This window comes from Haliotis cracherodii, unplaced genomic scaffold (assembly GCF_022045235.1).
Source record: "Haliotis cracherodii isolate W230 unplaced genomic scaffold, xgHalCrac1.p SCAF_10, whole genome shotgun sequence".
Lineage (NCBI taxonomy): Eukaryota > Metazoa > Mollusca > Gastropoda > Lepetellida > Haliotidae > Haliotis > Haliotis cracherodii.
The window spans coordinates 30,156,359-30,300,537 of record NW_027266265.1 but is presented as its reverse complement, the minus strand read 5'-3'; the positions used below and the strand labels follow the sequence as shown (position 1 = coordinate 30,300,537).

The window sequence follows — 144,179 nt, the reverse complement described above, 5'->3', positions numbered from 1 at the left end:
TTTTAGTTCTGCTCTGGATGCGAAACGTGACGTGAAAACAATATGGGAAACCATCTATGTGAAACTCATTTAGGCAAGGCGTAGTGCTCCCCTCCTTGCTGATCTGTTTTGATATGCATATCAATATGAATTTCCTGGGAGTGGTAAAAATCGACGAATTAACTTCAATACTTTTCAAATAGCCAAATCCCTTTCACTAATTTACCCACCTGAACCAGAAATAAAGAGACCATTGCAACCGTCTCATCTGTTTCATTTTTACATACATGCATTAAGATTCAGAGTCACAAAAACAAACTCTCCTCAAGACTGTAGGGCAGGTATTCAACTTTCCAATAGTCAACTTACCTTTTATGCCGAGCAATACTCGACCAGCTTCGGCTTTTGGTGTCATCATATCACAACTTTAAGGTAAATTTAGGTATGAATCTGAGCTGAGTGTCTACAAGGAGCATTTTCCCCATCGCCTTGCCTTTACACTTTCCACATGCAATCACACAAATCGATTTGTTGAGATCGTTTAGAACTTGTTTCCAAATAGAAATGTTGTTATACACATGACAAAGAAAATGCATCAACCATAACTGATTTGTGACACATCCCCAAAAGGGTGTTTCTTGGCAATATTGTTACAATAATTTACAATTAGTACAATTTGTTGTAAATTGATACAAAATTGCGCCAATGAAGAACATCACCGATTTCTCACAGCATTCAATGCAGACGTCCCTCAACTCGAAGTGAAACAGCCAGAGAAAAGGTGACATCAACAACGAAACAAACTTATGTAAATTGTAGGTGCACACCTTAGATTAAACTGAGGTTCATGGTACCCTATGAAAATAAAACCAAGACGTACCTTTACAAACGACATCAGGAACCTCCCAAAGGCCTGATTTGAGACATGTGACTATACTTGAACCGAAAGCGTGCCTATATCCTGTTACGCATGTGTATGTGGCATTTCCGTTGAGGAGACTAGAGGACATGGAGACGTTAGAGTTATCTACTCTTGGGGGAGATCCGCAGTTCACTGTGGGGAACAAAGACGTAAATGAGAGTAATAACATTTTGTTAGAATATAAATTTGCCAACTAGTACACTATATGACTGGTCTGTCAACGCCCATAAGCAACGTTGTTTTCTTTGAGGCTGCAAGAGAGCATGTGAGTTCTGACTTTTGCAGTTTCTAATGGTATTTCTGTTATATAACAGGGAGTCAGCTTAATATGGGTGGAAAGCCCAACGGACGCTCGTCATAGAGGTAAAAGCCGAGAGTATGGATGGCCCAACGGACGCTCGTCATAGAGGTAAAAGCCGAGAGTATGGATGCTGTGTTCAGGAATTATAGATCATAATATGTACGTCATCTCTGTAAAGCACATTTCTCTGCCAGTCACGCGTGGGTAGTCCCCAGAGCATGTACAATGTACTTAAAAATCTTTCCAGTCTCATCCTTTCTCAGCAGCTTATGCTTATCCCATTCTGAGCTCCAGAAATTAGGATACTCGAGGGTTTCTCATAGAACAAGTTTTCTTTAAGATAAAATTTGTCATAAAAAACATCTTGCATCTTCCTCAAGTTTGCCCAGTTTTCAAAGGTCACACACCCCTGCTTATTTCACAGCAAAAGAATTTGCTCAGTTGACTCAAGTTTTTTATATATCTCTATGACAACATGTAATGTCCACAACAAGAGATTTTACTTTTACGCAATTCCTTCTATATGAGGCTCAGAACTTATCGATCAACCCTTGTACCACCTTCCTCTTTGACTTATGCTATTCCTATATTCTGACAAATCAGGGTGTTACGATTGATCGGACTTTGCCCGGTGGTTATCCGGCTATGAAAAATGTGAAAATATCAATAGTTATCTATCTTGCTCTGCACTATATCTCGCTAAACATAATAATTAGAAACCCATATTGTTAATCAATAACTTTTCCATTCGTTTTGATCCAGAACACCGTGACCCCTGCTGAAAATCAGGATGGGTTTGTGGGGTGATTGAGACAATGTTAGAAATAAATAATTTGTCCTTAACAACACAGTCGGTGAATAAACATGGTGAATGTTCTTAAAAATAGTGTGTTGAGAGAGAAAAATGCATGTCTTGAAGTGCTGACTAAGAACTTATAGTAAATGGTTGGTCCTTTACCCCCTCTCACCTGAGTGACAATGCACACTTTGTCATCATGTCCAATAATGGATCATTGCAATCATATTGTTATTAGTGTGCTTATAGTTCAAAAGTATCAACATAGTGTATTGAAATGCAGCAATACCACTGCTACAGTAAGTGCGTGAGTGAGCTTCAAACATTGTACTCATGTGGGGAATAGAACCCAGGTGTTCGGCGTGACGCGCGAATGCTTTAACCAAGTGACTACCGCCACCGTCCCTACTGCATTACACCCGTGAAGATCCGGGGTAGAATAGGTCTTTAGCGACCCATGCTTGCCGTAAAAGGCGACTAATGGGATCGGGGATCGATGCTCATGATATCAATCACTGGATTGTCTGGTCCAGACTCGATTATTTACATACCGCCGTCATATAGCTGGAATATTGCTGAGTGCGGCGTAAAACAACCAACCCTACTGCATTAGAAAAGTAACTTCAATAGTCACCCCCAATGGCAATGCTATGGTGACCCATTCACAGGATTGTCTTATAATTGTTTAACATTGGACATACCACACTCCAGAACACCAGCCTTCCAAACTGTTCCCGATTCGGTGACATTGTAGCACAGAATGGATGTATTGAACACCTTCTCTGCAACGCAAACATCTTCTGCCGCGAAGTTGCCCACAAAAGATACAGGCGTAGAAGCTGAATAGTGGCTGCCACTGAAGACACCGTCAGATGTGAACAGGTTGTTCCACACAAGGCATTCAGTGGACGGTAGGAGTTCATCAACAGTCTGGTCAGCACCTAAGACCCATCGACCTCGTGTCACCTCGGAGGACGTAGCTGTGGATGATTAAGCATGTTCCTCAATTGGTATTTCAAATAATTCAAGACAATGTCTTTCAGTTATATTTTCATAACGTTTGTATCACTAGTTGAATATTGGCTCATACATATTTCAGTGTGGATGTTCATTCCATACACATTTTTTACCAGTTTCTCTATGATTAATCTGAGTTGATATTTATTTTTTGAATACATATGTTGTGTTTTTTATTATATATTGTCAGAATGTCCTTCTTAAGCATCCAAAGAGTAAATGGCTCATCTATGCTGTACAAAGCATTATAGATGATGAAGAAACATGTAGACTGAGCAGCGGTTTAATTCTGAGTGACACCTCGATGATCCTGTCTCATTGCACACAGTGAATAAGCCATCACCTTAAATGTCCAAATATTCGATTACATAATTTGACCAGCGCATATGTACAGTATATGATATTTACAGGCCAAATATAAAAAAATGTATCTCTATAAATGAATGGGCGTAAGAGGTGACTAACGGGATGGGGTGGTCAAGCTTGCTGGTTGATGCGATCTCAATTGCCTGGATCGATGCTCATGATGTCAGTCACTGGATTGTCTGTACACCAAAAGCGTCATAATCTGTATGAACCCTTTCAAGCTGATAACCGTTCATGCCATAGCACAGAAACAACTCTCCTCCGGGAAATAAACGACATGAGATTTGAAGTAGATAACCGAGCTTTACTGGTTCTAGACGTAAGTGCCATGACATCATAAACAATAGCTTTTCTCGTTTCCCGTCTTTAAAATGACTCAGGCATTTCTGACTGTGCCCTGCCTGGGTTCCAGTCGTATCTCTCAGACCCGTGAAAATATTTTACAGGCCGAATATAAACAAAACGTATCTCTTTCACTGAATGGGCGTAAGAGGCGACTAACGGAATCGGGTGGCAGGCTCGCTGACTTGGTTGATGCATGCCATCGATCTCAATTGCGTGGATCGATGCTCATGATGTCAATCACTGGATTGTCTGGTCCAGACTTGATTATTAACAGACCACCGTCATATAGCTGGAATGTTGCTGAGTGCGGCGTTAAACAACCAACCAACCAACCTTATGCCGTTATTACTATATCACGCAGGTCATTAAACTGAGACTAATAACTTACGGCACGTTATTGGGATGTCACAAAGGCCATACTGACTTCCGTCCGTGGAGGTATAGCACCAAGGGCGACTCTGGGAATGTACTGGGTTGCGACAGTAAAGCTTCCCTGACCACCACCATATGCTGAAATGACTCGTCTTCTTGAAGGGCGTGTCTGCCTCACTCCACATAACACAGCTGGCACCAGAGGATGTTTTCTGTATTGATCCTATGTATGTAGAACTCTTAGCACCCAGCAAACACATGTAATCTGCAAATATGACATTATGAATAGTAAGTCTTGATCGTATTTCATATTGTTCATTTTTCAATCGTGTGACATGCAAAGTATAACAAGCCAGATAGTACGAGTTCAAGTGCAGTGTATTCGGCAAATTCTTCCATGAAACTGCCAGATATAGATATGGACATCACATACAGAAATCTCTGTATATTGAAATAGATTAAAATTAATAATCGTATATACAGAGCAAACCATGGTGTCCTGACTTTAATTTTAAAACAACTAACAACTCATAAGTGTATCTACCCTTGCCTGTACAGCAATACCATTAATAATATTGTTCAAGAACCTTGTTGTCAAAGGTGAAGACGTGAAAGGTTGTTGAGGGACTTAATTTTCTAGGGGGAGGGGTATTTGTTGTTGGTTTTTGTTAACGACAGGATATGTTGCAAAGCACACATTCCTTAAGGAGAAGCCGCACAATTTTATTGTCAGATTTTATATCCGGCTCTTTATTAAGAAGACGGCAGAGGGTTATGCAGTAAGAACAAGGTTCTTCTTGAGGTTCTTTATATACATGCTTCAGAGAAAGAAATACACATTCCACACAGGGCAAACCGCCGCCTTATAGCTGGAATATTGCTGAGTGCGGCGTTACACAACAAACAAACAAACACACAGGCCAAAGACTGCATGGATATTCAAGGCCAAGGCTGAGAGAAAAGTGGTGGTAAGAAGATGTTAAAGACTCATCTGGAAGTAGACCGACAAATCGACAAAACTTTGAATTTATCAAGACTAAGATCAAAGGCAGCATGCCCGATCGCAACGATTAAAACAAGCTCATTTTCTCTCTTTTGAGACAAGAGTGAGTGAGTTACATTTAACGTCGCATCGGCATTATTTCAGCCATATAGCGACGAGACCAAGTTGTTTTGAGAAAAGAGAAAAATAAGGGTTTGCAAAAATTGGAAACGATGGATGCTCATGATGTCAATCACTGGATTGTGTGGTCCAGACTCCTATCATTTCCAGACCGCTGTCATATAGCTGGAATATTGCTCAGTGCGGCGTTAAACAACAAACAAAACATTACACGTGAAGTAATGCTTGTTATAAATAAATTAATATTAAACTCACCGCAGACTCTGATAGGGCAATACTGCCACTCAACATCCGGGTCGTTGGTGAAGCACCATTGCGCAATTTTTCTGTCGGGGTTCCTGCAGTAGTTGGCGGCGTCCTCAAGGTTATCATCCGGGAAATTTGATGTGTTCGTGTGGGAGTGCGCATGCGGACTCTGGGAATCCCACCTTTGACAAGGGATACCTGCTACTGTCATGTTCATGTTTCCTTTATAGTCTTGAGAACTCCACACTCTGCGTTGACACTCAAGAGCTTGAAGAAATCCGGAAAAAACTGAATTTAAACACTGGCATACTGAATCAACAATATTGTTTTTAGAATCATTTTAATTTCTATTCAATTTTAACAAAGTGGTTATTGTAACATTTATAGCATATTAAATGTCGTATGTTGCTACCAAAGAAGGCCAAAGGCTGTGTCACATTCTAGTCGCATGCACAGCCAGAACTTGTCATATGTTACTGACTGCTACGTTAACTAACAGACAAACACATCTTATTTCCAGCAACAATAAAAGCACCAGTTTTGTATCTAGTTATAGAACAAGGCCATGTTTCGCACAAGGCCTATTCTACCCCAGATTCTTCACGGGTCCTGTCGACTTAAATGCAGGGTAGGTTTATATAATGTGTTGCGCGGCGACTCCCGAAACAATTAGTTAACCCAGAAATCTGTATGTAAAAGAATTTAGCCTGAAACCAACAAACAACCATCATAAGGTACACAATCAACAATTTTATTGTACAATTAACTGGGTTTACAAATGAATACAAATTACTGAACAACAATTGCAATGGTACTTTGCAATAGAATGGTAGTACAATATGTAATGGCAAAAGTCAGGGACCGTGGTCAAGCTTTCGGGATAGGCGTCATGGGAAACACAATCAGATGATCTATTTGGTTCAGAATAGCATATTGTGCCATTTCTGTATGTTATGACCCAAATATGTCACACTATGACACTATCTAGGTATCATCAGTTGGTGCAATGTTCAACTTGAGTAGTAAATAGATCTAACAAGATATGACTACTGTCAACATGAACTATATCTATTTATGACATAGTTTGTACAAAATGAAAGTGATGTTGATTGGTACATAAGATAAGGTCATGTAAAACTGAATTATATCTTCTCAGTACCAGGCCGGTTCATTCTACTGGTTTAACCATAGTTTATCACATTATTAATTACATAAATATTCCCTGGTGTTAAAATTACCATCTCATTTATCTGATAAGCCACGGATTTATCTGAAGTTACTGTGCTGATGGTGATCAAGGTTTTGAAAAAACGAACTGGTAAAGATTTGTGACACACCCAACTGGGAGACAACAAATATCAGCTGATCAAAACTGCTAAAGTGTAAGCCTGAATCGAACAAGTCAGAATAATTACCTGATACAATTATAGCTTCTTCAAGGTATTGACTTTATTTCTTTTCTTTTAAGAGAGTTTTACTACATCTTGTGAAACTCTAATAATTAAGAACTAAGCAATCTGAAACAAGTTTCTAAAAAATTCCTGATAACATAGCACATGACGGAAAACCATTATAGAGTTTACCATGTCCATCGCCTATTGTTACTTGATCAAAACATATATCTCGTTATATAATTATCGTCAAGTTTCCATTTGATGTTGTCATTTTCATAGTTACTATTGCTGAGATCTATAGAAGACATTCGTTTGTGTAGAAGCATCAACCGTGACACATTCACTGATAACTGGGCACGGAGTGTTCTAGCAACCATCAGGTGCTGAGATGCTAGTAACCAGATTGTTAATCAGCCAATGGACCAGCAATGCTACATGTCTTACGGTGTTGCCACTTCCCTTAGTGCACAGTGCATGCACCCTGTTAGTATACTCTGCAAAAACACGGACGCAAAAGTAGTAAAATCATAAATATCTTACAATATTGCCGACATCCATATAAAATTAATACCTTTTTAGCATGTATTGATTTTTCCATCACAAGGGATAAATATTTTAGTGTCAAAACAGTAAAGGACCTTTTTCGTCATGTCAATCCTCATTTAATATTGAGCTTATTAAATTGAAATTGAATTTATTCATTAATTTTGATGTACATAATGTTTACTTATATATTGGTAGTGCTAATTACTACCTCAGATTGTTAGTGGTTGTACCCTCGAGGGGGTTGAAGTAGCGTAAAATTATTGTTCCCCTAAGAGGGTATGTAAGTTCCACGTCATTCGAAGTATTTTCTATGCATGCCAGACTTTTAAACGCAGTATTTCCGTCATTTTAATCTTAGGCTTAACTGGTCAATTATCGCCAGTGACTGTAGGGTTATATAAATCCTACCGGGGTCCATGCAGGAAGCAAAGGTACTTTAAGTCCCCATGGGCCCTAGTATGGTGATCACGCTTCAGTGCCTGACGTTCTCTAGCTCATTGTATATTGTGTTGTTCTCTAATACTTACTACCTTTTAAAATTCTCAACTAGTTTTAATTCAAATCTGTGATATTTTAGTTATTGTACTGTCCATCGTTGACAGCTTTATATTTAGTATTGTAAATGTATAACTTCTCGTCACGATATAGCTGAAATACTGCCGATATGACGTTAAATGTTATAACTCACTCACTCACTGGTGCACTTATAATGTCGCAAATATTATTATTCAAACGTTATTAAATGTGACATTGCTAAAATCGGTACAAAAAACTACTGACTCAAGAACACTCAAAACAATGCGCTAAAACACACTTTCTTTTCTATGAAAACTGTTTATTTTGTTGAAAATATGCAACACTTTCCATAAAGAAAAGGGGACGTGATGTTTATCAAGAATTTCTTTCAAGAAACCATTCAGGCTATTTGCTAACAGCGTGCTGATGACAGGGGGAAGAAAGTTCGAGGCCATGTTTAGTCCAGAATCTTCATGCCGTCGATGAGAACAGAGATTCAAATGAACACGATGTTTCTGATGTTACTTTCATTGTGTTTGACTCATCTGGTCTCCTCAGAGAGGCACAAAAGCCAGCACTTGCAGATGCAAGACTTGAGCAGGATATGACATGCCAGCACCAAACGTAGAATATTCTGACGGTGGTTATCTGCTGCAATACATACCATGATCCTAGGATTCTAGTTTTACTTTCCTCTATAAAATACATGTAGAGTATGTCTTGACGTACTCAAAACCTGCATTTGTTTTCGATGGTTATTGCAATAAAAGAGGATTCTCACACTGGAAGCACTGGTTGAACCTGATGACCTGAAGTCAGATTCATAGAGGATATGCACCTCAAATCCTAGAAGCAGCACTCTTTGATCCACTCTGCAAACAAACGTCTCATCAAACTTCTCAGAAAGAAGATGGAAGAAAATGGAATCAAGACGTTACATGCTACTGGGGATGCTGACCTGAATGTCCTGACAACGGTGTCTACAAATGTGACTCTTTTAGCTGGAGAAGACACTGATCTTCGTGTGCTTTTGTGCTCCCACGAAGACATGTACTGAAGATATATCTACTTTAAGTCAGAGGCCAAACAATGGTTTAGAAAAAGCGCACGTGGAACATCAAATGCATCAAACAAAGACTTGCCCCTGTATAATACGTTGTTTGCTCACATTTGTTCATGGCATTACATGATGTGATACAATATTTCGTTCAAATGGAATTTGAAAGGAGCTGCTTTGAGAAAACATAAAAGTGACCCTCATTTCAATCACCGATCTGAAACATTTTCAAGAAAGACAATGCAGAAAGTGGCTGCGAGAAATGTTTTTTGTTTGTTGTTTAAAGAACTTAAATACATTTTTTTGCAATTCGTTTGAGGTTAGCATATTTTCAGGCATATATTACTGGACTATATGAGTTGTATACTCCCCAGGTAGTTGAGATATGTGGTTAAGTTCGTTATATGAAAATGTTAATATAATGCCATCTGGTCCTCAATAGTGATTGTCGTTACTGGGTTCAGGATTTGAAACTGTAACTTCATCTGAAGTCCGTTTGTTGTTTATCGCCGCATTTAGCAATACTACAGTTATATACCGGCAGCTGTACATAATCGAGTCAAGACCAGACAATCCAATCAGTTGAAGAAAGGCGTAAAAAAAATGTCAGTTAAAATCTATCTTACATACAGTACTGTAAGAGTCTAGATGGATTTCTTCAAGGTTTCTGGCTGTTAAAGTATTTTAGTTCTTAATATGCTTTTTGTTTGTTTGTTTGTTGTTTAACGCCGCACTCAGCAATATTGCAGCTATATGACGGCGGTCTCTAAATAATCGAGTCTAAACCAAACAATCAAGTGATTGACATCATGAGCATCGACCCACGCAATTGGGATACGATAACATGCATCAACCAAAGCAGCGAGCCTGACCATCAGATCCCATTAGTCTCCGCTTACGACAAGCATGGTCGCCTTGTACGGCAAGCATGGCTTGCTGAAGACCTATTCTACCACGAATCTTCACGGGTCTCTTAATATACAAATTTGTGTAGATTCTTATTGTTGAAATATCCCTTGGCCGTGTCCACCAGCTTTGAAGTACTCAATGTAACAGTAATCAGGCCCATCTGGGGTATTTTATGATACTTCGAAGGGTTTACAATTTGCAACCGCTTGAAAATCATTATAATGAATATGATTATATCAAACACGTAGAATACATACCTTTCAACTCAAAGTTTCTTGAAGTTGTTGGCTTAAAAACCCGTTCATTAGTCATAACAGATATATGCTTAAATCTAGGTGATTCCAGGAGTTCGCGAAAAGGTGAGCGTATTTTGGCCCACCAGTGGCACCCGTCACAAACACATACAGAGGCAAGTCAATGTTTTACCTGAAAAAAAAACATGTTTTCCCTTTTGAAGCCATGACTTTTTAAGCTTGATCAAACAATTTTAGAGCAAAGGTCGTATGACGCTCTTTGAATACTTCGTAGAAAGAGCATGCTCGGTTGTACCTCAGAATTTGTGAAATGTACAAAGGCTGGAATAATCTCGACATAGCAGGAAACTTGACGATTATAGAACGCCGAATTCATCCCTTTTGTCATACAGTCTTGAGGTGATTTTTTTTCTCTCATTCTCAATCCTTGTGCACAGAGCTAAATATAGGACAGACGAGATGGTCTCACCAGTCTTCTTTTTTCTACTTATGGTGGAAACAACGTAGGACTGCAGGAAGTGAAGTAAACAGAAACGCGAAAAATTTTCGGCTTCATTGTGGGTTCACGTTTTACCATACGCATCCATTCTCGTCTCAGATATAATTGTCTTCCGCCGTGCAAAATCGCGAAGCGGTGGACATATTATACACGTCCGAACGATATCTCAAGAACTAGTTAGTACATTTCTTTCATATATGGCACCTGTTTATGTAGGATGTTCAGACGACTCAATTTTGGTGACATTGACTTGTTCAAGGTCGTTACGAGAATTTCAAGATTTGGTCTTTGCGATCCTTTTTGGTGCGATATCTCAAGTACCGGGAGTATATTTCACTCAGACCATGTTAATGAATAGGGAATATGATGGTAGCGGCTGAGAACATTGTAACATTGTCGCAAATACTTGTTTAGTATCAGATTTCCTGCTCGGACGGAAATGAAACTTATCATGAACCACAACCCCGTACGCAAGAGTGCAAGAGTGCAAGACCGGGATATTCACACTGACGAAACGCAATAACTGACCCATCTTCAGGTGACGTAACGACCGTTTCTGTCTACATTCGGGAAGACAAAGGGAGGTAATCCACAAGCTCCATTTTGCGGCGCCTTAGAACTGTGCCACTTATGCCCTCTAACTACTTACTTATTTGTATGTTTATTTGTAATAGAACGCCGCCCGCAGCAATATTCTTTCTTTTTTATTTATATTTTTTTTTATTTCAATCAGTATTATGTTACATAGTTTTACATAGAGTAACATGACATGTAATGTGTTTATTAGGTGTAGGTTACATACCTATACAGCAGACAGCAAATTTGAGTTGTCTTCAGGTGTAAAACAAATGGTAAACCTGGCAGGCTACATTTGCCATGCTTATTGAAGTCACCATTAACTGAGTGTCAAGCTAAATCATTACAGCAGATTAGTGGAAATTGTTAATGTTCAAAATAGAGACATATTAACTAGACAATTCATTTGCCATTTTCTGTCAAACTGTCTTATTGTATTGTTTTTGTGTGCAATGGATTTCTCTATCCTAAATATATCGATTGAAGTCTTCAGAAAGTTTTCAAGTGACAATTTGTTTTTCTTAATACTTGATACATATATATTTTTTGCATGCCAGTATGATGTGATTTAGCAGAGTGTTGGAGTTGTACCCAAGTAAAACAGCATTTTGTAAATGTATTTTTTGTATATTTTGCATTCAGAAAACATTCCTTTTGGGCCCCAAACTCTCAAACATCTTTGCAATCCCAATACACAAGTAGTAAGGATTCAGTATCAGTTTCACAGAATGAGCAAAGATCATCATCGAGAATTTTCATATTAAACAATTCCTTCTTTGTTATTCGTGATGCGATGAATAAATTTATATTGAAAATCAAGTAATTGTACATCGTTTGTACATTTTCTGTATCTAATACAAACATCCTTCCATGATATATCTGAGTCAAGAATGGTATCCCATTTTTCACATACTGTTGGGAGATTTGCTGTAGTTATAGTCTTATCCTAAAAATAGCTGAAGCCTCAAAGTTGCATTAAATGCTGATTATATAAGATCATGTGATTTTTTATTTCTAATAGCACCTTTCCAGGATTTTGGTATGTTTCGTAGAACCTGGTATCAGTCAAAAATTGTGGATCCGTGAAGATCCGGGATAGAATAGGTCTTCAGCAACCCATGCTTGCCGTAAAAGGCGACTGTACTTGTCGTCAGAAGCGACTAACGGGATCGGGTGATCAGGCTGACTTGGTTGATGCATACCATCGTATTCCAATTGCGTGGATCGATGCTCAAACAAAACAAAATTATATTCAAAACATGATGAGACTTTTGGATGTTGAGATGGTGGCATATGTTTTTTGTCATACCGTGTTTAGTTAAACCCTGTAGAGCTTTTGTTCCCCTTTAGACTTAAATAAATCCTAAGCATGGTTACGGATATTTCTGTCGCCGTCATATAGCTGGAATATTGCTGAGTTCGGGGTTAAACAACAAACAAACAAACAATAATTGTGCCTTTGGTATTTCATTGAGGGCATTATATCATCGTCATTACAGATATCTTTGATAGTGTAAATTCCTTTTAAAAACCAATTTCTTATAATGATAATAATCAGGGTTTTTTAAACTGATGGTTACACCAAAAAGGTTCTGATTGCACTTCTCCAATGCTTGTGTAGTTAATTTCGTGTCTTCCATACAGTGTTACCCATGCATCCAAAACATCTCTCCAATATTTTCAATATTGGCTTCAAGTAGGAATATGTTTTTAGTGGAAAGATGCTAGGGTTATCACAGTTTTTGTTTTGAAGATGTTGATTTAGAACTGACAGTTTTAGAGAAATTATAAAAGACCTTACCTTTCTTAGTCCTCCTTCGTCATGAAGATCCGGGGTAGAATAGATCTTCAGCAACCCACGCTTGCTATAAAAAGCGACTCTGCTTGTCGTAAGAGGCGACTAACGGGATCGAGTGGTCAGGCTCGCTGACTTGGTTTGAAGCATGTCATTAAACCAAATTGCGTGGAACGATGCTCATGGTGCCAATCACTGGATTATTTACAGACCGCCGTCATATAGCTGGAATATTGCTGAGTGCGGCGTTAAACAATAAACAAACAAAAATATTTTTACAATTAATGTTGTTCATTTCATTCCCAATAATTCAATGTCCCTACTGTGCCGAGTTTCAGATCCTTACATAATTTGATGTCACAGCCTGCCATTGAGCCTATCCATATTGCTTTTGTTTTATCCATATAAATTTTGTATCCAGACATTTTATGAAAATCATTTAGGGTGTCAAAAGCCGTACTTAAACTTTCATCAGTCCCATCCAGAAATATTTCTGTATCTTCAGCATATTGTTCGTATTTATGGTCCATCGGTGTGTAAATGATGACCAAACAATCCAGTGATTAACATAATGAGCATCGATCCCAGTAGTCGCATCTTACGTCAAGCATAGTCGCCATGGGTTGCTGAAGACCTATTCTTACACGGATCTTCGGGGGTCTCTAATTAAATCATATGAATTCTTAAGATATTATATATATATACCCTCGGTGTACGGCCTCCCATGAACCATAATCTCACAAACTCCTAGCGAGGCGACGTTGCTGTAGTAGATGTGCACGCTGATGTATCTGCCTACAGGGGAGTAGGAACAGGCTCTATTGTTCGTGTACCAACTGTAGAGATACAATCTGCCTGCGTAACAGGACGAAGCAGGGTAACCATCACGCCACACGGTCACGTTCATATAGGGTGTATTCAGTGCCACCACGTCTGGAGAATAACAGATGTGTATATGCATACAAATTATAGCATGAGTATATCAAGTATTCTTGAAAATGTCCACGTTTTCTTAGTCATAAGAAATCTAGTCTATTACACGATTCAGACGAAATCATAAGCATATGTATGAATCAATATCAAATATCGCGAAAAGGTGAGCGTATCCTGGCCCATCGGCTGCACTCGTCATAAACACATGCATATGCAAGTCAACTGCTCACCCCGATAGGTGAAACACGGTTTTATAACTCTTCGTGGCAGTGTACATCAAACCTAATTCCCCTCGTATTCCCGGCTACAATTTTCAAGAGATGTTTAAACCATCACCTGTTGGTATTCTGTGCCTAGACAATATCTCTGCTCACCATTAAATGTGATGGAGACATCGCCCACTTCCGTATCTTTGCCGAGATCAATGACGAAAGTTGCCTCGGTAACACCCGGTATGATGGAACACGATGTCGTGTTACCGTCCGTCAGTGGGGAGACGTCCGTGGCGTCGCTGCCAGACAGAGAAACAGGTTTGTTGTGCGAGAGGTTGTCATCGGCTGTGAAGGGAACATAAAACATCAACGCAAGTCTCGATTATCCATCGAGTGAGTGAGTGAGTTGGGTTTAACGCCGCTTTTAACACTATTCCAGTTATATCGCGGCGTGTCAGCTTAATGTGGCAGGTGTTCGCAAAAGGGGTAATTATGCGTGATGCAAACAAGAAAACATAGGTGTACGTCAACAATATTTGAATCATCTGCATTTCAGTATGTGTTGTCATCACACGCATATTGTTTGACATAGAATTCGGAAGCATAACGCATGATGCTGTAGTGAATACGCCAAGTGTGTGTGTGTGTGCGTGCGTGCGTGTGTGCGTGCGTGCGTGCGTGCGTGTGTGCTTGCGTGTATGTGTGTGTGTGTGTGTGTGTGTGTGTGCTTGCGTGCGTGTGTGTGTGAAAGACGGTGATCAGGAAAAGGGGGACAGTTTACTTGTATTCTACTTATGATTCAGTCCAAATTGAATACGTCTTGCAACAGCGAGGGATGAACAAGTCTACAAAATAAAACGAAATCTCTACTTTGCGCTTACCAAACTATACAATTCACGACATCATGTGGACGTTTGGCTGTGTTTGTTTTTGTTTAACGCCCTACTGAGCAATTGTCCAGCTATATGACCGCGGCCTTTTGATAATCGAGTCTTGGCCAGACAACCAAGAGATTAATATCATGCCGCCAGGATACGATGACACGTCATCAACCAATCAGCAACCAAGTCACCGAATGTCACGACCAACATAGGTTGTTTGGGACCAGCTCTAAATCGGAATCCCAACCGGGGTCTATAATTGTAAATATAAACGGGAAAAAATCAATGATTTTAAGAAATATATACTAAAGGATGATGCCATTGTATGACTCTCGACTATATCATAAGCATGTGTTTATGAATCCATATCAAATACTGATGATACCAAGTGTTTGCAAGAAGGTGAGCGTATCCTGCCCTCACGGTGGAACCGTCACAAACACATGCAAAGAGGGTTCAAGTTTTCAACACAACAGACACTGGGACATAAGGTACAAGTACAAATGTCGAATTACACTGGTTGACACAAACTTCAGAAGTATAATGCATGACACCACAAGCCCACATTTGTGACACTTCGCAATATTCCGTCCTTCAGTTTGTTTATTTCAGATAGTTTGGCCGCAATTCGCGGAGTGCAGGAAATTTGTCATTTAAAAGTCACATCGGCAGTATTTCAGCCATATCGTGACTATGAAAAGTTATACATTAATAAATGCATTTCGACGGTATATAAACCAGTCACAAAAGACAACTAAACCACCAGACTACCAACGACTTATTTCTAAAACTAGCATGTTACAATAACAAGATGGTACTATACGTAACAATACAGTATTAAAAAAAGCTACAGAGCAACTAACAATCTCTCTAATAACCATACTGATTATATTTCTGTTGAGCTGCCAATGACTTTTTCGTTTAGTCAATGGCAGGTCTACCTATGGCTTTACCAATAGCCAAGGTGGAGAAGACAGCAGTTGGAAAGGAGATGTGTTATCAATTTCAATATTCCCAGCGGTGTATTCCAAAGGTTCAAAATGACTGTGTATTGTAAAATAATGGGGATTAAATACACAGTTGAGTACAAGCTTCGACTCATTAGAATATGTATTGTAAAGATGCGGCCTTGGAATTAGAAACTAATTTTAATAAATCCAATGTCTTCAGCCATTTAGATTTAATACATTTAGATATTTAATTAGTGGTACTAAATTAAGATGCTGACACATACAGTATTCCCAAGTGTTTGGCTTCCTTATTCATTTTTCCCGTGAAGATCCGGGGAAGAATAGGTTTTCAGCATCCCTATGCTTGCCATAAAGGGCGACTATCAGGTGGTCAGGCTCACTGCCCTGCTTAATGCATATCATCGATCCCAATAGCGTGGATCGATGCTCATGATGTCAATCACTGGATTGTCTGGTCCAGACTCGATTATTTACAGACCGCCGTCAAATAGCTGGCATATTGCTGAGTGCGGCGTTAAACAACAAAGAAACAAACAAGATATTTTTGTCAAAATTTTAATATATTCATTGTTTCTTAAAATTGAAGTAACTTCGAGTTGCCTCTTCCCCTTTTCTTACTTATGGAATTTGAAAATGTCAATAAAATTGGCGAGTGGTCTCATGTGTAACCAGGCAGTATCAAGTGTTAGGTCAAATATGTCTTGTGATATGAAGAAAAATCCAGTCTTGCGTGGCGTTTTTCTCCAGAGAATCTTTTAGATCAGGGTCCAAATCTGTTAGGTCCAAAGTTTCTAATTTATCTAAAATTACTCTTCTTGCCTTAGGGTTATTTATATTTTTATAATTCTCTAAATCTACTGAAGGGTTAAGAACAAGATTCTAATTACCACATGTAATCAGGGACTCACTGTCAAGCTTATCAATTATTTATCCATAGTTGGACCATGGAAATTAATAAGGGTAAGTCCTATTCCAACCAACGTGATGTCAGTGATAATAAAGTTTCCAATTTCTTCTGTAAAACTCTTATGTATATAAATTTCTAATTCTATGTTAAAAAGAATTGCAACTCTTGCGTGTATGGTGCTATTATAGTTTTCTCACACATAGAGTATGTGCGTGCGTGCGTGCGTGCGTGCGTGTGTGCGTGTGTGCGTGCGCGCGTGCGTGCGCGCTAGTTCGGACTGATGCCGATAGTGCTAGCCCACTCAGATACCCTGCCGCAGTTTAACATGAATACCCCATTAGTAGTTAAGGACAGCACCCTGGTAGCCAAGCCACCGGGAGTTATCTCCAATACCGGAAGTGCCGCCAGCTTGGATGCGCGAAGTGGGGGCATGCTGGGTAATGCGTGTGCAGATGACGTAAAATCCTCCACTTCAATATGAGAAGCGCGCGTAAAAATCCCCACTGAAGCACGTAAGGCTATCGTGGGCATCAGGTTTGGCAAGAGGGAGGAGGAGGGTTTTTTTTGTTGGTTTTTGTGTGTGTGTGTGTGTGTGTGTGTGTGTGTGTGTGTGTGTGTGTGTGTGTGTGTGTGTGTGTGTGTGTGTGTTGGCAAAGCAATGATGTAAGTGTTCGGGAGGGTTGGGTGGCCCTGAAAAGGGCTGTTTGGAGAAGAAAGAAACCACCAAGACTGGAACGGGAACTTGAACTGAACGGGAACTATCCTTTACGGAACGAATAAAGTGAAAACGAAAACAAGGACGTATCGGCATAACATGTTATACGTAAATGACGTAAGACGTTGACATTCAAGTACCTGTGCAGACAACTGACGCTGTCCAGGTGCCATAATCAGAGCAGTAGCCTTTCACCCGACCACTCTTGACTGTGTAACCATCTATGCATTCGTATGTCACCTGATATTTGTTATTTTGGTAATGGGTGTTTGACGGTGGACTGGACATCACTGCGAATGAACGTTCAGGTGGCTGACCACAATCAACTGAAATGCGAGACGTGATAAATGTAAAATATTACAAAAATTAAGGGAGTATTTTAAAGTGAAATGTGCGTTCCCAAGAACATCTGAGTGAGTGGACCCTTGGCGATACGGGTTAAGATTCAGCAACCAATGATTGTCGTAAAAGGCGACTAGGCAACAATTATTTTTAAAACATAATTTCGTAAAGATTGGCATTTAATTTGTTTAAAGGTACGCCTTGCTTTATTCAAATTATGCAACATAGGATAGCGACGGAAATAACGCTCTGCCTTTTTCCTTGCCTTCCCAGCTTCCCAGTGTTTGAGGGCTCTGGCTATTTATTTCATTTCCTTTTTCTCTTTTTTCGTTAAATAGAAATCTTGAAATGTTGATTATTCTGGTTCTGCTTCACGCGAAGGCGAAATCATCTGTCTGTGCTTTAATTGTAAAATCTATGGTCATAAGATGGTTGTTTGGCATCCTGTAGATGCTGTGGTAACTTTGACAACAAGAGTGGAAGTTACATTTTTAAAAGTAATCCCATATATGATATACAGCGGACAAATGTATTAGAGAAGGTAATTTTTAATCATGAATGTCCAAAGAAGGATTTTAATTAACGGTGGTAACCATAATTTGTTCCAAGCACCTGCGGTATTCGGTAATAACATCAACAGTTTAAATCATAAGTCCCAAGCACGAAAATCTGATGGCACACAAGTTCAGTAGCGTGTATGGCCACCATGTGCGTTGACAACTGCCACACAACGCCTCCGCATGGACCTTGTGATGCTTGTGAACACATGATTTGGAAGACGAGGCCATTGTTGCTGCAAAATGGTGCCAAGATCTTGCAAATTCTGTGGTTGGTTCTGGAGAGTGTGCAGACTTCTGCCAAGAGCATCCCAGACATGTTCGATGGGATTGAGGTCGGGAGACCTTGACAGCCAGTCCATGACGTTGACTCCCGCATTCTGAAGGAAATTCCTTGTCAAAATGGCTGTGTAGGGACTTCAAACCGGGTCCATGTGCTGCCATAAAAGGCAGAAGTTCTGGTGCCAGTACCTGGTCGCGGTAGCGTTGAGGTTGCCACGGATGACCAGAAGCCTGGAACGTGCATTGCCACAGAAAGCACCCCACACCATGACGCTTCCGCCTCGAAATCTGTCAACTTCCTGTACACAACACTGAGCGTAACGTTCATGACGGCGCCTCCACACCCTCTCCCTACCATCAGCTAATCGAAGATTAAATCGGGATTCATCACTGAAGACGACTTGATTCCAATTCCTCTGAGTCCATCGTAAGTGTCGCTGTGCGCACAATTTACGTTGACGTCTGTGCAATTGAGTCAGAATCGGCCCGCAGTAGGGCCGTCGTGCTTGAAGATGAGCAGTTCTCAGACGGTTTCGAACAGTTTGCGCACTCAGTCTACCCTTAAACAGTTCATTTCTGGTTGATGTACCGTCAGAAATCGGTTACGGAGGTGACGTAATACAATCTGACGATCCTCTGCATGTGACGTCACACGTGGTCGACCTGGCCGAGGGCGATCAGCGCTGGTACCCGTTTGCTGTAGACGCGTCTGTAAATCATAAACAGTCCGTCGACTACAACCCATCGTCCTAGCGACTTCAGCTACGGAACACGTTCACGTTGCACATTTGAAAGGCGTGGCATGACAAATGGCCGTAAAGACTTTTGTTTTCTTGTGTTTTTCTTTTTTTGTTAATGACTACTAACAAGTATGGCTGAAAACACGTGCGGTATTATGGCCACGCGACCAGTTGCTCGTGAAAAAAACACTTTTGCCACTATAGTGCTGTGCACATGATTTTGATCGATTCACCTGCACAAAAACGGGTGTTATCTGAAGACAATACGTGGCCATTACTGTTTAAATACACAATAAGGGCCCACAATGATAACTGGTCAAAATGTTAAAATTTTAGGATTGTGAAGTTTCTAATTTGGTTCAGTATATTTGGAGATTGAGCTTGAACTATTTTTTAGCATCATGGAAAGATATATTGTTAGTGTGTTCTATTTTTAGTCCTTTAATGCCGACATTTGTGCACACAGTAGGAACCACTGCAGCAGACACAGACAGTGCTGAATGTGCAGGTCTTGACACCGTGTCCAAAATTTTGACATTTGTAACATCAGAATGGGTTTGGTGGATAAACCATCGCTCCGATATTAAAATACCCCGCTTTGATAGATTCAGGAATGCTGGCAAGTCACAAATTAAACAGATAGGTGTTTGTTTTGATAATATTGTCATATTGTCACTCATGTCTGACAGACATCGGGCTCTGTCTCTTGCGATGCCACGACATGAGTTCAGCATTCTGTGTGGTGAGACAGCAAACTCGACATTTGCAAACTAGCTGAGTGATAACAAGTTTAGAGTTTGGTGTCTCCGTTCACACTCCATAAGTAGTGAACCATTGCGGAGGCGGTTGACATTATTTACTTCACTACAGCAGCCACTGATGGCTTAGAAATGCAAAAAATTGATGATCTGATGCTTCGATTACAATGAATGGAGCCCAGGAATCCAACTGTGGTTCAGTTTTATCATTAGATGAGCTAGCATCTAAGTGTTTTCTTTTTTAACCAAACTATTTTACAGACAAAATGAGAGAAGGTGGTTCAACACCCCTGCTCCGAACAAACCATCGAGTGTCATCAAGGACGGTGTCTTATTGCACTGGATTTCCAAAATGCAAAACACAGGGCTACAAGCACGTCCTACTCCAGCAAATTGGACATGAATAGATATATTCGTCTACTACATTTACTGCCAAGCTGGTTCTACCAATAAAAATAATTTAGAGAATTCAGCGGTCAACATTACCGGCAGATTGGCCCATGAGCCACCGCCTTCTTGCATAGGACTCTAGGCAATATGTTATTTCAATAATTGTGTTATACACACCAAGCAATACATTTGTGAAAAGTAAAATACATGTACGTGCAAAAGGAAGAATTAGAAATGTTACGCACAGGGTTTGGCGTGACCAGCCGATTGATAGAAACGGGCCCATTCTACAACCCGTCTAGGTGAAGTTTGGGTCAAAGTAGTGTGTTGGGGACACAGTTTCAGGAACCAGTCCCCTAAACTACCAGACTCCCTACCTCCACCGGCACAGGGGCACAACCCAAGGCAAACGGATTGCCCAATTCGATCGCCTCTTACGACCAGCAATGGGGTGCTGGGGACACATTCAACCCCGGGTCTCCATGGGGTCATCTGTATGATAACGTTTTTGTGTGTTTTTGGATTTTGAGAAGCGTGGTATTTGAGTGTGTGTTTCCCCACATCCATGGTGTGCCAAATGCCAAATGATACCAAAAGGATATACTCAAGCAGAAACATTATAAATAACGTACCACCAGATTGGCCCATGAGCCAATGGCTTCTGGGCTTTAATTAAGACTCTAGGCAAATATTACAATTATTTCAACAAGTAAACATACATATTTGGTTTGAGAACAATGTAATAAGGAAAACGAAATAGGGACAAATCTGTGTTTTAAAACATTAATGCACAGATTCCATCCTACCACCAGTCTAGGTGAAGTGAGGATCAAAGTGGTGTATTGAGCAAAGGAACACTATTCCTGAAACCTATGCCCTCAACCACTAAACTCCTATCCTCCACCGACACAGGGGCGCAACCCACGGCAATTGCAACCCACGCCTCTTGCGACCAGTAATGGGGCGTTTGGACACATTCTACCCCGGGTCCCCACAGGACAATAACATCTGACACAACTGAAAAATTAAATAAAGCGGGGAAGATATTGTTTACTGAGTGAATTGGTTGTAACCATTACATCTGCCTTCAATCAACTGTATTATGAAATGAAGCAAGGAAGTTATAGCATACTGAAATAATGTTTATGCCCCATCGCATCTGCCTGAAACGAGAAGGTATGATATATTATAAGATCATGCAGATAAAGACAATGAAATAAAGATAAAATGAAAGACAGGAACATACACGAAACTAAATGTCGTTAGCAAAACTTGCGATCACAAGTATAGTCCTGACTAACCAATCATCATGTTCGGTTAGAATCCATTACGCGAACCCAAGGTCTTCAGGTCCTACCTTGTTTACGAGACATAGCTTCTCTAGTATCAAACCAATTCTTCTCGTGCCTATTTTATTTCCACTGCAGTAATGAAACAGCATACCTGATGCAACAGGGCGAGCATACACCTCGATCCGACATATCTGTAGCATGCCAGTCTTGTCTCCAAAGTCTGCTTCAAGATGAATGTACTTCCCAGAAGGTGGGTACCGTGTTACTGAACAATTTGCCATGACCCTGGATCCCGCGGGAACGGCCTCGCCTCTCAGACAGCTGCTACTGTACTTATAGGAGGATGTATCGGTATACATCACTTTCAGGTTTGGTATGGAGAAGGCTGAAAACCCAACATTTATGTTTATGATACACTTTGGGTAAATAGATGCAGACTTTGCACGTCTGGATGTCTGAAATATATAGGGTCTACGTTGATGCTTTCAAAATCGAGCTTTAATAGAGTCAGGATATACGTTATGTTATGCTATATTTGTATGTGGTACAAGGTTTCACTGCACACGTGTATGAAAGACACAACATGTTTTGTTTGTTGTTTAACGCCGCACTCGGCAATATTCCAGCTATATGACGGCGGTCTGTTAATAATCGAGTCTGGACCAGACAAGCCAGTAATGACATCTTGGGCATCGATCCACGCAATTTGATATACGATGACATGCATCAACCAAGTCAGCGAACCTGACCACCCTATCCCGTTAGTCGCCTCTTACGACAAGCATAGTCACCTTTTAAAGCAAGCATGGTTTGCTGAAGACCTATTCTACCCCGGAACTTCATGGGTCAGAAAAGATAATGGTCATAGCAGGCGAGTATACAACGTATCACACGCGAAGTGATGAAGTCATGTTTTGTGGTTTGGTTCTGAAAATGACATTTTGCTGAACTTTAAACTAAATTTGATAACAAATACATTATTTTTAATCTGTAATTATGTTGTAACTTTGGGCTTAATGCCACACTTAGCTATTTAACGAAAGTCTTGATATCATCGTATCTGGATCAGACAGTTTAGTGACTCTCATGGGCGATTTTACCAATCCGTGCAGATATTCTGGCTCGTATGCATAACGAAACAGTTCAGCAAGAGGACAGCACAATTTGTGCCTCCTTCTTCTACTTGGTATAGGGATGCCTACATAATATCACTGATTTCACATAGATGTTATCTAAGAGGTGTCAAGCATTTACACAGAATGGGAATATTTGAGTTCATAGGCCTACCAAAATGTATCATCACACAAACCTTCCCATTTTGCATTTTCCGAGTGGTAATAAGTAAACATGTGTCGGGTAGCCTAGTGGTTAAAGCGTTTGCTCGTCACGCCTAAGATCCGGGTTCGATTTCCGACATGGGTACAATGTGTGAAGCCCATTTCTGGTGTCCCCCCGCCGTGATATTGCTGGAATATTGCTAAAAGCCGCGTAAAACCATACTCACTCACTCACTACAATGTACTTGACTAATGCCTCACCAAATTCATCATCCGGTAGTGTCACAGCTATTTGATAGATTGAGTAGTAGCCACCAAGATTGATGCTCATTAGAGGACGTTGTTCAAGCTTCGTGCTGCTACAACCACCGGTGAGAAGACTCACACTCAGTTTTGTTGGGTCCAAGGCGTTAGCGGCATCAAATGTTGAGGAGCTCGACAGTGAGAGATTTGTGGTTTTATTGATGTCAAGTAAAGTCGCCGTAGATGTCTGTTCCGCAGTTAACGATGCAACGTCTAGACTGCCTTGATAGTGAAATGTTAGATTCTTAGTTTGTGAAAAAAAAGCCTTAGGGACCGTTCATATTCTCAATACGAGGGAACCGAACATGTTTTTGTTTCTTTCAAATCACATTCTTTGCAAGATATCCAGCATGTCTAATGAACTATTACTATTTATTTGGGGGTAAAACATGAGGCAAAACTTTTTCCCCCTGTATTTTCTGGAACGCTCATACAATCAAATGGTTCCTTAAGCAGGACTTTACAAAAAAAATGTTAGCAATGGACATTGCATTGAATTAAAACATCATATGAGACTGGAACAGGTTCACTTAGACTAAGATCAAAATACGAATACAATTAGCACGACAGGATGAGAAATGCATATTTATTATATTATTGTTTAACCAAGTTTTCAATGTAGAGATATGAGTTTTGTAACTTGTTAATAGGCGGTCTTGAAATTCAATGCTGTGTCAGCATAAATACCTCCTTCAGAAGTTTTCTTGGTAGTTACGTGGATAGCATCAGAATGTTCCGTAAAGTACTGTCTTAAAGTACTGTCGGAAATGCTAGAAAACTGCTTTTCTGGCTTCATTTCATAAATACGAATCATAGGACTATAAAAAGAGCATATATCAAAATAACGCAAATTGCCCTAATCTATTGTCCTAACTCACACTGTGATTACCCTTAAAATGTAATTTTACAGGTAAAATGATAGTCAACTTAGAAAATATTCGTGTGTCGCCATGCATGTATGAAGTAGCCTTTCACCTGAGGTAATTACCTAACACCTGTCCCGAGGTGATGGATGACCTTACACCGTCCCGCGCATTTTCACCATTGCTCACAGGTGCAAATATCACCGATTTGGGGTAGGTCTCAAATTATTGCTGTTATTGTACTTAATTGACATGTTCGTTGATGTAGCAGCAATTTAGGATATGTACTGTATATATTTGCTTGGAAACATGATGAAATAGCTATGAAACGGTATGAGAACTGGAAGGTTGCGGTTTTGGAATCCAGAAGTATTTGTTGTTCTACAGATGACTTCTTGAGGTAGCATTTATCTCCGCTAATGACGTATATGAATCTGTTCTTTTGAATGTTGTGTTATGTCTTGCCACGAACCCTTTATACTTAGCCAAGATGGGCACAACAGGGTTGAGCTCACAATGTCTGACTGGCGTACGAAAGACAACGTGACCGTGTTGTGCCACCAGCATATATGTCCTGTACTTTACAGGGTTCTTATTCAGCCGAATTTTCTCCATGAGTTGAACTTTCGTCTCATATGGTCTGAAGTCGACAATGTCATATATTCCTGTGTGGTCGCCTTCAGACTACTCATGGTTTGGGCGACAGTATCTGATTCCCGGACGTTAAATTAACTGGCGTTGTCTATGACAATAACACTGACGTTATTTAAAATGGTCAATAGCTGAAGTTCCAACCATTCTATGAACACATCACCTCCTATAATTTCCTTATGAAAATCACCAGTTTTCTTTTTTGTCTCGAAAACTAGCACATACCCATCAATAAGCCCCATATCACAGGTTGCAGTGTGCAAAACAGTGACACGATTACCTTTACCTGATGGTCTATGTGTGCTTTTCGTCCATCTGCCGATAGCCACATGTAGTTAGTGGAATGATTCATCAAGGTAAATTATCTGGACGCCCTGGCTGTGATAGTTATGAATGGTTCGGAGATAATGTGACCTCACAGACAGTTTGAATATTTACCCCTGAAAAGTGCTCGGCCATCGCCACGCGCAGTGTATCGAAATCCCATCTCTTGGAGAGCAATAGTTAGTGCAGTTAACATTAATTGTATCTTTAATTCCTCCCAAATTCTACTACAAGTCAGGATTACCTTCTGCTCATAAAGCTTGAACACTTTACGCCTAATCACTCTGTATCAAAGCTGTCTAATATCCTTTAACGTCACAGTTTTGTTTTTGAGACCACCCTATACCTGTTTTGTTTTATTTATCATACCGTAGACTTGATGGTATGAATTGAAAACCCAACTGATTGGGCAGTTCGGTAATTCACCCTATCTAAATTATTAAATGGTTTGCCTCCATCTCTCTAAAGTGTAAAAAACGTGTATACATTTCCCAGTACAGACTCCATATCGTGTACCATGGTCATGGCTATGAAAGCGTAATGTAACATGCATAATAGGAGCAATGTTAACAAAAAAAAACGCAGCGTCATTTTGTCATTTTAGAAGATGCGCATCTAGAATTTTCTCAAAATGATTTTTGTGTGTGGATTAGATGTAGAAGACTATATTATTATCATTATAACGGAGTTACGTGCGCATATTTCTATAGTCCGTTTCAGACTGCCATCATTGGACCTAGAATAAATGTGAACGTCCTGTTTTCGTTCGAATTTTCTCCTGTAAACTTGTAGATAGGACTCCTTGTGAATGAAATAATTCAAACCACAGGTAGGTCGATCGGTAGTTACTCAATATTTCAATAACAACAGTCAAGAAAAAATATAATTATCCTTTTTCAAATGGCAACAAGCAGTGTTCTAGCATTTCCAACAGAACTTAAGTCATTTGACCAAATAACGGTGTGTAACATTAAATCATGATCATGAAGCTCCGTACAATTGTTTTACGTGGGCAGTTTGAATAGTGCACATAATATGGCTGTTTTGGATAATCAAGAAAACATCTTTTACCATTGAAGAGTGACATCAGTAAATAAATTTCTTGCCAGTAATTGATTAACAGATTGATGTAAGTCATCTTTTGTTCTTGTGAACTTTTTGGATGTAATAATGAGAGTTTATCTTAAGATTCAATCACTGGGTTAACCGATAACACTTGCCTCCATATACCTACCTACACAATTTAGACGTGTGTCTGATGTGATGAATTCTGCAATACATACCAAAGCACCTGTCGCCAGCTTCCCAGTATCCCGTAGTACCGCTGCATTGGGTAACAGTCGAGGATACAATCGATCCGTCGGGACAGTTGTACGTCACGTTGTCGCCTTCTTTAGTTCCCGTCATGTCAATACTGGCGTTGCTGCTATTCAATGGAGGGCCACAGTTCACTGAAAGACGGGTATTTTGGTCGCTTATGCTACATCAATAAATAGTTAGATTTTCCTTATCTTTTTTTTTTTTTTGGGGGGGGGGGGGGTTTCTTTGTATTCTCTTGTTTTGTTTTAGGTTTAGATTTTTTCAGGTGGGTGTTTACTTTATGTTGCAGCTTTTGTGTGTTTTTCCCGCTTTGTGCTATGTTTCAGATGTGTTTGACAATCGAAAATCTTAGAGACTTTGATGGTCAATACTTCACGGGTTTGTATAGAAACAGAAAAAATAAGAAAACATCACGATACCTTATAGTGAAAACAATACAGTGCAGCATGCATACAACTGAAGTCGTGACATGTAAAATTAAACCTTTTATCACCTGCGAAGGGACCCAGTGGTCACGATATATGTGGTTGCAGTTTCGATTCACGTCATGGAATGTTCATGTGACTTGAAACCAATCAAGAATCAACATTATATCCATATCAAAATGCCAGTTCATAAAATGTCAATCGTAAAACTTCAAATATAAAACCTCTAGATCTGAGCAGTTCTCAATTGAACGTTATACTCTCTAAAGGCCAGGTTTAATCCCATTCTGCCTACATCCCAATTTGCATTCAGAAATGATTAAGGCACATTTATGTAATGGACTGAACCACTATTGTTTGACTGGTGGTTTTTAAATATCTGTTGCCCAATCAAGTGAGGTTTTTACTGTTGCAGGTTCCTGTAAAAAATGTTTGTAACTCAAAAAGCTGAGCAGAGGAATTAAACAGTTATTAAATACTGATGATATGTTGAACATTCTTCAGGAGGCTGACACGTGGTACATGGATGGCACGTTCTATGTGTGTCACAGTTTGTAGGACCAGTTATATTCAGGAAGGCCCTGACTCCGAGAAGACGAGATCCTTCAATGACTACATGACGTCAACCTGGGTTGACTATGACGCCAGGCTCCAAGGGCGCATGTTGAGTCAGTACGAAAATTATTGGACCCCGCACCAACACCCACCTCGAGGGGTGGCATCATCAACTGAAAAATAGGATCCCTAACGCCCAATATGTTGGGGTTCATAGATCTTGCAATTGATTGCAGCAGATGCTTTCGACATCCCTGGGACACTATTTGTGCAATGAAACATTAGTTTTGATTAATGTATGTCTTCAATTAAAATAATGCTAATGTCGTATTATGCAATTTCAATTCTGAATCACAAATTCAATTCACGCGATTGAAATGTCAAATTTGAAATAAATATGCTATGCAAATTTAAAAGAGTACATAATATAACCTACCGATGCACACGGGTGTGGTCCCAGTGTACAGTCCATTGACGCAGTGCCGGACGAGGTCGCCTGATGACAGAGTGTAGGTGTCGATACATCTGTACTCCACAGTGTCATTGTCAGGGAATGTCCTGTAAGTATTGGCACTCGGTGGGGGTTCACCACAGTCGTTGATTGGTAGGTCTGAATTGATTAGAACGATGTAAAAGATGAAATAGCTGAAAACAAACAACTAAGAATGACCTAATTGTTTAGAACAAGGGAATGTCCTGTAAGTGTTGGCACTCGGCGGGGGTTCACAACAGTCGTTGATTGGTAGGTCTGAATTGATTAGAACGATGTAAAAGATGAAATAGCTGAAAACAAACAACTAAGAATGACCTAATTGTTTAGAACAAGTGAATGAATGTCCTGTAAGTATTGGCACTCGGCGGGGGTTCACAACAGTGAAGTTACTTCCAGATAAGGAGGTAAGAATTAATTCTCTTTTGATGAAATATAGACTACAGTTAGAAGGAAACGAACGTCACTTAACTTTCCTTAATAAAGAGAAGTAATACCTACTTAAAATTACCATGACCTGTCAATAAATTAGCGAACTATTAATTTAAGAACATTCTTAAAGAAAGAACGTCAACTGCTGAAGCAAATACAGCACACATTCAAGAGTCACGATATATTCATGTAATATGGTGAATCAAACGAACCTGCTACATAGGAAGAAGCGTCTTCCAGTTTGAGAAGAAATTAAAAGCGGCACATCATCTGGTCCAAATGGAATAGCAAGTGATTTGTTTCATCCAAGAGGAACTATATAGTCCCTATTTAATAAACTGTATGATAGTGGCATTTGGAGAAGAAGCATTATTTGCCATATACATAAATCTAGCAGTAAACTTGGCCCAAGCAACTTTAGAGGACTGTCATTGAATAATTCCATGTGCAAGAATCTGACTCCAGGTATAAATAATAGACTGCAACATTAGTGTGATAACAGAATCACAAGCTGGACATAGACAAAATAAGTCCTTCACGGACCATATATTTACATTGAAAGCTAGGATCAACAAATATTTATTTTAAAAAAGGAGGCTGTCATTGTCTCTTTATTGACTCCTCCAAATTTTTTGACTGCATAAATCATGAAATATTGTTTAAAAGCATCTTTGACCTTGGTGGTAAAGGTAAATCCTTCAGTTTGTTGTGAACATGTAATTATCACTATGTTTTTGTGAAAACTGATTCTGGCTTATCACCATACTTCAAATGTACCATTGGCACCCGTCAAGGATGTATCCTGGGTCTCCCAATCTTCATAACTTTCAGCAAATAGCTTGCTACAATCTTGGAGGAGGAGGGTTGAAGAGGTGTTTTCATATCTCCTCATGTGATGTCTCATCTGTATCTGACACGGCTTTACAGCTTCAAAAATAACTTTATGTTTTTGAACGTTTTTGTGCAGAAACTGGAATGAAAGTAAATCTTAACAAAACTAAAATTTTGGTATTTAGGAATGGAGGTCCCCTCCGCAGAAATCAAAAATAGGTTTTAAATGGAGACGAAATAAAAGTTGTCAACAACCAGAAGCATTTTTTTTATCGATAAGTCATAATGATCTTTTAAACATATACACATGCACAAAAGTTAAGCGCCAACCGCCATATTTGTGATCTGTTACTTTTGGCACTTAATGATGACTATTATAACGAGATGTATGATTGTTATAAGCCGTATATGTAAACCCCATGTGATGCAAAAGTTGTCCCAAAGCAAGTTGATCTTGTGTTCCAAACAATATGAGCAGAAAGAAATTTTACCGAAGACCAGAAATTGAAGGATTAGAAAACATAGAAAAACTTTTTTGTCATGTAACTGTCATGATATCAGCAGACCATATCAAGTGTCACACAGACACCCTAGGGAGTGCAGAGTCTATTGCAAGACAGAAACGTCAGTAACGTGTGTATGATCCACAGACATTGACCGCTTCAACCCCACGCCTCATACTCATTAAAAGTCATTGAATGCTTCTCTAAGGCAAACGGATTCATTCTTCATGAAGTGCGGCTTCAAGTCCAGCGAGATTTTGAACTGGGGGATCACGATGTCTGATTTTCCGGCCAAGAATGTCCCAGAGATGCTCAATCGGATTAAGATGCGGACTACAGGCCGGCCAAGGAAGAGTGGCAATAGCTTCTTGACGCAAATAAGTCAAAACTGCCCGATATCTGTGTGGTCTAGCATTGTCGTCCATGTAAACAAGTCTTGTCTGAAGAGGATGGTTGTCAAAATGAGGGACTACCACTGGACGAAGAACGGCATCTTGGTATTGTTGGCCATTCAGGTTTCCACGAATTGTCACCAACGGAAGTTTGCAGCCGAAGGAAACACAATCCCATATCATGACAGACCCCCCCCCCCCCCCCCCCCCCCCCCCCCGCCACATGCTAAGGTCTTCTGGGTGTTCCTTGGTGCAAAACGAGTGTTACGTTGCCTCCAAACATGTATTCGACCATCAGTTCGTAGCAGCATTCGACACTCGTCAGACCAATGGATCCTTCTCCAGTTGGCCAAGTTCCATCGACTACGGGCACGTCACCATATCAGACGATTCCGCATGTGCCTCTCAGTCAGTTGGGGACGTTTTACTGGTCTTCTGGCGTTATAACCAGCCGCTCTGAGGCGACGCCCTACGGTCATCGTCGAGAGTCTCTGATGGGTAATCCACTGCAGTCTTAAATCTGTTGAAGTGGCAAATGGAGTTCGTCTGACTATCCTGAAAAGACGTCTATCCTCTCTGTTAGAGATCTTTCTTGGCCTACCAGACCTATGCCTGTCCTTGACATCATTGGTTTGACCATGTTTGACAATCAAACGAGTGATAACACTGTGATGATTTGTCTTGCAATGGCCCTGCATGACATGCCTATCACTTGCCATCTTTCAGCGTTTCTCCTCACCATGGCTGATTTTCAACCTCTATTGGAAGGGGAATCTCACACAGGAGCAAAATGCAACCACGTGTCTGAAACTTGGATTTCACAATTTATAGGGTAGGGGAACTGCAGCAACACGTAAAGCACGCTTTCCTTGTGGTATCGGGACAAATTTGGGTTCATGAAACTGTGGAAGCCTAATTCAGTCATACATCATCATATTTCGTATTTCTGATTCCCACACGTGAAATCAAGAGACTATGAATATGGTGGCGCTTAACTTTTGTTCATATTTTATGTTATGATCACACCTATTCTGTGCTATGGATCTGAGATATGGGAACCGTTTTTTGAAACATCATTGATAGTGTGCACACAATATTTTAGAACTCATTTCTGAGATTAAACAAGTATGCTAATTGCAATGTGGTTCTAGGAGGGTTTGACATCGTCTCCATGCAATATCACCACACATACAGAGCAGTAAAATGCTGGTGCAGACTGATCCAGTTACGACAGCCCTGACTTCCCCACCAAGCATATAAAATGATTAAAACTCTTGATGATAATGGTAAAAAATCTTGGCCGTCTCATACAAGAAATATTTTAATAAATATGGTTTTGGATTTTTGTGGCTGTCACAAAACATCGGTATCATCATTGTAATCTTCAAACAGAGATTTTATGACTGGTTCTTTCAATTAGGCATCACTCACTCGACACTTCATCAATTTGTGATTATTATTCTCAGTTTAAATGTTCACTAAAAGTAGGAACCTGTTTAACTTGTGACCTTCTTTCTTATCAACAGAAAATATCACCCATGTTTCGGTGTAATAACATCCGACTTACCGTTGATGGCGGCCGCCGTACAAAGACTGTATACCGAGCGCTTCAGTTTTATTCTGCCATGCTGGAGGCTTTGATTATGTTGAGGATGAATTACATGTATCGTTGATACGTGACAGCTATTCCCAATGGAGAAAAGAATGTTTCGCTAAAAATCTCATAAATCCACCAATAACTGAAACCTTCGTAAGAATTATGTCAACCGACAATATCCATATCATTACATGTTTGATTAAATTCCTTTGTCAAGTTCTAAAGATTAGAAGCAAATCACATATCCCTGCAACATAAAGTGTACTTTCCTCCAGCCGTTTATTCAGCATGTACATTTAATTACCTTTTTCCATTTTGTTTGTATTATTGGCCCAGTGCCTAAAGTACAGAATAAAGTCTCTCTGTTCCATGTTTTATGCATGAAAACGATGCTCATAGAACGAGCTCTCGGTCTTCCATTACTAAGTTTCATAAGTTTGTTTTGGTCCTCTTGAAACAGGATGACGTTTGTAGCCCTAGATTGCCTAAAGCTTTTGGTACTAAATCATAAACTTCTTAGACCAGAGCAACTTTTCGAACAGATGCCTCTGTTCTAGAGTTGATCGTTTTGTGGGGACGTGTCAGTGTTGGGGACATGAATTGTCCACTGAGTCTTCTGTATATCGTCTCTTAGCCTTGTGACAGGGTCCATGTCCTCAACCGACGCAGGTTGTATCAATGTATGGTGACCGTAAAACCTGACCTGTCACTGTCAATCTTGGTACCATGGAAATCCAGGTCCAGTGGTCCATCGACCAAATGAAATAAACCTGACCCAGCCCACATTCGTCATTACATATTCGCCATTTCACCATTTCAGAGTGACGACACATCTGATGGCCTTTAACATAGCCGTGAAGGGGGCGAAACAGCATTAGCTGTGAATCGAGAAGGGAGCTAACTCCGTTTGCCTAATCGAAAGTTCGAGGTGGGCCCACATTCGAACCTAACGCTCTTGTTGTTTATAATATGTACTACGTAAACAAACCCGCATTATGAACTGCTATTTTGTCTATTTAAAATAAGTATTATGACTTATAATTGGATTAAAATGTACAAATGCGATGGCAATACAGCAGAATTCACTTCCACGAACATCGCCAAACTAGGTCGTGGGGTCATTAATATTCATGAGTTATTCCTATATGGAACAAGTTCTCGGAAGCGTTTGAGGCTTGTATCATGTCCGAGATCAATTCATGTGTAGACATATTTTCAGGCTTATATCGCCACCAATACTTATGATTAGAGTGATGTGTTATACTGGAAAAAGTAGAATGAGTGGTATTGCCTCTGTAAATTTAATTAGAAGTAGATCTAAGTTTCTTGCTTTGTAACTATTTTTGTAAAACTAGTGTGGTCACCTATGATGACGTTATTCAAACTTCAAAGACTTTTGTGCCTTTCGTGGAATTAACGACACACGAAATGATTTATAAAGATATTTCCCATCACTTTTACAAATAAGAATAATATTTAATGTCACATACCCATGCAAAGTAATGACAAATGTGAGCCCACTAAATGACTAAATGTTGGCCCACCTGTTTCGATCACTATAAGACGGGAACAATGTGGGCCCACATTTTAGAAAATGGTTATAAGTAAGCCAAGCTAATGAAGCTTAGCGATTTTTTAATGTGGTCCCTCCTGTTGCAATGACTATGACGGAAGAACGTCTACCCACTAGGCGATATACAAATGTGGGCCCACTTGTTTCGATCACCATAGATGACGGGGAAAATGTGGGCCCACATTTTAGAAAATGGTTATCAGCACTTAACCAATCTTAGAAGATGTACGGATGGAAACATAAATATATAATGCATTCAAACATTTGATTAAGAATACGTTTTACCTTAGGGATAAGCTGGGCATTTAATAGCTGGACCAACAACGTACAGGGTGGGTGACGCCATTTCTCGCAAATACGAAAACAACGGAGACCTCCCTTTCCCAATATGAACCACTGATAATGCGGTTCTAATAATAAGTCTTTTCTCGCACACATCCTTTATCAACAGGTGCTTGTTTTGAGGCCATGACATGTTGAATATCTCAAAACTGTGCAGAGGTATTACATTAGATTGAGGGCTAACCACCCCAGTTCCGGATTTCATGAAAACATCGCTTAAACGTATCATGTCATTACAAGTCAGTTATCCCCACTACCTCACAGACATACTTAGATGCTACTATGGCAGACTTTATCTGTGAAGCTGGCCTTTTTTGTTTATCTGTAATTACACAGAGAAATTTCCGGAAATAGAAACTCGAAGAAATGGGGCATCAACTTTTTCACAATATGCATTCAGTTTTGAACCACGAGCATATTTGTCAGCTTTCTAACCGGGTTGACATTGTCAGTGCTATGATTGTGGCGTGATCTCTTTGAGCCTCAGGCATGTCCAGGATCTGCGGAATCATCCTGAATGGTTGATTCACAAAAATGTTCTCCCCAGTCCTGCGCTGCCGCATCTACGCCAGATGTTAACAGGTCTAAGAAGCTGCTGTTGTACATGGGTACTTGTGTGTTTACTATCGAAGCGAACATGTCCAGGTGGGGATGTCACAACGGGTGATCTCAGAGCTTGAATAAGTTTGGGTAGAATTGGGTAGGTTTGCGGTTTCAACCAGGATAAGCTAGCTATCTGCTTCTCCATTGTGAATGCCCTACACATGTTTGGCGATTATGGTTATCCCTAGCTCCAATGCTCTTTCCCATATGCCCGCAACTATTTGGTTCAGTTTGCTGCACTACCTGGGTAGGTTTAAGAAAGCCACTGTCACTATACCCGTGATAAGTCTGGGACTCGTGAATATGAATATTGAATTTGAACCAAATTCTTTTAACTTTATGTGATCATGTGATCATCAGCTTCTCTTGCTGATTTCTGCCAAAACTGTTACCCCTCCTACAGCTGCCGTTTCTGAATCACGATGTCACGCTTGAATTATGTATAAATCGTGTTCTCACCGATGGTTACTTTACAGCGGTGTGCATGTTGTAAACTGTCGACTGCAAAAACCCTTGTCATGATCTAAAAATGAGTGTTATTATGTCAGAGTCAAAGTTACTTTTAACAAACACATCCGCCTGCTCTTCCTGTAAATATGCAATATTAGCCTGCATGACAGAACTTAGTTCTCCAATTGGACCAGTAAGATGCTCAGGTACGTCACTCATTGACTATACAATATTTTATGCAGTCTCTGGGTGTCTTGAGCGACGATTTAATACACTAGCAGTGGGTTGTAACACACGTTTTCCAGACTTCTCAGCGGGTACTACCACATGATCCGACAATGTCAGCTTGCTGTTCGTATCTCGTACTTTGAAGCTCGCTGCTCGTAGGTAGAAGTTTTATTTATCTCAGGACTACTGATGGAAGTGTCAACCATCATTCCTGCTGCATTAGCTGCGTCATGCGAACTTCGCCGATCAGGCAGCGGCCATTTTCTACAGATCGAAATCTCCCTTCAGTTCTGTTGATAGTACTGATGCCAATAGCTAATCAGCATTGCAAATCATGGAAAAGCAGTTTCACTGATTTGTATGTGAAACATTAAATTACTAAAGATCTCTTCTGCACAAATAGTATAACTATACACATTTCCAGAAATGTCTTGAACAAATTAACCCTCCCACCTACATTTATATACAAATGTAAATAGTGTCCCAGTGGGCATTTCACTGTCCACCTTAAGTTTTGAATATCGAACGATGAAATACAGTATTCATGAACTTTCTAACATGTTTGTTCCCGACAATACTGGGAAGAATTGGCTCAGGTCTAAAGAAAATAAATTGTTTGACTCTATCGTTTAACGCCGCACTCATCAGTATTCCACTTATATACAGCAGCCTGTAAATAATAAAGTGTAGAAAAGACAATACAGTGAATGGTATTATGACCAACAATCCATGTCGTCGGGGTACGATAACACGCCATCAGTCATCGACCATATAATCAATAACGTTGCCTCATACAACCAGCATAGGCCGTTGGGGACAATTCTAAACCGGAATCCCAAGTTAGGGGTCTGGTGGTTGTTAATGTCTGAATATATCTGTGAAGATCCGGGGTAGATTAGGTCTTCAGCAACCCATGCTTGCTTTAAAAGGCGACTATGCTTGTCGTAAAAGGCGACTTACGGGATCGCGTGGTCAGGTTCGCTGACTTGGTTGATGTATGTCATTGTATCCCAAATTGCGTAGATCGATGCTCATGATGTCAATCACTGGATTGTCAGGTCAAGACTCCATTATTTACAGACCGCCGTCATATGGCTGGAATATTGCTTAGTGTGGCGTTAAACAACAAACAAACACAACCACCAGTTGCTAAAGCGATTACGTAATTCCTGCTGGGATATCGTGCAGGAAACAGAGGCTAAATATAACCTTGCATTTATGACTCACTTGTGAATATATAAACTTGGTCTATCAACTTGGTCTCGTCGCTATATGGCTGAAATAATGCCGATGTGACGTTAAAATTTAACTCACTCACTCTATGACAAGTCAGTTTGAAAATGGACAAGCTTGTGGAACGTGCAGTGAGGCTTTGCAACCTCGTATTTGTGCTTGTTATATTAACAAGCATTCCGCTTGTATTTGCGTGGATCAGAGGGGAATTTTATGTTGAAGTAGCCATTGACAAGCACCACTAAGTCTATTATAAACTGTTACTTTTATCATGGAGACTTTGAGGAAGTGTTTAAGACGCGAGGAAACGTTTTTGGTTCACAACCTAATGGCTACAGATCTGGTCCATAGATCATCTAGTAAACTGGTATATAGATATCAACCAGAATTAACACGTTTTGTTGGATGCACGCGATTTACAGAAATACATTTTGCATCTAAGGAAACAAACAAACACACACACATACTGAAATAATAATGGCTACACACACAAAATAAACAACTCCAAATACACACCTCAAGTGGACAAATAATATTTAACACGTGAATGCTCTTTAAATATACGTGTAAAACGTCAAGCCTGGGAGTAACCAGTCTCGATTATCGGCTTGCACGCGTAAGACCCATGTTCACGTGTGGCCCAAACGTCAGGCAGGTGCCCAGCAACATATGTTTGTCGTACGAGGCGACAAAATCGATCGGGTGGTTAAGTTGTTTTATTGCCTGTAATACCTGTTCCATCATCGATTAATAACAATTGCTGGAATATTGCTAAATGCGTCATTAAACAACACAAAGGAAACTGTTCTGCTTTTACAATGCAATATTCATTCCTCGCAGAAAGGTACAAAGCCCTCTTATTGTAGATTCTAACGTTCCAATAGATTAGATCCTGAAGACGATTTTTCATCAACATTCACACAATGTAAGCGCCGTTATAGTGCCCATTGAGAAACTATATAGTTTCTATGGTTCGTATCTTAGAACAAGAGTATGTTTCAGTTGCGGATGCAAAGATACTCGGCCCCTGAAGACAAGCCGCATCATGATCAAGATTACATTATTTCAGCAAATATAATCCTGCAGGTTTATGCCACCGTTTCCATGACATTAAGAAACCGCGCATTGCACACGTCTGTAGACGTCAACAGTCACGTGTTCTTATATACAAACGCAAGTCATCCCTGGTCAGTCGACGGAGACGTTCTGTTACCGTCTAGAAGGTCATGTGAACTTTTTTCATGGCCAGCTTGACCGATACCGTCGGTTTCTTCGACATCTGTCTACATCTTCTCAGACACCACAAAACCAGTGAATCTGCAGCTTCACATGCTTTTCCACCAGTGCTGACACCTCAGTTTGTGCCAGTGTCTCGAATCCAATTTTCAAAAGGACCGTCATTACAGTCATATTGAAAACCCTATTTGTGGCTTGCCTAATCATGTTTGTTAAACGTATAATGAATCTTGGCACATCTGATGTTAGTAGAGGGGTTCAACAAGTATACTTCGTTTTTTAATTTGCGATATTTCAATTGTTTCTAGATTTGCTCTTTGCTCTTTGAGCATGCTCCGATATTCTCTCAAAATGCATTTCTATGTACTGCAAATACATTAACCATCTTACCAGACTGAGGAAGCTGAACGTTCGCTATTTTTCTTCTTTTGATGACATATTTTGTGAAAATCTCTGCAGTATAGTATTACTTGTAAGTAATAATAATTACGTTTGATAACTGGCATTTAGAATTGCTGAAAACCTATGCACTGTAGTGCTGTGGTGCTATTGTTATCGTTTTCCTTTCTGGATTAAGATGAAACTTTCAATATGACAAGCATGTAAATTTCCTCAAACGATCTTTTTCCACAAACTGTATAATGGGCTAAAAGCACGAAACTTTATGGGTGATGGTCGCCATATGTGCGAGTCCAGCAGGCATATTGGAAAATATTTAAACATCATCGTCGAAATCATGTAATCAGAAACCACTGGAACAATAAAGTTAGATATCAAAACATATTTTTTCAATTTTGACCTTGATTTGACCATTGCATTTGGACCATGCCCTAAACCATTATCTTCTCAGAAAACACAAGACAGTTTAAGCTGAAACTTAGCATGATTGTTCCCATTACTAACGTCACTTCAATCTGTTGAAGTGGTTCCATCTGAATTTAATTTATGCTAACCACAGCATACGTTCTTTTGAAAATAGTGGAACTAAATACTTTTTCTCAATATTTAATATTTTAACCTTGTCTATTTCTTTGCTTTTAGACCATGTTTTTACAATCTCTCAAAATGTATTTCTTTTTATTAGTAACATCAACTTCTCGGAAACAACCAGAACAATGAAATCAGATAAAATTTATTACCGCTGTAGCATGTGAAAATAGATTTACGAAAATTTACACCAAAATATCTCTACATGGCGTGACTTTAAGGTAACCAAGATGTCACACAACGTATAAATAAAACAGTTTCAAATAAAATACAAGACAACTGGTTGAGTAAAGCGTTAATATGCCGAAAGAATGGCATATTGATAATGTACATGTATTTGTTGTATCTGTCAACTGATTCGATTATACTTACCAGCTGCTACTTGATAGACCAAGAGCACAAGCACAAGTCCACTCCTTCCCATCCTGCGGCTCACTGTCCTCTGTAGCTGTGAGTAGACTTAACCGACTAGATATGGAAAACAGTCGTCATTCATGCTGTGTCCATCGAGGATCCACCTTATTGCTGACAGCAATCAATACCAGTCAGTATATCGCCCAAGTGAGACTGCTTGTCACTTACGATCTCTTACAATAGTCTCCAGTCATTCGGGAGTACTGCAGTGTGGCGTCAATCAACAACAAACCCTTATTGTTGAGCGTATTGTGTGAGTGGCGGGTGCTAGAGGTATCGCATGGCATGCTTGCCCTTTTCGCTAACATCTGGTATCATCACTGACACTTTCAGTCATCCATTTATGTCCTGTGACCATTGGATTCTGTTTCGGCGAAAGATTAAGACTGTCCTCTGGTGTTGAGTGATTGAGTGAGTGATTGAGTGAGTTTTGGTTTAACGCCGCTTTTAACAGTATTCCAGTTATATCGCGGTGTGTCAGCTTAATGTGGGAGGAAAGCCCGAAGTGATGCAGGTCTCAGACGTTTACCACTTCGGTGAAACCCACGAGCACGGGTATGGTGCTGACAAACCTAGAAACATAATCGGGGCGAACCGGGATTCGAACCCACAATCATCGGTTGTTGGCAAGCATTTAGTCGCATTTTACGACAAGCATTGTCGCCTTTTGCGGCAAGCATGGATTGCTGAAGACCTCATCTACCCCGGATCTTCACGGGCCTCTCCCGGATTGCGAGGGAAAGCGTTCATTTTCCATAGGGGCACTGTGCTTAGTGTCAAGAATCTTGCGTCAAATGCATAAACAGTATCGTCATGACAATGATATTGATTTTGTATTCTTCGACATTCTGCTATTTTGTTTTTATATTGTATTTATCGCAGCTAAAGAGTCCGACTATTGTAGTGTAATGATATAATTTGCGACAGTGTGAAAACGTTGAAGTACTGTGCCAAAACACACTGCAATAAACTCTAGGCTCTATAATTTATTTGGCCTTAAAATCAAAAGATTTGGAATAAAATCACCAGTATAGCAATTTTGTATGCCCATATACACTCTTCAAAAAAAGAAACGAACAGGTAGTATGTAGTTCATTGAACCTGACTACACAAAAAAATCCGGTATATATATTGGATATATGTTATTGGAAAATGTTGGTCGCCTGATATTCGACATTTGTCAGCACCATACCCGTGCTGGTGGGTTTCACCGAAGTGGTAAACGTCTGAGACCTGCGTCACTTCGGGCTTTCCTCACACATTAAGCTGACACGCCGCGATATAACTGGAATACTATTAAAAGCGGCGTTAAATCCATCTCACTCACTCACTGATATTCGACAAACGGTGCGTCAGCGCTGCCGATCGGAACCAAGATATCACACAACGTGTAAATAAAAGGCTGCCGATCGGAACATCGCCATAGGACGTATCCAAAGAGGGGAATCGGAGTCTTCTGTTGCACGCCACTTCAACGTCCACCACAGCACCATTTGACACCTTTGTGACCGATTCAATTCCACTGCAGACCGTCCGAGAACCGGCCGACCAAGAGTTACCACCCCTGCACAGGATCACTATATTCGACTGTTCCACCTGGTTTGAGGAGGATATCGGACCAGACTGTCAGGAACCTTCTTCGCGAGGCTGGAATCCGACCCAGAAGACCAGTTATCGTCCCTGTTTTGCAACAGATCCATCGTCAACGACGGTTGCGTTGGTGCCATACGTTACAGCCTTGAAACTGACGACGAGTGTGGTTTAGCGATGAATCACGATATCTTCTTCACCGACGAGATGTAAGACAACGTGTTTATCGTCGTCGAAATGAGCGTTTTGTGCCACATTGTGTACGTGAATTCGACAAATTAGGTGGCGGTAGTGTCATGATGTGTGGGGCCATATCCTACATGACGAGATCTTACTTGGTTGTGGTTCAGGAATCATATTCTTCAACTTTACCTTCTTCCAATCATTGACCGCCAGAGGTAGCTGTTTAAACAGGACAACGCTCCACCGCACACAGCTCGTGTCACGGTAGTCTACCTTCATAATGCCAACATCAACGATTTCCCTGGCCGTCGAGATCTCCAGATCTCAACCCAACAGAACGCCTCTAGGATGAATTCGATCGACGTGTACGTCAACATCAGAACACGCCGCAGACATTATAACAACTGGGCAACGCGTCACAAGCAGAATGGCGCAGAATTCCGCAGGGCAGAATTCGTACACTTATCCAGTGCCGACGAGACAAAGCGCCGTGATTGCTGCCCGGGGCGGTCACACGAGATACTGAGTTCAGCGCAACCTTGTGGCCTTATGTGACATGACAATGAACAGTTTTCAATGCCTTTGTTCAACGACAACATGTGACTATCGAGGTCCAAAATTTCATATTTGTATCTATGATATTAAATTTAATATATCGACCTTATTAGTACAATTTATTTTCTAAGAATCTACCTGTGCATTTCTTTTTTTTGAAGAGTGTATTTGGCATCCAATGAAATGGGTGCATTTTCTAAAACATGAAAACAGCAGAAACTCAAATTCAGCAGAAAGTCAAATTCAAGGTATTATTTATATGACAAGAAGCACTAACATCAGGCATATTTACTCAATCCACCAATCTAACTGTTTTATTGTTTGCTTGTTTGTTTATTTGTTGTTTAACGCCGCACTCAGCAATATACCAGCTATATGACAGTGGTATGTAAATATTCGAGTCTGGACCAGACAATCCTGTGATTGATATCGATCCACGCAATTGGGATCGACGGCATGCATCAACCAAGTCAGCGAGCCTGACCATCCGATACCGTTAGTCGCCTCTTACGACAAGCATAGACGCCTTTTTCGGCAAGCATGGGTTGCTGAAGACCTATTCTACCCCGGATCTTCACGGGTCCCGTTTATGTGAGTGCAGGCACATTGGTTGGGTATGCTTTAATTGTTTTAAACCCTTTTGGGATTCCGGGTTAAAATAGGTCTCCAACAACTTGTGCCATCGTACTAAGCGGCTTAATCGATTGCGTGTCGTCGAACGCCAACGACGTGGGATGATGCTCATGATATCAATCACTGGATCGCCTGTTCCACACTCGATTATTTGCAGACCACCGACATACAGCTGGAATATTGCTGAGTGCAGCATACAAACGGTGTTAATCGATAATTGTCCTGTTTTGCTACATATGCATCAAGAGAACAAACAGTTTAGATTTCCCTACCCACACAATATTTCGAAACAAAATCTGAAAACGCTCTCTCATCCATGTAAAGTTAATGTTCTTTGTGGAGAACTAGCACGAAATGTCAACAATGCTCGGCTGGTGGCTGCATTAAAATGTTTATACAAAAATCACAAAACGCGGGTTATCTATAAAAAATATATCCTGGATTATCTGCTTCTATCGATACTTAGTGTTGACAACATAAACACTTTCGAAGTAAGTCATCAAATGATGTAGAACTTTCTTGCAAACGTAATTGTCAGTGACTTAGATAGCCAACGTATTTACGCGATCAACGTATTGGAAACGATAATATTAATAATAGTCTAAAATAAATCTAGTTTCTACTAGACAATGTTACATCGTCTTTTGCTGGTTACCAAGTCATGCAGGCATAATAGATACCTCAAAAGTCGATGCTGTAGCTGAAGCAGCTCTTGACAACCCATTATCTCCACTACTTATCACGGTGATCAAGAGTTATACTCGGGATCTCATGCAAGAAGTGGGACACCCAGGTAGGAATCGATTAACTTCAGTCATACCTACCTGGGTTTTCAGTCACATAAAAGGCGACAAAACTGGGCAGCCCGTTTTCCGTGGGTCGCGACCTGTGTCGGTGGAGAAAGGTAGTCCTTCCTTTGCCCAGCACACTACTTTGACCCTAACGTGTGGTAGAATGGGTCCGGTTCTATCAATCGGCTGGTCATGATCATATCAAGCCCTAGGCTAGAACAACGTGTGTTTATTTTGCTATGTGATATTCGATGTGGGTATTGAATCTCTCTCTCTCTAAAGAAGCTGTTCATCCATATATGAAATCCATAAATTACTTATGACTCAAACTTCCATACACGTACTTCCATATTGTGTACCACATTCTATCTCAATGATCCCAAGTAGCATATGCTGGTCGTAAGAGGAGACTGGAGGGGTCGGCTGGTGGGGCTCGCTTGTTGGTTGATGGCATGTAAGCCATGGCATGGATCTTTGCTCTTAATATCAATTACTAAATTGTCTGATCCAGACTTTATCATTTACAGGTCGCCGTAATATAGCTGGAATATTGCTGATTATAATATTTCTGCACCAGACACATGGCGTCATATAGCTGGAATGTTGCTGATTATAATATTACTGCAACAGATACACTCCGTCATATAGCTGGAATATTGCTGATTATAATAGTACTGCAACAGACACACTCCGTCATATAGCTGGAATGTTGCTGATAATATTACTGCAACAGACACACGCCGTCAAAGAGCTGGAATATTGCTGATTATAATATTACTGCAACAGACACACTCCATCATATAGCTGGAATATTGCTGATTATAATATTACTGCAACAGACACACGCCGTCATATAGCTGGAATATTGTTGATTATAATATTACTGCAACAGACACACTCCGTCATATAGCTGGAATGTTGCTGATTATAATATTACTGCAACAGACACACGCCGTCATATAGCTGGAATATTGCTGATTATAATATTACTGCAACAGACACACGCCGTCATATAGCTGGAATATTGCTGATTATAATATTACTGCAACAGACACACGCCATCATATAGCTGGAATATTGCTGATTATAATAGTACTGCAACAGACACACGCCATCACATAGCTGGAAAGTTTGATTTTAATATTACTGCAGCAGACACACTCCGTCATATAGCTGGAATATTGCCGATTATAATATTACTGCAACGGACACACGCCATCATATAGCTGGAATATTGCCGATTATAATATTACTGCAGTAGACACACGCCGTCATATAGCTGGAATATTGCTGATTATGTTATATTATTGCAAAAGCCACACCCATACCACTGACCTGATGTTACAATAAGAACCACTTGTTCTTGTCAGTTTGCATAATACAGGTAGAACATCATTTTTACGCAAACTTCACGCCTTCCAGTCCATCAATGAATTGATGAAGAGATGTGTGTTTTTCACACACACGCAGAGCATGATCACCAATATATTTTGCACCGATCACTGTTCCCACAACAGTTGTTGAGGCCTTTCCTATTCTGAGACAGAGATTCTCATAATTTAGGTATTGGTTCATTTAATGCATTGCACTCCACAAAGTGACCACTTTCTCAAACTGTGCTAAATGTGTCTTTGGAAGAATTCATTTCTCAACCATGCTTTCGAATATATGCCTTTCGTAAACCTGTTATTAATTCAAATTCACTCACAACAAAACGTTTAACATAACTAAGATAGTCTATGTTTTTACAGGTGGTTAAGTTCAGCAATCTAATGTAAGACGGTAGAGACATATTTGCACTGTGTATGTATACTTGTCCCTTGTGTGTTCGAATAATGAAGCGTCCATTATTGCCTGTGCATATATGAAAGATCATACACACTAACTTGTGTGTTTAAGGCATTTGTTTACATGAACTTGTGTTTATTATGAACAGATGTTAACTATACTTTGTGTTTTTCATAAAAGATATTTAGCACAACAAGCGTACGTTCATGAACAGTTCCCTATTTTTTTAAAATGATTAGCCATTATAAATATCCGAGTAAACACAGTTTCAGAATACAATATATTTCAAATAAACATGCCATGAAAGTAACGTTAATCTGGGGGTATATTGAACGATAAACAGACAGTTATCAATACCGTTCATATCCTACAGGGGGCACGGACGGCCCAGTCGTCGAAGGAGCCGCGATTCGCTGTGCAGAGTTGCGTCCCTTGGGCATGCCAGAAACCTATGAATGTGGGTTCAATCCCGGTTCTCCCCGATTATGTTTTTAGGTTTGTCAGCACCATATACCCGTGCTCGTAGGTTTCACCGAAGTGGTAAACGTCTGAGACATGCATCACTTCGGACTTTCCTTCCACATTAAGCTGACACGCCGTGATATAACTGGAATACTGTTAAAAGCGGCGTTAAACCCAACTCACTCACTCACTCACTCATATCCTACATCTACTATTGCGACGCACCAAATACAATTATGTCATGTTTACTAAACTTGGTGTGTCGTTATTGTTATTATCGTTCATCGTGTATATGTATATCTACATTTAGTACATAGCGCGTCTTACTTCAGGCGTAATAAGCAAAGCGTATTTATATTGATTTTACGTACACATGCAGTCAGGTCACAATGTTGGAGTCGTGATGCAGTGCCCCCAAGACATGAAAGTGTGATTAGCTCTACCTATAGCTATATCCCCTACCTTTCCAGCTTTCCCCCTCAAGTATTATAACCGTTGCTTATTCGATCTTTCGATCATTATTCTATATGCTTCATGAGTTCATGTTATTACGATTCTCTATGCCACGTATTGCAGTTCTATCTCTTGTATTCTGTATTGTAGACACAACATCACTGACAGTAAATTGCTTGATCGTTATCGTTCCTCTTCTTATTAAGGTATAATCAAGTTCCCCAAAACGGGCTAAAAGCTTGATCCGATTATACGACCATGAAAGGTTTGAAAGCTTTAATGAGGCCTTGAAGGTTTTAACCTTGATGAAACAACTTCTGAGCAAGAGTCGTATGACGGTGTTTAAAATCTTGGTTGTAAGAGCATGCTCGATTGCACTTTAAAGTTGTGAAATGTAGACACCAAGGGCTGGAGTTGCGGAATATTGCTAGACATAAAAGGAAAGTTGACTATTTGAAAGTTGAAGTCATTCTTCTTGTCTCGCAGTCTTGTGGGGAGTGTTTTATGCAAAGATCTAAATATGAGACAGATGAGGCCGTCTCACTGGTCTTCTTTATTTCTAGTTGTGTTTGTTTGTTTGTTGTTAAACGCCACACTGTATGCTGTATAACGGCGGTCTGTACATAATACAGTCTGGACCAGTCAATCCTGCGACTGACATCATGAGCATCAATCCACGCCATTGGGATACGATGACATGCATCAACCAAGTCAGCGAGTCTGGCCACCTGATCGTGTTAGTCATGTTTTGCTGAAGATCAAGTCTTACCCAAATCTTCACGGGTTTTCCGTGAAGTATTCACGATGGTCGATCGTGTGATAAAAGTGTGTAAGTATGACCCTTCGAGTAAGTTGTTACTAATGTAAACGCAAAATGAATGAACAAAACATCACATCAGTAATCCATCATTCCGAAACATAAATTCATTCTTTCGCTCTCATTATTATTCGCATAGAAAAACACATACTACGATGCCAAAGTAAAACAAAACTCACTGACTCACTCACTCGTGTATCATCAGTATTTGAAACAGCTGCTTGCTCATTCCCCGTGACAAGATACTATTCACAGCGGACAAGTACCGTATTTTCTTGAGTATAGTGTGCACCCATGTACAATGTTCACCCCACTCTAGCAGATTCGGTATTTTGGAGAAAAAAATTCGAATGTCAAGCGCAGAAAAAAATTACACGGAATATCTACCCCTTCAGCGAATTCCGGTAAACGAACGGGTGATGAGAAACTTGGTCAGTACAAATTCGAAATTTGAGATAGAAAATCACCAGATATGTTTATTTACCATTTAAATTGTATTTTGTGTTCTGCTAGGCATTGTTTTACATCCAGGTATTAAGATTACCTTGTGTATTTTCTTGTAAACTAAGCCGGAAACAGCAATCAGCTGTCCACACGTTCTTGGAATCTACCGGTGATTCGGTCAAGACATACCCAATGATATAGATTACAGGATTTTAATGCAAGGATCGGCAAAAATTGTATCTGAAACTATTTTTTTTATCAGGAATAATATATCCCAATATGTTGTTAATTTAGTTGCAGCTTTCACAAAACATATTTTAAATAATAATACCCCTAAGCGAAGCAGCTGATCGCAATTGCCGGTCACTATTTTTCACATGGAATCAGTCTGACCAGTCACCGTCAGGGCTCCCGCACACGTGATCGCGTGAACTACGTGTTGACATAGAATCGTCAAACTATAACGCGTATGACTCTTAACGAGTCAAAGTATGGCATTTATGATATATGTATCCATTCTCTGTCAACTAATATTCGTTTCAAGGCGTCAATAGCGGTAATCTGACCGTGGTTGCTGTTAATAACCGTGAGTTGTGCGATCTACCGATCGCTTCACACACGATTTCGCCAAAATTAATTAAAACAATATTAAAAGGAATTTTGAATAAAATTAATAGAATAAGTTACATACATAAGTCCAGATATACAAAGAACACTTTTTATAGCCAGACGGTGTAATTACATGATTAATTTGCGTACTTACCGGTAAGTATGGATTGGTTGACATGGTATTTCGATCCGGTGTTACGTGCTCACGGTAATATCTTTCCATGGGGAAAAAACATTAAAACCATTATTTCGTGTATAATGCGCAGCCCCTTCTACACAACTGTTTTTTTGGGGAAAAGTGCGCTCTATACTTATGAAAATACGTCTCAAATAAAAATTCCCGTCTCAAGCTACTATGTCTAGTGTTTATCCAGTTATCACAGGACATCATTTTGTTGTAATACACGTCCCGTGACAATGTATCGGAACTGAATAAATGCCACAAACATCCATCAACAAGTCTATGTGTCAACAACACAGAGGCTACATGCTGCTAATAACCCTGGTAAACACATGCCCGCACCCCTCACACCCGGGGACAAGTACATTTAACAAATATTTTAAGGATTGTGTCAATTGATATGTTGTTACAGATTTGTCATTACTTTTCCACCATCTCAAACTGACATATTCCCACCAATTGAAGATTGGCAGTTCACAATCTACATTGCTAAGTACACATTTATTCTCAGGAGCTATAAATTAGAATAGAGACGGGCTTCATTGTTTAACGTGTTATCGGAGGCAGTTGCCAGGAGCAGCTATCCTGTGTGGCCACTCCTTGCAAACCCTTGAAGATCCGGGATAAAATAGGTCTTAAGCAACCCATGCTTGCCTTACATGGCGACTGCGCTTGTCGTAAGAGGCGACTAACGGGATCGGGTGGTCAGGCTCGCTGACTTGGTTGATGCATGTCATCGATCCCAATTGCGTGGATCGATGCTCATGATGTCCAGCACGATTGTCTGGTCCAGACTCGATTATTTACAGTCCGCCGTCATATAGCTGGAATATTGCAGAGTGTGGCGTTAAACAACAAACAAACAAAACACTTGTATACGCTCCGGGTAGAAGAATGTGTGAGGATATCATTCATTGATAACCTACGACTGAAAATAGTTATGTCATGATATGTACAACACGGCTCTACAGGACGATTGGTCTTCTATATGTGCACATACCTGGTCGTGTCAGACCACGGTAGGCCGTTGTTTCAATATGTCACACCTAAATCGGTCTTTCTCCTTCAAGCCCCAATTCACTATAAATTGAATAAAAAGGAATTAATTTCAAATCAAAATGTAAATTGATTTGATATATTATTTTAAATTTAATTATTGTATAAACACCTTAGATATCTCCATCATCAATCACAGAATACATCAGTTCACTTCAGGTATTCTAAGAAAAGAATAGGTGTTTTGAGTGACGTTCTGTTTGAGAAGAATAATTTGTTCCAGAAAGATTATGCTTACATTAAAGTTTGTATGGCTTCAAAGAAAATGTATGGTTTCAAGCAACCACCGAAATCGTCACTGACAAACATCCCAGCGCTAATTCCCTCCCAATACACACACACGCACGCGCGTGCGCGCGGACCCGATCGATCCCCGGCTGCGTCATACCAAAAGGTATGGTCGGCTCGGAGTCAGTTTACTGAAATAGGGTGGGGTATTTATGTTAAACTGCGGCATGGTGTCTCAGTGGGCTAGCACTATAAATCGGCATCAGTCCGGACTAAGTACAAGCAGCCTCACACACGTGCCTGCACGTAGCTATATAAGTGCCGTAATCTTGGACGCAACGTTAAACCCCATTTCACCCGACCCCACCCCACCCCACCCCACCCCACCTCACCTCACCTCACCTCTCTCTCTCACACACACACACACACACATACACACACATACACACACATACACACGCGCGCTCGCGTGATCACGACGAAACGGACCTTCTCCAGGACAACAACACATCCGCCAGCTTCTTTATGAAATCCTAAGACGATCAAGGTGGGGGCTTTTCCATTAATTGTGACCACACATGCCAATACACCGGACTTACCTCAAAACCCGGATCTACTGTTAACATACACGTGACTGTACAGCTTGCCGTTGTGGAGCTATCTTAAGTCGTTTAGACTGTACATAGGCCTTTTGTAGGGCAGTTGACGCGTCGGGCTGTCTATTGTACAACGGTCGAACTGTACAGAAGGATCCGGCTTCCCAACTATATACTGCAGTTGTGACGTGACGTAGTCAGTGTGAGTCTTTCCATCGTTCGAACAACAGAACAGCACTTCCCAGGCCGAGTACATCGGCATATGAGGTACAATCTGTAAATTACTTTCCGTCGAACAGAGGCTAACCGGGAGTGTTTACCATTTCAATTATAAGGTTAACAAATTTACATAGTTTCTTTTGGACAGATATCATACGGCAGTTAAATCATTTCTGATCTTTTCAAATAATAATTTGTAATGTTCTTTTCCCATTGTTCATCGAAATATTTACATTTCAAATTATTGTGGAATTCATCTCCAATGTCGTAAATATCGTTTAGGAGTCAGTTACCACTTATAACGGTTTGGATTTTCTTTGTATGCAGGTAGCACACGTATCCTTGGATTTCATACTGAACTATAAACTCAAGGGAAACTTTAAAAGTTTCGAAATGGCTGTTTTCAAACGAAAAACTGGAGGCGTCGACTTTACCACGTCAAGCAAAGAGGAACCAAGTATATTCACAATCCAGGCTCACTCTAACCCGTCATATCAACCCGATGTTACTGAAACAGCCTCCGACAGCAGTGGAATAGCTTCCATAGAAGATTCTGAAAATGGAATTCACCCAGCATCAGATCCCAAACCCTCATCCTCATCCCCCGCGCCAGCAGCCCCAACATTGAAGAAGTCCATCAACCTCCTTCATTGCACTGCCATCATGGTTGCAGTCACCGGTCACTCCTCGGTCTTCATTTCCCCCGGCTCCATACTCGGCTCCACTGGCTCCATCGGCGCAGCCCTCATCGTCTGGTTGGTAGGAGGGCTGATCAACATGGGACTGGCGTTGTGCTTCGCCGAACTGGGAACCATGTTCCCCCATGCTGGTGGCCCGTATGCTTATGTTTTGAAGACTTTTGGTCCTCTGCCAGGGTTCCTGATAATGTACGGGTATGTTGTGCTCATCGCAGGACCATTCTGGGCATTCTTAGCCTACACAGCGGCATTGTACATTGTTAAACCAGCGTTCCCTGACTGTGAAACAGAGACAGTGGAATTAGGCGTGAAGTTGCTGGCCGGATGGATTATGAGTGAGTAGATATTCGGGTGAAATGAAAAATCTTATTGATACATAGCATCAAGATCTAAAGGTGAATCGGAATTAAATATCCTCTTTTAAACATTAAACATCATTATCACCGAAGATGGGGGAAAAGTATAGTCAAAGAAAGCTTAATTTGCTGTGACGTCTATAGTTTGTTTTCTTTCTCTAATTATAGCAATGGAGTATTTATGAGGGTTTTTTTTAGTTTGAATGAAAACGAATTGAGTCTCTAAATAAAATGGGGCGGTCGGGTAGCCTAGTGGTTAAAGCGTTCGCTCGTCACGACAAAGACCTGGGTTCGATTCCCCACATGGGTACTATGTGTGAAGCCCATTTCTGGTGTCCCCCGCCCTGATATTGCTGGAATATTGCTATAAGCGGCGTAAAACCATGCTCAAACTCACTTTAATTAAAATGCTCTAACCTGGTTTAGTCATATTGTAATGTTACAAGGCAACTGTACGACATGACAAATATTTGATCACGCAAAGATATGTTCTCGTGGCAAACCTTTAGTTTGTTTGTCTGTCAGCTGGCCTATGTTGACAATACTTTCTACATGTAAGTTAGAATATTTAATTCTTTATTTCCTGAGATAAAAATAACTTTGAAAGGGATGTAGAACAACCAAGACTACGCTTAACCTAAACGTTACGCGAAACACATCCGTGTCTGCTAGATCTAACAGTAAACACAGTACAGTATACACATTGGCGTACTTGGAATTTGGAATGTCATTATCACCTTCTCATTGAAACAATATACTTGATTACATGTATTGGATAACGTTATTATATATTCGTTTGGTTTTTTAATACATGGGATTAACTTGGGTATTTTGCTCACAAGTTTAACCATGACTTTACAGAGACTGTAGCCAATGTTCCCCATTGTTTCAGTCACCATGGTGGCTCTCAACTGCACTTTCATGAAGTTTGTGACGAAGGTCCAGACCCTACTCTCCAGCACAAAGATCCTTGCACTTCTCATCATCATCAGCGGGGGCATTGCCATGCTGGTACAAGGTAACGATGACGGGGATGTGATTTGGACACAAGGCATTATCATAGGAGTTAGACATGAGTTGTTAAATAAGACAATTCGAATGAAATCATTATCATAATCATAATAATGGGAATACCTGAATACATTTTAAAAATAGAACGTTTGAAATTGACTGTAAACAGAATTCATTTTGAAGACGACGATAATTATGTTATAATGATACTGATAAAAATAATAAAAATGACAATGCCTACACCCTTTGATACTTAGTTAAGCCGAATGTAAGAAAATTCACGACTATTAGTAGTACTAGTACTACTACTAGTAATATTAGTCGTCGTAGTCGTAGTTGTAGTAGTTTTATTCCTCTTGCTCTTCTGTTGCTGAACATTAAACTACTAATGTCATCATTGTAGTTAGTAAAGATTAGCTGATACTAATATTCATATGTCTTTTATTATTTTTGTGATGCGATGATAGTAAGGACGACGGATGTTACATCTTACGATAATTATGTATAATGACAAATAGGCAGCTTACGTCAGTCATAAAGCCATTAGTCTACAACCACCGTGTACAAACAACACAACTATGAGTGAGTATGCATGTATCATCTCTGTCCTCCAGGTAAACGCGACAACTTTGAGAATGTATTTGAGGGCACGACTCAGGAGCCGGGGGAGTTTGCTGTGTCTATTTTCTACGCCATATTTTCCTATGGAGGCTGGTAAGATCCCTATCAAATATTAACATGTCGGAAATCGTGACAGGGAAATATTCAACATGCTGTGCATGGTAGATAACGAGACAGGGGCATCTCGCATCTTTTTCAAGGAATCTTCACTAAACTTTGCATTATTCGGAGTGCATCAGTTAAAGTGGTGATGTGTTTCAGCTACATATTTCACCCAACAGATAACAGTTTACGCGTTTTGGGGAAATTTAGATCTAATTCGCTGTTAATTTGTATCTATACTTGTGAAAACAAATACTTTAATTTACGCTTTTGTTGTAAATTGTATATGGTGCCGTTGCTGGTTGTTTGGAAGTTTAGCTTAATTAACCAACGGTTATAAGATATTCAAATCGCACCTCCGAGCAATTCTGTACGGGTGATAACGCTGTTTTCTTTCTTTTCAGGCAAGTGATGACGTCACTTACAGAGGAGGTGAAAAATCCTGGAAGGTGAATATATTACAGAGAAAACGGTTTCTCACATATGGCCTTTTTTACGTTGGGCTTTTTATTCTCATAGGGGTATATATTTAAATGTGGTTATATATTCACGAATGGTTATATTCACATATGGCTATATATTAACATATGGTTGTATGTATGTAAATATATAGTCATCGCCAAGAGAAACGCGAACTATAGAAACATATAGAGACGTATGTACGTTAAGAGTGAGTGAGTGTGGTTTTGCGCCACGTTTAACAATATTCCAGCAATATCACGGCGGGGAACAGCAGAAACGGGCTTCACACATTGTACCCATGTGGGGAATCGAACCCGGACATCCGACGTGACGAGCGAACGCTTTAACCACTTGGCAACCCCACCGCCCCTGTTCGTAAAGAAGAAATGTTTTCAGTGTGTACCAATTAATGACAAAACTAACAATCACCATGAGCGTCGATTTATACAACACACCAGTATGTTCGTTTGTGCATCAAACCAATCTTATATCACATGAATACGAGTATATCTTGATATGTTAGAAAATATTTACAGTGTTCGCGTTTGTTTTGTCGGTGAGTATGTTGCGATATACTCAAAGATATGGTCTTGTATTCATGTCATCATCATCCTCATCATCATCATTAGTAGTAGTATTATCATCACCATCACCATCATCATTATTATTATTATTATTATTATTATTATTATTATTATTATTATAGGGACCTCCCTCTGTCAGTGTACATCACCTTCGTTATCGTGATCACCAAGTACATCCTCACCAACGTCGCGTACTTCACCCTCATCACCCCCGCGGAGATGTTGCAGTCAAAGGCAGTGGCGTTTGTAAGTACACTACAGATGATTGAACTATGACAGGCCATGCGCGTCAAAGCAAACCCGTAACGAAATATTTGGCATTTATTGTGTTAACGTTAAGTATGAAATTGCAATGTCCAATTTACGCGACAATATAGAATAATAAAAGTAGTACATAAAATACATACCTTATTAGAAATAATAATGACTTTTTCAATATAATTACAACGTTTTTCATATTATATTATTGAATATTTGCGTGTACCGGGACCGGCACATGTCTTGCAGTCCGACTTCGCGGTGTTTTTTACCTTTCACTTCCTGGTTCGGCTTATCTGCGGGTCATATCATTTTCTTTCGTATTTCTATGGTCAACTTAATACCTCGGCTTATCTACGGGGTCGGCTTATCTGCGGTCGATACGGTAATGAAACTCCGTTAATACAGACGGATTAACGTCCAGATTAACAAACGAGTGGACATTAAATGTGTATCACTATGGTTTAATTTATGTATTATAAACGTGTGTATTTTCTCTCCTCGTGTCATTTACTGACAGTGAAAGAAAATTAATTCCTTTTCTGTAACACATAGCCATATCAATTTTAAAAATCAACTGTAATTTCATTTAACATGTGCACAGAATTGTCTCGAATGTTCAGTTTAGTTTAATCTCCCCCGAGAATATAGATAAAAATTACACGTATATTTTCGTGTTACTTTCTGTCGAAAACATTACAATCAATTTGATCATATTTACATATATCAATAAAATAGTTGTTTATATATTCATTTAAAACTACAATTTGGGGTTTCAATTTGAGTTTTATCTGCTATTTTTACAGCTGTTCGCAGAGCGTCTTTACGGTCCTATCGCTCCTCTGGTCTCTGTATTCGTCGCAACAACGTCGATTGGAGCCCTTAACGCATCCATCATGGGCCATTCCAGGTGAGGACGACTTTAAATTGTTGACATTATCCGTATTATATTATATACTGCAACGTATACCCGAAACACTGTGGTGTAAAATAACATTCATTCACTTTCTCACTTGACACGTCGTATTTACATACATTGTACGTCTAAATATTGTATGATTTATATATGGGGTGGCATTCTGTAAACATGTATCTTGATAAAATATCAGACCGCCTCAGTGGTCTAGTGGTAGAGCGTCCGCCCGGAGAGCGGAACGTCCGGGGTTCGATCCCAGGCCGCGTCATACCAAAAGACGTTAACAGATGATACTTGTCTGGCGCTCGGCATTAAGGGGCTAAAACAAGGCCTCGGGGTCAGTATACTGTGTCTGAGTGGGGTATTCATGTTAAACTGCGGCATGGTATCTCAGTGTGCTAGCACTATAAATCGCAATCAGCCCGGACTAGTACAAGCAGCCACACACATACACGTACATGCACGTCGCTATATAAGTGCAATAATCTTGGACGCGACGTTAAACCCCATTTCACCTCACCTGATAAAATATCACGAGTGTTCCTTTCCTTGAACATATTTTGTGTTTAGTGTATGTAAACAAATAATGGATTTTGACAAGAAAATATAACAAATTCTTTACTATTATAATATACCTACAGTAAGATAAGACAAGAATATATTTATAAAGGGAAATTGAGACCTATAAGGACAAGGCAGTGTTTATTCGCTGTGTGTTGACCGAGCTGGGTGTAGACAACACGTCACAGGTTTTTCTCGGAACCAACCCGGATATATATATATATATATATATATATTCCGAGAGTTAGCTCCGGGTATCCGGGTTATAACTAACATCGCAGTGTTCAGTCGATTTAAGGCAGGGCCCGCACATATTCATTAGAAGTGAAGTAGCTTGTTAGGGCACCGTTTTGGCTTCTCTGGGGGTGGTCCCGTTTGCTACGTCACAATGACCAAGATAGTTGGGGAATTACCTTGGTAGCTGTAATCGGCTCTGACTGCTGAGTCCCTTGGAGTCTTTGTTCGTGACAGAGAGAAGTATCTGCTGCTGGAGATATCCTAGTGTATATATCGGGACTCAGGCCTTCTGAAGAATGTGCTGGTTACCTAATATTGAAACTGTAATCTAAATCTGTCAAATGTCTGGTGTATTTATTGCGTTTATACCTTAGTTAAGGACTGCGATGACCACTTAATTTCCTTTATATACCTACCTAGCCGATATTATCTATTGAAAATGATGGTGCGTCCGGCCTCCCACGGCATGTTTCAGCCTGGCGCATACCCTAGCCTTCGCTGCTTGGTTGAGTTTGATAAGCCAGATTCACCGGATTGTGACGGTCAGTTACGTGGACTGGTGTGGACTTAAATTATCTATCGAAATATATTTAGGTTTGGCTAGTTGTAAGATAAAATATTGAGAAAATACAAAACTTATTGTTGAAATAAGACCACCATAATTATGGAATAATTATAGTGATTTGAGAACTATGATAGAATAAACAACAGAAAAAAATAGGTATCGATGTCATCTGTGTGCCTTGTTTGTCAAGCTCTCCATCCGAGTATACCTCCTGTATGCCTGCAGACTAGCATTTTATCATTAATCAACATATACATATTTTTAAATTGAACTATTAAGGAATTTACATATTTTTTTAACACGAAGTTGAACAGTTATCATATTGATGAAATATGGTTGTTGCTCATATTTATTAACAGATACTAAAATTATCATTAGTAGTTGTGGTAGTAGTAGTGAGTGAGTTGGGTTTAACGCCGTTTTTAACAGTAATGCAGTTATATCGCGGCGTGTCAGCTTAATGTGGGAGGAAAGCCGAAGTGATGCAGGTCTCAGACATTTACCATTTCGGTTAAACCCACGAGCACGGATATGGTGCTGGCCAACCTTGAAACATTAATGTGGTGAAGCGGGATTCGAACCCACAATGATAGGTTTCTGGCGTGCCCAAGGGACGCAACCTTAGACGACTGGGCCACCCGTGCCCCCTTAGGAGGCGGAGTACAAGTAAGGATGAGATGTATGGATGAACCTAAACGTCGCTCCTAATTGTAATAAAGAAGTTGCTCAACCATATATTTAATGCTTATTCAACACATGCAGATGAACACGTAAGGAAATGATGAACCTTCGTTGACAAAACATCCTGAAACGTGACAAACTATTTTTATCCTTTGTTAACAATACCTTTTCGGCTTCACGTGGAGACACCGAAAACCTCAGTATAGCTAACGATAGGATCATTTTGATATTTGTTATATACTGTCATAATCCTAACTGTCGCTGTTGTGGTATCCTATATCTTATAATTATGCATAACAATCCGTAAATCTGACTGAAATGCTTTCACTGGGCCGGACTGCTTAGAGTTTAGAATAGTGCGGGGGTTTTTCAATCAGAGAAAAAGTCGGGCGAAAATTTGCAGTATAATGCTAGACCCGGGCATTAATCGCTGTGTCATGTTCGCGTACACGTGGGGTCATCTCGGTACAAGTACCGGATACGGTTTACGGTGAATTGATAAACTCGCCCCTGACAATACATGTTTGTTAGGGGCACGGTGACCTCAGCTGAAACGGCCATGACAATGCAAGCCGGATGTCGGCGTAACCTACCGCGTTACCAGAATATAGTGCAACACGGATGTCCGGATCTGGAAGCCTTGCGTCACTGCAGAATAAGACTCGACCGGTTTCGTTGGAAATAGAATGTGGGTTAGGGAGAAGTGGCATTTATTCAAACTATAATTGTCACCTTGTAATTTCTTTTGAAATTGTTTGTTCATTTCTTTCGCTCACTCATTCACTCATTATTTTAAACTTGAGATTAAATTATTTTTATTCATTCACTCACTCACTCGAGCATTTGTTCATTCTTTACTAATATGATTATTAGTTTATCACTACGCCGAAATACAAGCCCTTGTACTGGTCGAGGGTGGTGGGGTAGCCGTGTGATTAAAGCGTTCGCTCGTCGTGCCAGAAGCCCGTGTTCGATTCCCCCACATGGGTACAATGTTTGAAGCCCCTCTGGTGTCCCCCGCCGTCATATTGTAGGAATATTGCTAAAAGCGGCGTAAAACCATACTCACGCACTCACTCACTCACTCACTCACTCTACTGGTCAATAATAAATGTATACCGTAATTCCTTGAATAAACGCACGGTGTTGATTAATTTCGGAAGATTCCGAGAAACGGCGTTTATTATTTGTTATTATTATGGTTTTCTGAAGGGATATTTGCCACAAGATCTTGTGTTTTACGGTGTACGGTATGGATTCTCACAGACATTATTTGTTAGGAAACGGAAGCATAACGTAATACATATTGTAGATTAAGATATATACGACCCGGCGTTTACTGAAGACTGGCATTTATTCAAGGCAGAGGGTCGTTACACCCAGCGTTTATTGAAGGATTTACGGTACATGTTTACTCCAAATATATCCTTTCTAGTAACCCGCGATGTTTGATCAATGTTGCACATTTCCCGAATCTAAAATGGTATAATACAAAAGGTTCCTGGGCCACGCATAATGTTTTCATCACAGAAATAAATTCCAAGAACAGATAAGAAATTCAAGGTAAGGGCATCGAGCAGTCGACACGTGACATTTCAAAACGATAACGACATTTAATGCAGTCGTGCGTAGTCAATTCACTTGTATGCATAGCCTTGTCAGAAGAACGAGCAAACAAGTTGAGATTACTGTATGTGTGACGTATTGATTTTAAGAAAGGAGTGCCAATTATACAATTCCCAAGCGAGAACGAGTGTCATTAATAGTTTGGTTGATGCACGCGATTTCAGTTATATTCTATTATTCTTCTTATTCTTTTTTTTGTTATTTTTATGGTAGAAGCTATCAAGTTTATGTCCATATATTAACGTTTTATCAACCTGAGACGCGCCGTGTACTTTCTTCTGTCTCATGCTCAGTTCGATACTCGGATACTCGGATGAGCGTGTCGCTGGTCGTCGTGTTCGCCATTGGAATGACATTGTATTATTCTGTTTTTCGAAGTACTCTTGACACAAAAAGAAATCGTTTCATGATATGAAATTTTAACATAGCAACTGTTCAAAGGAAACCTGTGTTGATAAATGCTACATTGTTCAGGACATTGTACATTATCTTTAGGGTAAACTAAACATAATTCTACTCTAAATCTCCAAACTACTTTCTAACGGAAGACATTATTCACACATGTTACTTTGTATGTACTTACTTCATATGGACCAGTCGGTCATATTTCTAAACAAATCGTTATTACTGATAGTATATGCAGGCACTACATATATATGAATTCGATTGCAGTGAATAATGCATAAAAGGGCGCTATGTCTCGCTTATTGTTAATGAGACATGTATTTCGCCATTGTGAGTTTATGCGACATGTCATCGGTTGGGGCAGTTCACGAACAGATATAAATTTGAAGTGGCCTGAAACAGCATTTTAAACAAACTTATGTTTAAAACTGTTCTACACATTGGTGTAAACATATAGACTGGATCAAAGGGAGTGACATAAATTCAATACCAAAATGTAAATGGTAATTTGCAGTTAATTCACATTGGCATGTGTTGTTTATATCTAGAGACCGTTTTATATCAATATCGTCACTCTATTACATCCATGAAGATCCAGGGTTAGAATTGGCCTTCAGCAACCCATGCGTGTCGAAAGAGTCGACTAACGGGATCGGGTGGCCACGCTTGCTGACTTGGTTGATACATGTCATCGTATCCCAATAACGTTGATCGATGCTCATGATGTCAATCACTGGATTGTCTGGTCCAGATTTGGTCATTTATCTGGAATATTGTTGAGTGCGGCGTTAAGCAACAAACAAACAAACAAACAAACATAATTGTGATAGTAGTTCATCTAATACACCGAGGTTCTGTTTGATAGGTGGTAGGAATGTATATTGATATGCATTGCATACTGAGCCAAATAAACACACACCCATACATACTCCTATTCTACATTGTATCTTGCTTACGATGTTTTAGCCACTGCTTTTATTTATTATATATTTATATATGTTTGTTTTCGCAGATTGTTATTTGCTGGCGCGAGAGTGGGTCACATGCCAACCATCTTTGGGATGATTCACCCAAAATTCCTGACCCCCTGGCCAGCCATTCTTGTGTTGGTAGGTATTTATAGCGTATATGTTTATATAAATATACCCCCATCATTTACTTTTAAATGAAATACTAGCCCAAGCTGCTTTGGACGCAACTCACTTACTTACTTACCTTCTCTTGACGGGGTAGTATGTACCGTGGTGTGGGGTCATCCAACAGATGACACCTTAACCTCGTTAGCTTGCTGACGGGTTTAACCTTTTGGTCATGTGGACTAGGCGTCCGACCTCGAATCGGTCCGAGGTTCGAATCCCATCACGGGACTGGAACAATTAATGGCCGCTACAAACCGGTTCTGATGATACTGGGAGCTGGGTTCCATGTTAGCATTGTTCCAGCTCAAATCCAGATACATTATCTTGAGGTGTGTGTGGAATCGAAATCAAAAGCGTCAAATGTTTGGCGTAAAATATGAATTGGGGGTCTGATGGCCCCAGTGATTAATGCTGTTTCCTGATGTAAACATCGAGTGTACGTTCTGTTCCAGCTCGCGTGGGGTCTGATCATGCTGTATACTGGTGGCTTGACGACCATGATGGTCTTCATCAGTCTCTTCTCCACCATCATGGGCATCGCCGTCGTCATGTCGCTCCTCTACCTGCGGATAAAGAAGCCAAACGATGTCAGGCCGTATAGGGTAAGCGACTGTGGCAATCAACCCTTGGTTTTGGTTTTGTTTCTATGTGAACGAGTAATCGATTTTGTACCAGGCAAACCAAGGTCTGGAGCAATAAGCAGCCTCCACAGAATGATTTGTTTTTTTTGTTTCTTGATTGTTTGTTGTTTAACGCCACACTCCTACATATTCCAAATATATGACGGCGGTTCGTAAATAATCGAGTCTGAACCAGACAATCCAGTGATTGACATCACGCGCATCGATCCACGGAATTGAGGTTCGATGACATGCATCAAGCAAGTAAGCGAGCCTGACCACCCGATCCCGTTTGTCACCTCTTGGGACAAGCATGGTTTGACCAAGACCAATTTTAACCTGGATCTTTACGGGTCGTAACGTAACAGCACAGTTTCTATTATCTGACGAATAGGGGATGAACAATTGAGTCAATAGGGATAAAGCAGTTAAATAGTCTAACATCTTGTCTCTGAAATGAAACTGTTTACAGAAAAACCCAGTTGTTAAATTATCTTAATATGTTATAAAAAGGAGCCCAGAATTATCTTAATATGTTATAAAAAGGAGCCCAGAGTCTTCATTTTCAGAAATCTAGACTTGCCATCTGCATCGGATATATATGGTTCATTTGTATGGCAGCCTAGCTGCGAGTCCCATTTTACAAAGCACGCGTGGAGATATGACCTCCACAACTCCCTTGAGCGTGACGATCGATCTTGTTTGTTGTTCAATGCAATACTCAGCAATGTAACAACTATGCCACTTCATTTGTTGTTAGGCATTGCATTGTCACACCACATCAGACCACACCGTTTTCATTGAAACCATAAGAAAAGAAGTATGTCGGTGTTATTTGAATAGAATGAGTGAGCAATATTACGAAAGCAGTTACCAAGATACGCATAATACACTTATAGTATTGAATAGAGATACGTGTATGCTAGTGGAATAGGTCTTCCGCAAACCATGCTTGCCGTAAAAGGCGACTGCGCTTGTCGTAAGCGGCGACTAACGGGATCGGGTGGTCAGGCTCGCTGACATGGCTTATGCATATCATCGTGTCCCAATTGCGTTGATCGATGCGCATGATGTCAATCACTGGATTGTCTGGCCCAGACTCGATTAATTATTGCTGAGTGCGGCGTTAAACAACAAACAAATAAACATGTAGGCTGATTGTTTTTGGCAGTGTCGTCAAAGAAACTATTGTCATACTGTTATTGATGGAACTTACATTTGTAAATGTGTCATATGAATAGATCGTATTATTGCCATCATATTAGAGAGTATTGTGAATAGAGGATACTTACGGAAGTGTCGTAGGAATACAAATAATATTGCCATGACACTTGTTCTGTTTCAGACAATGCTGTTTGTGCCCGTCGTCCAGCTGATAGTCAATCTGGCAGTTCTCGTATTGGCCATCTACCAGCGTCCACACCAGATGGGCATCGGCCTGGCCATCCTGTTCGCCGGCATCCCCATCTACTGGTTCGGCGTCTTATGGAAGAACAAGCCTGAAGAGTTCACACAGCTTGTTGGTGGGTGGACACCGCCATGTTAGAGGATGTATAGTCTAGTTTGGTCAATGACGATTTGATAAATCTCCATGTATCTCACTACATCGGCGAACAACTGGAAAATATTATTATGGGATTAACACAACACAGAATTCGAAGGTACATCAAGTGGCCGTATTGTAAGGTTTGCGGATATCTGGGGTCCGGATAACGCCGCGTCCAAGATTATTGCACTTATATACCGACGTGCACGTGTGTGTGTGTGTGTGTGTGTGTGTGTGTGTGTGTGTGTGTGTGTGTGTGTGTGTGTGTGTGTGTGTGTGTGTGTGTGTGTCTGTGTGTGTGTGTCTGTGTGTGTGTGTGTGTGTTATTACGACGGCCTGTAAGTAATCAAGCCTAATGATCAACGCAGTCGGGGTACGATGACACGCCATCGACCATGTCACCGAGCACGACCACCCGATCCATTTCGTCGCCGCTTACGCCCACAATGCTAGAGCAATACATAATAACAATCTCAATACAATTGAGTACATGTATATGACATTAATGTATACCAGTATGTCTATTCGCAATGTGTATGAAACCCCGTTAACCCGAAGTCCAGGTTCATCAAAACATCGAGTTACCAATTGTTCGATACAAGCGGAGTGACGATATTAGACCACGGAGCCCACTATCAACGTTTACATTGTCTGCAATAACTAGATCAAGTTAATTAGGTATCACCGTACAAACCTAAAACAAAGTATATACTTCAAAATTAGATTTGACCAAAAAATCATAGACATTATCATACCGTTACTAGGCTGAAACACCGGAAACTTAAGGTCCAATACACAAGTTTGATACCCGTATCAAATACATCACCATTTCTTGTTTGTTTCCTTTTTTAGCCGCCATTAAACATGGGTGTATACTTTCATTTGCCCGTCAGTATATGTGATTCAATTAAGATTTTCATGCATGTAAAATGTGTTTCATAACTCTGTTTCAGAGGGTGTCACCATTCTTCTACAGAAGATCTTGGTGTTGGTAAAGGCATCGTAAAGAGGAATACTTCTTCAGGGACAGAGACTGTGCGCCTAATGTATTCGGAATGGATGCACATTTTTCCGACGTATCATTTTCAATTGCCAAGATAATTTGGGAAGTGATGCGTGTCTACATCCGATAAGGAAAGATGATTCTGAAAGAAAATGCATATGTTATGGGCGAATTATATAAGCTCGGCCTACATGAAATGTGAAAACGACAGACTTTTGTCGACACACGCTAAGTTTTCGCATCCTGTATTTGATCAAAAACGTGTACAGTTCCTTGGTGCTACCGTGTTCATAGATTACCTTGACCTTCAAGGAAAGGGACATATGGTTATGGGTAAGGGGGATAATATATGGGCAATCCACAGATTATCATGGACCCGAATCCGTGTTTCGAACCCACTACCACAGGATCCAGGTATACCAAGAGGACACAACTCTGTATGATGCGGATTCATCTTTATCACCACATCCTGTATACAACCAACCCTTGGCCAGACAAACCAGGGGTCGATAGTGTGAGCACCGACCAAATTCGTCGGAGTAAAAGAGTAAATGCTTGTCTTATGTGCATGTCACACGTCCGTTTACTGTTCACACTGAGATGTCATGTGACCATCCGATCCCTGTTCTAGAGTCGCTTACGGTAGTCATAAAACATTGGAGAAGGAATCCCAAAACATCCGCACGGCTTACAGGCTTTATCAACGTGAGTGCAACTACTATGTAGTGTCCAAACTATAGAGTGGCCAGAATGAGTGAGCGAGTTAAGTATTACGCCGCTTTTAACAGTATTCCAGTTATATCGCGGCGTGTCAGCTTAATGTGGGAGGAAAGCCCGAAGTGATGCAGGTGGCAGACGTTTACCTCTACGGTGAAACCCACGAGCACGGGTATGGTGCTGACAAACCTAGAAACATTATCGTGGTGAAGCGGGAATCGAACCCACAATCATAGGTTTCTGGCGTGCCCAAGGGACACAATTCTGCACAGCGAATCGCGGCGCCTCAGATGACTGGGGCCACCCGTGCCCCCTACAGATCGGGATACCTCAATGGAGATGACTAAAACTACCCTGTGATATCAACATGTATCTGTGATAACGTGGACTTCCTGATCTCAGCTGAATGACGGAGACAACACCACCACCTACGTCATCTTTCAACACTTGTATTTCGTAAGCAAATATATTTCACAGTCGCCAAATACGACTTTTCAAACTGCTGTCATATTTTATAGTCCCAGAAGAAGAAAGAAATGTATTTATCATATTTGTTTTCCTTTATCATATTTCATTTTTTTTAAATAATTCGTATTGGTGTTGTCCAAGGATTATTACATATACATATTATTAGTAATAAATATTCATCTAAACCACGAAATATTTATGCATCGTTATTCATCATTATATCTTAATTTGATAACTGTTAACTTGTGATTAAACGTGTTGATTATTGGCAATAAACATAAACTATGAATATGATGCCAGGATTCATGTATTTGTTTTTACATCGATGCTCATGATATCAATCACTGGATTTGTCTGGTCCAGAGCCGATTATTTCGGACTCGACATTGCCGAGGTGGGATTCTTTTCAGGGAATCCTTATTCAAATACGGGTAAATATTTTTAAAGCTCGCACATTTCATCCTTAAAGAGTTGTTTGATTGGCATTACTTAAAAGTTGACTGATGACAACTTGACAATGGTATAAGGATCTATACCGAAACGTCGCCTTTACAGTAAATGAAGAGGTTGTTATCCATAAATGGTATCATGCAATATTCTGAGTGGGATTGTGTTCAGAGACTAAACGTCTTTTCGGTGACTACTTCAAAACAGGGAGCATGGGTGGCCCAGTCGTCTCAGGCACCGCGATTCGCTGTGCAGAGTTGCGTCCCTTGGGCACGCCAGAAACCTATGATTGTGGGTTCGAATCCCGGTTCGCCCAAATTATGTTTCTAGGTTTGTCAGAACCATACCCGTGCTCGTGGGTTTCACCGAAGTGGTAAACGTCTGAGACCTGCATCACTTCGGGCTTTCCTCCCACATTAAGCTGACACGCCGCGATATGACTGGAATACTGTTAAAAGCGGCGTTAAACCCAACTCACTCATATGATGCGTAGTGAAACAAAACATGAACCTCGTCTTAAACGTCATTGCATTTAGGACAGGTATACCTCCATACCGACCGGTTTCCATTCGAACAGGAGCCTCGCCACACCTAAACTTGGCTCATGGTGATCCACGTGAAACGAAATATATATTAAAAAGGCTGTACATAACATACTTCATATAACCGGACACCCGGTTTCCGAATCCGAAGAGTGAATTTCAATTAACAACCATACAATATACACAGTGCTTTGTCCCCCTTGCCGGACATCAACCGCGCTTGGCGGTGTTTGTTTCGCTATTAATCACCCGGCATCCAACATCAAGTGTAGTTTAATATCAATATATATCTTCTATATCACGACTGGGTGCTCAAAAAGAACCTGTAGGGATTCCGGATAGGAATCGGCAATTTATGTTTGTCGTAAGATGTGACTTATTGACTCGCGTGTTATTTGATCGCGTGAGAACAGAGACGTGGGATGTTGCTCAAAAGATCAATCACTTTCTTTGTCTGGTCAAGATTCGAATGTTTACAGTCCGCTGCCATATGGAATATTAATGAATGCTTCCTTAAACAGCAAACGAACTAAACTAGAACAAGCTCCACATATTGTACCCATGTCAAGTATGAAACTCGGACTTCCTTGCGTCGAGAGCTTTGATAACAAGACTACCACACCTACCCTTAATAGCAATGAGCATATGTTACAGTTATGGCTTATATGGGCGGTAGTCTCGTGGTTTTGATGTAAATGGGCGGCGGGAGAGCCTAGTGGTGAAAGTGTTCGCTCGCCGGGTTCAATCCCCCTCGTGGGTCCAATGTGTGAAGTCCATTTCTGGTGTCCCCGCCGTGATATTGATGGAATATTGCTAAAAGCGGCGTAAAATAGTAGTCACTCAATCACTAAATGTAAGTATCCTCCCGATGAATAGGATCAATCTCCTCCTGGGGATAACGCGTGAAGCCATCGTGATATTTAAAACGCTATATAACTGCGTAATGTTTTCAAATATATAAAAAATATAGTAAAAAAAGTCAAATATCGACTTGGATATTATTTTAACGAAGACAAGAATGCACACAACCTTCCTGATAAATGGTATTTCATTGTGGCAATATTATCCATTGTTACACAAAACGTGCGAACTTGTCTTTAAGTCCGTAAATATAAGATTACAATTGCTACAATCAGCAGGTCGGTGCAGGGACGATGAGATATGAGACAACCTTTGGCACGCGGGTGAGATAACAGTACAATAGTTTAGGAGGGTTGAGATACATCCCTATATTGTCTCACGTAGGTTAAAACTCGGAGATATATTACTGGGACATTAGTCTGGATTTTGAACGTTAAGGTGGGTCTTTTATTTCAGTTAACGGTATTCTTTGACATGCAGATGTGCTCCTTTCCCGCATGTGTTGGTTTACAGGATAACATTACGCTGTTTTAAGATGGGTGCTACACTGTGCACTATATTTAATGCATCGTTGAAGCAAAATGGAAAAAATATGTGCTAAGACTATTTTGTCAGGATAGATATTAATATTCTTAACATTTAACACTTAACATTCATGAACGGAGGAGATGAGAGAGTGTCTTATTGTTGTAAACGAGGTGCTGCTGTAACCATGACACCAATATCATCCACAAAATATAACGTTTCTAAATTTCGGTATGAATTATTATGTAATAAGAATGCAATGTTATTTCAGCTGTAAGTGAGATTCTAGTTATCATTTCAAACTTTTTGTCAAATCTAAATTAAACTAAGCCGTTGACTATTAAAGGGTATGGACGAGATATGTTTTTAGGACAAATCCGCATTGTATAATTATATGTTATAAAAAACGATATAAAGTTTCATAACGTCTTTCGAAAGAGGAAGGAATATCCCCGAACACATGAATCAGCCGCGCGACGGAAAGGGAGGCAACTCATATCAGCTAGATGACGAAATTATATTTGCTGTCTATTTCCCATTGATCAGCTGAGATCATCTCATACACACAAACCTGTTTCAGTGTGCCTTAAAACTTTACCACCAGGACAATGTCATGATGAAAAAGTATGTTATTCTTCGACCATGTTGGGCGCCCGTTCTTACATTAAGATCCCGCAGGGACTCTGGGTTAGAACAGGCCCCCAGCAACCTGTGCTGGTCGTTAGAGGCGACTCAATGGATCGGGTGGTCAGACTCGCTTCCCTTGTGATACTGCTACAACTTATAGTGTACCCCTTGTGATACTGCTACAACTTATAATGTACCCCTTGTGATACTGCTACAACTTATAATGTACCCCTTGTGATACTGCTACAACTTATAATGTACCCCTTGTGATACTGCTACAACTTATAATGTACCCCTTGTGATACTGCTACAACTTATAGTGTACCCCTTGTGATACTGCTACAACTTATAATGTACCCCTTGTGATACTGCTACAACTTATAGTGTACCCCTCGTGATACTGCTACAACTTATAATGTACCCCTTGTGATACTGCTACAACTTATAGTGTACCCCTTGTGATACTGCTACAACTTATAATGTACCCCTTGTGATACTGCTACAACTTATAATGTACCCCTTGTGATACTGCTACAACTTATAGTGTACCCCTTGTGATACTGCTACAACTTATAATGTACCCCTTGTGATACTGCTACAACTTATAATGTACCCCTTGTGATACTGCTACAACTTATAATGTACATCTTGTGATACTGCTACAACTTATAATGTTTAGCGGTAGTGAGAAATAAGATTTGATTGTAAGGACATTGGATCCACTGAAGTATAAGGAAGACATGTGTCGTTTGATTTTACATCATTGCGCATTTCTTTATGTAGATTGTTTTCAAATGCAAAATATTTCTTTAGCAAAGGAAATTCAATGGAATATCCTGGAATCCGTAATAGGATGTCTTTAGATCTTTGTTTAGGTTGGATTAAGAGTAAAAGAGTTTGGTTGTTCATTAATAGTTATTTCCTATTACCCCGGTTGGCTAATACATTTTAACAACTGTTTACTGAAATGTTTACTATATCACAGAATGAGGCTACTATGCTCCGCGCTCCTGACAGTGCTTGCGGCGCTTGTGGCATACCGCATATACCGAGTAATAGAGCGACCCCTACCTGACGGTGTAGAGAACCCTGGTCAACTCCGATGGATCGACGAACTTGGTCGGATAGCAAATATACTGGTACGTGTATATCAGGAACAGTGTATGAGAGTGAGGGAGTGAGTTAAAATTTAACATCGCATCGGCATTATTTCTGCCATAAAACGAAAAAATCAAATTGATATATCGGCAAGCATGTTATATAAGTTGCGTGTAAATCTAAAAGCAAACTTGTCAAACATATTTTAGCATGACAATATTATTCACAACTGTTTAAAACGCGGGGTCTTAGCCGCCACAAATCAAACTAGGCCATCTCACTGGGGATCATTGGATACAACAGCAGGATTTACGTCATCACTTTATCTCCTGGTGGTTGTGCACAATACTAGCCAATTTTTGAAAAATGCCTGTTCAGATTTACTGTCTAATAATGTGAATCCCTTGCAATTTCAAAGTCCACACAGTCAAGCAAAATGTGCTTGACGATGAACCCTTCTCTGTTTTAAGCAAATACTCGTGAGAAAATCCATTGTGGCCAGAATCATTTACTGACTCGCCATGTCTTGACTGACAACTCGTGTGGGTATGACCGATTGTTGGTTTATATTCCTGTTGTTTATTGTTTATTAGTACTTGGGTGTCTCACCTTCTTTGCGCAAGATTCCAAGCGTCCCTTTCGTGGTTGCTTTGAAATCACTGTACGTGATAAGGAATGTAGATGACGGTTTGTCAAGAGCTGCTTCAGCTGCAGCATCGGCTACTGAGATGCTTCAGCTGCAGCATCGGCTACTGAGCTGCTTCAGCGGCTACTGAGCCGCTTTAGCTGCAGCATCGGCTACTGAGTTACCAATGATGCTTTCATGACTTGGTAACCAGCAAAAGCCGGTGTCGCATTGACCAGTAGAAAGGTCACAGGTATTTAAGGAGACGTAATTTCGACTCATATGTGTTCAATTCCAATTGGAAAAATAGTATCGCTTGATCTTATGTTCCTCAATTATTCCATTTGCTTTCATCAATACTGACAGGAAACAAGCTTTAAGTCTATCGGCTTCAACCCCGCTACCAAACCCGTGAAGTCTCTTGTTGATATTGGTTTCTCGTTGGTTCTAAATCCTACATTCTGGAGGAAGGCAGCCGACGATATCAAGGTGAGAGCATCTTCTTCTCTCGCGTTGTATCTCACACCCTCGATTATCAGTGTAGTATATATCTCACCCTCGATTATCCAGTGTAGTATATATCTCACATCCTCGATTATCCAGTGTAGTATATATCTCACACCCTCGATTATCCAGTGTAGTAAAATGTATATCTCACACCCTCGATTATCCAGTGTAGTATATATCTCACATCGTCGATTATCCAGTGTTGTATATATCTCACATCTTCGATTATCCTGTGTAGTATAATGTATATCTCACACCCTCGATTATCCAGTGTAGTGTATATCTCACATCGTCGATTATCCAGTAATGTATATATCTCACACACTGGAATATCCAGTGTAGTACATATCTCACATCCTCGATTACCAAGTGTAGTATGCATCCATTCAATTATGAGCACATCGCTACTGTAGCTTTGTTTTTGAGACGACGTCACCATTAAATATGTCATTGATCAGTGACTACCCACGCACACAATGTATCTCGCACATTCGTGTTAACTGAATTGACGGATGCTTCAGCGCCGTTTCATAAGAGTCAAACTGTGATGTGGTATCAAACGACCACAAGTCTTGATCATAGTAGATTGGATATTAGCTTGTCTCTCAAAACCTTGAGAATAAAGAATAAAGTTGAAAAAATAATCCAACTGATTTGGCAAGTCTAGACCTGATATTACATGTAATCATTGTTCTGGGCTCCATCTGGATTATTATTTGTAGATATATATAATAAAATATACATGTTGATAACTTTTGTTCTGGGACTAAATGTTAGTTTGAATGGAGACATAAAACCGAAGATGTGTAGGTTAGTCTGCTCACTATTATCATGGCATGCTATTTGAATGTAATAGCAGTAGTTTAATAGTTTCCATCCAATGGCACTATGCCAGTGATATTGTCCATTCTTGGTGCATGTGTTGGTTGATGCATGTCATCGATTCCAATTGCGTTGATCGATGCTCATGATGTCAACCGCAGGATTGTCTGGTCCAGACTCTGAGTGCGGCGTCTGGGCCAGACAATCCAGTGATTGACATCATGAGTATCGATCAACGCAATGGGGATATATGACATGCATCAACCAAGTCAGCGAGCCTGACCACCCGATCTCGTTAGTCGCCTTTCACGACCAGCATAGTCGCCTTTTACGGCAAGTATGGGTTGATGAAGACCAATTCTACTCCGTATTTTCACGGGTTGGTGCTTGTGTGTATCAGTGGACAAGCATCTCCCTTTTGACACTCCTTGTAATATAGATTATAGTCATTCAAATGCCACTTTGTTTATCTTGTAACAACTTTATCCACGTATACCAACTCTATCGGTACATGATTAGCATAATCATACTGACACCAATGTCACAGTTTGTGCCAAGAACGGAATATGAACATAAACACTTATAGATCTAAACCAGTACACTTTAAATGCAGTTAAGTCCCCGTTCAGGTGAGTAAGTATGGTTTTACGCCGTTTCAGCAATATTCCAGCAATATCACGGCAGAGGAGACTAGAAATGAACTTCCCAGGCACATTATTTTTTCTTTCTTTTTTTGTTATTGAAAACAAAAGTGATTAGGGAGCGAGACACTTCCTATTTTTGTCCCACCTAGAATTCCAACAAACCCCAGTGGGCACACATCAAATCGTCTCCAAACCGATTTGCCTGGTCCCCTATCTACCCACCATTTTATTTTAATTTCAAACTAATTTTCATACAACTGGGAAATTTGAAAAATAGCTTTTTGGCAATACAAATAAAATAAATACTGACGTGCCGGATTGTAAGTGACGCGCTGCTGTCACAGAAACATGGTGGGCGGGAGTGGTTTATTTCATGGTCAAAGGGAGGTAATCGTGTTAGTACATGAGTTAACTCCCTTACCTTAACTCCGCACAAGCTCCTTCCCAGCGCGTGACACCTTCGTTACACTCTCGTATAGTATAGAGAGCTCCGGGAACGTACTATCGCTGTGAGGAGCTTGAACTCCGCACAGTGTCTCTGTTAATACTTCACACACTGCGTGGGATCTCGATCGAAGGGAGCTAACCGCGTTCAACAAATCAAGAGTTATGCCCCTTGTCCTAAAGGGAGGTAAGTCTTTATCGCAAATGTAAATAGGGTTAACAGTTACTTCCCTTTGACCATTACATGAAAGAGCACATGAAACTGTTGATTGAGTTGTCTCCCTTTGACCGTTACACCACAATTTCCTTCGCCGCGCGGGGACACTTTCGTTACCCTCCCTGGTATCATCCCTGCCACTAAGCCGGTTCAGTCACGGGTGCCTGGAAGCCGATCAAGTGTAGCCATTAGAATGGGGACCAGTTAGTTGCTGTTTGGAGCGGGAATAGACAATATTTGGGGACACATGTTAGATTTACGTATTAGTTCATTCTGTTCAATGTTTTATTGTTGTAAAGCTAATAGTATCACAGTGTTTTATGTTTAGTTAAACGCTCTATATCACCAGTGCTCGTGCCCAAAGCAATAGAACTTATTCAAAATAATAGTGTCTTCCACTGACAGGTGTCTAACGCTGTATACGGCAACGTTGCTGTGATAACTTTCACTCCTGGTGATCTGGCGTCCTCGACCTCCCCCCGCCCCGTCATCGTGTACTTCCACGGCGGAGGGTGGACTTGGTTTTCCGCAGGTGGGTAGATAGGGGACCAGGCAAATCGGTTTGGGACAGGATATTCTCTCGGTCATTGCTTCAAAACACGCAATTTAATTCTGTGAAATAACACAAATATTTCTCTTTCTTTACAACTCTTTTCTTCTTCAGGAAATCCACCATGTCGATCCAAAAACAATGTTTTGGGGGATGAAACAAGACTATAAATTTAATGTTTTCAAGTTTGTTTTTTGTGGAACAAATTATGTTCTAAACTGGTTTATGGATTTTCTTCTTAAAAGTAAAAAAAATAATTAGACCTTCGATTAATATATTTTAAGAATATAGAGTCGATAGAAAATTCTAAAATTTCAAACTTTCTTGTTTTGTTTATCGTTTCAGGTTCCTACAATGTGCCTCTGAGAACTCTAGCTAGCAAGACACAGTTCGTCATCGTCGCTGTGGAGTAAGTTACGCTCAGTACTGTATTCATTTAACTGTTGCAAGGGGAATTACGAACGTTGGGCTCCAATGCGAATTGTCCTATGTCTGTAGTGTTGATTCTCGTGGCCTTTTTACCCACAGATCTCTAAATAGACCACACCTATTATTACATTGGGTAAATGTATAGAATGGACTTTATGAACGTTACTCTTAGGTGCATATATTCATTCACATTTTCTAAAACAACATTTATAGTAAACAGTGTGGAATAATCTCTCCCTGCAGTGTTTTAATATACGATAAACAACGACCACGAGATCATCAACATTATTTACAGCCTCTTTAAGGATAAGGATAAAATGTACAGGCTTTAAAAATGTTTATCCCTACTTTAATAATGATGACTCCCTCAATGGAATCCGACCTCGGCAATGTCGGACAAGTCAATTTTATGCACAGGTAGGTATTTCCCTCATATTCTCACAATCCTCATATCGATTATCTGTACCTTTTCTCCCAATCATATCTCTCCCGCTTTTGGATGCGATCGTTCGGCCATCGCGTTTGTCTGCATTGCCCAGCTACATCTATTGGGAACAACTCACTAGACACACTCCTCTAAAAAAAAAATAACGTCGTCCAATATACGTCAAGTTGGGAGCACAGACTCTCCAGAAAAGACGTCATGCTAGAACAATGTTTCTATGTTTTAAAATAAACCACATTTCGTTCTTCATTGTTCTTTGCGATTTATCGCGAAGTTATCTAATATTTGCAGCTAAAAGAACAGAATCACCAGCATACAGAATTGCAAATAACTCCATGTACACATTCGGAAACACATCATCATTAACAATTATTCCATCCCATTTCTTTTCAGTTAGAAATTCCTCTAGGTCACTTAGGAATAAAGATAATACCAAAGGCGATGTGTTTTCACCTTGTCGTACTCCTTTCAGACATTGAAAGTGTTCTGAGGTTATTCCTGTGCTTGAAATACATGATTTAATACTGCTGTACATGGAGTGTATTATTTAAGACATTTTAAGACAGTTTCCATTAATCCCAATTTTTTGCCATAATCCCTGTCTCCAGACATTGTCGAATGCTTTTTCAAAATCAATAAAAGCACAAAATTACTTTTTATTTTGTGTTTTAAAAAAATGAATAAGTCTGTACAGATTGAAGATATGGTCACACGTAGATTATCTACATCTAGGGTGAAATAAGAAAGGACATATATATTGTTTGTTTGTTTGTTGTTTATCGCCGCACTTCGCAATATTCCAGCATTATGAGGTGGTCTGGAAATAATTGAGTCTGGACCAGACAGTCCAGTGATTGACATCATAAGCATCGATCTATGCAATTGAGATATGATGACATGCATCAACCAAATCAGCGCACTTGACCACCCGATCCCGTTAGTCGCCTCTTAACCTAGGTTGGGCCCCATGAGAAGATCCTGGCGTAGGTCGAACGTAGTGGTGGAGAGCCCATCACATTTGCTGTGGGGGTGGGGATTACATGATTCCACGATAACTAGTCCCTGGTGCAGTCAAGTCTGTATTCAAGGAGATATTAATCAGTTCCGAAATCAGTTTAGGAGTGTCATTTACAGCTTGCTCACATTCACGTCTTATGTTCACAAACTCCGTAATCAGCTTGCGTTACCTGTTTTCGTAACGAGAGAATGCTCTAACAACTAAGCTCCGCCACGCCCCGCCTAAGCTGGAATGCGTATGACTGCGCATAACCTAATACGTACACATCTACTTTTTAAATAGCAAAATCACACCTTCTCTGAGTAATGTCATTCCAAAACAATATGTTAACTAACCATACCATATATATTTGCAGCTATCGCACTGCCCCTCAAGCAGCGTTCCCTGCGGCCTACGACGACTGCCTCGCCGTTACCAACCACGTCGTCAACAACGCCAGGAAACTCAACTACAGGTCCGACCTCATCATTGTTGCTGGAGACGGTTCGGGTGGGAACCTGGCCGCCTCCGTTGCCATAGAAATGAAACAGAAGGTTGCCATGCAGCTATTGATAAGCCCTGCGTTACAAATCTTAAACCTTGGGACACCTTCATATCAGGACATGCATGACGTTCTTCCTGGTGTGACCAACCCACGAAGGGAGATAACTCACTGGCTCAACTATGCGAATCTGGACCAGGAACCAGGGTTCATTGACGATATGTTGAACAACGTCCATGCCTCAAAGCACCTACATGACGTATATCAGGACTTCTTTAACAGCAAGAAGCGAATCCCAGCCCATATGAACGTGTCTGAGCGCCACACAATGCCTTACGTAGGCACAAAACATGGGACGGCGGTCAAACTGGACAAATTCGTGACTGACGTCCGTTTTTCTCCCATGATGGTCAGGAGCACAAAGGGAATTCCTAACGCGTACTTCATTTCGAGTCATTACGATGTTTTGCGAGATGAGGCTATAATGTACGGACATCGTCTGCTCGAGAATGGGGTCAAGGTTAAATTCCGCCATTATCCCTCGGCCTTTCATGGTTTTGTTCTTTTCGCTGGAAGTAGTTTCTGGAAGTTTCCCGTTAGTGACAAGGCTGTTAATGAATTAGTGGACTTTCTGCAGTTCCAGTACTTCAATGTCCGTAAAACGTAATCAATGTATTGAAAGGAGAGCCGTCGTTAATACTTCACGGGTGTGAATAGATCTACACCACGTTCCTCCATCAATGTTGAACACACGCGGCCGCGGTTTGCAGCGTAGTCGCTATTTTGAACCAACGAATCAAGTAACGGCCAGCTGCGGACAAAAGGAAAGCCAGCAATTGTTCCTCTCAATCATCGCTCAGTTTACATAGCAGTGTAAAAAAGCACATACGGCAATGTTTCACGTACAGTATCCTTCAGCCTTGAGGCCATCTACTCCATGCATTGCTTCAATATCAGACAACGGTAGGGTTCGCTTAAAGGCCATGCATTGAGTTGGCTCATTTGATTTACATACTCCCTAAATTCCTAACTTGACTTAAACAGACACGCTTCACTCCAACAGCAAACATCCACCGTATGTGTTACCGTGTGATGGAGGAACGAAGTGTATATGAATCTGAAGTATTGACGATGATCGAGAGATTGCGATGTAAAAAAAGGTTTCCCCAATGCTACAGTGAAACTTCGTTTATTCTGAATACACTAGTATTGAAGGTACATCAGTATCCAAACTGAATAAGTGAAACCTATAACCTTTAACTAATCTAATCATTCAGTAAACACAATATGCCAAAGAAGAGGTGAGAATTTGTCCCGCGGCATACAGCACTCTCAAATCAAATATATTCTTCCGAGAGCTGTTTATTGTCATGCGCAGTGATTCTGGTAAACTGAGCAAGCGATGCAACAGCGATCGGGATGTTCAGTCGTCATTTGTCGTTGCAGAACAAATTATACTAACTTCAACATCATGTAATGTTGAGTGAATATAACATCCATTTAAGAATGTATGCAATTGTGCTGCAAATATTGAGCTTTACCTATAATATGTCCCCGACAATGTAATATTCCGGACAGAGCTAGGATTTTTGTTTTAGACACAATATTTTTTCATTCAACGCTGATACAGTTTTCTTCTCTGAAAGGAAGAAATAAAATCATGTCCAACGAACGTTATGACTGTAAAAACTGAGAGCAATTTTTCTGGCATTTTAGGGAACAGAATTTGTTCTTTTAACTTTAACACAATCCCAGGTCCCACCAGAATATCCAATAGCCGATCCCTTAGATTACTATGATGGATCGCCGTGGTGCTTGTAAAACGGGTCCAGTGTATGGAATATGTGAGGCCATATATTTATCTATTTATTTATTGTGTGGTTGCGTTTTTACATTTGTAATAAAAATAAAGTAAAGTTTTTATCTACTTCTCATTTGAGCTTGATATTCTGGAAGCGCATCCATTGTATACCGTATATATATTGTGGATAGAGCGTGAGCCCGGGAGGCTGAAGTTTGGAAGATTCGATCCCCTGGCCGTGTCATACCAAACAATGCTGGTACTTGCTGTTATCCCGCCTGGCGCTCGTCATTAAGGGGATAACAAGGAATGATCGATCTTAGGACCCTCAACTGTTTCCTAGTGGTATAAACCTGAAGCATGGTGTCTCAGTGGGTTAGCACTATAAAATCAGCATATGTCCGGACAAGTACAAACAGCCACACACACCATTTCATCTCTGACACAGTGGGGCCGTTTCAAACCCACCTTGGGAAGAGTCTGACTGGACTCTTACATAACACAACCTTCTTCTCACAGTATTATACCTAAGGAAATGAAAGAATGTCGTTAAGTGCAATAGTCAGCTGTATTCCAGCAGCATCACGGCGGCCTGAGAGTAATCGATTTTGTACCAGGCAAACCAAGGTCTGGAGCAATAAGCAGTGCTCCACAGAATGATTTGTGTTTTTGTTTCTTGATTGTTTGTTGTTTAACGCCACACTCAGCAATATTCCAGCTGTATGACGTCGGTCAGTAAATACTCGAGTCTGGACCAGACAATCCAGTGATCGACATCATGAGCATCGATCCACGCAATTGGGATCGATGACATGCATCAACATGTCAGCGAGCCTAACTACCCGATCCCGTTAGTCGCCTCTTACGACAAGCACAGTAATAGGTCTTCAGCAACCTATGCTTCCCGTAAAAGGCGACTATGCTTGTAGTAAGAGGCGACTTACGGGATCGGGTTGTCAGGCACACTGACTTGGTTGATGCATGTCATCGTATACCAATTGCGTGTCTGGACCAGACAGTCCAGTAATTTATGTCATGAGCAACGATCCACACTATTGGGAAACGATGACATGCATCAACCATGTCAGCGAGCCTGACCTTCCGAACCCGTTAGTCGCCTCTTACGACAAGCATAGTCGCCATTTGCGCAAGCATGGGTTGCTGAAGACCTACTCTAACTCGGATCTTCTCGCGGATCCACGGAATGACACGTTTGCAGACAAGGCAACGACTGCCTAGTCCTTGTTTCAGTCGGCTAGCTCTTGCGACAAGCATACCTACTACCCCCCAGAACCTCTGTAGTGTCATTAAAACCAGATATAATACTGCAATACCCAAACCTTTCTGTGTGATGGAGGTCCATACTTTCCTGTCAGCCTGTCAACATCCAGGCTTCAAAGTTATTGGTTTGAGCGAGCAAGCATTCAGAGCTGCAGGTCTTGTCTCGAAAACGAACATAATCAGGCTGATCTGAATGATTAATAACAAAGGTCCATGCTACATATGTTGTCGACACCAGGGTGTACTACCCGGGAGTATTTGTGTTGTGTGTAGGTTTTCTATTGTTAACATTTAAATCTGTTCTAGTGACTGTAACTTTAACCAGGAACCGCAAACAGGTGACCACCATTCACAGCTGTCCAGGCAATCTCATCAAAATAACTACTGATTTTCTGCTTATCATAAAAATATACAAGCAATTACCTTTGTCTGGAAGCACACACAATTCTATCACAAGCATTTACAAATTAAACACAGCTATTAATTTCACCAACTGTTTTCTTGATAAGCACTGATCAACAGAATCGAGCGATTTTTCAGACTTAAACCATATATATATATGGTTTAAGTCGTAAAAATGACCTATAGCTGTGTCAGTTTTTTTAAGTTAAAATGCACGTTCAGAAGGCTAGTGGATTTCTGGCTCAGAATCAACTGCAACACAAATATCACAGGTCATTATAATGGTTTAACAGAAAAGCAATTAGGGTTTAAATGGTTTTTATTATGCACATGTACTTGATGACCTATATATACACTTGGAAACATTCGTGACAAAACTATTACTTCTCACTCACACATGACCTTGAATGTAAAACTAACAATGAAGGTGCTAAGCCTTTTGTTTTTGTAGGTTTACAGATCCTATGACACAAAATACTGAGAAAATGGATAACAAAAATGAAAAAATATTTTGTTCACTGCTCACCTGAAAAACGTTTGTATACAGAATAAAAATATTTTTCTAGAATGGTGCAACGCAGTTACGAGTCAACCAAGCCATCAAAACTCGCTATTTTGCAGAAGGAATTGCTTCTGCAATTTTAGGGTAGTAACTCCAGCTACCTTGGTTGGCATGTCAGATTTTATTTTTTTCCCCTACCGAACTGAATTTTTGGGGGAGGGAAAATCCGTAAACCAACAAAAATAAGAAAAAAAGGTCTAGCTGGACACTCAACAAAACTAACACCATGCACTGCAACAGAGAAAAAACCAACGCCCCACACTGAGAGGTACAATGTATCACAATGCAGTATTGACTGAGAGCACATACTGCTAAACACAACATCAGCAATCTTCCATCCATTCTCAGCAATATTTCTTCCAGGCTAAATAATAATAGCCATGATAAAAATCAAGCTGAATGAATCCATTTATAAACATATTTTTTTAAATGAAATAACCTGGCAGTGTTTCACTAACCAACATGTTATTGAGAGCGATGTCATGTCTTTTACTTTACTTTCTTTATAATTAGGGAGATTGGATGTGCTCAAAAGATTTTTGTGTGAACAGAATTTAAGATAAAAGTTTAACAATGCGCTTGATCATTTTCTAGTATGAAATGTTTATTCAAAAGGAATGTACTCATTTAAACAGATGGATTTGGATGACAGGTATGATGAAATGTATGTACATCCATAAACATGAAAAATAAACTGTCTAAGTACATTAATATGAAATATAGACTGGCACCGACAGGTAATATTCCAGACAGAATATATAAGGCCACACATTTTTTTATTTTTTGTTTCACAGGTCCACCACCCCTACAGAAAAGCAGCCCGTCTCAGAAATAAACTAAACATAAAAATATTTATTTTAATTATGCATCCCCAAGTAATATAGAACCTCTTATACAATATAAAATGTTATATATAAATTCCATATTGACATCACTTTCATAGATTCAAGAGTCAACCTGCTGTTTGAATTTCATATAAATAAACAAATATATAATTAACATTCATTTTTTTAAATATTTGCCGACCTTGTGTGGAAATGCTGGAATAAATCCGTGAAACGTTAAATTTAAAATGTGTGGTCTAAGTGTGGTTTCACAATGGTGGGGGTGATCAGAATCAGGAATTGGTTTCATATGTTATGTCAAAGTGGGCATCAAACCCAGGACTTCACTTTTACCACTACACTACCCCACTGCCCCTGGACGTTTAAGGATGCTCCGGTAACAGTCCCTGTACCAGGACATCAGTTGAAGATGAAATATACAATAATATTGATGACAGCACCAAGACAGCTCTGTGGAACACACACCAGATGAACTGCATTGACAAATACTTCAGCAACATTCAACAATTAATTCGGATATCTGCATATACTCCCTTACCATACTTTCATTCATTTACAACAGGTCATTATCACCCCATCGAGAGAGAGGCTGTTTTCTGTCCGAGTCAGCCCTGTTCCAATCATGTAGTTCAATATGAGCCTGGCTAACCATCTCATCTTAATGTGGGAAGAAAGCCCAAAGTGATGCAGGTCTCAGACATTTACCACTTCGGTGAAAACCCGAGCAAGGGTATGGTGCTGACAAACCTAGAAACATAAACCGGGTGAACCTGGATTCAAACCCACGATCATAGGTTATCATGGCATACCCACGGGATACAACTGTGCACAGCGAATTGCAGCGCCTCAGACGACTGGGCCACTCGTCCACCCGTTTGATAGCATGAACAAAGATCCATGTCATCGGGGACTGATAACATACAATCAACCAAGTCACACATAACTAGGGGATGCTAGGTTTGTTTTTGTTGTTCAACGCCACAGTCAGCAATATTTCAGCTATATGGCAGCAATAATCGAGTCTGGACCAGACAATCCAGTTATTGACATTATAAGCATCAATCTACGCAATTGGGATACAACAACATGAATTAACAAAGTCAGTGAGCCTGAACAACCGATCCGGTAGTTGCTTCTTACGACAAGCAGTTGCCTCTTACAGCAAGCATGGGTTGCTGAAGACCAATTCTCTACCTGGATCTTCATGGACTGGGATGCTAGGACAAGAATGGGGAACTGGGGTCCAATCCTGATTCTGATTCATGAGACCCAGAATTCCCATGTGATCAGTTCAATGATTTACATTTAACACACAAAGTTCAAAATTCCAACCCAAACATCAAGAAATACAAACAACAATCATTGCACACCCTTCCAGCAATTCTTACAAATAAGGTACAATTGGCTACATGACTCTGAGTAAGGAACCAACTCTAAGCTGGTGGACTCGAGTATGGTCCAGTGTTCTTGCATATCGCTTCAAGCACTATGTTGGAATTAACCGAACAAGCGCAATCAGGCTTTCACATAAAAAATGTGTGTGTCAGGCGAATATGAGTTGGTAGGTATGTCAGAATTTTCTTTTCATCCTGCTCTATAAAGGATTAGGGATTTTTTCAAAGGTCTGGGGTGATCATTTTCGAAATTCCCACCCCCTACAAATCAAAAGGATGCTTGCTTATTTTGCCAATTTTTTAATTTTGTTTCACCAAAGTGAGGCAGTAACAGTACAATTTGGAAGAGTCCATGGGTTTGTTAACAGACAACAAATACGCTTTCCTGCATCACTTGAGATCAGCATCAGTTCCCACTCCAGCAGTCTCAGCCCTGATCTCATGTCCCTCAGTCTTGGGGACAAAGGAATTCTGGAGATAATCCTGAACCACACTTAAGATCAGGATGATCAGCAGCTGAGAAAACGTACAACTTTGTTCTACTATCCGACATAACTTGTCGCAGCTGCAAATGCTCCTGCAGTACCAGTTTCAAGAGAGTCTGTTGGACATTTTGCACCAGTCGTCACAAGCTTGCTCAAATTGCACATTAAGGAATATTGTGGAATTTATAAAAAAATAAAGTTTCTAAACCATTCACCCTTGAGTTCTCCAAACATTTTTCGACTGAAAATGCATTCTGACGACAAGTATGTACCAGTATACTTGGTAAACATAAATTGGTCAATTTTTCTGATGGCCACTTTATTAAAACAATACAAACAGCAGCCACGGCAGGTGACTTGGAGAAGTACAATATTATTATCAGCAATATTCCAACTTTATGACGGCAGTCTCTAAATAATTCAGTCTAGACCAGAAAATCCAGTGATTGACATCACAAGCATCAATCTACACAATTGTGATACGATGACATGCATCAACAAAGTCAGCAAGCCTGACCACCAGCCTGCTTCTTATGACAAGCATAGTCGCCTCTTACAACAAACATGGGTTGCAGAAGACCAATTCTAACCCGGATCTTCAGGGTTCAGAAAAGTACAAAGATTTCACAGCTGCAAGATCAGGGGAGGTCTGTTGTTTATGATAACATTCAACTTTGTAAGCATCATTTGTAAAGTCCAATAATGAATCAACATAAAGTCTTACTGACTAAATAAACATTATTTCAAATGTCAACAGGTTGCTATGACAACAAAAACAAATACAGAAATCAAACATTTACATTACACTTTCATAATTTAACAAATCTTAAGATGATCAGTTATAAATAAATCTCAGATTATTACCAACATTATTTGGAAGGGGCTGAGCAAAGATACTTTCAGATAGTAGAGGTCTTTCATAGAACCATAACCATCTATGAATGAACCTATTTGCATCAATGTATAGCTACCAAAATAAGTGATAATGGGTCTCAATGTGGCTAGGAACAAGAGTCTTATAGAGACTTGTACTCAGCTGCTTGTCAAACCGGTGTTAGATCACCATGATCAATGTTGGCAGCATTTGCTGTAGGGAATTGGCTTACTTCAAGGTTGACAGATTTGTTTCAAGAATCAAATGGTGCTAGGATGAAATATAAAAATATTTTTAAGTCATCTCTCAAAACAAGTCAGAAGGTGAAGTGTCTCCTTTAGTTAGCGAGTGAGTCAGTGAGTTGGGTTTAACCACGCTTTGAACAGTATTTTAGTTATATCATGGCATGTCAGCTTAATGTGGGAGGAAAGACTGAATATGTAATGTCCTTATCCCACGAAACCAGGTTCCTGTCTCATTCATATTCACGAGTGAATTGGGTTTAATGCTGCTTTTATTTAGGCGTTCAGCTTAATGTGGTAGGAAAGCCCCAAGTGATGCAGGTCTCAGACGTTTACCAATTTGGTGAAACACACGAGCACGGGTATGGTGTTGACAAACCTAGAAACATAATCAGGGCAAACCCGGATACGAACCCACAATAAGCGCTTTCTGATATGACCAAGGGACGTAACTCTGCACAGCGAATTGTGGGGCCTCAGACGACTGGACCACCCGTGCCCCTTATCTCAATGAAGATCAAAGGATTATGTCCTTTCTGGAAAAAATCTACTTTATATCATCTTTGTTACATGTGTCGGTAGACTTAGCAGTATGACAAATTAACTATCCTCTAGACTTCAAATCTCACTCCACTTCTGGGATATTATTATATCCAAAATCATAATAGTGAGTGAGTGGGCTTGGACAGTATTCCAGTTATATCACAGTGTGTCGGCTTAATGTGGAGGAAAAGCCTGAATTGATGCATGTCTCAGACGTTTAGCATTTTGGTGAAACCCATGAGCACAGGTATGGAGCTGACAAACCTAGAAACATGAGCAAGGCAAACCAGGCTTTGAACCCACAATCCTTAAACAATACTACAAGCCAAAACAAGCTGGAGATGGTGAAACACAGATGACAATATAGATTTCTTGGTCATTCCAATTTGGTATTTAAAGAATCTGTCCAAGGAAATGAAGCATGGCCTTCTTACATGTATGTATATTACAAGTTCCCATGATTTCTATCCAGAACTACGGATTCAAAACTAAAAAGTGCCTTTGCCCATCTCTATAAAGACGAGAATAACTGTCACTTTAGTCTGTGTCATAACTATTGTTTTGGAACCATGAGAACTACTTGTATCAAATCACTTGTAACAATATTGGACATTTTTTCTTTCAGTTATCACCCAAGTTTTGACCTCTTCCCCAGTTATGGCCCCTGCGATTATCACCCCCGTCATCCTGCCGCCGTCTGCTTGATGGCGCCATTCCGAAACCTGCCACGCCTCCCCTCCTGTTTGGGAAGTAGTTGTATCTGAAAGAACAAGGTTATATAATATATATATGATATGCTTGTATACAACATAAATGTTATATGATATGCATATTAATAATTATATGAATAATGTAAAATAATTATGAAAATGACATATTTGACACATACAATATTCCTCCCATTCATAATTTAAGGATTTCTATAACATTACGTAAAGTATGATTAGTATTGAACCCAACTCACACACTCACTCACTAACTATTCACTCTTCCATATACGACACTATTCACTCTTCTATGTATGACTAACTATTCACTCTTCCATGTATGACTAACTATTCACTCTTCCATATACGACACTATTCACTCTTCTATGTATGACTAACTATTCACTCTTCAATGTATGACAAACTATTCACTCTTCCATGTATGACTAACTATTCACTCTTCCATGTATGACTAACTATTCACTCTTCTATGTATGACAAACTATTCACTCTTCCATGTATGACTAACTATTCACTCTTCCATGTATGATTAACTATTCACTCTTCCATGTATGACTAACTATTCACTCTTCCATGTATGACTAACTATTCCCTCTTCTATGTATGACAAACTATTCACTCTTCCATGTATGACTAACTATTCACTCTTCCATGTATGACTAACTATTCACTCTTCCGTGTATGACTAACTATTCACTCTTCCATGTATGACTAACTATTCCCTCTTCTATGTATGACAAACTATTCACTCTTCCATGTATGACTAACTATTCACTCTTCCATGTATGACTAACTATTCACTCTTCCATATACGACACTATTCACTCTTCCATATACGACACTATTCACGGATCCATGTATGACTAACTATTCACACTTCCATGTTTGACTAAACTATTCACTCTTGCATGAATGACAGGCTATTCACATGTCCATGTAAGACTGCTCAACAAAACAGATTTATTTACAGGACAACTACTCACAGAAACTGTGGCACATTCAAGAGCCTGGCTCCACCGAAGTCCTGAGGGTACTTGAACATCAGGAAGAAGTAGAGATGCCCCACGATGATGCCGATCAGCTCCAACATGCCTCTGCAAAGGAAGGGTAATTTGTGTAAATGTACCATTAACAGAATGATATCAAATTCCATTGCTATGGTATAACAATGACAAAGCATAAATATTTTTCTGATGTGAGGGATTTATTGAGGTTTGAAGATTAAGTGTCCGTGACATGCAAATTGGAAAGAAAACAATAGTTTGACGAAAAATTGGACTTTGCTCAAGTCCTTATTGTGAGGTTTTACGCCGCTTTTTCAGATATTAAAGCCATATCGCAGCAGGGGACCCCAGAAATAGTTCTTGTGCCCATTTGGGGAATTGAACCCCGGTCTTCACCTTGACGGGTGAACACTTTAACCACTAGGCCCTTAATGTGGGAGGAAAGCCTGATGTCAATTGCGTTGATGTCCCTGAGCTTGTGTATGATGCTACCAAAGGGAGACAACCCTGCACACATAACTGCAGCAGCTTGGACAATTGTGCCCCCCTCCCCCCCTCAACTCTTTCTCTCGTTGTAAGTCGCCCGAAAACTATGTCGCAACTCCAGGAAAAGGGCTTAGGGTATAGTAAAAGGTGCCCCTGTTAAGGTTGGTCAGGACTCTGGAAAAAACATTTTTAAGGAAGCGCCTCAATCTAATTCAAATCAGATCTTAGTTCTCACTACTGCCATACAAAGATCTGAGGACATCTCATTACAGGTCACATCAGAATGACCTCATACAAACTTTGACCAATGAAATGACTAACAAGAAGTCATCAATTGCAAATCAGAGCAGCTTTCTTGAGGTGTTGGGACTACTTTCAAAATGTGAACAGTGTATGCTTCGAAAAATATCTTGAGAAAGTTCTTGATTCAAAGTGTAAAACGTGAACAAAAGAACATTCTGGAATGTCAAACAGATTGTCGAGATTGTATGGCAGTACTTTCCATGGACTATGAGCGGCCTCTTCAGTTCAAATGTTTATCCCACTGAATCGAGAGATAGACGATTTTGACATTTCAGTCGTACAGCCCGTTACTGTTGAAAACCCTGTGTTAACCATTTCAATAAGAGAAAACATTCCTACTGTCACATTCATGATCTGGTAAGTTACACTCTGATTGGTCGCTTGAAAGGTTCTGACATGACCCGTAATGGGATGTCCTCAGAACTTTGTTTAGTGGAAGTGAGAACTAAGATCTGATTTTAATGAGATTGCAGGGGTGGGGGCGGCTAAGTATTTTTTTGTAAGAGACAGTTCTGAGCCTCCAACCTACCCGTCAGCAATGATCATGTTGAAGGCCAGGAGGACCCATGGCAGGTACATCGCCTGTCGACAAAGAAACATCTCATGTATAATACGAGGCAAGACACAACATTACACAAACAAGCAAAGTTACCAAAAACATTCTCAATATCCAAATGTGTTTGGGCAGAATGAATTAAGAATTGCATCCCTGACCACCTCACAATAAACATCACATCATTTCATTGTCCAAAAGTACCAACAGACAAGAAAATTGTTTTGTCATCCTATCTTTCCTTACTTTATGAAACATGTCATAAACACTCCTATGAAACATTCATGCTTCATGTGAATCACATCCATTATATATTATTTCAAAAACTATGAAATTATGTGAAAGTAACCCAAAGATTTGGTTGTTTTGTTTGCATTTAACACTGCGCTTCACAACATTCCAGCTGCATGACATAGGCCAGTAAACAAATGAGTCTGAACCAGACAATCCAGTAATCAAGGATCCATCCATGCTGTCAGTGTACAATGAGTGAGTGAGTTCAGTTTTACGCCACTTTTAGCAATATTCCAGCAATATCACGGCGGGGGACACCAGAAATGGGCTTTACACATTGTACCCATGTCGGGAATCGAACCCAGGTCTTCGGCGTGACGAGCTAACGCTTTAACCACTAGGCTACCCGACCGCCCCAGGGTACAATGACATGCAATCAACCAAGACGCCGAACCTGACCACCAAATCTATTTGGTTGCCTCTTATAACCAGCATAGGTTGCTAGGACCTATTCTAAAATAGAATCCCCATGGGGTCCATATGTTTGGTGAAGTGAACATTCATCATGTCTTACCTTGAAGCGAGTGCCGAACCAGAAAGTGACGATGGTATCCTTATTGAGCTGGCACCAGACATATAGGACGCTGAGCACCATGGGATCCATTAGCAGCTGGAAAACACAACCAGCATACTTATCAGGGACGTATCTAGGATTCTAGACAACAATGGACTAAGTGCCCTTTGAAAGGAAATTGATTTTTTGAAATTGAAAATTGGGAATTCTTATTTTCCTAAGTTCAAACGTATTGTAATCAAATCAATGCAATTAAGCATCCTTCTCCAAATTGGTCCTTTTAGCATGTTGACCAAGACATCACATTAGTTAAAGGTGAGGTGAAATTGGGTTTAACATCGCGTCCAAGATTATTGCACTGATATAGCTACGTGCATGCATGTGTATGTGTTTGTGAGGCTGCTTGTACTTGTCCGGACTAATGCCGATTTATAGTGCTAGCTCACTGAAATACCATGCCGCAGTTAACATGAATACCCCACTCAGACACAGTAAACTGACTCCAGTCCTTGTTTTAGCCCCTTTATGCCGAGCGCCAGACAGGGTAACAAGTACTATCTTTTAACTTATTTTGGTATGACGCGGCCGGGGATCAAACCCTGGACCTTCCTCTCTCCTTGTGGACGCTCTACCAGTAGACCACGGAGGCGGTCCACGTTAGTTATAGCTTAACATGATGTCGGAATTACAGTTTGGAACATTTGCAGCAGACTAGGACACAGGCCCGAAATATTTCTAGACTAGTTAACATCACGAGTGTCAGAAATGCACCATCCTATATCTTTACACAAGGCCAAACACTCTATACAGCATTGCTCCCCTTGTATCCCTGTTTCTAAAGTAAAATCACAAATCATTCACAAAAACTTCAGATCTACCTTGTCTTGGGGGATTATTCTTTCAATTCCAACACATGACATACCCTAATTCTTTACTGCTATGAAATAATACCAACCGAAAGCTGTCAACTCGCCACTTTGAAGCCAGAATCGACATGAGGAGAGTGTTCTGTCAGATGAAGCCTGAAGTGATACAGGTCTCAGATATTTACCATTTCGGTGAAACCCACGAGCAGCTTTCTGATAGGTCGATAATTTTAGCTTATGGGGAGAACACTCGAACCGCAGAAACAGTAAACAAGTAGACAGCTGCTTTCTGATTGTGTATTTCCGACACCCATGATATCAAATGATGTAGAAATATTTAAGCAATGACACAAGGGTCTGTGACATTTGGTCTCTGAGCAGGTCTAGATATATTCACCAAACAATTCAAAATTGTGTCACAAAATGACTATACTAAAATTTTCAGTGGAAAGACAATAATTTCTATTTCATGGCTGGAGAAATACAAAATGTACAACTTACCATGAGGCCCGACATCAGTCCAATGATCTGTCAGATGGTTAAGGAACATATTTTCCTAGTTTGTCTCACTTGTGTTATATATATTCATATACAATGTATCACCATCTACTATCAACACTGGAATCATCACCATCATCATCAAAAGGATACAGTTAGGCAAATCCAGTTGAATATGAGCATGAATAGGTAATCAGCTGGTTTTCCATCAAACACCCCTGAAATGTACAAGAAATAGAGCTGAAATACAGATACATATTCAAGCACTTTTCCTTAATAGTAAAGAAACATGACAGTTCTGTCAATGTGGGTGTAAGCTAAAACGGCACCTCAGCACAACGTCACTGATATCTCGGGTGAAAACAGACCCTCCTTAGGCAAAAATGGCTACTACTTGTCAGGCGAAAACGACAACTTGATTATTAATAAAGATAGTGAGTGAGTGAGTTGGGTTTATTGCCACTTTTAACAATATTCCAGTTATATTGCGGCGAGTCAGCTAAATGTGGGAGGAAAGCCCGAAGTGATACAGGTCTGAGATGTTTACCCACTTCGGTGAAACCAACGAGAAAGGGTAAGGTGCTGGCAAACCTGGAAACATAATCGGGGCGAACCGGGATTCGAACCCACAATCATAGGTTTCTGGCGTGCACAAGGGACGCGACTCTGCACAGCGAATCGCAGCCTTAGACGTTACCTAGTCTAAAGGTCATTTATTAATTGTCCCACCCATAGAGAACAAGGCCACCTGTGTCCCAAAAATTAAGAAAGGATTCTTACCATAGCCTTCAAAGAAATAAGATAAGATTTGGGGTGGTCCCCAGATTCAAATGCTACAGGTGCAAACTTCAAGGACCTCGATTTCAAAAAATGCAAGTTCATACAACATGTACAATGTTCACAACTTACCTGTTTCCAGTCTGGTAGAATATGAATACAAGAAATAGAGATTCATCAAAAAGTGAAACCCCCGTGGCCCTGATATTGGGTAGTACAGCACAGCAGTCAGAGGTCTCCATATCTACAACACATAAGCAATACTTCTACAATGATTTGGAAAATATGCCATTCTGATTGGTCAATCAGAGGTTTCAAATCACCTCTTGTTAGAACAGCTAATTTGACTGTCCCATTACTGTGGAAGCTAGTATTTTGGAAAATAGAATTGTTCACAAATGCATAGTTGCAGTTCTTACATAATTACTATAATAAAAGTATCAACTGTTGTGTAAATTTGGGCAGAAGAAATGTTAGGAATCGACTACGAGTGTGTATTGAAATTTTCATAGGGACAACAGAGAACATGGTCATGATAATCGAGGATTTCAAATAAATAAATAAAAAATACTTAAATTCTACGAACTTCAACGGCGAATTTGAGTAAAACAAACGTACCTGGAATCTGTAAATGAAGGGTTCGAATTGTAGAATGAACCAAAGAGGGCTCAATATACCAAGCTTTCCGACTAAGGGCACCACAACTGATCCAGTGAACCAGTATCTTGTCATCTGCGGTATGCTGCGATACCAGTCTCCAATGTCACTTGAAGCCATTTTTGTCAATGTATTTGGTCGCGCGTGCTGAAAAAGATGTTATTTCTCTTTAGCGTGAATGTAAATGAGAGAAGCTAGCAAGTAATGCTAAATCTACGTGGCCTTCACACAGTAACTTGCAACTCACTTAACGTGAACGGAAGTAATGTGGTGTAATAATTTCCAAACAACACATTCCGAAATGTATCAACATTGCTAATTTCTCGGTGATTATTTTAGAAGCATTGCACTATTTCTGAATAATAGAAATATGTAAAGATGGAGATAAATATTCATTACGTATATTTGTACCTGGTAAGCGGCAGTGGTGAATGTTACGAGTGTGAAATATTTCTTATTAGTTGTAAGAACATACTACCTAAGTATTTACAAAAGAGAAAACTACAGACGCAAAATAAATTTTGATCAATTCTGTAAAAAAAAGAACAAGTTAATTAGTTTGGGATAGAAACATATTTTTCACTACAAATTAAATAACATAAGTCATTGCTTTAATTTTGACTATAAACGGATAGGCGATTGTTTGGTTAAAATTTGCTTTGAAATTCTTTATTTCGTTTTAGGAAAATATATAATCAACCATCAAAACAAACGCGCCATATTGAAAAACATGTTCAATCACATCAAACACGGATTTTGACAAACAAGTGGTTTTATAAAGCAATGCAGAAGTAACATACACAAAATTTGATAGACCATTGATTACGGAGGGGAAATAACAAGAATATCGTAACATAAATGTCCAGAAAGTGTGGGAAGAAGAAAGTGATCATGTTCGTTCTTGTTGTCAATGTAAATCCCGATGAAATGTTATTTTGAAGATTCGCATGTATGACAGCGATTGGTAAATGATGCAGAGTGGACATCCGAAGTGTACACAACACAGTTGATCAGGAAGCTAGAAGAAAATATTCAAGATGCAGACATTGGACGTATGCAAGAAAACATCAGGCAAAATTTGGCATCGAAAACCGACGCCATCAAGTGATAATGGGTATGCATTACAAAAATAAAAGAATGATATTTGTTATCTTGAAACAGAGAAATGAAGTAGGGAGTACTGCATTTTACCATTTTTCGGATTGCAGTTAGCACAGCATGGAGGATGCAATTGGCGCTGATAATTATCCTAATTAGCCAACAATTTTTCATGTATCTCATTTACCAAGTCATCAGCACCCGACTGTTTACTTTATATGTGTGCGGAGTAGCAACACTGGATACAAAATGGTACTGATTTTCCTCAAATGACATTGGATTCATTCGTTAAGAGATTGCTAACCCATACCCTAACTCACACCTAACCCTAACAGGGATAGAAACTAACATTTTTAGTCCACTAGTCCTTATAATTTTAACAAGTCGCAAAAGCCCTATAAAGGGCAAATTTCTACTAGTCCTTATGATACCTTAATCATTGGGCAGTTTGACCAGGACTACGAGAGTAGTGCTAATTTCTAACGCTGCCCTAAAGATACTAAAGGGGTGCTTAGTCCTAACATGGACACTTAATATCTATATTTAGGGTCCATGGTCCTAAGGATCGTAAAGAGGCCAATAGAATGTTTGACTTGCAATGGGCGCCCAACAATAAGTGTCATGAAGGGGTGTTACATCAGAAAGGGTACCTAACCCTGGTGTAACAGAAAAATATTAACGTTCCAAAGTACATTGCAACAAAAGAAACGAATGTGAATCACAATAAATGGCTAAATTATTCAAATTTGTAGTAATTGTCAGTGGCAGCTAACATGGCTAATGATTGATCTACAAGTAATAAATATCAAGTCATGGCCAGATTGGAACAGTAGGAGAGAGCAGCGATTAGAGCTTTCAAGAATGGTTTTGTAAACCTTTACTTGAATTATTTTCCCATCTTTGGCACATGAGCATAACAGGCCTAATGGGATAATACCGATTTCTGAAAAGTGTCTGTACTGATATTAGAGTAACAAAAGGGCAATTTTATAAATTTTTCATCCTGACTGATTTCTCATCTACTCACCAAGTGCAGTTCAGATTCCATTTCATTTTGGACATCATTTCGTAACAGTATGTACTGGTGGACACAGGTGGCCTAGTGGCCTAGTGGTTGCTGCAATTTATCGTGGAGAGTTAAATTTGCCAATATCCACCAGGTACTCCAATTATGCTGTTCCTGGTTTGTCAGCACCATACCTTTGCTTACAAGTGGGTGCAGAGCATGCATAAGCGGACAATGTGAATGTGACTAGCATGATAAACTTTCCTCCTTCATTTAGACGACACTGTAGAAAGTGATAAATGAAATATTTCTCAAAGCGACAATAAACTAAAATCTCTGTCATGAAGAAAAACATAATATTCAAATGTATTGATCACATTTTTTGTGTTTTTGATGTTACCATGGTTACCTTTCAGGCTGATGCTGAGAGTGAGCAGCAGTGTCACAGGGGCACTGTCAACTCCATCACACACAGTTCGCTTCCTACATGCTGCATTTGATGCAACAGGAGACAGTTTGCTGGCAGGCGATCACCAAGGAAACATCTTCATGTTTGACATTAACCGAAACAGGTAATTCCTTTTCTATCCCTACGATCTAGGGCTTAAAAATGCACATATTCCCCATAATATTCTTTATTAAGAATACATATTCTTGTCCTGTTGGTTATTATCAGGCTCGTTTAGTATGCTTATTGCGTTATATGTTATTACCAGCGGTTTTATATTACACATTTAGCATGTAATGTATGTTGAGATAGGTTTCTTCTCTTCTCTTGTTCAGTAAAGTTTATGTAAACTATGAAGATATGAAAGAGAGTATGTCAAATCTTGTCAAGTAAATCTTTATGTGATTAGCTGTAATCTCGTCTGACAAAGTGATCTTCCTGAGGCAAGGGAGTCAGCTGACTATAAAAGTCCAGTTTCCACCCTTTCCAAACAAGATTTGAATTTCAGAGTTATATTTTGGCTGGACTAAGGAGCCTTTCCATAGTACATGTACAATCAAAATCGCATAACACATAAACATCGGGTTCGCAAACAAGTTGAAACAACATTGTGACTGCCATGAAATGTTTGGTCGACTGTATGATTTGCAGAGCATGTGGACAGTCAATTGGTCGTTGACAGATATTTCCAAATCTTTCCATGTTTTTAATCAAGGTGCTCAAGTGATTTGATGCACTTTGTGAGGTAAGACCATTTTAAAAAAAATATATATCTTAATTATCAATCAGATCGTCTTGACTGGACGCCGCTAGTTTGTTTGAAACAGTTGGAAGTGATATGAGAGGTTCAATCTGATTGGTCAGTAGAAGGGACCTAGCTCGTAATAGCCATATGTCGAGGTACAATCAAGCTATGAAATTCCAGCCTAGTTCGACAAGGGTTGAAACTGGACTTTTATGGTCAGTTAACTCCCTTGCCTCAGGAAGATTAACTCCGTTGCCTCAGGAAGATGGACAAAGAAAATACACAACCTCGTTGAAATTATTTCTTTGTCAGACCATGAGCATGATTATTCTTTAGTTAAAACTTGAGTCTTCAAGAAAACACTAAATAATTTATATCAGGTTTAGAATGTGTATGTGTGAAGCTCTACACAAATTCACAAGTTGAGGCAGGTGAACTCAAACACATTTTGATAAGACCTGTTAATGTTTATCATGATTATGCTCATGAATAAACGAGAAATACTTGATCACTTTGCTGTGTTTACTCTGTTTATACAAGTATCTAGTTTGCCATGAAATGGTCATGCTTCGACATTGATCAACTATTTTTATTTTTTGTTTCAGGTTTTCCTTGGTACAAAAAACAGGTCACCCATGCACAGCTCTTGCATTTTCTCTCCGTAGAAGAACAGAGTTCCTTGTTGGCCTGTCTGATTACTCCTTGAAGTGCTTTGATACAGGTGTGTACATGGTGTATTGTACACTACGATGTATATAAAAAGTCATAGGTTGTGAACAGTTTACCGGTCATGTATTATCTTCTATGGCAGCCATGTAATTGTATACTGAATCTATATCTTCTTGTAGTCCAAGTTAGGAAGCATGTGGAAAAGTAGACTTACTCTTAGGCGCAAGGAGTGTAACAATATATATTGAACTATCAATGTGTTGCAATTGATTGTTTGATATCGATAGGAATTTAGAGATGCAAATGATATTGTAAACAGAATGCATAACAATCAATAGTTTGAATAGTCTCACTTTGTATAAATGAAACATCAGAAATGCTTACAGTCAAATTTCAAAACTGCCATGATTTCATAAGCAAGGATTACGACAACTTCAGATTTAAGTTACTTCCCTTTGGTTTGAGAAGTGACAGGGAGGTAAATGGCCAACTTTTACATTATCAGCAGTACATTTTCCATTTCTATTACATTGATTTATTTGTTATCAAGTTGATTTGATACTATTGCAATACAGTCACAACGGTGAAAATAGCCCTTGCAGTCATACCTCATACAGGGCCATTAATTTCCTGTGCAGAGATGTGATGTAGTCATGCTGGTTGTTGGTCATCCAAGATTGCTCTGATTATGATCCTTGGTCTGTCAGGTCAGGGCACAAAAACAACATACGCTGATTCCTTGCAGTGTTTTGACATTTCTATAATAACTAAATCATAGAGGGAGGCATGTTGTTTTCTGCAGGAGTCAGTGTTTTCAAATGTCTCGAATAGCTGTGAATCACAAAATGAGTGACGCAGGAGTCAGTGTTTAATACAGCAGCGGTAAGTAATTAAATCTTGGTCCAGCAAATCAGTGGTTGATGGCATGAGCAACTAAATGTCAGGGTCGATGATACACAATCAGTCGGTCACATATGGACAGTGTGACCAGCCAACACTCATTTTAGTCCAGCATGTGGTACCAGGGTTATATCCTGACCTGGAATTCGAACAGGTTAATCATCAACACCTGAGCAGACTTCAAACTGGGATACATTTAATTTCATGTTCTAACGATTTATAATAAGTGATTGCATTCTTTTCAACACAAAGATACCAAAGATCTGGTAGCCTGGATGAAGGGCCATGAGTCGGCCATACACAGTATTTCTGTCCATGCCTCTGGCCGCTATGCCTTGACCACATCGGCGGACGTTGCTCATCTCTGGGATCTGGACACCTTCCAGAGGAAGAGGAAGCTTAACATCAAGGAAGATGTTGGTGTGCTGCAGGTCAGTCATGGGAACAGGGTTAAAAGATGCAGCAAAAAAAAGCAACAAGCATCAAAACTTGTAGTTTAGGTTTCTAAAACATATAGCAGCTAAAAGCTAATCAGGTAGGTGTATGGCGCTATGCAGTTATCAATGAACACACAGATTTAATAATGAAATAGTTATTATAAGAATTATTACTTAAAACACTATTCGACTAGGACTTCCTTTGACATTGTTTGTAAGTATACACATGTCAAACATCCCCTTTATTCATTATTTCGGAAGCCATGCAGTCGTGAGATCAACCATAAATACAACAGATCTGAGAACTATGCCCTGAATCTGAGTGCTACAATGGACTTAGTCTAAAACTAATATCATGAATATATTTAACTACATTTTAAATTTATCCTATTTCACACTATGCTATTGTTACTTCTTCAATTCTGGTGTAGAAACGATGCAAAACAAGTTTCCAGCTTTAAACAAAAATCAAAGGACTTGTCTCTCCTCATATACACTATTAGTGATGCCGAATTACAAGCAATGAATACCATGAGAGCCTCTGTAGAAAGTCAGCTTTCCTCCCCCGTAGATAATTCTGGTGATCGCCATAATTTGGTGGTTTCCCCAGCCGCAGCGCTCACCTGTCTACAAGAATCACCTACTGTTGTCCATGCAACCATGCCCTCCTCTACAGTCATCAGGCGATAGACGCAGGAGTGAGCATGTGGGACCCTCACCACAGAGATTGAACAATGGACACAGATAAAAAAATGGACATGGATCGAACAATTGTCATGGATCGAGCAATTGTCATGGATCGAACAAATGTCATGGATCAAACAATTGACATGGATCGAACAATTGTCAATATCTAACAATCAACATGATTTGCATGATTGCTTTGGATCACCCGATCGACGTGATTCGGACAGTCGTCATGAATCGAACAATCCAAATAGATCGGACGATTGACTTGGATCAAACAATCATCAGGATTCATATACTCGACAAAGTTCACCTGATCGACAGTATTCAAACAGTCGCCTGATCGACATAATTCAAACAATCAATGTGGATAAACAGATCGACTTAAATTGAACAATAGAGTCATTGAAATGATTCGGACTCTCGACATGACTCCACTGATCAACATGGCTTTACTGATCGAATTAGCTCTACTGATCAATCTCGATACCCCTAGCCTATATTCCCAATATTCTCCCTATCAATATGGTTCTACTGGTGAACAGCCCGCACTATGGATCAAGGGATCAACGCTTCTTGTTAGACATCAATACCTCTCGCCTAGAGGTCGACATTCTTCTGAGGATAGGCATACTCCTTTCCAGGATCAACAGGATCAACCTACCCTACCTACATCTTGGGACCATCGCACCCAATCTTAAGGGTTGTCTTCCAATGACTTTCAGACTCTTGTCCAAGCTGTGACCACAACCCTTGAACAGTGCGCCTCAGTAGTCGTGTCAAAGACCCGTAAGGGTATGGCAGATGTTCCCTCTTCCCTGCCTAAGCGCACTCAATCTCTGTGGTTGTGATTTATGGCTTTGACAAAGCGTCAAAAGAGATGCCAAGCTGGCACACTTTGCATCCATTGTGTGAGGACTGTCTTGTAGAACCTAATGGATGGAGAAGGGGTTATCTCCTCTCATAAACAGGGTAGGTTAAGTGGAATAGGCTTCCCCTAGTTCAAAGCTACACGGTCGTTGAGTAGATCAGCATCCTGTTGGAAAACCACAGAACACATGAGTTACCTGATATCTTGTTGTATCAAGGGGTTTTTAGTAAGCAACCAATACACGAGTCTGTCTATTACGACATTAAACATTGTAACAATCTTTGGATTGGATCATACTTTTGGACCACCTTCCTTGTGTACGTTTCATGGTTGAGGTTCGTACCCAGACTACGGTATGTGGATAAATGCATAGTGTGTTATAGGATGAGTATATAAACCTACAATATATTGTAAAATTTTCAATTTCGAAAATAAGAATCATCAGCCCCATGGTTATCAAAGTGTAAAGTGTACAACATGTATATGATAATGTTTACACGTGATCACTGAATTTTAGCTTCTCAATTTTTCAATACACTGACACTTATAAATGATTTTGATTAATTTTGTTTGAACTTTTCCCTTCCAGGTGTTCTTCCTGCCACTGAGCAACACAATCATAACTTGTTTCCGTGATGACTCAATATTTGCATGGGAGTCTGAGACTCTAGATTGTAAGTTCCAGCTGCCGGTGCCTCCTGGCAACAGTCCACAGTACCGCGCATTTGCCGCCACCAGGTACTGTTGCCTTCCCTTATTCAGATTTTATCCAAGTGCAAAGTATACTTTATGCACTTAAAGAATAAAAATTGAGGCAGATGATATGCACTTTAAGTCCCATGGAACGCAAAAATGTATGGCGCTTTAAATCATTTATACTCATTCAATTGTTGTATTCATGATAATTTAAACTGACACTTCTGTTCTGATAAGAAATACAATCAAGGTTCAGCCTGCCTATTTCTGTATTTTTCATTTACCGTTTTCGACGTAATAAGCGCCCAGGGCGCTCTCAAAATTAGAAATAGGGGGCTCTTATTTTTTTTTTATTATTTTGGTGAAAAACAACCGAGTTGAAAGATTATAAATTTCGTGGTTTATGCTGACAGCCTGAAATATATATATACGACAGATATATTTTTCCAGAAATTAATTTCCCATAATTAAGGATGCATATAGCACATGTAGTATACACGAATAAATAAAACTTGCGTACATTGTTCATTTGGAAGGGGTGCTAATTGGGATTGTTCACTAGCCAATATATTAGCAAATATCACCGTGGACGCTTATTACATCGAATACGGTAATCATAAAGAATCGTTTCAAACAAAGAAGCCACCATGTAATATGAGCAGGCCTCAGAAAATGTGCAGTGTCAGGATGTCATTAATATCCTTGGCTGTCAAGTGTGCTTAAGGTGTGCCAGCCTATGGACATCAAGCAGGTTACAGCTGTCAACCTGGGACTCCAAAATAGTTCCCGAGATTCCTGAGGCCTAACATTGTTAGACCCTGGTAAAGATCTGTGTATACATGTATCAGTGGTTGTGTGTTACAGAGATGGACGTGTCCTGGCAGCAGGAGGCCGGTCACGCTTCGTTCACCTGTGGTCTCTCGACACGAGACGACTCCTGCGTATAGTGGAGCTGCCCACCAAGGTGACGTCCGTCAAGTACATGGAGTTTGTCCCAGACAACTTTCAAGGTGGAGTGGATCAGGTATGCAGTACATCACTAATATTAATAATAGAAATAATGAAAATAACGGCATTATGGGTGTTGACTCCTTTCCTGACACCAGATTATGGCCGACAGCCTCCGTGATCTGACACACTGTGATCATGATATGGCTGGAAATGTATTGGTTAGTTGGGTTTAACGCCCCTTTTAACAGTATTCCAGTTATATTGTGGCGTGTCTGCTTAATGTGGGAGGAAAGCTCCAAGTGATGCATGTCTCAGACGTTTACCACTTCGGTGAAACCAACAAGCATGGGTATGGTGCTGACAGCCCTAGAAACATAATCAGGGCGAACCAGGATTCGAACCCACAATCTTAGGTTTCTGGCATGCCCAAGGGACGCAACTCTGCACAGCAAATCGATTCGCGTTAGATGACTCAGCCACCCGTGCCACCCAAAATGTATTGGTGTTACAGTGGTCAAAATTATGGAGGGTCCGTGAGATTTACTGCTATAGAATATCTTTAACTTACAACATAAAGGTTACGACAAGGACCCTTGGACTTTCAAGCCTAATTTCAAACCCTGGTATATCCATTTGTGTATCAGGTCCTGGGAGTGCTGTGTCAAGATGGAATAATGAGATTCATCAACATAGACACGTGTAAGCTACTGTTTGATATTGGCACAATGGAGAACCGTGTGTGTAATGCCTCCATCAGCGCCAATGGTCGGTATGTTGCCGCTGTGATGGATGATGGTAACCTTCATCTGTACAGTGTGCCAGCTCTCTCCTCTGAACTCAATAAGGTAAGTCAATCGTCCAGATTCTAAAGACGTTGTGTATTAATATTATAATAACATAATGTAGAAATACTTGACACTTTTGTATGGATAGCAACTTCTTTTATTCTTTGTTCAAAGAATAAAAGAAGTTGCTATCCATAAAAAAGTGTCATGTATTCATGCTCTCCGAACTTCTAAATGCCTATCAATGACTTCATAATATAGAAAGTCGATAATTCTAATGAAACTCTCCTGGAGGAGACTCTGATTCGAATTGATCCCAACCAACTTGTGCTTGTTGTGTGAGACAACTTTATGGATCAGACAGTGAAACTTGGTGACTTGCTTGATTGCATGGAGTTGTACCCTCAAAGTATGGAACGTTCCTCATAATATTGATCACAGGATTTTTTGGCCCAGATTTGATTATTTACAGGTCACCATATATTGCTGAGTGCAGAGTAAAATAAAATATGGCAATATATGATAAAGGAAGATAGTAAAATTGTTGGTTTCTTCTTGGCATTTTTTATTAAAACGGGATATTTATGCATCACTAAATGCATGTTAGTGACAACCACTGGCCTTGCAGGTTATAGTGAGCTATCCTCAGACATTTTGGGGCGTTCGGGTAGCCCAGTGGTTAAAGCATTCGCTCGTCACGCCGAAGAACCGGGTTAGATGTGAAGCCCATTTCTGGTGTCCCCCGCCGTGATATTGCTGGAATATTGCTAAAAGCAGCGTAAAACCATATTCACTCACTCCTCAGACATTGGCATTTAGTGATATAGCTGTGAAATCACAGACATGTATTGCTCCATGATAGTATGTATTTAGCACTCTGATGGATCTTGTGCAATGCATCAGACGTTAGTAGAACTTTATGAAGGCGTGAATTGCGGCTGTGTATTAGCATCCACTGGTTGTATAGTAAAGGCGGAGCAATGCATGGCTATGATTGTCTTGATATGGATGAAATATTGCTGATGTGACGTTAACTCACTCACTCACTCACTCACTCACTCACATGTACTACTGGAAGTAATTAGAGTGAGCTACTGTGAAATATGAGACCTTTATTGTATAGACACAGTTTCTGAAAATAAATACTTTTGTAGAAGATTGTGCCATTTTGATGGGGATGAAACTTTTGAAATTCTTTATCAGAGAAATTTGGTGTTTCAGCCACCAGCTCCCCTGGTGAAAGTTGTGGCCTCGAACAAAATGTCGGACACAGTTTCTACTGAAAATGACAATGAGGGGAACCTTCACAAGTCTTCCACATCCTTCTCACGCAGGAGGCGACCAAAGGGGCGACGGACCCAGGATGAGGATGACACAGTCAGTAGACAGTCACAGCTTACAGTTTGCATGTATTTAGGAAATGAATGTAAACTGTCTGTGGCCAAACCTGGTTTAAGGAAGCTCTTAGATAGTCATACACAGTGTCAGGATACATTAGGTTCATCCATCACCTGTGAATACATACACAGGCTTTGTAGTGTAGTAGTGATGTGTAGCTTTAGTGAACTAATGACATGAGGCTGTGTATAAGTCACGGAAGTCATATGAGCCCTACTCTGTCCAGAATTGGGCAAAATTGGTTCCAATACACCATTTATTTCGAAAGAGCTTGACAAATGAATATTGATGGTCACAGTGTGTAACCTGGTTCAGTGTGTTTCATTGTACCCTGATGGTGTCTGTCATATGCCTGGTGGATGGAATATTGTGGACTGGTGACAATCAAAGTTCACTCATGACATTCATCAAAGTAGACCTTGACATGAATTGGGGATTTAGTGATTGTAGTCTGCTGCTTAGGTGTTCTGTTTTTTTGTCAGTTGATTTCAAGTTATATGAGAAAAAACAACTTTGGACAATATTTAGTGGTTGCGTACCAGGAATGTGTAAGTATTATGAGTTTGGAGGACAAATTACTTCAATCTGATGACTGCTGCAACTACTTTAGAATTGGCAGTTGATACTCTCAATGAACACACTTCTCCTTGACCCTCTCTTAGTAATGGGTGTACACAAGAAAACTACATCAAACCATCAACTGCCAAGACTACGAACATTAAACAAAATATCCTGCCAAAGTAAAAATTGTCTGATTTTCATTAATTCATTGTTAATTAATTTATAAGTTAAGGAGAAAAATAATATTTTCTTCCAACCACCTACATTGAATTTTGAGTCAAACATTTTACCAACCAACTAATAAGGAATAAAACCTAAAGGCCTTTTTTGTAGCATCTGTTTAACTAACTACCGTATTCGACGTAATAAGCGCCCCGCTTTAATAAGCGCCCACAGCGATAATTGCTAACATATTGACTAGTGAACAATCCCAATTAGCACCCCTTCCGATTGATCAATGTATACAAGACTTATTCATTCGCGTATAATACACACTCATGTGTTATATGCACCCTTAATTATGGGCAATGAAATTCTGGAAAAATATATCTGTCGTACATAAACATTTCAGGCTGTCAGCATAAACCACGAAATTTATCTTTCAACTCTGTTTTTTCCACAATAATAATATTCTAGTAAGAGCCCCCTATTTCTAATTTTGAGAGCGCCCTGGGCGCTTATTACGTCGAATACGGTAACCTTGAGAGGATTTTCTGCTGTTATATTCTATTCATGTATTGCAGACTTGGTTATTAGATTCAAATATTTCAGGCAAGTCTACCAGAAGGGCTGGACATGGACAAGCTGAGTGCTATTCTGAAGGAATTTGGGGAATACCCTTATAAATACAGGTAGGCGACATTAGTAAGGGAGTAGATGGATGTTGAAAGCGATGAGATATGAGAATAGGTCATAGAGTAGGACCTGTGAGTCCAGGGGACTCACACAAAGGATTCTGGCATAACAGTGGGACTCCCAGGCATGATAATGGGGGTCCCAGGCATGATAATGGGGGTCCAAGGCATGATAATGGAGTCCCAGGCATGTCAATGGGGTACCATTGTCATGATAATGGAGTCCCAAGTATGATAATGGGGTCCCAGGCATAATAATGGGGGTCCCAGGCATGATAATGGGAGTCCCAGGCATAATAATGGGGGTCCCAGGCATGATAATGGGGGTCCCAGGCATGATAATGGAGGTCCCAGGCATGATAATCGGAGTCCCAGGCATGATAATCGGAGTCCCAGGCATGATAATGGGTTCCCAGGCATGGTAATGGGAGTCCCAGGCATGGTAATGGGAGTCCCAGGCATGATAATGGGGGTCCCAGGCATAAGAATGGGGTCCCAGGCATAAGAATGGGATCCCAGGCATGATAACGGGGTCCCAGGCATAAGAATGGGGTCCCAGGCATAATAATGGGGGTCCCAGGCATGATAATGGGGTCCCAGGCATGATAATGGGGGTCCCAGGCATGACAATGGGTGTTCCAGTCATAATGATGGAGGTCCCAGGCATGATGGGGGTTCCAGCATGATAATGGACCCCAGGCATGATAACGGGGTCCCAGGCATGTCAGTGGGGGTTCCCGTCATAATGATGAGGTCCAAGCCATGATGATGGGGCCCCAGCATGGCAAATATACCAATAACAACAAATTAAGTATGTGCAGCCTTATGCTCTTATTGGATTGGACTTTCCTTGTTTGATCCAAAATTTTGCTAAAAGCGGCATAAAACCATACTCACTTTCTCACTCACTTGAAACGAAACTTGTTGATTGATTAAACAAAACTGGACATTGACAGTAATATTTATTGATTCTCATGATATCACTCACAGGATTGTCTGGTCCAGACTCAATTATTTACAGACCGCCATCATATATCTGGTGCGGCATTAAAAAACAAATAACAATAGCAAAAAATATTGCAGGTCTCTAATCTATCCAAAAAATATTAACACAGACTCATCAGCATATCAATGCACAGTAGATAATAGTTGCATTAATAGGTATCTAGTCCATCTTAAAGTTGCAGGGTCACATTTGTAACTACATGTAGACTAGGGTAGATAGTAACTATCATTTTAATTTTGATTTACTCTGTGTCGTTAGCATGTTTTATAACCACATAAGTAGGTCTTGCTGTCAGGATAGTGTCACATATCAATGTCTATTACATTAAGTAATACGTTACCACTGTTATACCGAGGCTGTTGTCTCCCACAACTGCTGCTATAGCGAAATCTACCACAGAGATCTCAATTACCTCATGCAGCACGTGCGTAGCCACCTAGCTGCCATGTGACACCCTTCACTCTTGTCTCCTTCGCTTGCTTAGCAAGACGTGTAATCCTCTGCTGAAGCGTTCCTCAAATATTCGGTGATATTTATTATAGTTTATTCTCTAATAAACTGTGCTTTTATGGGGTGTTGTGGTAGCTACGCTTGGTTATAATTCTCCCGCCAAACGGAGAATTTTTCCCGCCCTTTTTTTCTCTATACTTGCGGGGTTCGCGTATGCACTTTGTGTTTTACGTTTCCCCTGTTCTTGTATGTTTTGGGGGTTAACATCACTTATTTCTCTTTATGTTATATGTGTATGTTATATGTTGACATTGTTCGTTTATTTTCTTGTGAAACTGCTCGTTTGTGAATCATTGTGGTGCGTGCGTTGTAACCATGTTTTGCTCTTTGTTCATAGAATTAAACAAACATGTCTGACATGGAAATGTCTCCAGTTGCGACCCCCTCTACCCCTGCTCCTCGGTGTTGCGGAGTTTGCCGCAAGTTTTTGTTGTCCCGGGATCCCCACGATCGTTGCCCGCGGTGCACGGTTCCTTGCGGGGACACCCGGTGCACCCAGTGCGAAGGTCTGGGGCCTGCGGAGTTTGAGCGGTACCGGCTGTACGTACAGTCCGTCTCCACCCCTGTGGTGGCCGGTTCGTCCGGTGCGGGTACCACCTCCTCGGCTGCGGCGGATCCCTTGGCGGCCCCATGTGGAGCGTTTGGGGGTCCGTGCCCCACCGGTTGCCACGGTACCACAAGGTACCTTGCAACAGCTGGACACCCTCGCTCGACACTCCATGCTTGCGATGTCTCACGGAGACACATACCTGGCTGCAGCGGCCAGTCTGGTCGAAGGTTCTCCTACGGACCGAGACCAGCGCATTTACAACTGCTTGCTCGGTTTAAATGCTTCCCTGGAGTACGTTGCCGGGGCTTCGGCCTTTATTTCCGGCACGTGCCATTTTCTTCGGCGCCAGTTGTATCTGGTTGCTTCAGGGTTGGACGCTGCCAATCAGGAGGTGCTCCTTTCGCAGCCTTTGTCGGACCCTGCTCAACAACAAGATCCCTGGGGTTCTGAAGGAACAACAGGCCGCTGTGTCTGCCGAGGCCTCTCGGCACACACTGGATCTTGTGGGGTCCTTGCATAGGCGCCTGGGTGCCGCTCCGAAGCGGAGCGCGCCCCAGGATGCTGCGTCCGGCAGGCCTAAGGGGTCGGGTTATTCTTCCTCCGGGAAGAAGCCCCGCTCTGAGGGCTCTGGTAAGGGTTCTCAGCAGCCCTTTCGTGGGAAGAAGGGGAACTCGGGGAAGCCCAAGTCGTCTAAGGACGTCAAGGGCCCCTCCAGGTCACTCTCATTGGAGGGGTTCGTATGCCGACAGCGCCAACTTCGGTTGGCCCGTAGGCGAGCCCGAGTCACTTGGCCCTGGACAGTTGCGCCTGCCGCAGCCTGTCAGGCCCCCCTTTCCTTCCCCAGTGGGAGCCAGACTCCAGACTTACTGGGAGAATTGGGAACAAGTGTTCGACGACCCGTGGGTGGTCAACACGATTCGGTACGGCTATCGGCTCGATCTCAAAGCGAATCCGCCGCTCACCGTTGCCCCGTCGGCAGGCTTCTATTCGGAAACCGATCTTCCCTTCCTCGCCGATGCAATCGGCAGGTTGGTGGAGAAGAGGGCAGTTCGGGAGTTAGCTCTACCAGAAATAACACCGGGGTTTTACTCCAGGATATTTCTAGTTCCCAAGAAGGACAGTGCCGAACTCAGAATGATTCACAACTTGAAATCGTTCAACGAGTTCTACCTGCGCAAGCCGCCCAAGTTCAGAATGTTGAGCTTGGCGGACCTGAAAGCTCTGATCATGCCGGCCGACTGGCTCGCTTCGATCGACCTGAAGGATGCTTATCTGCATGTTCCGATTCACCCGGATCATCACAAGTACTGGCTCGCTTCGATCGACCTGAAGGATCCTTATCTGCATGTTCCGATTCACCCGGATCATCACAAGTATCTCAGGTTTGTCTTTCAAGGCAGGCACTACGAATGGGTTGTACTCCCATTCGGTCTTTCATCCGCTCCCTGGCTGTTCACCCGGTTAACCACCCCCATAGTGGGGTTCCTCCACCGGAGGGGTGTCCGGTACTTCGCGTACCTGGACGACTCGCTAGTAGCAAATCAAATGACAGACACCCTGTCACGCCATCTCGTTTTCGCACGTTGGCTCTTGGAGCAATTGGGGTGGATTGTCAATCTCCCCAAGAGCGAGTTAACCCCTTCTCAGAACTTGCAGTTCATCGGAGGTCGGTTCAACACAGTGTCCCATCGCCTCTTTGTCCCCCCAGACCGGTGGCACAAGATTCAGGCGATGATTGCCAAAGTCTTAGCGGTGCAACAGACTGTTCACTTTTGGGAACAGCTGTTAGGGCTACTTGTATCAGCCCAGGCCTGCACCGAACGGGGTCGGCTCTAACTCCGCCCGCTGCAACGGTTTTTAATCCAGTTGTTAGCTACGGAGGTGAACAGTGCGACCGTCGCCCTCCCGGATTGGCTCCGACCGCATCTGGAGTGGTGGACGGTCCCTTACAATGTCTTATCAGGAGTCTCTATGCGGCCCTACCGGGCCACGTTGAACCTGTATACAGACGCCTCTCTAGAGTGGGAGGTGAGCTCGGGGCTGTGGTCTTCACACGACGGTAGTGTCCTATGTGAACAAACTGGGGGGAACCCACAGTCACTCGCTATTCGATCTCACGTTCGAGTTTTACGCTCTGGTGGACAGTGTCCCGTGCCAGATACGCGCCCGTCACATCCCAGGTGTGCGGAACGTACTGGCCGACGCTCTATCGAGGCATCAGGATCCGAGCCCCACAGAGTGGATGCTGAACCCAGTAGTGTTTCAGTGGCTGTGCGAATGTTTGGGTCGTCCGATGGTCGACCTGTTCGCAACGCGGTTCAACAATCAACTCCTGTTGTTTGTATCACCAGTCCCGGACCCGAGGGCCATCGATCACGATGCTCTCGCGTTAGACTGGACGGGCTTGGACGCTTATGCTTACCCGCCGACAGCGTTGCTACCACACATTCTAAGCCGGCTCCGAGGAGTTCGCTGTCGAATGTTACTGATCGCGCCCATGTGGCCGAACAGATCGTGGTACCCCGACTTGCTGACCCAGGTCACGCAGTCGCCACTTCCACTGCCTGTGAGACCGGATCTCCTGATCCACCCTCACACCCGTCAGCTTCATCCAAACGCAGGGCAGTTCAATCTGCACGCGTGGATGTTGTCACCGAGCGTCTGAGGAGTAAAGGTTTTTCTCGCCGGGCGTCTCGGGCATACGTTAGTATGCATCGTGATTCTACCCAGAAGGTGTATAATGCACGTTGGGTTATTTTCACGAAGTGGTGTTGTAAACATCACATTCATTCCCCAGATAAGGTATCTGTGCAGGATATTGCTCGTTTCATGTCTCACTTGCGAGAGACCCGGAAACTCTCCGGGGGTTCCATTGTCAACTATGTCTCGTCCGTTGCTACGGTACGGGACGTTGCTACGGGTACCAGTCTCTCCAAAGAGCCGGTGATACGGGGTATTATCAAGGGCTTCAAACAGCACGATCTTAAGAAGGGCCGCCTTCGGGCACCGGCCTGGGATCTTTCCCTAGTGTTGCAATCACTTACGGAAGCTCCGTATGAACCCTTGCATAGTGCTTCGTTCCAGCATGTGACTTGGAAAACAGATTTTCTCCTCTCCTTTGCCACGGTGGCACGTGTATCCGAAATTCATGCACTCGATGTCGCCAAGGTACGATTCGATAGGGGTGACGAAGGAGCGGTCCCCCTGGGCCTGCTCATGGGCTTCGTCGCCAAGAATCAGAGAATCGGGCGAACGGAGAGAGAATTCACTGTAAGATCACTCAAAGAAATCTTACATCCTGCTGATACTGAGGACAGAGCGCTGTGTCCGGTTAGGGCCCTTAAGTATTATCTTAAGGCTTCGAATGAACGTAGACAAGGGCGTGACCGTCTGTTCATATCGTTCATAACCCTGATCGCACGGTTGACATAACTCGCAACTCGATTGCGTTGTGGCTTCGTTCTGTCATCAATCTGGCGTACCGGTCTCGGGGGTTACCGGTAGCGGGGTCAAACCCGCACGAGATCAGGGCGCTAGCAGCAACATTTGCCCTACACTCGAATATCACTGTTCACAGAATATTACGAGGTTGTTACTGGCGTTCTGACTCGGTTTTTGCCAATCATTACCTCAGACAGGTTTCTGATGAAGACGTGGAGGTGGTGCACCGTCTTGGGCCGCGGACAAGCGGTCATCTAGGGGGTGTGTCCAGCGCAATTCCAAACTCCGCAGTCGTCAGTCCTTGCACGGTGGTCAATCTGGGTCGTCTCCAATGTTCCCACGCCGTGGGTACAGGAGTGGGGGTCCTGCAAACCAGCGCACTCACACCACAGGTGAGGCGGCTTTTTGTGTGTTTTCTCCTTATTTGTATTTTGACAATTATGCATTTAATTGTCTGTCGTGTATTCCAACCTTGTGATACATGCTTACGAATACTGGAATTAGGTCACGCGCCTAATGCATACATTTAGTAGGCTTGCTCGGGGATATACGGTCTGAATGAAATTAATTTCCCTCTATCGACTGTTTAACCTGATCTAAGATTTAGCTCACGCGGATACAGTGTTCTCATCCGCTGCGGCGATGAAATACCTATCCAGTGGGGCCGTTTGGAGTCACCAATCATTTTGGCAATGACGATTGAGCCTTACGGTATGCGCATGACAGTGCTTTGGTATTCCTATAGGGTAACGCCTAGCTAGGTGCATGCGCATCGAGTGCTTCCGCCTTGGTGTTTACTTCCGCTGGTCGGAAGGAACGCTAGCAGTCAGGATTCGGGTTGTAGGTGCTCCCCACCGCCTACTGTGGTAGTCAGCCTCGGTATAACAGTGGTAACGTATTACTTAATATAATTTGTAGAATTTTCCTATTCGGAATATTCTATAAGTAATACGTTACCACTGGGCTGCTGCCCGCCCGTCCGTCCCCCGAGCACTTGCTCTCGCAAGAGACAAGAGTGAAGGGTGTCACATGGCAGCTAGGTGGCTACGCACGTGCTGCATGAGGTAATTGAGATCTCTGTGGTAGATTTCGCTATAGCAGCAGTTGTTGGAGACAACAGCCTCGGTATAACAGTGGTAACGTATTACTTATAGAATATTCCGAATAGGAAAATTCTACAAGATTCAAACTTGTCAATATCAGTATAGTAATATAATTTTCTAACATTCAAGCAGGTAAAATTAAATTTCACCTATCCCGACAGAAGTGTTACCAGTCACAAATGGTAGTCAAACAGTTATTTCAGACACTACATCTGCCAGGAATCTATATTTTGCGCTTTCATACATGTGTCTTCAGAATGTTCATCTGGAGATCGGTCCTGCGGCTACCAGAGAACCATGCTGCGTACGGCGCCCTGGTGGACAAGGGAGCTCATCCTGCTTACTCCAAACTTCACGAGGCCTACCCTATAAAGAGCCGAAAACTGTTGAGAGTACTGCAGAGGTCAGTATTTGTACACCTGATAATCATTTTAGAAACATAAGGTATCTGAGAACTGAATAAGCTCTTGTATGGCTTTACTGCTATGAGGTACAAAATCTTATTTATGCATAAAACAATGCTAAAATATGCAAACACAACTATAAATGTTGATGACTAGGTATTAATAATCTACTTAAACTATAATTTTTTATTCCTCACCACTGTTTCAGAGTCCTGTCAGCGCTAGCACACTGGTCACCAATATTTGGGGAAACCCAATATCTTCCCATGCTTGCCTTCCCTTTCGTCAAGCTCTTCCAGAACAACCACCTGGTCTGCTTTGAAATCATCGCTACTCTCTTAGGTAAACATCTTGAAGAAGTTATTTTCTTAACAATATGTGTTCTCGCGTGATCAAGTCCTTGGGTGGCCCAGTGGTCTAAGCTGCTCCATTTGGCTGTACAGAGGTGCATCCTATATATGCTGATTTTGGGTTTGGATTCAAAACTTGCTGTTGTTAAGACCCTTGGTCTGTCTCTCCGTGAAGATCCAGGTTTAAATAGATCTTCAGCAACTCATGCTTGCTGTAAAAGGAGACTATGCTTGTTGTAAGAGGTGACAAGTGGAATCGTGTGGTCAGGCTCACTGACTTGCTCGATGCATATTATCATATCCCAAATGTGTAGATCGATGATCATGATGTCAATCACTGAATTGTCTGGTGACTGCCCCTGGAATATACCTGAGTGCAGCGTTAAACAACAAACAAACATACCCTTGGTCTGTCAAAAGTGTCTATCTATACTTCTTTCTGCATTAGGGGGCACCGGTGGCCCAGTCGTCTAAGGCGCTGCGATTCGCAGTGCAGAGTTGTGTCCCTTGGGCATGCCAGAAACCTATAATTGTTGGTTCAAATCCTGGTTAGCCCCAATTATGTTTCTAGGTTTGTGAGAACCATACCCGTGCTTGTGGGTTTCACTGAAGTGGTAAACGTCTGAGACCTGCATCCCTTCAGTCTTTCCTCCCACATTAAGCTGACACGCCGTGATATAACTGGAATAATGCTAAAAGCGGGGTTAAACCCAACTCACTCACTCTTTCTGCATTAAGCTCACACGCCATAATATAGCTAAAGTACTTTTCAAACTGATGTTAAATTACAGCTGGTCTCAAGCATCATTTAGTAAGAACCTATCCTGATACATGTCAATAACATAATCTTTGTTCACTGGTGGAACAAGGGTGCAGGGGGTGCTAACACCACCTTTTTCCAGACACCTGACATGTAAAATGCACCCTCGGACAAGTTACTTCATGAATTGAGTATCATGTGCACCCCACCTTTTCCAAATCCTTGACTCGCCTCTGTCCTAAGTCTCCTCTAGTCAAATTTCTTTTGGTCTGTTAAAGGTGGTTATCCAAAGTTCATATTTAACACTAAAGTCTGCTGGAACTGATGGGAGATTCGGGCTGCTAGACTCAAAACTTTTGGCACAGACTGCATGATTTATTTTAATTCTTGTTAACTCTCTGCTCTTAAAACTAGTGTGATCACTTGCACCAGCATCTGGTATTGCATTGAAAAATAAAGATTTATCTCTGTGTTCGTTGATACTACAGCTTCTAAAATGCCACTAAATGATATTATTTCATGATACAAATTTGTATGTTGCAAGCAGGGCTTGCTCCTTTTAAAAGTTACAGGCCCTTCTCCAAACTAACCGGCGTACAACTACATGGTGGTGTCTGCGAAGTGGCCATACCTGAAATCTTGTTGCAACCTAGCATGGCTCCTCATGCCTAAAACTTTTTTTCCTGCACTCTGAGATTAAATCTTGGCTTCCATTTGCCTCATTTCTTGGTGATTTGTGAGCAAATAAAGATGTTGTTGTACACCACATTACAATTTGGCGGTTAGTTGTCATTCTACCGAGATCCAATTAAATAAATTAAACATACACAGAGAAGGGGTGAAATTTTTACTAGCCAGGCGGGCCATCTTACTTACATTTCAGCAAGCCCTATGTAATTTTGACCGGCCATGGGCCAACGTGCCAGCAGTTAAATCGACCCCTGTATAGGGACTATTAACTAGCCTGACAGTCTTAACTAGTATGACAGGCTTCTACTTATTCCTAGTTGTTATAGTTGAGAAGACTGAATAAATTGAACAAGTAAAGAAATAACTCAGACATGCTTTCCTAAATAGAATTTAATTATTGTAAGTATGGATTTGTTTCATGAACAACCAGTGCCTTTTTTCTGGGGTGTGCGGGTAGCCAAGTGTTTATCTACCCTATCTTGGAACGTGCTGAAATAAGAAACGTGTTATTTTGGGGGAGCCCTAGGAATAGGTTTCTGTAGAAGAAATTCCTACATGTAACATTAATGATATGTGATTATTCTGCAGGGAACTGGGGTGGCCACTGGTTTGAGTATTTCCCCAACCCTCCAATAAATGTGTTGGCCATGGTGGAGAACATCATTGCTCATCATGACAGATACCTGCTGCAACACTTCGTCAAGTGCAAGGTCACTTCACAGGTAAGTGAAGAAATACAGTGTTAACTTTATTGCTGCAATGTTGCACATTAAGATGAATGTTCAGTTACTGTTAACAGTTGGTGAATGATTACACACCTATGCCCTGTGCATGGGTGTCCTCCCATAAGAACTATAAGCCATAAGAACTACATCTTCCCGATGGCAAGGGCGTTAACTGACTACAAAAGTCCAGTTTCCACCCTTGCTGAACTAGGCTGGAATTCCGTGGCTCAATCATAGAGCCAACAGTGGCTATTACGAGTTATGTCCTTTCTATATACCTCCTACTAACAATCAGATTTCACCTCTTATATATTACTTTTATTTGCTTTAAACAAAATGACCGATCTAAACGATCTGATTGATAATCAAGGTCTTTATTTTGTAATAAAACGGGTCCTACGCAAAGTGCATCAAACCATTTTAGCACCTTGATTCAAAGCTTTAAAAGGCTTACAGACTTTTTTGGATTGCTGTATTCGACATAATAAGCGCCAAGGGTGCTCTCAAAATTAGAAATAGGGGCTCTTATTAGAATATAATTTTGGTGAGAATATAAAAACAGAGCTGAAAGATAGTAAATTTCATGGTTTATGCTGACAGCCTGAAATGATACAAAAGAAAAGTCGGTGCGTATTATATACGACAGATTCATTTTCCAGAATTTAATTGCCCATAATTAAGGGTGCAAATAAAACAATATTATACATGATTAAATAAGTCTTGTGTACATTGATCAATCAGAAGGGGTGCTAATTGGGATTGTTCACAAGCCAATATATTAGCAAATATCGCAGTGGGCATTTATTACGTCAAATACGGTATGTGCCAAAATAGAAAAGGTGGGAAAAATAAAGATTTTAAGAATGATGTCGGGTTTGTTTAAGATTTATTCCCTAAAGAAAACTTAAACATCTGGACAACAATACAAACAAACAACAAAAACAACTTTTTCTTATTTTGTGTATTTTTGCAAAAAAATAATTCAAGATGTTGGGCAATTTTTTATTTTTAGAACAATGAATGAGTTGTGTGGCCGATACAGTTTATGCCAATCAATTACTGTTCACTGATTTCTCATAGTGTACCTTAGCTGGTGTCATTAGAGAGAACAATAGCCCAAATCACAGCCTGCAAACTGGACAATCACACCTGTCTGACATAAAATTATCACACATCATTAATTTATCACCGTTTCTTATTGATGAAATTCGATGAACTAACATAATCCAGTGATGCAAGTATGACAGGGTGTACAGAGGTGAACCGAGAAAAACAACACTGAAATCATGCAATTTAATTCAAATCTCAATGTCATGATGAATACAAAGACTTTTTCTTGTGGATAACAACTTTGTTTATTCTTTGTAAAGCTGTTTCAGAGCTACTTCTTTCCCCTGAACAAAAGAAGTTGTTGTCCTTGAAAAGATGTCATGTGTTCATGTTCTTCCAACTTCTAAGTACTTAGAAGACTTTGATGTAATCATATGAAAATTTGGACCAGGTGAAATATGTTACATTGGGAGGATGTCCTGTGGAGATGTAATAAAATATATCTTCTATTAAATTATGCAAAAATCATGATAGTAGCTGAAAAGTTTAGCTTGACCACCAATATTCTTTTTTTAATGATGCAACTGTTGAACAGAACTCATGCATTCCTTTTGTATTATTTGTATGTGGTATGGAACATATTTGTATTTGCTAGTTCTTGCTATTAATAAAACTGTTTATTTAACAAAATATTAAGAACATTTTCTTTAGATATCTTCTTTCAATTTCTTTTTTGATCTTCATTTAACATATTTACAGGACAAAATGGTTGCATCTCAGGAATTTAACTATGATTAAATAATTGAAAAATAGGATCAATGAATGTACATTATCTATGTCTACAATACATGGACTCTCAAATGGCAATCACAGATAGACAGAGTTTGCTAATTAGGTAAATGACCTCAGCACTTAATTAATGGATTAGCTGTGTTCCCTGTCAATAGGGTGGCAGTATTGTTATCACTTGTGGGCTTGGCTGAGTGATCTTGTTCACTGATTGTTTGCCACCTCTGAACAGTGAGCAAGCTTGTGTGACTAATTGGTTGACACTGGTCTGCAGCTATGTTCACTCACAAGCCAGTCAGCACCACAGCCTACTCTTATTGGCTATTTCGTAACTGGCCCTAGATTCTCATTGGTCCACATATTTGTCATGCTCAGATTCATGTAGTCTTGCTTAATATATCTGAACACTGCCAGAAACTATCATTTCTGAATTTGTGGCATATGCTTAGGTCTATATCAGTGATTTGTCACACTTGTCAACGTCTGTTGAACTTTTGAAGCTCAGAGATGGCATCGATAGTTGATCTGCCCACAGACAGCTGCTTGTACTATACAGGGTCCTTGGCCAAGCTCTCCAGTAACCCCATGTTCAGAGAGCTCCGAGCTGCCCTTGCTCCAGAATGTAACAAAGCCAGTTCACAGTTCCAGGCTGCTAAGCATGACAAGGAGCTGAAGTCTGTTGTGGAAACCCTCGATACCCCTACATTCTGTCACAGTGACACTCTAGACCCTTCATTCACTGCAGTCCAGGAGGCCAGTCTTCAGTCCGAGTTCCGCCAGATCACTCATCACCCAAAGGTTCTCGAACTTCAGACATTCTACTATAGTAACATTGCTGACATTGAGAAGGAAAGAGCAGCTGCAATCACCAGCCTCAAGACTTCCCGTTCAATACACCTACAGAAAGAGATGCTGAGTGTCCACAATCATTTTGACCGTAAACGTGTCCACCTGATCAGCAGAGTTACATCCAGCCTTCAGCTGCTGAAGCAGACCATCCCTCCCTCTGACGTCAGCTCACAGAAAGACTGCTCACAAGGGAAGATGAGATCACGGCAGCTTAGTCCCAGGGCTGTTCAGATCATGACACAGTGGTATGAGCAGCATCTTCACAACCCCTACCCTAGTGATGATGAGAAGGTGAAGATGGCTGAGGAAGGGGGTATTTCTCTATCTCAGGTCAAAGCCTGGTTTGCCAACAAGCGGAACCGCAGTGCTAACACCAAGCCGAAACGTCAGAAGATGCAGGTGGAACAGAGCTTGATGTCTATTTGTAGTGAGCTGAGCGGCAGTGAGAAGACGCCTAGAATGTATGGGGATATTATCCAGCAACTCTCAGACATTGTGAACAGATCCAATATGTTCAGCACAGACCAGATTGATTTAGAATCACTGTGAACTAGCATCACTGTGAGATGAACTATGGATGTGACAGTGAGAGATCTTTATTTTGATTATATTGACTCACACTGACAAGAAAAACATTCCAACTATCATATTGATTCTAGGATATTGTGTTTAACACAACTGATGCAGATGCAATGGCTTTTGAGTGATTGCTGATAATGAAGATCCTACAAGTGCTAGAAGCTCTATGCATGTGTATTTATGGCAATGTGTATGAGATGACTGAAGGAAACAAAGTGTAGTAGACATATTGATTTGATATGCTAACTGCCTGAAACATGTTTTGTTTTAGATTTGTATCTTTTCATTGCATTCCCCAGTAATAGTGCTGTTTTTGTGCTTGTCACATTATTGTACATAGAAAGTGTATTGTAAATAAAATTGCTTCCCCTTTCTTGAAGTGTTGTATTTCTCTTTGTATTCCTGTACCCAGGCTATATAGATATAGATATAGATATAGATATAGATATAGATATAGATATATTAGTTATATATATAACTAAAACATAGTTGAAGACCACCATAAATTCTTTCCTATTACATTTCCTATTGCTATGACAGATTATCTGTAGTAAACTGAAATAATTGGGTGTTCCTTATCTTCTTTTGAGTATAATATAGCTAAACAGGCATTGTGCTCTGCAGCGTATTTTCAGACAAGGTCTGTACATTACAATTAGTGCATGAATGAAACTTTCCGTGTAATTTGGGTGATCATTAGATTCATTTGTGGATTCATACTATTTGAATTGGGAGACAGTGTGGTGTTTGAACGACTTGAACCGAACTTGCTAGGACTGCCAATTTGGCTTCATCTCATCCCAGGGGGCACAGGTGGCCCATTCGTCTAAGGCGCCACTATTTGCTGTGCAGAGTTACGTCCCTTGGGCACACCAGAAACCTATGATTGTGGGTTCGAATCCCAGTTCCCCCTGATTATGTTTCTAGGTCTGTCAGCACCATACCTGTGCTTATGGGTTTTACCGAACTGGTAAATGCCTGAGACCTGCATCACTTTCCTCCCACATTAAACTGATACGCCGTGATATAATTGGAATACTGTTTAAAACGATGTTTAACCCAACTCACTCACTCACTCATCTAGTCCCCCTAAAGACAATGATCTCCATTCATCCTCAACTCATCCAGGGAGATAATTTGAAACAACAGGTGAAATGGGGTTTAACATCAAATCCACAAGTATTGCACATTGCAAGTTTGATATGCACATGTGTGTGACTGCTTGTGCAAGTTCAGACTAATGCCATTTCACAGTGCCACAGTTTAAAGGGGCACTGATCTAAAGCAATTCCCCGGGACTGGTTGTTATTGTTTTTTCCCAGTGAGTACCCGGATGTATAGCAGAAATCTAGACTAGTTCGCGACCTGTGCTGCACCATTCGTAAGCACATTAGTCACTTTTATGGGTAGTAACAGGGGCGTATGGTCACATTGATCAACTAAATGAAATACAGTTTTCGAGATAATAAGGAAATGTAGGTATCTTTGTGGGTAGCATCAGTAATGGTGACGAAGTTTTGATAAGTCACTTGCTTGGTAATTTTGCAATTTTCGTTTACACTATTTTGACTTGCAACATAAAGTAAATCTTTCACCTGAGCATTGCTTTTTTTAATAGAGTGTATATTTTTTTGCTGTCAAAATGTGTAACATTTTCAAATTTATTAAACACCTAAATATTCAGTTATTTTACAATTGACTGAAAAACATTTCCATCTGTATTATTATGATAACAAATTCCAAACATTTTGATGTTGAATGTCATCACCAAGAGACTGAAAATGTTACGTTGAAAAGTATGTTTCTATGTTGTTTGACTTCTAATTTTACATAATAATCTGTTGTGATATTTTTAGGCCCTTTTGATCCTCTTCATCAATTTTAGTCAATCTGGACAGATTTTTCAGTCAAAATGCCTGAAATATTTACACATTTCATAAATTGCCTGAGAGCATCACATTTTACAAATTGACTGTAATATATACACGCTTACAAAGGAAAAGACTTATGAAAACAACGTCTACTGCTCATTGAAGAATTTCCCAACCAAGACGTAGAGGAACACGAATGAATCTGTCCAATGCTACAGCAAATGAAGGAAAACAAAATGCAAATACCATAATAACAACCTACCAAATTTATGTGTATAATTTTAGGCAGCTTCCTTGTTCGAGGAATGTATCTTTGGATATCCACACAAAGGAACAATATCCCACTTGTCTGCAGCTGTACAAAGAAACTTATTCGATGTCATGTGTCTCTGTAACAATCAAATATTTTAAAAGATATATATCGTTTCGAGATATTATAACCAGTGTTCGTTTCTCAACTGATAACTCAGATTGTTTCAGGTGTTTCACATAGGTGTCAAGTCTCAGTCAATGTATTATCAGTTAACCCTTTGAACAAAGTATGTTGTTTTTACATCGGCACTTCACGCCATGAAATGAGTGTATTCCCTTTGACAGCTCATCTCAAACTGTGGAAAATAACCCAACCCCAATTGTCCGACCCAACTGAAGTACCCACTGTTGGTTTTGAGGGTTGGTTAGAAAATGTCCAATAGGGCATTGTTTTACCCGAGCCCTGGCAAAAAGTACTAGTATTCAGATACACATACAAAACAATCTGGTCATGCATACACTTAATCCCACTGAATCTTTATCTTTACTTAAACAAATTAAAGTCAGAAAGAATGAGCATATAGTCAGAAAGAAATGCAAACATTAGCAACTTGTAGTGTAACCATGAAGTTTTATTGTTATTGCCATTAATCATATCACATGATTATTCATGGTTTCGAGTAGTCCCATGGGTACCAAGGTCCTACTCAGGACCCACCCGACCCGAGTACCTGAGTTTCCCGTCCCAGCCCTGCATATATTTTCAATGGTGCCGATCATTCATGTTAAAAAGTTAATTTGTTGTAGTTGTTACCATAAAACCTGATTTAAACACATCCTCACCAAGTCACTGTTGAACCATATGAGCTGAAAATGTGTTCACAAATAGCTTCAAAAGCAAAGTAGCAGTAATAACACCTAAAATATCTGAAAATGTCATTGTCACAAAATTTGGTTTGCACTTCTTGACTTCTTTACTGATATGTTTCCTGAAAATGTTTTTTATGATTGCACTTTTTATCCGGGAATGATTATTCTACCTTGAAATTAATTGGTTGCAAATCATGAAATAGATCTATTTCTCTGAATCATGTATGATTTTTAATGTGTTTGTGTTTTGAAACATACAATACCAAACAAGCTCCTGTATAATACCAATTTTTATGAAATGAGTGAATAGTTCCTGTATCTGACAAGTGAAAGTGAGAAGACTACAGTTTATTGGTGCCCTTTTCGACAAAAGTTGTTTGTCCTCCGGATTGTTGGTTGAAGATTTAACATCTTGTTCCTCCGGCACTCAAACAACCGCTCCTGTTAGCGAAATGGCAACAGATCTCATTGGTTGGAGATCCTTTGTTCCCCTCACCTCATGATCCAGTCGAACAACATCACTGTAGTTTGGTACATCAACAAGAGGGCATCCAGCAAGTCAATGTCGCTCCTATCACTCTCAATCGACTTCTTCCTGTTGATCGACCCCCCCCACTCAACATCAACTCGAGCATTCCAACATCTTAGCTCCTCAAGCCTGTTAGCTCTGATGAAAGAGAATGATGTGGGAGAGATAGACACATTATCTGGTGGTGTATGGTCACTATGCATGGATTATGTGCATGAACCAGTTGCTGAGTGCAGGACAATGGTGATGCTAGGGTGTGCCTGGGTGAATTGTTTTTAGGAGGTGTTCAAGCATGTTTCCACATATGATCAAAGAAGAAGGAAAAATGCATTGTGTGAGATAGAATAAGTATATTAATATACAATTTATTGGAAAATGTCCAAACCCAAATGATTAACTGTATTGCTTATAAGTATCACTAGTCTTGAGACCCACAAATAGACATTTATAAGCTTTCAAATCGTCATGTGCCTCTTCTTTGTTATGTTGAAAAAACCCCTTCAGATTGTCATTCCTGTTTTCAGATTTACGGCTGGCCTCTTCTTGAAACAGTTTTTTCTGAGGTCCTAACCAAAGAGGAGTGGTTGATGATGTGGGACAATGTGTTCAGTAATCACCCATCCTTCCTGCTGATGGTGGTGGCTGCCTACTCCATCTGTGCTCGAGGTCCTCTCATGCAGTGTACAGAGCTGGATGACTTCAAGGTAAGGAGCTACAGCAGCTAATTGGTTTGAATATTAATAGGAAGTATTGAAACTGCCTTACACTGTTGATATGGTAGTTTTGATAGAAGTAATCATATCTGAGGACAATATAATAACTCTCTTTCCCTCTCCTTCTCCTTCCCTCTCTCTTTCAGTTTCACTCTCCCTCCCTTCCCTCCCTCTTGCTCTCTTTCCTTCAGGGGGAGGGGTGGGTGGGGCAGTAGTTCTCTATGGCGCCACCATTTGCTGTGCAGAGTTGCATCCCTTGGGCATTCCAGGTTTGTCAGCACCATTCCCGTGCTTGTGGGTTTCACCTAAGTGGTATACGTGTTGAGACATACATCACTTTGGACTTTCTTCAGAATTAAGCTGACACGCCATGATATAACTGGAATATTGTTCAAATGGCATGAAAACCCAACTCACTAACTCCCTCTCTCTCTCTCTCCTTCCCTTCCACTCCCTTTCCCACTCCCTCTCTCTCTTTTCTAAGGTGTTGTGCAGATTGATTCCCTTAGTGATGCCAGGATCCGATGATAGTTGTTTCCTCACACATTAAGCACACATCCTGTGATAGAAACAACATGCCATAAGTAGTGTAACATACACCTCTCTCTGAATTATGGAGCTAATCAAGGCATCAGGTAGAATCTGTTCTATACATCCTGTCCATCACTTCTCCAAAGGTCATGTTAAATCTTTATCCCAATGGACCTACACTCTACATCTGTGCTTGCCTTGCAGTACTTCTTCCACCACCGTAATGCTGTAGATGTGAAGCAGGTGCTAAAGGAGGCTCATCGCCTCATGGCATCTACACCTGCTGACATACACCCACGCAAGTCTCTGGAGGAATTCAAGCCTCTCACAAGAGGGCAATACCCAGTGTTTAACAAATTCCCCAAGTTTATTGTCGACTATCAGGTGTGTGTATATGTTGAAGTGAAACATAGAGTACCAGTACACAATCTTTGTAAATAATTATCACACCCTGTGATAAGTACCAGATAGAAAAAGCCTGTGAAGATCCGGGGATAGAATAGGTCTCCAGCAACCCATGTTTGCCGTAAGAGGCAACAAACGAGATCGGGTAGTCAGGCTTTTGCAGGGGTCGCTGCTCATGATGTCAGTCACTACATTGTCTGGTCCAGACTAGATTATTTTCAGACCCACGTAATATAGCTGGAATATTGTTTTTAAAATTGCCAATATTTTGTGTTTCATCTTTGTTTCAACAAGTTCATTTAGAAAAAAATAAAAAATGATATAAATATCTTATATCAACCCTACATTGAAATTTCACTGGTCAATTTTGTGTTCAGATGACCTCATGATTTCAATTTGTGACTTCAAGACAGATTGACACTGTCATATTTTGTTCTCAACAATCACTTCAACTGGTCAATCAGTATTAAGAATTACTTATACTCACATGTGCTCATATTGGAGAGTTAGTAAACTCCTTTTTACCCCTGTAGGTAATAATAAAATTTTTTTGCACATTTTATACAAAACCGAAAGTGGGGTGTGGCGTATGGGACTATAGTCTTTTGGTCCGGAGCCAATGACAGGGTTGTTCTTAGCCTGTGTTGTGGATGCTGTTAGTTAAATGATCCTCAAATAACAAATGTTAAATGTCAGTTTTTTTGTGGTCAAAGTGTTCTGTGCTGTAAACTGCTTGTCTTTTTTCAGGTACAAGAACGGGAAAGGATTCGACAAGAAGAAATGGAATATCTCCGACAGAAGTAAGGCACTTATTTTTATTACACTAGTGATACAAGCACTGTCATATGTTTTCATAATCATATGTATATCAACTCAGGAGGGTAACTGCTGGATGGACAATGTCCTCTAACCCTCTGACCAGATGATAAATATTGAAACTTGAACACTTGGACTGTCTATATATCTAACATGGTGAATAAGCAGTATTGAGTGGTGGTTGTTTTACACCACACTCTTATATTGCTGCTCTATCCATGCAGCCTGGAAATAATCAAGTCTGGGATACCTGTAGTCACAAACTAAAGTTAAAAATAGATTTATTGTATCCTGTCACATGATCATAACGTGACAGGATGTTATCATTCTTAGCTTGTGCGAAGTTTATTATTTATTGTGTTTTTATATGTATATATATTTTGTATTTTGTTACTAAAGGTGACATAATCTTTTCTACTTTCTTGTTAAGACTGTGAATAATATCATCCTCAACATTCGTCTCCACTGTTGAAGATGACACACATCAGCTTGATCATTCATCCTTATTTCATTCGTCAAGCATGGAGTACTGGGGACCTTCTCTGCTCACAGATTATTTTGCACTTGAAGTAACAAAGTCAACATTCTACATTTCTCAAGATTCCCATAGCTCCCATACAATTATGTTAGTCACAGTTCCTGTACTAATATTACTTAGGATAAGGAGGCCATGTTGTCATACCTTCGGCACATTTTAAAGTATGTGTGTTGTAGGAAGTATGTTGAGTCTGTGTCAAGTGTGTGTGATGTTCTCCAGGAAGGTGTCGATGGAGGTGCAGCGGGAGACATTGAAGAAGCAGCAGGAGGAAGAGGCATGGTACAGACAGCAGCAGCTGCTGACAGAGGCCGAGGAGAAGAGGCGCAACATGATTCTGCATGAAGAGGAGAAGCTAGTGGACCAGAGGAAGAGGTGAGTGCAGACTGTCCTTGTTGCTGGGATACGTACAAGAAGTTCTCTTTCTTCTTTCATTAGCAGTACATATAGTCAGTTTGGAAGCTGACCACAAAAAGTACTCCAATTCAAATAAATCAGTTTTCTGATAAATAGTTATTCAAATCTTATTCAATTATAAGTTGCCTCCCTAGTTTCCTGTACTGATCTGTGTGTTACAGTCTGTTTGCCTCGACAGAGCTGCAGGTTACGGACTGTTTTCCTGTACCAAGCTCCGTGTTACAGACTGTCTACCTGTACCAAAGTGCATGTTATGTCCTGTTTGCCTGTACTGAGCTGCAGGTTCAGACATGTACCAAGCTGCATATTTCTGTCTGTTCCATCTAAAGAGCTGCATACATAGTGTTTGCCTTTACCGAGCTGCATGTTACAAACTGCTTGCCTTTACTGAGCTGCATTTTACAGATTGTTTGCCTTTACTGAGCTACATGTTACTGTCTTCCTGTACCAAGCTGCGTGTTACACTGTTTGCCTGTACCAATCTGTATGTTACACTGTTTGCCTGTACCAGGCTGTATGTTACAGACTGTTTGTCTTTACCAAGCTGCATGTTACACTGTTTGCCTGAACCAAGCTGTATGTTACAGACTGTTTGTCTTTACCAAGCTGCATGTTACACTGTTTGCCTGAACCAAGCTGTATGTTACAGACTGTTTGTCTTTACCAAGCTGCATGTTACAGAATGTCAACTGTACCAAGCTACATGTTACAGACTGTTAACTATACCAAGCTGCATGTTACAGACTGTTTGTCTTTACCAAGCTGCATGTTACAGAATGTCAACTGTACCAAGCTACATGTTACAGACTGTTAACTATACCGAGCTGCATGTTACAGACAGTTTGCCTTTACTGAGCTGCATGTTACAGACTGTTTGCCTTTACTGAGCTGCATGTTACAGACTGTCTTCTTGTACCAAGCTGCATGTTACAGACTGTTTGCCTTTAACGAGCTGCATGTTACAGATTGTTTGCCTTTAACGAGCTGCATGTTACAGATTGTTTGCCTTTACTGAGCGGCATGTTACGGACTGTCTTCTTGTACCAAGCTGCATGTTACAGACTGTTTGCCTTTAACGAGCTGCATGTTACAGATTGTTTGCCTTTAACGAGCTGCATGTTACAGATTGTTTGCCTTTACTGAGCGGCATGTTACGGACTGTCTTCTTGTACCAAGCTGCATGTTACAGACTGTTTGCCTTTAACGAGCGGCATGTTACAGACTGTTTGCCTTTACTGAGCGGCATGTTACGGACTGTCTTCCTGTACCAAGCTGCATGTTACAGATTGTTTGCCTTTAACGAGCTGCATGTTACAGATTGTTTGCCTTTAACGAGCTGCATGTTACAGACTGTTTGCCTTTAACGAGCTGCATGTTACAGATTATTTGCCATGAACCGGGAGGTGAAGCTCAAGGAACTGCAGCTGCTGGATGCTGCCAGGCAGAAGTTCCTCCTCTTCCAGCAGAAGCAGAGAGAGGCTGAGCTCAGGAGGCTGGATGACGAGATGCAGAGGAAGGTGGGGGCTCTAGCTATCTTTGCCTTGTGTGTTACTGCATAAATAGCAAACTTTGCCAAAATATCTTGCTGTATTTAATAGCCAAGTTCAAATATTGATCAAACTGAAACTTTTCCTCAAGCCAAATAAATTTCATTTCAGATCTTAGAACTGAGAAAGAAAAACAATATCAAGAAATGTTTTGATATTCCTTGAAAAGTCCAGATACTCCTGGGCTTTAAGATCCATTTTAACGACCTTTCTCAAGCAGTTAGATTGAGTCCCACAGAGTTGTTTGACAATATCAATTTGTGTAGGATGTAACATGATGCCCATCTCATGTTGTATCTGTAGGCTCTAATGAGGGACCAGGAAACAACAGCAGCTCTGGAGGAGGGAGAGATCAAGAACCTGGAGCTGCAGCTACAGAAAAAGATGTTTGAACAGGTCAGTAGGATCTGCATTCGCTTATGTGATTGATCTACTCTTCTTTGGTGCTGCAGTTTCCACTTGTTGGAACAAAGTGGTGAGTAATGTTGATCCGGCAGCTTAACCCAATACCAATCAATACAATTCTTACTGCTTATTGTTGGGTCAGTCTATTTCCAAGGCATATCATCTTGCTGTGATTTCCTGCTCCAATTATGGGCGGTTGTCCAATACCCCAGTATTTGTGGCCTGTTTAGGTTGGCATGCATTCATGCATGAGTATGATCGACTTGTCTGAGAAAATTTGTCATTGTTACATATTTCGTGCATTTTATGTTAATTTGCTCGCGTACCTATCGGAAGTTGTGGAAAGACTCTAAAACCTTCGATGGGTTAATTTGAAAGGGCCAAGTACTCGAATTTGATGTGTAGATTGAGTTCCTGGTCGTAGATTTGAATCACAGATTGGTGCTGATTTGATTCTTGGTTTTGTCTCCATACTCGAGAGTTGCACGAGATTGGTAAACTTGTTTAACCTGCTTCACTTTCAGCTTTCTTCCCAAATTAAGCTGACTTGTCAGGATATGACAAATACTGTTCAAAGCTGCATAAAATCCAAGTCTCTTAGTTCAGCTCAGTGTAAAGTTGTCATTCATGATGTTGTGCACAGGAATTGTTCCGTGAGTATGCAACAGCATCACACACACTGCGCACAGAGAAGGACATGCACCGGAAACAGGTGGAGCTGGAGGAGAGAATACAGAACCGTCTTAGGGATGCTGAGAGGGAGCGGGAGCTGGAAGTCAGAAAGGTCAGTCTCCAGATTACTTACATACATCATGTGTCCAGTCAGCCATTATGTGGCTCTGAAAACTTTGACCATGTTGCCCATTAATTACAATTTCAGAAAATCACATCACTATATGTGTTCATCATGTTCAAAGTGTTTCAGTGTGATTTGAAGTAATAATGATCTTATGCTTCCTATTAGTATGTTGTGTTATGTTTAATTAATGTGTTAGCCCTACTTGTTATGATTTCATATACTTGGTTATTTCACCTTAAGTATCAGCTGTTATCTTTCCTGTTATGTTGACTATAAGAATTGACTTGTCACTACAGATGATGTCTCAGAACCTGGCCCAGGCATCCCAGAAGAACATAGACATGTGGGCTCACAAGGAGATGCAGCATCGCCATCAGCTGGAAGACCTGGAGCGGGAGGCCAAGAACGTGCAGGTACAGCAGCAGGGGGGCAGTCACTGTGTGAGGGGGACAGTCACTGTGTCTCTCATCTTAGCGTATTGGGCATTCTGGCCCGTATAGGTCCTAGGTTCCCCATGTAGGGTTTCAAGCAGAACAGGTCTATATTCAGTACCCTCTGCTTGTTTCCATTGGTATTCCAGGGCTGACTCTCAATGCTAGTCTCCCATGGTTATTCCAGGGGTTGAAGATGTCTCTACTATCCCATACTTGTCTTCAATGGGCATTACAAAGGTTGAATAGTCCCCAGTCACCACGGCCATTACCCAGTGATTGTCTCCAATGGTGATTCCAGAGGTAGGGTAGGTCACCAGTACCCAATGCTTGTCACCCATGGGGATTCCAGAGATAATTGGTCTCCAGCACCCCATGCTCCTTTGAACCTCATGGGGATTCCGGATGTGCCTGTTTATAATTATTACCTGATAACGTTTTAGTGTTATGGACACAGTCTTCATATATTCTGCTATCTTCTTTTTCACATAAACTTGTCTCAATCATAGTTCAAAAGTATATGGTCCACACTGTCACTTTATGCAACAATAGTGTTTTGTGCAATAGCCATTGGGTCCTTTTTTTCACGAATGATTTTTTGTTTTATCTTAAGATACTATACCAGGAACCACAAGGGCCCTTTTGTTCTAAGGCTGCATTATTTGTAATAACTATCAGGCATTACAACAGTTAGTCAACTTGATGTATGGTTTTGTTGCAGTTGTCTCGTCTACATCTCCAAAACAGGGAGCTGGAGCAGGAAGTGCACAACTTGATGAGGAGATGCCATGATGAGAGGGTAAGACAACACTGATGTGCCTGGGGTGAGGTGGGGTTTAATGTCACATTCAAGATTATTGCACTTCTCTAGCGATGTGCATGCACATGCGTGTGGCTGCATAGCCTCATATTCCAACAGGCATATGTACAGTTCTCTGTAGAAAGTGAGTTGAGCTGATATGGGGTTTAACAGGTTTTAACGTCGCATTCAATATTATTGCACTTATATTGCAACGTGCATGTGTGCACACACCTGTATTAATCCAGACTAATGCAGCTTTTATAGTGCTATCCTGATGAGATCTCACCTGCATAGCCCACTCACACAATGTAGTGACTCCGAGCTGACCAGTCCTTGTTTCATTCCCCTAATACTAATACTAAGCAGGGTAACAATAAGGAGCATCTTTTAAGATCTTTTGGTATGACGAGGCAGGGTATCGATCCACCGACCTTCAACTCTCGGGGCAGACATTCTATCCACCAGACTAAGGAAGAGGTCTGACGTTGCTGGGAAGGTAGCTGTAGAAGGTGCACCTTTTCCTGTGAGCATTTAGTCGTACCAGGGTACACTGATCATGGCTTTGATTTCCTGAATGGCCTCAGTTAAAATCCTGTTCATGAGCACCAAACCATCCTTGTGGGATTCACTAAGGATGAAAATGTCCATGACCTAAATGCTATTTAAGGCTAAGCTCCGTTCAGTCTCTCATCCTCATCTGGACTAACAAACTTGAATTATGTATTGTTTGTAGGAGGATGAGACAGAAGCTGGGTATAGAGACTTGTTAGCGGACCAAGACCACCGAGAAAACAGTGGGTCACGGAGACTGCAGAGTCTGGAGGAAGATGTCCACACTGGGCGCCAGCATGCCAGGGACCTGTCTCAGCAGGCCATTGACATTGTTAACAGTGAGTCTTGGACGCAGTGTAGTCAGACAGCTAGGTATCTTATGAACTTGGCCTAAAGGATAATGGACACACAAGTACCAACATACTTTAGCCTGCAGATTTAAAATGTTTTTGTATGACATCAAATGTGCTTTGAAGTGTTGTTTTGAGCTGGGGGAAAATGAATTTAGACCAGTGCTCTAGGTGAAGAAAATCTCCCACTCACATTTACATGCACACAAACATTACTCACACAGAGAGAAAATAACAGGCTTAAATGAAGGCTTCAGAAATATTAATTTTTGGGGGTTCTTGATGGGGGCAATGGCCAATCTGGATGAGTACAATTGCAGATTTAAAAAAGCATTGAGTTGATGATAGTTACATTGATTATGATAGGAATTACGGGTTATCATCTTTTTACAGTAGCAAATATTGGGAAGCAAGTAAATAGTGTCTATGTTCCTCTATTGACTGGAATTGTGCACAACCACAAAAAAGCTAAAGTTATGACGTAAATGCTATTGGGATATCGTGCAGGAAGCTGAGACACCTTAAGTCCCCATGATCCCCACCGAGGTGGCCTAGCTTTGGTTGCTGGTGGCTTATAGCCCATGCTTTAAATAGTTCTAAATAAGATTGTTATGACAGAATATGTTGGACAAATTTGTTTTTGAATATAACTTTGTATTCATGACTCAGTTGTATATATATCATTCTCTTTCAGATTAAATCCTCCTTCGGGCACTTATTGCATTTTCCTTGCTCAAGAAAATCTACATGACATAGTTGTAACCATTTTCCTTAATAAAAAGTGTTACCACACAAAAAACTTCGTTTTTGTATGATATACGACCACCCTTATGGGTCCTCACTCTCCACGGCACCTCACGCCAGGGGAAGCAACTATTACCCAAATCACTTTCCATATGTCATCTGACAAAGACAGTCGTGCTGTTTTTTTCAAGACTAACAAAGTACAAGATAATCGTTCGTACAAGAACCATGGCAGACCAAACTGTATGTATGGTACATTTCTTTCATGCAAAGGCGTAATACCTCGCATTGTAAAGTTATAGAGTTGTAATTATAGGACACGTGTACGATACCTTTGAACAAAGGCCGTCGTGGCGTCCATAGTGTAGTGCCACGTATGATACATGTAACACCACGGCCATTAAAAACGGCTTGGGGTTTTCAGACTTTGGCCTACAATCTTTTCCTTTAATAAACCCAAGGTGGTGTGTTAATTATATTTAAATTACACTTATTTTTTTTTACGGGTTTTTTACACCTTCGCACGTAACACGCCCACTTTGGTGTTATAATTATACTACGACATTGGCTATTAGTATCGCGTTACCAATCGTATTCTAAATTACGCCTTTGCTTCTAGTTTCACAAATTTATGCACGTATCTTTCCAATCTTTCAATCGCACTGATACACTTTATTACCCTTCCCGCCCAACTAAAAAATTACGGTCTTTTTTACAGACCTTCAAATTGTGTACGGGGTGTTCAGCATCTATCCCCCCCCCCCCCAAGACAGGCATGATACTTGCCTCAAGTGTCTGGCGGAAGACGGGCATGACGATGGGTCATGCCCGATCTGTGTTGCTTTCACCCCCCGGGCTCAGAAAAAGAGACAAGTGGATCTCTGGCACTTTAAGGGTCTCTTGAAGGCAGGGGTGGATATTAGATCGGCAAAGACCGTATTCCCTCCTCACTGGTGCATGAGGTCATCAACCCTCTGTTGTCGGGTGCCCGCAGGAAGTTCGACCTGCCCGAACTTATTAAGCGGTACCCGTTAGCAGAGGATGGTGACTTAGAGGTACTGGTGGTGGACGAATGCGTCTGGACCTCTGTTACCCTGGGGGGTCTTCGACCCCCAACTTGGCTAAGGTCAAGCAGGGCCGGCGGTTGCCACCCTTTCCCGCGTGCGGGAGAGGGGCCGGCCGACTCTTCGGAGTTGACCTCGCAACTTACGAAGGTCTATAGTCATCTTGCGAGGGACGCAATTCGTAGCTGAGCCTCGCAGATGATGTGCGCAGTCATGGGCATGCGCAGGCTGTGGATGTCGGTATCCAAGTACTCAGCTTCCACACGCCAGGATCTGCTTTGCCTTATAAGATGGGTGCCACCCTCTTCCCTGGGGCTCAGCAGGTGGTCCGAGAGGCCGCACAGTTGTATGCCTCCATCAAGGATTCTAAGGCCTTGTTGGAGGTACCATGGGTTAAACCGCGTAAGCGGACCTCTCCATTTGCCTCCTCCTATGCTGACGCACCGGGTCAGAAGTCTGCACCTGCTTTGAAGCAGCCACATCCTTCAGGTAAGGGTGCCGGGAGGAACAAGAGAGGCAGGGGCCGGGGCAAGGCAGCTGGTCGAGGCTGGTTCACATCAGCGCCCGAAATGCCCCGGGCGGACCCACGGTCACATGTTATCGAACTGCCGACAGCCGGGGTCCACTGCCTCAAGCCGGATGTCCCTGTAGGCGGCCGACAGGCTCTGTTCCTAAAGGAATCGGAGACAGTCACATCCAATCCCTGGACCCTGTCCACTCTAAGGGATGGCCATTTGCCTCGGTGGAAACATCATCCGCCCCCCTTCTCCGGGATAAAGCACACTCCGGTGCCTGCTACCCGAGAGAAGGCGGAATTCCTCCGTGCCAAGGTCGACTCACTTCTTATGAAGGCGGCGATCGAACCGGTTCCCGTGGGACAGGAAAGCGAGGGCTTCTACTCGACATATTTCCTAGTCACCAAAAAAGACGGAGGGTTCAGACCTATTCTCAATCTGAGAAGGCTGAACAAACTTATAGAGGTACTGTCCTTCAGGATGGAGACACTGCGCTCGGTGATCTCAGCTGTCGAGACAGGAGAATGGCTAACGTCAATAGACCTAAAAGACGCCTATCTCCACGTACCTATACACCCCGAGTTCAAGAAATACCTGAGGTTTTCTTTCGACGGGAGGTGTTATCAGTTCAGGGTTCTACCATTCGGGATCTCCACAGCCGCGAGGGTGTTCACCAAGCTGATGTTGATTACCGCCCAAGTTGCCAGGTCAAAAGGTCGGTTCTGCCGACGACTGGTTACTAAGAACTCTATCTCAATCCCAGAGTCAGATAGCTACACAAGACGTGATAGACATTCTGATCACTCTAGGGTGGATAGTCAATCTCAAGAAGTCAGATCTGAGCCCTACTCAGAATCTAGTGTTCCTAAGGGCGAATTTCAACAAGGTGAGCGGACTTGTATCTCTGTCACAAGATCACATTACCAAGGTCAGAAGTGTTACTTCCCAGTTCCTTCTGTCCACAAGTCACACTGCTCGTACATGGCTCCAGTTACTGGGCAACATGGCGGTGACAGTGGATGTGGTTTGGCGGGCGCGCTTGAGAATGAGACCCATTCAACAAGCGCTCTGTCAACTTTGAGTGAACTCGGAAGATCTCGAGACTGTTCTCATGACTCCAGTGGTGGACCGAGGTCAGGAATCCGTCCCGGGGGCTCCCCCTCGACACTCCCGTTCCGTCTCTCACAGTTCAAACAGACGTGTCACTCTCTGGCTGGGGAGGCGTTCTGAACGATCACACTGCCTCGGGACTATGGTCCCAGCATGAGATCAAACTGCATATCAATGTGCTAGAACTGAGAGCGGTCAGGTTGGTGTTCCAACGCTTCCTGGATCTGCTTCGTGGCCAAGTGGTGCGTCTAGAGATGGACAACCAAACGGCGATGACTTACATCCGGAAGCAGGGGGGAACGGTGCCTCCGTCGCTTCTCCAAGAGACGTGGCAGTTCCTACTATGGTGCGACTCAGACGTTATCAGGGTGCTACCTGTTTATCTTCCGGGGGTGGACAACGTCCGTGCGGACGCTCTGTCTCGCCGGATCCTCGCTCCTCACGAGTTGAGGCTTGACCCGGGGATATTCGGGATCATCTCCCAGTTATACGGGTCGTTCCAGGTGGATCTGTTTGGGTCTGGGGTGAATCAGGATTCAGTGGGTGGCTTGGCCACTGTCAGGAATCGCCTCCAGAAGAGCGGTATTCCTGCACGAGTTGCAGACACAATACTGGCTTCGCGGAGGGATTCGACAAACGTTTAGTACGAGGATAGATTGGCCTGCCATGCGCGCTGGTGTGTCGATAGAGGGATTGCAGATCGTTCTTGATTGGCTGTCCAGTCCTTCCTTTCGGGATCTGTCGTCTCTCTCTCTTCAGCTGTTGAGCTGGAAGACGGCGTTCCTTGTGGCGGTAACGTCCGGCAGACGGGTAGGCGACATTCACGCAATGTCAGCCGATCCCGAACTAACTGTCTTTCACTGTGACAGGGTCAGTATTCGCCTGCCGGACTCTTACCGTCCTAAGGTCGCACAGGCCTTCCAAGTGACGGCTCCTATTGAGCTACCTGCTCTTTCAAAGCCTTCCTCATCGGGGACCACTACAAGACATGCTCATGTCTTGGATGTCTGCAGGACCCTCAAGTCCTATATCAGTAGAACTAAGGGTATCCGTAAGGATAATCAACTATTTTGCTGTTATGGCGGTAGGAAGGCTGACTCACCTGCGAGCAAACAAACTATCTCCAGGTGGATAGTCTCTACTATCTGTACTGCATACACACTTCAAGGCAGGGACCCCCCCTACCAAGTTGAAGGCTCATTCGGTTAGAGCAGTGGCTACAACACAAGCGTACACATCGGCTCTGCCCATTGAGGAGATCTGCTCCGCAGCTATTTGGAGCCAGCTGAGCACGTTCTTCAAACATTACCAACTCGACAAGCACACAAGCGAGCGTGCTCGGTTTGGTCAGTCAGCTCTCCGAACTGGGCAAAGTTCTGCATCTCTAGCCGATTGAGCCTTCAAGATTTTAGACCGCCCGGAACGGTTATAAAACTGCTCAGTAACGGTCCGGATTATATCTTCTACGGTCGATAACAATACCAGCCATTACTACTCGATAATAATCGTATTTGCACAGGCACTCCTTCGATTCATGGGGACCCTCTGGCCTAGCTCTGCGTGGGTTTATAGTCTCTCGTGATCTGCGCCCCCATATCACTTGTTCAAAAAAGTGTGTGGGGGGGATCTCGAGTTCCCGTAATGATAAGCCACAAGGAATGTGTTTTTTTTCATTGTGTATGGTCGACCACGCCCTGTGTCTAGCCCCCGCCTTTCGACGGTGGTGCCTCACGATATGGTTGGTTCCATTTATTGAACTCTTGTTTATTCATTGAAATAATCAAAATACGATGTATTTATGCACGCTTGTTGCTGACGGATGCCACTTCCTAGATTATCTTTTGAGTTATCTCAATAAGTGCCCCAAGGAGGATTTAATCTGAATGAGAATTTTACAAACCTGTAATGGTTATGAATTCTCTGATGAAATCCTCCTTAGGGCACGGCCACCCACCTCCCCACATTCCGTCAGCATTAGACATATGGAAAGTGATTTGGGTGATAGTTGCTTCCCCTGGTGTGACGCGCCGTGGAGAGTGAGGCCCCGTAAGGGTGGTCGTATATCATACAAGAACGAAGTTTTTTGTGTGGTAACATTTTTTATTAAGGAAAATGGTTACAAATATGTCATGTAGATTTTCTTGAGCAAGGAAAATGCAATAAGTGCCCCAAGGAGGATTTCATCAGAGAAATCATAACCTCTACAGGTTTGTAAAAACTTGTTATGTGGCTGAAATAATGCTGATGCGACTTTAAACTTTAAATATTTGCTATTTAACTACAGTAATTAATGCAGTATATATTTGAATATTGCAGGATACCAGAGGGCTTCCTATCATGACAACAATGAGTTGTACGACAGCGTCATCACAGATGATAACTCAAAACGTAAGTGAACCAGTATTTGCAATAATTATGTGGATGCATTTGCTTTTATAGTCCACCACATTTTCCTCAGAATCAATCATTCTATGATATTGTGTAAGTCCAGGGAAACTTGTAGTCCCAGCTGTATCTTTAAGTTAATAACTGTCAATCAGTTGTGCCCGTTAGCCATGCCAGGATCAGCTTAGGTTTTAAATCCCTGTTTCAGACCCACAATGATTCCTTCTTACCACTATTCAGATGGTTGTGGGTAAGAGTGTACAGTTTCCTTCCACAATATACTGACATGCCATGATATAGCTGAAATATTGTTTAAAGCGACGGCACACCAAACTCACTAAGGTCTGTCACTGTTTCTCATCCTCTGAGTCAAGTCAGTGTGTTACACCCATTAAAGATGTGTATGCTCCCTGGGATATTGCAGAATACGTTATAGCCATCTGAGGACTTGTTTAAATCAGATCATTTACTCTGATACAAAATCTCTCTACACTAATATCTCACTAATATACACCTCCACTGAAACACCTCCATCGCATTACCAAATGGCTACTAAATCTAACTGAAGGATGCTTGGGTTCTTGAGCGAATCAGATTCTAAAAGGAATTGGCTTCATTTCTTAGCCATCTCAATTTGAAAATTTTAAACAAACCCTATCTTACACTATGCACAGTGTATTTCTTCCTTCTTCTTCGATCATATATGGAAATGCACTTCAAAAAACAAATTACTCAAACACATCCCGGCATCACCATGGCCACCACCTGAACAAATGGGTCATGCACTGTACTCCTGTGCTAAGCGATCTGATCGTGTGAATACCCCTGCCACATCATTCTCTTCCTCATTGCCACACATGTGACATGCACTGAGAGTTCAGAGAATACATTTTGGTTTATTTTGCTGGATTTCACTCCAACATCGTATTGACCGGTGCTCGAAATCTACATCTACAGCTACATCGAAAGTTTGCAAGGTTCTCCCTTCTGTCAATTCGTCAAAGCCTGCTTCAACTACACCTCCAGGCGACCCTCTTAGCGCTCCTCGATCATCAGCCACCAGTCGTGATGTTCCTTCTGGTGGCTATTGCTTCCCTTTGTCCAAAGATACTGGCACTCCTCCATCGACAGTGACAAATAAGGCTTTACCTGGGACTGGTCAAATGGGTTCATCTTCTACTTATGATCAACAGAGCAAAAATCTATCTCTCTCTTCTTCCAAGGGAAGCTGTTCCAAGAATAGTTGATTGCAGGATTGGCGCTCTAAGAATGGCTCAGTCTGATGAGTTGTGACACTGGAGATCAACACTCTTGCGATCGATGATTGGAGGATCAACCCTCTTGGGATCGATGCTGTCTCAAGAACCCTACCAATTCATCACGTACCACTCCTGTTCAGCATGATTCAGAGTATGATGATTATACAGACTCGGCTGAGGGTTTGTCGTCTTTGTGTCGCTCCTGTTATCAAGTTACACAGATCAACGTCATCAACCAGATTATTCCCCAGATAATCCTCATCGTCAGGACTTTAGTGCTTGGAATCAGTACAGTGCAGGGGTCCGGAAAATTTAAAATCCCAATCGGACATTTACATTTATGCCACGCCCCCTTCAAACAGCGTGTTTTAGTACGACTTTTTACACACAAATTACAAGTTGTTACGTATTCATAATATGATGAATTATGAATTGTTTCAATTTAAATTGTTTAATTCACCGGACAATTAATTACAAATAATATCATTTTAGATATATATGGAAAACATACGTTTGTTTCTGTTATAATAACGATCTGTCAACGTTGTGAACGGTCTAATTAATATTCATGAGTCTGCTCAAGTGTACGCGTTGTAACATTTGGACCGAGACTATTATCCCATATTTGGTTATCACGTGACATCACGGGAAAAGTGTTTTTTTTAAACTAAAGATTATTTAAAAACAAGACAGATAATGTAATCATAAATCCTAAACTATCGTTGATAGCAGTAGTTATTTGAATACTTTTTCATCTGTACTTAATTATTGACCATAAAAAAATTTGATATCGATCGTCCGAGAAAGCAAAATGGCGGTCAATCAAGATTCAATACGACTAGCTACTGAAAACAATAAAATCTGGAAATCCTCGTTGTATGTCAACCAAGTGAAAGTCGTTAGCCACGACTTACAAAATGATCATTCAGACTTTGAGGGTTTGGCAGATCCGCTCGACTGATCTGCATCGGTCGACTGGCTGTCGTCACGCTTTCGCTTCTTGACTGAGGTTACGTATCGTAGCATTGTGAGGATAATGAGGTACATCGATGATGCAAGGTATTTATGTACAGTTGTAAACACATTTTACTCAAATCAACAAGATGTTCTCAGTGATAAATCCTCGATTAATTAGTGTCAACTCAGTTTATTGCCTATTACAGTGATTGACCGATTGGACTATCATTCTAGGTACGATGTATTTACAGCAATCAAAACAAACAAAGCTTGTCAGTGTAGATAATCTTCATTGTGTTACAACTGCAGACAGAAATTGCTCAGTCCTAACTGTTGATCATGTCCGGTCAAAATTTAAGAATGTCCGGACAGAAAAATTTAAATGTCCGGTAAGCAATATTTTAGACCGGACATTTGAGATTCCCAATCGGACATGTCCGGCGCATATGACGGTTTCCGGACCCCTGGTACAGTGATTATGGAGACCACCCACATGGTTGGGAGAACTACATGGACCTGTATCCTCACTGGCGTGGTTACCCTTATGCTTTGTCTTTTCTGCTCCCATGCTGATTTCTAAGGCTCTCCATATCAGGATCATCCCTTTCATCACCATCACTGCAACTAGCTTAGACGTTCCTTTCCTTCTTGCAAACGTTCATCTCTGACGGTGCTCGTGTGGATCGCCATTCTCCTCGTCATTTCCGGTCGTTATCACAGCCTCCAGTTCATGTACATCCTACCCTGTCTGTGCCGTCTCCTCCTGCAACAATCCCTCCATCCACTCAGCCACTACCTAACTCCTGGGACCATCGTGATCAGGCTAACCTAGAATCGTTCCTGCAGGCTGTGACCTCTGCCTTCAAGAATTGCTCCAGGCTGCCCATGGTTCCTCTTCTTGACAGTTCGACTTCCATGCTGGCTCCTGCATGGACTGTTCCTATTGGTTCAGCTGTTCCTGTTCCTCTGGATGTTGCTCCTGCTCTCATTCTTCATTGGATCCCGGATCCCTTTTGTGACTGAAGACAAAGCCGCCAAGGACAGCAGGGATCCAAGTTTTTATCCAGGTGCCCCGTTTCAGGTAGTCTGCCAAGGCAGGCGACTTGTCCTCCAAGTGACTTGCATCAGCTCAGCTTTGGGTGATCGAGGAAGGCTAGGGTATCTGCTCCCCATCATCCAACTGTTGGATAAATGCATAGTGGGAGATAGAATCAGTTTTGAAAGTTGTAAATTTTACATTAAATTGTATATTTATATACTTATATGTATATTCGTATATACCTATATCCTATCTCACACGCTATGTGCCATCCCTGCAGCACGGCTCCTCTAGCCTGTTAGCTCTGAGAAAGAGAATAAAGAAATTCATTGTGCATAGTGTGAGATAAGATAAGTATATAAATGTGCTATTAAATGTAAAACTTACACATTTTGATGTAACGTAAGAAAAATTAAGCAGAACACAAAAAGTGCTTTAGATTGAGTGGAGATGCCAGGAAGCATCAATATAATGACATGGCCATCATTACCTTTCACAAAATGACATATTACCTCGCTTTCAACAAACAAAAATTGGATATGTTGGTCTGAATGCACTACCCACTCATACCCAGTGAGTGAGTGAGTTGAGTTTAACGCCGCTTTTAGCAGTATTCCAGTTATATCAAGGCATGGCAGCTTAATGTGGGAGGAAAGCCCGAAGTGATGCAGGTCTTTAAACGTTTACCACTTTGGTGAAAACTGCGAGCACGGGTATGGTGCTGACAAACCTAGAAATATAATCAGGGTAAACCAGGATTCAAACCCACAATCATAGGTTTCTGGCATGCCCAAGCAACTCTGCTCAGCTAATTGCGGCGCTTTAGACACCACCCATTCCCCCACCTCATACCCAGAATTTTAAAAGCCTCAAAGCAGATTGGCTGATCATCTGCCATGACCTCCTATTGAGTTTTTCTCCAACCTGAAGTCCGAAAAGTATCACATTGGAATCAAAGATCTGTTTTTAATGAGCTTGGTTGGAAATTGAGTTGAAGGATATACTTGTGCTAATGGTTGCACATATTTCATTGATTGGTCAGATTTTTTTAGAGCCTTGTTGTTTTGGGGGGGATGTTTTCTATGGCAGTTTCCTTTTGGATGTATGTAGGTTATGAAGAAGATATTGCCCTGGGACTGGCCCACAAACCATTTGTAGCACTATGGATATCATGATATGATAAGTAGATGATCTGGTTACTGTCAGAATGGCCATTAAGAACCTTCCCTATATGATTCTTCCTTGTGATTGCTTATGCTGTATATTTTTCAGTGTTTTCAGGGGGTCGTGGGCAACTTTTAACATTGGGGTTTTAACACAGGGACTCTTTGACTTTCTTGTTTAATTTTGAAAACTGCTCTTTTTTTCAGTCTCATTTGAACGTAGTCGCAGGACATTTGATGACCAAGAAATAGCTTTATTGAATGGTGTCCGTCAGTTAAGACAAAGACTAGCCACGGAAAGCAGAGGCAAGAAACCTCCAAGGGTCCAAGAAGGAGATTGAGATACCTGATGTAGACACTGAAATTTGCCTGGCATCATCATGTAGATGATTTGCTTATTGCCCTGTTTCACACCACCAACTAGACTTTTTATAAGATTCATAAACTTTGAAACATCTTCTGGTAGTTCTGGTACTGAAAACAAAACTAGAGATACTTATTCAATGTATTAATCATCAAGGATGCATAAAATATCTCAAGGGTGATCACTATGATTGCCCATGGAAATTACCTGTTAATCAAGAGTAACAGATGGGGTTCTGTGTGTCATCTTAACAGAACTCTTAAAGTTTTATTATTATGTCATGTTAGAAGACTTACTTGATCAGGTTGCATGATAAATTACTGATGGGGGAAAACCTGAATGTGTTTGCCACTAGTTTGCAGATCTTATTGATTTTTATTAGAGTATTCTTTTTGTGTCCCTATATAACTTTAGCTTGATGTGGAACAGGAAAATAACCAAATGTGCCGAGAGGTGTTATTTTCGTGTAGGTCTTCTAATGAGTGTAGTCTGTGAAGCTTGTTATGCCAAAACATCTTCATCTGATATGGATTTGCCAAATGGGTTTATGTACCATAAACTTGTCATTTGCCAATCTCATCAAAATCAGATCTTTACTCTTGATACAATACCTTCAACAGAAGGTTATGTCAGGTGAAGCGTGGATGGACTTTGACCACCTAATCTAAATGAAAGTTGTGTGGATTTTTCAGCCTATCAGAAGTCAGTTTTCTAAAAGGAACTGGCTTCATTTCTTTACCACTTTGATTTGGACATTTTTATTTTTACAAAAGAAAATTCATTTCCTATGGGTTGGTTTCTGATCTTTATGCAGAGAGGTATTATATCAGAGTAAAAGATGTGATTTTTAAGGGATTGGTCATTTGTGTTGTTAATACATGTATGTTATTGGAATAAGCAAGTACAGAGATGGGAGAAGAGTAATGAATGTTGAAGCTGTCAACAGAAGCTGTAGCTTGTTGTGTCTGGACCAGCATTTATGTACAAATATATATCTGGCAAAAATGACCTGCACATATGTATGTTGTGTATATCATGTATTAAATTATGATTATATTTATGTATAAAAATGGATCTGATTTTGCTATTAATGATATTTTTATATTGTAAATAAAGAACTTTCATCCCTTCTTGGTGTTGATATTGATTTTGTCTAAAAAATTAACATATCACCTGACAAGGCTTAACAGACTATGATCTTTATCAGAACTGAAATGATTTCTCTTGAAACCATCTAACATCATTGGGGCGGATGTTATTCTGGAACAAAATATCCAGCTTTATCATAAAAATGAGCCAAGAAAATGTGACTTATTGGGATAACAAAAGGATGATAAAATATTTTTATATCAGAATATTTCAAGCCGTTTAATTCGTAATATTTTTTAGCAAATCTGATATTGCACCTTTGATGCTACATCATCAAAATGGCAGCTATTTAAAATTTGGATTGCTCATAAGGTGTATACTTTCGAGCAAGAGAAAAACATTTAACTTAAATTGAACATCCATGTGATTCCTACAATCAGGACGATTCCTTTCCTCCTCGTGTCCATTTCGGGTGAGACTTTGTCCCAAACCTATGCTGATCAAAAGAGGCAACTTTAAGGATTGGGTGGTCAGACTGTGACTTGGTGGATGGCATGAAAACATGGACCGTAATCCAGTAAATAGTTGGTGTGCACATTATACCAGGCAGTTAACATGTATGGTGTCTGAAAATAGGGGTGTTGCTGGTATCATCCTGGAGCACTGGGTAAGCTGGTCTGGTGCTACACTGTAGTGGAAGTGCAGCTTACTCAGGGAACCGGCGTGCGAAGATCCGGTGTAGAATAGGTCTTCAGCAACCTATGCTTGGTGTAAAAGGCAACTATGCTTGTCGTAAAAGGTGACTAGAAAAAGGTCGTCAGGCTGGCTGACTTGGTTGATGCATGTCATCGATCCCAATTGCGTGGATCAAGATTTATAAACATTCTGGGTGTAAGAATACAAACTGAGGCGTGACATGAATCAGGTGACTGTTTAATTTATACACCTCACATGACACGCCTACAAAGTCCGTAGCCAATCAACGGAGAGCTGATAAAAACAAAGGACCTGTAAATCAAGGCAAGAGGCGAGAAGAACTGCAACAATCAGACAGTAACGAACTGGAACAAATAAGTTCGGGAGAAGGCGGCTGTTTCAAATGACATGGTCAGTTGTTTGGATAATGAATATGCATGAATTTCGCTTAATGTCCTGTGCATGATGATACACGTGCGCAGAAAGGGAAATCCCTCTACTGTGATAGTGGGATTCCCCGACATTCCGTAGTAATGGAAGTAGTCCACCTCGGTGGACGTGGATTAATGTTTTACATTCATTAGGAAATGAAAGCAATAACAGTTCAGCTAATCAGAAAGCAAGAATTTCAATGAACACAACGAAAATTTAATTATATTACACACATATACATGTATTGAGGCTGTTGTTATTGTGTATATTTCTGTATTCCGACTCTATAGCAGAACTAGCTACAAACAGGAGTTGTAAAATAGGATTTGCACCAGCCCTCTGGATTACTCTTGATAATGAATTTCTAAGAAGCAATCAGATATATTTTTCGTAAAAGACATAGCAGAACATGCGTAGAACAGTTGAATACAGCACTTCGGCTGAACGCTGTGAGAGATACTTTGCGTGTCAGCTTAATGTGGGAGGAGAGCCTGCAGTGATGCAGGTCTCGGACGTTTACCACTGAAACCCACGAGCACAGGTATGGTGTTGACAAACCAAGGCACACAATTGGGACGAACCGGGTTTCGAACCCACAATGCATTGTAGAACTCTGGTCCACTACCATCTAACTATATGACATACAATAAGCATTCAGCTACCTGTTATTTAATCGGTTTGGGTAGCGGCCTAGATATCCATAGAATAGACACCATCAGTTCGGAAAGTGACAAGTAATCTGTTCACAGTAATAGAATATTGCCGACTACATTGTCTACGAGATCACTGTATAAGGTTTAAGGTAAGTGTCGTTCGCAAATGAGAAAGGGGAATCCCGAGTCAACACAAGGGAAAGTTCCAATATATTCAAAATATACAAATCGTATATATGGTATATCCAAAAATATACAATTTTATATACATGGTATATCCAAATATATACAATTTTGTCTATATATGGATAGATTTTACGACTGCTTCACTCAGTTTCTTCTTACTGGATTCTCACAATATGTGGTTGATATTGAAAATATTACTAATAATACCTGACAGTATTATTGCATGTGACAAATATACTTTAAAACTATGTTCATTATGACAACTATATTTGGAGTGTTATGAAATAATTGGCATTTATTCATGTTGACAGCATTTTACCTAATAAAGAAATAGAAGATTTCAGCAGACGTTTGTAACAGATATATAATACGTTCGCCTACTGTTTACAAATAAGATGATCTATACATTCAAGTAGTACAGAATAGTTTTAAACAGTGACGGTAAAATAAATTTGTCGTAAATAGCGGCTAATATGAATATATACAATTTAATATATATGCTTCTGTTATGTCATGGTATGGTGATTCTGAATCTAAAATATTGCTTGACAAACAGTTGTATTTACTGTCCATCGTGATACTTCTACTTTAGTATATAAAAAGGATGTTTGTTTAGTCAGTTGACATGTGTTCATTGTAAACAAGGATTAGTGTGACAGAATAACTAAGTTTGTCATCTGGTATAATAGTTTATTATTTATAGAAGAATTGTTGTCTTGAACGCAGCATGGCCACATATTTACACTATTCTTTCATGTCATGAGAAAATGTATTTCTATATTTCGCGATTTTACACTTTTCCCTTTCCTCTGGACATATATTTATGATTCATTTGTTGTTGCTACTTTTTAATAATGATAAGGATGGTGTAAAAGAGTGGATAAATAGAATTTAAGACATTAGGAGTCATTAGCTCTAGGAAATCTTGCAGGGAAAGCTGCATCTGCACTTCATGATATATTAAGAAGTATTGTATCCTGGCTCTAGACTTTATTCGCTGAGACTGCTACTTAGCTTAGTCAAAACTATTTATCCAAATCATGAATAAACCAGCTGCAATTCCACCTACTCTAAGTGTTGTTTTCTGATCGATATGTTGGTGATTTTGAGTAACAATATATGGTGTTTGTTCAGTTACTGTACGTGGTTGAGATGTTACTTCTGTGTTTAGCTGAATTACAGCAGATGGCTGTGGTTTGACTGTTTAGTCTCACCCGAGCATGGGTGAGTTATTAAGACAGTGTTAATATCTGAATTGATACCTAGTGTTTGTTTATCAGTAGTAATTACAATTTTATTATTATAACCTACCACTTGAACAATCTTAAGTTCCATGTTACTCGGTGTCATATACAGACCTGTCCCAAAAAAACATAGTCTACTTTACCACCAGCATACTGAAGAGCATCTTGATATGGGTTGTTGGCCGAAGGTGGATCAACAGGTGACGAAATAGCATCCTCTACGTTTCAGCAAACTGCTTTTGTGCAACAAATGCCGCGAATCCACCAATGATGTTTGTACGTGTTTGCGCCTGAGCCCCAACAACAGCCCATACATAAGTTCTGACTGAGTCATTAAGTCTTTCAATAACGGGGTGAGAAATAACTTCTGATTTATTTAAAATGAATTCAAAGCATTTTCAGCATCTTGTGGTTGCTCAACCTGTTGAACAGCGAATGCAACTCCACACTCAAAGTTCAAATGATCTTCTCTCCACTCGTTACTCGAGACAGCAATGTTCTATCGAAGCCAACCACTTTTCAATAAACTATTGCTGACTTCTTGAACAGAGCGTGTGCCAGTGTATGGGATACTTAGACCATGATTAACTCCATGCAGACGCCAGTCTATATGTGTTGAAATAGCAAATTCACTACACATATGTTCATATGCCCGCTGTTTGTATTGATTATTTGATGGATTCCATCCTGTGGTAATGGTTGACTTATATCTGCAAGGATACGTCTAATCTGATAGAATATATTAAAAAAGAAAGTTAACACACACACACACACACACACACACACACACACACACACACACACACACACACACACACACACACACAGGTGAGGTGGGGTGAAATAGGGTTTAACGTCGCGTCCAAGAGAGAGGGAGAGAGAGAGAGAATATGAAATTGTCGGTCCTATATGGTCTGAAAGGCCTGTATGGAGGCTCCCTGATCCACACATCATAGTAAGGTATTAGAAAACCAAGATGCATTCGCGCATTTACTCTAAAGATATTTCTATCATGTTTCCCGTTCAAGTAATTAGTGTTTACAGGAGTTCAGTAAACAATCTCAGTTTTGTAACTATTTCGGTCTGACAGTACCAGTATAATATAATAAGGATTTTTAAACCGATTCGACATATTGTTGATGTGAAATTCGTCATTAACAATACATAGGACAAACTGAATAGGTTATCACAGACAGGTATTCAAAAATCCTACTGGCCATGGATACTCGTTATGTGTCTTATGTCATGTTCATGTAGTCATTTATGTCAATTAGGCTGGCACATTCTTGGTATCAATAATCATGTATATGCTCAAACAGTTTTTGTTTTCACATTGCCAATTCAAATTGAAGGAACATTATCACGGCCCCGAACGCGAACGTTCACTTCTGTCTGAAGTCTGTTGACACATTCTGGTTCCACTAGACGGTTACTGTAAAATAACTTGATTTATCAGGGTTGTGTTATGTACTCCAAGTTGTGGGGAAAACTGATGAAACATATGGCTGACATAATGAAAGCTTGCTGATCCTTTGTTTGTCGTTGTACTAATGACTATGTTTCACTGAGTGTGGCCAAATAGTAACAGCGGCCTCTGTCCCGCTCAGAAACAGACATCAACACATGAAGGTCAGGAAGTTATGTAACCGTCAAGGCAATGAGAGACATGTGGCGGAAGGAATAGCCTTGCTGTAGACTTACTGACCTCATGATCAGTCTGACCAGAATAATTGGAGCGCCATTTTATCTCATTTTGCTGTTAACATTCTGTTTAAATATGTTTGTCCTATGAAGTAGGACGACTTCGTCACTATAATTTACAAGCTTCGGGTAATCAGGCCACAATAGGTAGATCTCATGTGTTAACAATGAAGACCATACACAAGGAGACAGACTTTGGTTAAAGAATAACAGCCGCTGTCCCTGTAAAGACCTTGACGTGTAACTTGTGTGCAGATGTTTCTACCACTACATATTCGTGTAACACGCATTTCAAGAAACAAAATCATATCTGGATGATTATTTCGGTATGAACTGCATGTCACCATGATACCTGTCAACTTATGAAAATCGTCAGATTATATGTGCGCATAAAGTTAAACTGTAGCAATTTGAAATAATACCACATATATTGTTTAGGTTTTAAGTCTATGTTGTAGTTATGAATGTAGGACACTGAAATATAAATAATCAGTCATTCGTTGTGAAGGGAAAAATAATTTGGAACAAGATGTATTTTACTAGATTTTGTTTCCAAGATAATTAATATGATACATCTCAGATATTGTCATAAGGACAAAAAAAAACATTTTAGTCAAATATAGGAAGAGTAATCCATGTCAGGATCTGTGCAATCGGTGTTTATGTAAGTTGTTACAGTGGATTTGTATCACAGCATGAACTCAACAGATCATTATTATATCCCAGGGTTTTTTTTAGAGTTATTCAATCTCGTGTTCCTTTTTAAAACTTACAAGGTTCTTGTAAACTCACACACACAAACAAACACACATACACGCGCGAACATACACACCAAAATTTAAACATAGCACAGCACCACTGGCAGATCCCGATTGCAATTTTAACTATATCCATATATTAAGTGAGCACAGGTCGTTCAGCCGAAATTCCCATAGACGACTGCAATCACATTGCAGAGAAGTGTTAGTTTGCTAAAGTTTGATATAATTCCTTTTATATTGATGCATATTCGTATCAGGCAGACATGTATTTTATCCGTAGAAAGGCGGTCAAGCCTATCGTACAATTCACAGTTATAATTATTTTATAAACTACCTCAGAACAAAATGAAATGTTTCACCCTTTATCCTTTCAAAATTGAGTAGCCCCCATGACGTAAATATTTTTAAAATAGTTCTCTTGTCTCTGTCCAATAATTAAATTGTCTTTTTTATCATTACTTAAATTGAGACAATGTTATCACAATG

At 40.8% G+C, this 144,179-nt stretch overlaps 6 protein-coding genes and 1 pseudogene across 7 annotated transcripts in view; 5 read left to right on the top strand and 2 right to left on the bottom strand.

Annotated features, from left to right (window-relative positions):
• Nucleotides 1–39,040, bottom strand: part of LOC139453705 (uncharacterized) — a 45,547-nt gene extending 6,507 nt beyond the window's left edge. The window contains exons 1-13 of the mRNA XM_071235181.1: nucleotides 38,981–39,040; nucleotides 28,148–28,321; nucleotides 26,695–26,862; nucleotides 25,159–25,168; nucleotides 23,532–23,791; nucleotides 22,145–22,378; nucleotides 17,773–17,958; nucleotides 14,321–14,503; nucleotides 13,719–13,946; nucleotides 5,477–5,734; nucleotides 4,115–4,363; nucleotides 2,700–2,978; nucleotides 860–1,033 (exon numbers count right to left, since the gene is read on the bottom strand). Coding sequence (XP_071091282.1) covers nucleotides 860–1,033; nucleotides 2,700–2,978; nucleotides 4,115–4,363; nucleotides 5,477–5,734; nucleotides 13,719–13,946; nucleotides 14,321–14,503; nucleotides 17,773–17,958; nucleotides 22,145–22,378; nucleotides 23,532–23,791; nucleotides 25,159–25,168; nucleotides 26,695–26,862; nucleotides 28,148–28,321; nucleotides 38,981–39,032 — 2,455 coding nt within the window. The 5' untranslated portion in view covers nucleotides 39,033–39,040. The remainder of the gene's footprint in view (nucleotides 1–859; nucleotides 1,034–2,699; nucleotides 2,979–4,114; nucleotides 4,364–5,476; nucleotides 5,735–13,718; nucleotides 13,947–14,320; nucleotides 14,504–17,772; nucleotides 17,959–22,144; nucleotides 22,379–23,531; nucleotides 23,792–25,158; nucleotides 25,169–26,694; nucleotides 26,863–28,147; nucleotides 28,322–38,980) is intronic.
• Nucleotides 39,041–49,616: 10,576 nt separating this feature from the next.
• Nucleotides 49,617–63,432, top strand: LOC139448867 (cystine/glutamate transporter-like). Of its 2 annotated transcripts, none has more exons than XM_071230392.1 (11): nucleotides 49,617–49,675; nucleotides 49,955–50,660; nucleotides 51,574–51,699; nucleotides 52,307–52,406; nucleotides 52,820–52,864; nucleotides 53,584–53,707; nucleotides 54,526–54,629; nucleotides 59,723–59,819; nucleotides 60,302–60,451; nucleotides 61,815–61,992; nucleotides 62,969–63,432. In XM_071230392.1, the coding sequence occupies exons 2-11, from the start codon at nucleotides 50,021–50,023 to the stop codon at nucleotides 63,019–63,021; spliced, it is 1,617 nt and encodes a 538-aa protein (XP_071086493.1). In that variant the 5' UTR covers nucleotides 49,617–49,675; nucleotides 49,955–50,020; the 3' UTR covers nucleotides 63,022–63,432. The 2 variants fall into 2 exon arrangements, with proteins under 2 accessions (XP_071086493.1, XP_071086500.1); XM_071230399.1 differs by having other exon boundaries at nucleotides 49,659–49,743.
• A 2,968-nt stretch (nucleotides 63,433–66,400) lies between these two features.
• Nucleotides 66,401–76,363, top strand: LOC139448857 (arylacetamide deacetylase-like). Its single transcript, XM_071230383.1, has 6 exons — nucleotides 66,401–66,491; nucleotides 68,191–68,344; nucleotides 69,295–69,417; nucleotides 71,968–72,094; nucleotides 72,458–72,521; nucleotides 74,360–76,363. The coding sequence occupies exons 2-6, from the start codon at nucleotides 68,192–68,194 to the stop codon at nucleotides 75,150–75,152; spliced, it is 1,260 nt and encodes a 419-aa protein (XP_071086484.1). The 5' UTR covers nucleotides 66,401–66,491; nucleotide 68,191; the 3' UTR covers nucleotides 75,153–76,363.
• Nucleotides 76,364–78,270: 1,907 nt separating this feature from the next.
• LOC139454286 (derlin-1-like) lies at nucleotides 78,271–89,841 on the bottom strand. Its single transcript, XM_071235906.1, has 8 exons — nucleotides 89,556–89,841; nucleotides 89,070–89,181; nucleotides 88,314–88,378; nucleotides 88,164–88,190; nucleotides 86,797–86,892; nucleotides 85,965–86,017; nucleotides 84,626–84,736; nucleotides 78,271–83,674 (listed from the first exon to the last, which is right to left on the bottom strand). Exons 1-8 carry the CDS (start codon nucleotides 89,712–89,714, stop codon nucleotides 83,536–83,538), a joined length of 762 nt encoding a protein of 253 aa, XP_071092007.1. The 5' UTR covers nucleotides 89,715–89,841; the 3' UTR covers nucleotides 78,271–83,535.
• Nucleotides 89,842–90,315: 474 nt separating this feature from the next.
• On the top strand, nucleotides 90,316–137,971 carry LOC139454284 (TBC1 domain family member 31-like). Its single transcript, XM_071235905.1, has 24 exons — nucleotides 90,316–90,708; nucleotides 92,115–92,270; nucleotides 93,497–93,612; nucleotides 94,713–94,891; nucleotides 97,045–97,193; nucleotides 98,016–98,175; nucleotides 98,747–98,947; nucleotides 100,109–100,264; nucleotides 101,618–101,697; nucleotides 108,567–108,713; nucleotides 108,923–109,056; nucleotides 111,103–111,236; nucleotides 118,553–118,732; nucleotides 119,477–119,656; nucleotides 120,425–120,477; nucleotides 121,251–121,403; nucleotides 122,827–122,962; nucleotides 123,296–123,388; nucleotides 124,041–124,181; nucleotides 124,493–124,609; nucleotides 125,349–125,426; nucleotides 126,163–126,319; nucleotides 132,081–132,152; nucleotides 136,775–137,971. Exons 1-24 carry the CDS (start codon nucleotides 90,632–90,634, stop codon nucleotides 136,906–136,908), a joined length of 3,183 nt encoding a protein of 1,060 aa, XP_071092006.1. The 5' UTR covers nucleotides 90,316–90,631; the 3' UTR covers nucleotides 136,909–137,971.
• Nucleotides 104,325–106,015, top strand: LOC139444306 (uncharacterized; annotated as a pseudogene).
• Nucleotides 113,586–114,476, top strand: LOC139448846 (pre-B-cell leukemia transcription factor 4-like). Its single transcript, XM_071230374.1, has one exon. It carries the CDS (start codon nucleotides 113,586–113,588, stop codon nucleotides 114,474–114,476), a length of 891 nt encoding a protein of 296 aa, XP_071086475.1.
• Nucleotides 137,972–144,179: the final 6,208 nt, after the last annotated feature.

Bases quoted from the DNA above. Each gene is read 5' to 3' on its own strand.
- LOC139448867 (XM_071230392.1), top strand. From the start codon at position 50,021: ATGGCTGTTTTCAAACGAAAAACTGGAGGCGTCGACTTTACCACGTCA. The intron at 50,661-51,573 runs GTGAGTAGATAT...CCATTGTTTCAG, and splicing joins GCTGGCCGGATGGATTATGA to TCACCATGGTGGCTCTCAAC. The intron at 60,452-61,814 runs GTAAGCGACTGT...GTTCTGTTTCAG, and splicing joins ACGATGTCAGGCCGTATAGG to ACAATGCTGTTTGTGCCCGT.
- LOC139448857 (XM_071230383.1), top strand. From the start codon at position 68,192: ATGAGGCTACTATGCTCCGCGCTCCTGACAGTGCTTGCGGCGCTTGTG. The intron at 69,418-71,967 runs GTGAGAGCATCT...TTCCACTGACAG, and splicing joins AGGCAGCCGACGATATCAAG to GTGTCTAACGCTGTATACGG. The intron at 72,095-72,457 runs GTGGGTAGATAG...TTATCGTTTCAG, and splicing joins GTGGACTTGGTTTTCCGCAG to GTTCCTACAATGTGCCTCTG.
- LOC139454286 (XM_071235906.1), bottom strand. From the start codon at position 89,714: ATGGCTTCAAGTGACATTGGAGACTGGTATCGCAGCATACCGCAGATG. The intron at 89,182-89,555 runs GTACGTTTGTTT...TATGTGTTGTAG, and splicing joins CCTTCATTTACAGATTCCAG to ATATGGAGACCTCTGACTGC. The intron at 83,675-84,625 runs GTGAGTAGTTGT...TTGTTCTTTCAG, and splicing joins TTGAATGTGCCACAGTTTCT to ATACAACTACTTCCCAAACA.
- LOC139454284 (XM_071235905.1), top strand. From the start codon at position 90,632: ATGCAGACATTGGACGTATGCAAGAAAACATCAGGCAAAATTTGGCAT. The intron at 94,892-97,044 runs GTCAGTCATGGG...TTTCCCTTCCAG, and splicing joins AAGATGTTGGTGTGCTGCAG to GTGTTCTTCCTGCCACTGAG. The intron at 98,948-100,108 runs GTAAGTCAATCG...TTGGTGTTTCAG, and splicing joins TCTCCTCTGAACTCAATAAG to CCACCAGCTCCCCTGGTGAA.
- LOC139448846 (XM_071230374.1), top strand. From the start codon at position 113,586: ATGGCATCGATAGTTGATCTGCCCACAGACAGCTGCTTGTACTATACA.